General features: G+C 39.3%; 1 protein-coding gene and 1 pseudogene across 4 annotated transcripts; both read right to left on the minus strand.

Annotated features, from left to right (window-relative positions):
* Positions 1-14,170: 14,170 nt before the first annotated feature.
* On the minus strand, positions 14,171-101,874 carry C12H11orf87 (chromosome 12 C11orf87 homolog). Of its 4 annotated transcripts, XM_072729890.1 has the most exons (5): positions 101,740-101,874; positions 91,353-91,498; positions 91,104-91,268; positions 36,639-36,846; positions 14,872-16,615 (listed from the first exon to the last, which is right to left on the minus strand). In XM_072729890.1, the coding sequence occupies exon 5, from the start codon at positions 16,354-16,356 to the stop codon at positions 15,760-15,762; it is 597 nt and encodes a 198-aa protein (XP_072585991.1). In that variant the 5' UTR covers positions 16,357-16,615; positions 36,639-36,846; positions 91,104-91,268; positions 91,353-91,498; positions 101,740-101,874; the 3' UTR covers positions 14,872-15,759. The 4 variants fall into 4 exon arrangements, with proteins under 4 accessions (XP_025862582.1, XP_072585991.1, XP_072585990.1 ...); XM_026006797.2 differs by lacking the exons at positions 36,639-36,846; positions 91,104-91,268; positions 91,353-91,498; positions 101,740-101,874 and adding an exon at positions 17,657-17,983 and having other exon boundaries at positions 14,171-16,615; XM_072729889.1 differs by lacking the exons at positions 36,639-36,846; positions 91,104-91,268; positions 91,353-91,498; positions 101,740-101,874 and adding an exon at positions 17,390-17,510.
* LOC140594850 (52 kDa repressor of the inhibitor of the protein kinase pseudogene) lies at positions 34,524-35,918 on the minus strand (annotated as a pseudogene).
* Positions 101,875-144,179: the final 42,305 nt, after the last annotated feature.

Consider the following 144,179-nt stretch of genomic DNA (forward strand, 5'->3'; position numbering starts at 1 on the left):
CCTTTCTAAACACATGAATTCATCTAATATATTAACTCAGTTCTTCCTACAACCCTCCCATGCTATCATCCTCACATTAGTTTTGCAAATCACAGGAATGAGGAGGAGATAGCTTGATAACCTGGACATCACCTGTACACAGCTAGTAAGTCATGGGGCAGGGCTCAAAACCCAGGCAGTCTGCCTGTACACTCCATGCTGTTTGCCATAGCCGATCACACTTTAAAAATGGGTCATTGGCACCTGTCCAGCTCCTCAGAAAGCAGGGACAGGTACAGTGCATAAGCTGGGAGGGAGTTTAAACCCCTTGCTATGGGCCATTTTCAAAAACAGTGGCAAGAACTTGCTAAATTCACGGAGCAGCCACACACACAAGATGAATCCTCATTTTGGATGAGGCATCGCCTGCTGTTAGCAAAGAACTGGGATGGGGAGGCAGAGACTATGCAGGAATTGGGTGAATCAGCCAGAACCAGAGCTGTGGGGCCAGATGGTCTCCGCGACTCACCATGTAGTCACAGGCAAGCCATTCACCTTTCCCAAGCCCTGCTTTCTCCCCCAGCAGTTTTTGGGTGAGGACAATGCCCACTTCGCAGGGTTTTTTGAAGAATGATTGAGATGACAAAAGTAAAATTCTTAGCATCAGTCAGGCAGCTCGTTATTACTGAATAGATCATAATGAAACATTTCCAAAAAACCCATTTACATTATTTTAAAAAAACAAAAGTAAGCTCAAATCTCTACCAAATACTTGATACCAGTCTCTTCAAACACTGGATAGCTAAGAGCCCCACTGTTTTGGTTTTTTTTTTTAAATTGAAGCATCTTTCCTCAGTCTTCCCTCCACCTAAGCCTAATTTGAAAGTTTCCCTCTCTATCTGGCTTCTAGAAAGATAATGATTTTATTAATATTTCTGATATAGCATATGACCTTCTTCAGTCCTAAAGGAGTAACTGATGATTTCCACCAGTGATGCTAATATACCAACAGCCATATTGGCAGCATTTTATTTTACTGCATTCAGAGCTGCCGTGTACTTCCTCTTGGCCACAGCTCTGTTTTATGCAATTTGGTGGGTGTCTGTGGCTTTTGGGCTTGTTTCAGAGGCAATGACTTTGCCAACTCAATCTGCATAATTCTATTTACTTGTCTTTGTGAAGGAGAGACCTTGCCAGATCTATTGACTCTTAATATCAGGGTCTGAGGGCCATGAGGTTCTTTTGTCTTTTTCATGCCAACAAAAAGGAATCAGGCTCAAAAAGCTGGGTAATTCCATTCAGTTCCAGTGCTGTGTGTTAGTACACAGAGAAATAGCACCTCTGTTCCACCAGTAAAATAAAAAATGAGCATATGATCTCCATAGAAACCTGAAAAATAAGTTGTTTCCCTTTCTGATCTAGATAAAATGTACAGATTTCCCTCAAAGTCCTCATTCTTCTTCATTAGGCACCCCTTTAGGATGGTGATTTTAGTTTGTATTAACCATCACATGAGGACTTTGCTAAACGTGCATTTTCCTAAGAAATATTTCCAGAGATTCAGATTCAGTGAGTATTGGGCCAAGCCCAGATCACCTGTAAATTCAATAGGTTGGTAATCTTCTCCCTCTCCACACACTCCAATTCTGATGTACATGGTTTCTGGTACCACATCTTGAGGAGTGCTCTTGGACATATATTTTTGTTTTGTCATGTCCCTTTATTATTGAGGTGTCACAGAAATAATTTAATTATTTGAAATTGATAAGAAAAGCCACAGGAATGGTATTTTCTTTTAGCAGCATAGAAAAGAAAGATGAGGGGCTTTGGAATTAGGCAAACCTTAATATAAATCCAGACTCGATCACTTACAAGTGGGGTGATCTTGTGGGAATTACTTAATATCTCTAAGCCTCAGTGTTTCATCTATAAAACGGGAGTAAAACCCCCCAAAAAAGTTTATCCTGAAGGTTAACTGAGATATCTTGGTTAAACACAAAACAGGCACGAACAAAACACCCATCCTATATCTCATAGGATAGTTTCTAAGTGATGCTAAAGTGTCCCTTCCTTTAAATGAAGTTGATACATTTTTACAAGGAATGAGAATAAAGGTAAATGATGCTCTGGTAGGTTAAGACAGGGTCTTCCTGGATATTTTGTCCCTGACTTGCTTTCTTCTGCATTCAAGGAAAGGGAACAAAGCCTGGGAAGATTCTACTGTAGGCCCACAGACGGAGTGACCCAAGGGAACCTAAGTCAGTGATGACTGATGGCCCTGGACAAGCTCCTGAAGTAGTTCTGGCATCCACAAAGGTGAAGATCAGAGTTTGCAGGAGTGAGCACACTCTTGCTTCCACCTAGCCAAGGTGACCCTCAAACCTGACAGAGTATAGAAATCAGTGTCAACCAGGCCTGACAAGACCCCATGGCCCCAGTATTCCCTCCCTGCATAGGGGGAACCACACTTATGTGAATCCAAAGATGTCCCTTCCTTGAAGAGCAAGCCCAGAAGCTTTAGATGGTTTGTTGATACATTTTCCACAGATAGCCCCTCAGTCATGATAAAAAATGTAAGCCTTTGGAGAGGTGGCACTAAATTGCCAACTTCCTCCATTAGGTCTGCTTGGTGCTGGCTAGAGTTTCCATCAGGCAGTATGAGCATGAAAAAATAAAAATTAATACCTTAACAAAGTATTATCATTGCCATAAGAAAAAAACCAGAACTTTACTAATGGCTTCCTTATTTATTTTACAGTTTTGCATTATTTTTGCATTAAATTACATGAGGAAGATAGACTGGGAAGCCACTTTTTTTTTTTTTTTTTAAAGGCCAGAGGCTTCTATAGGTCTTAATTTGGGTGTTACCTGCTGAGTGCTGAATTGATTAAGTGGTTACCTCCCTGATCAGATCTCAAGGGTCTTAAGACCAACACTCTGGCACCCAAAGTCCAGCCTTAAAATATGCCCTTCTATCTAAGGCACTGTAGGCTTCTGTGAAAATGACAATATTATTTTAAATTATTCATTGTCATTATTGATACCAAATACACATGCTCAATATAGCAGAGTACAGTTCTGAGAAGGAAGAGTCGGATAATGTTACAAGAGGAACACGCATTCATATTGAATTTTCAGAGAGAGACAATGGTCCTAAACAGATAGTAATACACAATACTAAACAGAAAGTATTATACTTTGAGAAGTACAATATTGTGATTTATAAGAAAAATATATAATTGGTCATTCAGATGACCATATATATATTTCTCATATATATTTGGTCTTAATTATTGGCCTTGGCTCACAACTCTCAAAAACCCTTAACATTTTCAAAGTGTTGAGAGTAATTAAGGTGTCTTTTTTGCTATATTAATGTTCCACCTGGGGTGGAACAAAGCACAGAAGGGTGGGGACTAGTTTTCAGTAGAGCCAACCATGTGGTTTAGAGGATTGGAACTGTCAGTCCAATGTGGGAGGCTAGAGCAGGGGACAGGAAAAAAGGGCTGGAGGTAGAATCAATAATCAGTAGCCAATGATTTAATCAATAAATCATAATAAAGCCTTCATAAAAACCCAAAAGGATAAAGTTCAGAGAACTTGTAGGTTGGTGAACATGTGAAGATTTGGGGAGAGTGGTGCAATCATAGAGCATGGAAATCCACATCCTTTCTCCATACCTTGCCCTGTGCATTTCTTCAATCTTGCTCTTCCTAAGTTACATCCTTTCATAATAAGCTATGACCTCATAAGTAAAATGTCTCTCTGAGGTCTGTGAGCTGCTCTAGCAAATTAATTAAACCTGAGAAGAGGTCTTGCAAGCTGCTGATTTGTAACTGGTTAAGTCAGAAGCACAGGTAACAACCTGGTCTTGCCACTGGCATCTGAAGTGGGGCTAGTGACAGTCTTGTGGGATGGAGCCCTTTACCCATGAGATTTGATGCTATCTCCAGGTAGACCTTGTTAGAATTTAGTTGAATTGTAGGACACCCAGCTGGTGCCAAAGAATTGCTTGTCACTGGTAGGGGAGACATCCCCCTCCATAGGTTGGCATTGGGTCCAGCAACCCAAAAAGAGGAGGATAGATCTTTAAGTGGAAGTAGGGCACAGATCGGGACACTAGGCAGTTCAGGGAGCCTAAAAGCATGTTGGGGCAGGCGAAAGGATTAAAAAGAGGAATGATAAATTGCAGCAAATCTGCCAAAGGCCTGTAGTTTGCATTACCACTGAGGGATAGTGACGCGTTTTCTAGTTCAAAGGAACAGAGCCTAAGCCTCTCTTTGCCTCAACTCCAAATCTTGCTGTCAGATCCAGATTTCTCTGTCTACATGTAAGTGGAATCCTATGGCTCCTGTTTTGAACAAGAGAGTGAAAGAAGATTATATAATAAATGGTCAGCCTGTGTTCATTCAACTTGGCTTATTATTTATATAATTGCAACATGAATTTGGTTTTGCTTGTGTTATTTCATTCTAGAAGTCTTGCCCCCCAAATTGTGTCATTAATCTCTTTGAGAGGATTGGGTCCTACCTTCTTCTTTAGCATCTCCTTCAGTGCAGAAGAACTGATGGACACCGAGAAATCCCAGGCGACTGCTTTCCTGAATCTTTTCCTTCAACAAATGTTCATTTGGCTCCAGTTCCTATGGTTGACTCACTGTTCTTCTACCAGCCATGAGAAGTATTAAGGCTCAGGTCATAAAAACAAGTTTGCTGGGCTAGTCACACAAGCATGAGTAGGGATAGTGTGTGATGGAGAAGCATTATATCTGCCAAACATTTCTTTCAAGATACATATCTTTGAAAATGCCAAAGATCTCAATGATGCCATGTTGATTGCCATCCATGAGTCAGGTGAAATTAGTGACTGTCACAAATATTCTGTTAATTTTTGCTTTTCTGTTGCTGGTATGATTCAGACTAGATTCCTACAGTAGTATCACAGTACTTCACCAGGCATGAATCCATAGAATTTCAATTGATTCATTCGCTTGTTTATTCAACAACATTTATACTGAATAACTACTATATGCCAGGCACTTTGCTAGAGACTAGAATGTCTTGTTAGAGCAGAGAACATGAGTTTGCTAATAATGATCTACCAGAAAACTATGCTCTTCCTTTGCCGCCTAATCTCATAAAAGAAGCAAAAATAGGAACTACCAGGCACTCACTTCCCACTCTTGGTAGACCTTTGCATTTATTTTCTCATTTAACCCACAGAACAAGCCTTCACAAACTAAAGCATGGAAAGGTAAGGCACTTGTCCAAGGTCTCATGACTACCAACTGAGAGAACCATGCCTTTCTCCATAATACTGGTTGTATTGGTATTTCAACAAATTCACCAACACCCTAGGATTCCTTTTCAGCAGCATATAGATTCTTATTACTGCCAATGGTGTCATATCTGATTATTTCTCTCTTCTAAGAGAGCCAAGCAGAGTTTATCATAGATGCTGTATAACTTCACAATTCTCTGCAGGCATGTCTCAGAATTGCAACAAATGCCCTAGAAGCTAATGTCAGAACACAAACACTTCCAGACATACGGAGAGGAGAACTCCTCCAACCTGACAGACGATGAGTAGTCATCCAGGAATTACATGATAATGACAGTGCTATTTCTTGAAGCTCATATGCCAAATTGCAGGCTGCTCCATAGAACTAGGCTTCACCACATTCTGAGCATGGCCCGGGAACAAACCCACCCAGGCTGTGCCAGCAAAGCCCAGCGCTCCATTTGAACCTTCATTACTAATGATTAACTTTGTCCCAACTCATAACACAAGAAGCACACAGGCCCAGGTTGCCCTAATCAACAAAACAGAAAGTATCCATCTATTCCCTCCTTTTTCCTTCTCTCTTTGCTTCATCTCCCTCACATCAAGCATCTATTAATCACCAACTCCATCAATTCCATAACCTGATATATTCCCAAATATACCAGGATTCTTCATCCCCACCCCTATTAATTCAAACCTTCTTTTGTTGCAGGATTTTTGAAGTTACATTCCATCTGGTGTCTCTATATCCCATTCTGTGACCACCATCATATCTGTTTTGTATGTTGATGCTTCCAGGGTAGCATTTTAAAAATCCAGATGTACAACTCTGCTCTAATTTCAAAACTTCCCACTGACTCCTCACTGACAACAGAAGACCATCTTCTCAAAAGCTACTCTTGAAGGGCCCTTAATTATCTGCCTTACTTCTACTTTTTGTACTCTTTTATGCCATTCCCTGTGTGAACAATTATGTCCTCAAAATACACACCACATTATTACTTCTGTGCATTCAGACATGCTTTTCATTCTGCTTAAAATGCTTTTCCTTTTTTTTGATGAACTCCTACTCATCCTTTAAAACTGACCTAAAGTATTACCTCCTCTGGGAAACCTTTCCTAACCCTATCATACAGACCATTGCTACTTACTTTGTGATCCCAAAGTAATTTTTACATGTATTTACTACCACAGTTGAATTGAATTGAAATTTATTGTTTCATCACTATAAACTCCTTGACGTTAGTGTCGGATTTTACCCCTGCCCCCTACTTGAGGAGTGTCAGTTAACATACTGCTCAGTAAGCGTCAGTTTCCTGCTTTCTGTCTACCAAGATCCCTGTTTGCTTACTTACAAAATTAGTGGCTTGGGTGAAATGGGTTTTACAAATCCTTACAGCCAAACAGTCTTTAATCAGTTAACTCATACATTTGCATGGCTTCTTTAAGTCTTTGCTCAAGTAACACTTTTTTAGTGAGGCTTTCTCAGACCACCCTATTTAAAATCCAACACTCTCTCCTGGCACATTCCTTATCCCTCTTTACTGCATTATTACCTCTATAGCTCTCTTCTCCCTATAACATACTCCATAGTTTAATTTACTCATGTGTTTTATTTATTTCTCTCCAAAAAATGAAGTCCCCGTGAGGGCAAGACATTTACCTATATCATGAATTCCTGTATTTTTGGCACCAAAAGTGACACTTGGCATAGAGTTGGCTGTCAATGAATATTTGTTGACTGAACAAGCTCTCAAATATTAGAGGGAAAAGGTTCAAAGAGATCATCTCATTAACCAGATTTAAAAAAAAAAAAAGTCAATGACAGTAGTCCATGGCCAAGCCAGGACTAGTTATAGGCATGTGGTTACATAGTGAGGATTAGGGCTGATAGACAACTGTAAGAAACAGGGCAGTGTAACTGGAGAAAAAAAAAAATGAAGCTACCTGTGTATGAATCTAAGAACAGGACTAACCTGGGTAGAACCCGCAATAAACCTATCACATCACAGCCACATTCTTACATGTTGGGCATGCTCATGATCCTTTGTACATTTCCCCATAGGACACACTGTGGCAGAAGGAAGGGGGTTGTGGCCCACAAGGGCAAAGATAGAGAAGTGTGTCTCCTAGCCTCTCCTTTCTTTGTTCTTCCCTGATAATGCAAGCACCTTTGATGCTTAGGAACCTACCCCTCTTCCTCTCCTTTCTATGTATGGCAGGATCTCTAGAAAGCCCATTGGTTCACATTAAGGCACTGGTGACAGACACCTATTATCTCTCTCACAGAGACTGGACTGGGGTCTACAACATAAACCCCTGGGACCAAACTCTTAATTTAGGGACTTCACACACTGCTAAGTAGAAGGCGGAGATGGTATCTTTCTGACATCACCAATGCTTGCCATTCAACTAATAATTGTCTATGTGTAAACAAGCATAACTAATAAAGTATGTCTTAAGCACCTCTTAATGTAGGTCCATTTATTAGTAGGTCAATCCTTCTTCTATACTCTAACTTCCATTTAAAACTTACCTGTGAGGATTGACTCAGGGCACAGGATATTACAGTAGAAAGCAAAATACCTAAATTTTGTTTGCCTCTACCAGAAGACCATATAAGGGGCCATATAGAAAAAGTCTATCCCTTATAGTTCTGGGTAATTTGAGGGGAAGAAGGGAGTAAAACGTTGATTGAGGAGGGCAGATTCCAAAGCTTTTGGTCCCCAAAGTCCTTGACTGTCCTTCATTCAAGGACAAACAGCTTACCATCCAATGGTAAGTATTCTGATAGGATCAGAGAGTCTGAGGACTTTGAGACCAGGAGGGGCTTTGGAAAATCTCCCTGGCCATACTAGGGGAAACCATTACTAGAGAGAGCTACAGTACTTTCTTCTCCCCTACAGAAAGGCAGTGCCACTGTGACAGTGGTGGTGACCCTAGGCAAGTAGAAGTCTTATTTTCCATGGTCCAAATGGGATGCACTAAAGGACTCAGAGATGCTCATTTGTCTCAGTTGAAGGGGCCCAGAGATGCCTAAACACAGCAAAAATAGCAAAATCTTGCATTTGACATAAAAGAACCACGGTAGACTCAGATTTGAGGAGACTATATAAAAAAGTTCGGAATCTTAGGTTCCAGTGGTGGGTACAACCCAGGAAGCAGACAAGACTGGCCACTCCGCAGCACAGACCAAAAAAGATTTGTTTAAGATTGCATGGGTCTGAGGAAACTTCCCCTTCAGCTACCATCATATAACACAAATCATTCCCAGACATTACCGTGGAAAAGAGCAGAGAAGAGAAAATTTGAGAGTCTGAAAATTTAATTAAAAGGGCTACCCGGCAAGTTGGTCCCTGTGAGAAAGAAGATGAATCATAGGAAGACAGAGTAGTCACGTTTGTGTTGCTTATACCTATATATGAAAGGTGAATATTTTTGACATCTCAGTGCATTTCAGGGTATTTCTCAGGTTGTTTAAGAATCTATATAGAGCAATTTTTTTTTTTTACCGAAGAGTCACTATAAATGTTTAGGCTAAAATTAAAAATCCTAAGTCAGAGCCATGACCTAGGGAGAGAGAAAATTTGTAGATGCAGGTAGAGAATGGCCAGCATAAAGTAGAAAAGAGGGGATAAGAAAACCTATCACTAGAGTCCCTTCTTGGTCTGTAAAGTTTTTTGAGAAGTAGAACCAACTTTTCAGAGAGTAATGCCCAATACTAATAGCATCAATTCAGACTGAGTCATATTTAGAGAGGCAATATTGGAAAGAGAGATTGGACTTCAACAACTAAAAAGAAAGACAATACCCACCTAGTATTTAATTAATGAAGTCAACCCAGAAAGGCCCATGAGTAGGTCCATTGTCAGACCTCCTCTTGTGAGACCTAGCTGAATAAATACCCATCCCCTCTCTTGAACCAAAAAACTGAGGTGGAAAAATATTTACCTCCTGGGACTGAAGTAGACCATAGTTAGAGATTACATTGTGGCACCAATCCATACTTCCTGCCACTTTTTGGTAAAGAAAGCTATTCATCTGTACTCCAGAATTCAACATCCACTAGAAGTTTTTCCTGGCTCAAGGAAAACATTTCTAACATGCAATTTGCAGCTACTAAGGTTGGAGATAGAGTGACATAATGGACCAGTATTGGGAAGAGGCTGTGCCCTCTTGGAGAACGAATGAATAGTGATACAAAGTAAAAGATTCAATCCATATGGAGATTTTTCTAGCCAAACGTGGAGGGATTGGGTAGAAGGTCACAAAGAAATAAGCGTAAGTTAATAATCAAGCTCTCACCTTCTAGGAAAGGGGAGAGTAGGGCCTTAATCATGAGTTAATGTCCTTTCAGGAATACAAAGGTTTACTATGGTAGCATTGTATGTTTCAAATATCTCCCAATTTAGGATCCCTTATGGTAGCATTGTATGTTTCAAATATCTCCCAATTTAGGATCCCTTATCAATAAGCTTCTCTCTGTCTCCTGCACCCTAATTGCCATTAAAGGCTAGTCATTAGGCTGAAGTCAGGAAAGAGACAAAGCCCATTGCAGAAGTGGGTGTCACCTACAGTAGAAGGTGTCTCAGGTAGATAAAAGGGGGTATTAAGAGGAAAATCTGCTTCTTGTAGTCTGGGGTAATTCTGAGAAAAGAATGAGACAGAAGAGTGAGACAGACAGCTGTGAACGCTTTTATGCTTCTCTCTTCCATAGACAAAAAGAGGAGATGGTGCTTCATAAACATGTAAAAATTTTTGGAGAAGCACAAGGATTTGGGCTTAATGGCAACCCCACCCCTCTGGAAAGTACCAGAGTGGAACTGTAAGGCCTAATTCATAATACCATCTGACATGGAGCAGGACCAGCTGAACTGAGTTGGCAGTGGCAGGTGTTGCCATGCTTCTCAGTAGTAGGTTAATGGCATGAAGGATATCCAGAAGTTCCTATATCTGCAGAAAAACAGTGTGAGAGTCCTGCTGAACCTAAGGATGGCAGGATACACATACTCCTGTGGGAGATGATTTGAGACTGGGGGGAAGGGACTGAGGGGGGGGTGGGCATTAAGACTGCAGTGGTGAATGTCAGCACAAAAGCCAGAAACAATAGCATCTCAGACTGGAGAGCACTTCTAATCAACTACTTTGCAGCAGAGTTCAGCAGGACCCAAAGAATTTACATGAATGTGAGGCTTCCCATTTCCCTAACCACTACAAAATCATGTCAATCATATCCTTTCCCCATATACCTGATTATATTAGCGAAGGCAGAAAAAGAGGAAATCTGAATGACTAAGTATATGACCACAGAGCCTGAGCATCTGCCTAAAAATTGGACAGGACTGTTTATTGGGTAATACTAAAATTTATAAACTTCCATTTTTGGATGTAGTTGGTTTTGAAGAAGTTCAGATGAGAAATAATTAAAAATAAAAACTAATTTCTTTGAACCTCTGAGGGCAGTAGTTTTATAATCTTATTATATTATATAAACTAATAAGGAAATAGTGTCCAAAAAGCCAATTAAACAAGAAAACTCTTTTATTGATAGAAAAGCAAAACAAATTTTCCATGAATTCTAATATCTGTTTTATTCTGTCTGTTGGATATATTTGAGTTCAAAAATCAGTTTTTCTGTTGCTTTTGTCATTATTGTTGTTGTTAATCTCCCTATGAAAACAACCCAATGAGATCACAAGTATCCCTGCTTCAAACAGGTAGAACTACCTTGATAAGACATTGTCCTCAATTAAAGTTAATTAAATTCTTATTCTTAGCTAAGCATTCCTACATGGCACCAATTGTATTACTAGGTTGGTGACATTAATAAGTATTGATGTCAAGTCATCAAAGCTGTTTCTCAAATGTTATCAAGTAAATCAGAAACCAAATCAGGATCAGATTGATGTTCAATTCATGATTAAATACCCCTCTATAGATAGGTCAGTTCATTCTAATATGAACTAAAACATCTGTGAGCCACAATCATTAATTCCAAAAGAAGTATGGCCCAGAGGAGTGGTTTTTCAAATTCAGATTTAAAGTCCAGATTCACAGGGGAATGGACCTGAGGAGCCTGACCAGACTAGATTAAAGTTTCTGGTTCTAATTTAACCTTTAACTCCCACAACTGTCACCCACAGAAAAGCATTTAATGGAAAAAAATGGAATTTTAACCATTATCTAATTCAATTGATATAGATAGAAATGGTGGAAAAGTCAGATGCCAAAGTGTTTTTTAAAAAGCTAATTTATCCATATTTTCCAAAAACTACATACCAAACTAAACAGATAATGGTCATATTTTCACTTTACCTTTAGCTATGCAGATATAAATTGTATCTCCACACAACATATAGGCTGAAAATAAAAAAAAAAAAATCAAGCCACAATCCAGGCTTGTGGTCTAGATAGCTCTAAAGCTCCTCTAGATATTTTTGCTTTCCATCTAGATATTTAGACCACATAGGCATGGTCACAAGTTCATTATCATTGCTACATTTGAGTTACTAACTAGGAAAGGAAGCTTATCTAATTACCAACTCCCCGAGCCAAACAAGACTCTCCCCTTTCATTAAATAAAGAGAAAGTCATTCAGATTTAACCCCAGAGAAATACGTACATGCATATACCTGACTTCTCAGTATCCTCTCTGGATAAGAGGATGGAACAACAATTTGGTTTCCATCTCATTCTTGTAACGACAGAAAAGAGAATACAAAAAGTCCATTGTAAATTTGTACAAAATGTATGCATATATAAATACATATCTATGGGTGTATATAAATTCTAAAGAAGGTTATATTCATCTACATCTTTAAGATTCAGAGTCCCATACAGTTGACATAATGGTATTCTTTCTCCAATTTTCTCATTTTTAAAAACAATAAGAATCAAGCATGCCACCTTATTAATACTGAGTAGCAAGTGCAGAAGTTGAGCTGTAGCTATAGGGATTTGAAGCAATTCATTTGACGGGACATCAGTGAATAAAATCCTCAAAATAAATTTAGCTATTTCCAGATTGCCTTTTGTTTCATATAAATGAAATCCAAAATGCCCTGTTGGTAGCATCCCAAACTCCTGAGACTGTCAATTGAGCTCAATAAGATGCAATGCTCTAAACAGGGTCTGTGCAAATTGCTTGGGTATGTGCTTATTGCAATGATTTGGTGTGGGGACTGGTATTACTAGAATTTCATGTAATTCGCTAACTCATAAAAAATCTCAAGTGACACCACCAGAAGCTTAGAATTCTGAGTATATGAAACTCAGCATGAAATTTGACTCACAACCCACATCATCTTTACAAAGAGCACTGTTAAAAATATTAAACCACAGTCAGTTAATGGAGAAAGGCATACATATTTAAAGGTGCACAATAAGAGCATATTATGGATGTGTGCCCATGTTTAGAGGTATCAAGATGTTTTTTAAACAATATACATAATGCTTTCATTTCTCCTGTTTCCTCTATTCCTTTGGGGAAAAATTATATAGGACAATTTCATAATTACCCCCTAGAGTGTACAGGCTGCTCCTTGGAAGGGGATTATTATTGCATGCCTTGAATGCACTGTGATTCATAAGGCAAGAACGTAAGAGTAGCTTCAGCACCAAGGAAATGGAATCATCATCCAGCACTGCTCACAACAGAACATCTTATTGCTTCAATAAAATGGGAAATTATTCACTGTAAGAGGTGCACCAAACAAGAGGGAGAAAGTAATATTCATGCACTTAGTGGAGCTTATTGGAAATGAGGAAGCTCCCTTCTGAGTCCCTGATTCTGTTCAAATTTCAAGTCCAAAAGTCATTCTGTAATAAGGTATTAAAGAGCTACAGCTGGATGAGGGTGAGCCACAAAAATTAATGGACTTTCTTTCTCACAGTGCCTTAGTCATTCTGATGTACAGTGTGGAGCTCTGATGCACTAAAGGATTCCCTAGTGGCCTGAGGGAGTTAATGCACTCTTTTACCTATTACTAGGAAGTGACTAAGGCACTGGAGAGAATCTGGTTCATTGTTTAATATATTGAACCCAAAGATTATACCTGGTCTTCCTAATATTACAACATGGCATGCTTAAATGATGATCCTCTGTGCTTCAGGAAAGGACGTGAGTGAATATCTAATGGACGGTTAAAGTTAAGCTTATTAAATTATTTGTATAAAAGATGCAGGTTGAGCTTGGGCAATTTAACAGATGACCTAAAACCTCAGAGGTAATATTTTCTCTAGATAAGAGCACAGAAGCCTGGAACCAAGACAGAGAACCTAGAATTAATAGTTATTTGGAAGAGGGATGCACATAGGGGCATTGTTGCCTTACACCGTGCAGGTTGATAAGAATTTTTTGATTGATTCATTTTCATTCATATATTATCCAAATATTTAAATAGCTGTCAAAAAATTGGTTCCCAAGAAAGGATGCCACTGCATATATTTAAGATTGCAATATGCTTCTGGCTCCTTCTATCATCAGTCCAAGGGAAACAAAGTGGTAAATAACCATAGGTGGACCCCATTTCAAACATAAATGGCCTTCTCTGGCATCAGGAGAGAGAATAAAAATATTGATCTTTTCTCTCACTTTGTTTTTCTCTCAACCATTTTTTTTTTTTTTGTGTATCCAGTGAAGGTAGGTAAGCCAGACTGAGAAAGAGAAAAGAGCCTTTCCTTCACTGCATCTCAGATGCAGGCACAAATTTTTTACTAACAAGCTTCATATTTTTTTTTTATCCTACATGTAGTTACTGGGTTTAACTCCTCATGAAATTTGTATGTCCTGTCATCCAAATTGCCCAATATCCCCACCAGTCTCACCCCCAAACACATACAGTACAAGCAAGCACACACACCACTGCCTCCAGGTGGTAACTGCATGCAGGGAGGACTACAGGCACTGTTTAAATATTAACCATGTTTTAATAGATGGCATTCCTGCACATCCATTATTTGTTTGTTTTCTGTTGTGGTTGTCTCTGTTACTCGCAAAAGAAAAAAAGAAAACATATGTGTTATCTTTTTATAACAGTCTACTACAGAATAAGGTACAAAAGAACACTTCTGGAAACAGCAGAAGCCAGGCCTGCCCACTGAATTGCTCATTCAGTGGTAACCATTATATCAACAGCTGGAAATTAAGAACAAGACTATACAGTTTGGAGGATGTAGTACAGAACTATAGTTTGTTTCTGTATTTGGTACCAATATAATAAATATATAACAAAGGTGCACTTGCTCTAAAAATTAAACAGAAACATTCTGGTTGGTTAGATACTGCACTTTCAGTACTGCACATCACCTAGTACTTTTTTTTTTTTGTACAAAAAAAGGTTAACTTATGCAATGTTTAATAATAAAACCAATAGTACACGCAAACCCGATCGTAGAAAAAGAAGAAAGAAACCAACAAAAAGCTAAAATTGTCACTTCCCAAAACAGCCCCTCCTCTGCCTACACAACCAAAGTAACCAGTCCTGTGAAGCAATTTCAGCACCACACCTGTCTGGACAGCTTCTGGATCCTTTATGAATCCCGAAAATGCCACAAGTCAAAGGTGAACAGCTGGGGGCGGGGCAGAGAGCTAAAGCAGCAGATGTTGTTTTTCTTTCTTTCTTCTTTCTTTCTTTCTTTCTTTCTTTCTTTCTTTCTTTCTTTCTTTCTTTCTTTTGCTTTCTGTTGCTTTCTTTCTTTTCTTTCAACCCATTTAAAGATTTTCGGCCAGCGAGGGACATTTCTAAAAGTAAATTTTTAAAAGCCTGGTCCTGGAAAAAGGAATGGTTAACTAAGGGGTGAGAAAGAGGGCTGACCAGAGACCAGTACATGTCATACACGTTTGTCTGGGACTGTCTCTGTGGTCTCTTGTAGTTCTGGTGCTTAATGTAGACATTTTCTTTAAAATGTACTATTGCCTGAGCCCGGCGGAAGGTGGGAATGGGGAAGGAGGGAAGCTGAAGGAAAAGTGAAAGCTTGGGTGGGGGTGGGGGGAGATGGAAGGAAGGGAAGGTAACTGAACCTTAACTTGACAGCTATGTACAACACACCGGGCCCCTTCCACTCCCTTTGCTCCAGGAATCAATGCCTCTTTTATATTTGGTAGCTTGTGCGGTTTCTCCTCCTTATTGTGTGTGTGTGTGTGGGGGGGGGGGTGCAGGGTGGAGAGGGAAGACGCATCCTTCATTGACAATGAGAAATTATGTGATTTGTCATGCGCTTGGATTGTGTTATTAGTATTATAATAATTACTATAAATATTAATAATAAAGTATTATCAGCGTTATTTCTTCTTCCGAGACTTTCCTCGCCCAATATTTACAAATACCGCACAGTGCCTCGGCGGAGGAGAAACAGAGTAAGGGGAGGGCAGAGACGGAAAGAAGGAAAAAGAGAGGGAGGCCAGAGAAAAGTGGAAGAGGAAAGATGGAGGGGGAGAAAGCAAGGACGGCAAAGATGCTGGAGATGAGGAAGGGGAGAGAAGAGGGGGCTAAATGATCAGGACAGTACCACCGTTTGCAAAAGGCCCTCGCCAGCTGTGTCCAAACAGGAGGAGGCTGCTTGTGCTCCTTGCGGACTGGGGGCGGGTGGTGGAGCCGGAGGAGCACAGGGACCCTGGCACGGGAGGCCAGGGGACAGAGACGAAGAGGAGGCATCGGAGGGGGTGCAGAAGGCAAAGTCCCGGGGCTGCCTCTCCAGCCGGGTTTCTTTGGCTTGGGCTGGGGCCTGGCCGCCCGCCGGGGGCAGCCCCCTGCCGCCGCGATTGCTGCTGCAATGATCCCGCTCGTACTCCTCCTGAGCCCTCTGCATCTTCCGCTTCTTCATCCTGCGCTTGTGGATGTGGAAGGTGGAGAGGGACAGCACGATGAGGCAGAAGATGAGGGTGACCAGGACGATCAGCACCAGCGTGGAGGAGAAGGACTGGAAGAGCTGCTGTCCCACCTGCGTGATGCAGGTGCCGCCTCCGCTGGCGCCTGTACCCGGGCCTCGGGCACTGGCGTTGCCGCTGCCGCTGGCGTTGGGGGAAGCAAAGGTCCGGTTGAGGAGACACGGCGGCAGCGCCAGCCTCAGCTCCTTGGGCGCCCGGGCACTCATCGGCGCTGGGCTGGGAGGGGCCGGGCCCACCAGACTTCCTCTCTCAGGCACACGGTTCCCACCAGCCAAGAAGAGGACGGAGCCCACGCCACCCAGAACTACTCCCTGGTGCGGGAGGGGATGCGCGCGCGGGCGAAGGGCCGAGGGAGCAACCGCGGGCAAGCAAGCCGGCGGGGAAGCGAGCGGCGCCCGGGAGATCCTCGCCGACCCCGCCTGGAACGCGTGTCCGCGCGCCCTCTTCCTTTCCCAAGGCACCAGGCTGCAGAGAGAACAGGCTTAGTTAGGATCCCGGCCGCTGCCCTGGGGGGCGCGGAGGGCCGAAGGCGCGGCCCCCGCCGCAAAGCGGCCCCCCGGGCACCCCGCGTCCGCCGGGCGCTGCCCGCCTGCTCCGCAGCCGCCGACCCCCGCCCGCCCCCGGCCGCGCGCCCTCGCCCCTCGCCGGCAAGGGGTCTGCGCCCGCCCCGCCGACAGCCAGATTACTCAGCAGATGAGGCAGCCTCCCGGCGCCCCCACAACTTTCTAATTGCAACAGACACACCGCCGCCCGGGAACGCGGCCCCTGCCGCCGAGCCCCGCTCTCCTGCTCCCTTCGCCCTCCCGTGGATGTCTCGTCCTGGAGCCTACCTCCCCAGCACCCACCCCGACCGCCGGGCGAGCGGGCTCCGGGTACGCAGCCCTGCCCGCTCCTCCCTCCCCCTCCAGACTCTTCTTCCCTGGCCGGCTTCAGAGCCCTTAAGTCCCATTCCCAGGGGGGCACCACAGCAACCACATCCTACTCCGCCTCTGCCGCGCTGGATCGCGCTCCATCCTTTCTTCTGCCTCCTTCCCTGGTACCTCCCCCCACACACACCAGGAAGGAAAAAAAAAAAAAAAAAGCAGCTGAAACACCTTTTTTTCAGCTAAAGCACGTCCCCGCAAACGCCCCCTTCTCTCCGTCTCCCTGTGCCCCGCACTCGGCAGTATCCTGCTTCTTTCCAGGGGGACGGGAAACGGAAGGGCGAGGGTTCTCGTTCGCAAAGTTTGGGGAACGGACCTTCCCTCCAGCCTTCCCAGCCCCAGCCCGAGGCTCTTTCCGGGGGCCCGAGCCGGGTAGACCCGCAGCGCGCAGCACAGCCCCTCGCCCGCCCTTCTCGAGAGGCAGCTGCAAACTGTTGCACTGCGGAGCGGAGGGGAGGCGCGCAAGCCGGGGCCGGGCCGGGCCGGGTGGGGGCCGAGGCTGCCGCGGGGGTGCCTGCGCAGCCGCCCCACTCGCGCCCCGCCACCCGGCAGCTGGGACCTTTAGCGGCACCGCGTCCCTTACCTGGGGCCACTAGCTGGCTGCAGGGAGGGAGCCCCCGCCGCGCGGCTGCAGTGGCGGCTGCAGAAGGCGCGGAGTGAAGGGGCCAGCGACCGAGCCCGGCTGCCGCTGCCGCCGCCGCTTCGGGGAGCTCAGCTCGCAGCCTATTGCCAGAGAGGCCGGTGACGTCAGGCAGCCACCGCTAGGGCTCCAAGCCACCCCTCGGGCCCCCACCCCACCCTCATACCCCAACATCTCGTCCTGGCAGAGTGAGCCTCTGCCACACGCATTCCTGGTTCCCTGTCCTTCCCCTGCCAGGGGCTACATGCGAGGAGCAACCCCCACCGTGGCACCGGGAGCAGCCCACCTCTGCACTCCTATGCCTCGGAAAGGAGGAAGCCCTGCCCTCAACCCTTTTCCACATGGTCCCAGGAACACGTTTTTACACCCCAGAGCCATCCCCCCCCCCCTCAGGGTACACATTTGATTCCTCTCTCTCTCTCTCTCTCTCTCTCTCTCTCTCTCTCTCTTTCTCCCTCGGCTGATGAGGATTGTTCTCCTCTGCAAGCCTGTCTATGCTGGCCTGGTTCTGTACGGAAACTGCGTGAATATGAGAAATGAGAAGGGCATTTCTGAACGCGTGTGGCAGAGCATAAAATACAAACCTGAACACGTATTTAGTCACGAACAATGCAAATTAACTGTTTTCCTCTCCACCAGAATCTTCAACTTACCTCTCACTCCACCTGACTCATGTTTCTCCTCTACTCACTCACACGCTCATCTTCAGGCCCAAGACCCACTCCATATATTCAACATTCATTCTCTTTTAAGGTGTGCTGTGTGTGCTCTCGTGAGCACACAAAGCACACACAAGGCTTATGAGACAGGAAGGCAAAAATAACTCAGAGGAGTACAGAAATAAACTGTCCTATGAAAATTTTGAGTGTACCCCTTACTTTGCGGTAGTGTTAACAATAGCCTTTCAGCATAACAGATAGAACTTCCTGCAAGATTCTCATCAGCCTGCCTAAATCTAGGCAGAGATTAATCAACTCTTGCTTTAGGGCCTTTGGAAATACATGAACAGTACATCAGGTTACAGTAGGCAACTTTAAAATGAAGTATTCTCATTTTTATATTGGAGGAACCAGCTTGGAATAGCCCGTAAAGACACTGTATGATCTTAGGAAACATTCACTTGTCTTATGAAATGTGCACTTCCTTCTCCTCTCACTGTCTCATTTTCTTCCCATCTTTGAGTCTAACATATTTACTTGCAAAATTGAGTGGTGCAGTAAATATTGCTTTTTGGTGCTCTGCATCCAAACTGGGAGACAGCAGGGATGACCAACACCTCCCTATCTGCCTGCAAGTAGATGGTTTTATAAAAAAGAGGATTTGACACAGGGAGCAAAAGTTTGTTTGTCTGTAATCTGGGGGTCCCTTTTGACTCTGTGTTCCTATCTGGTCCTACTCCAATCTCTCCTTTTCCTCTCCTTGCTCATGACTTACATATGAAGGAAGAAATGCATCATCTCTCCTCAAAATTTTGTTTTCATTCATTTGAATAAAAGCCATCAGATTTTTCTTCATAATTGTCCCAATAAAAAAGTTATCCCTATTTAAGCTAATATCAGTACATGCTGAATAATGCAAGAACGTCTCAGAGCACAGATTAATGCCCTTGGCTGCCAGATTCACATTGTTAATGATGGCCAGTGACCCCAGCGCTGGCTTAGCTTTCCTGCCTAGAATGAGGGCACCCAATGCCCTGTAAAAGCCACCTGCCATATTTGGACATTCTGACTTTGATGGGCTCAGCGGATGGAATGGTGAGCCTTGTGATCACTAAGTGAGACTTCACCATTAACGCTTGACATGCAATGCCCCATTTTTGTGCACTCTCTTTGCTCCTGAAAAGTTGAGTTTAATCAACATTTTGTAAGGCAAATCCAATTTTGAATACTCCAAAAAAGAGATGTGGCTATTTAAAGAGACTCTTTAGAAAAACTGTCTTGTAAAGCAAAGAATCTTTACATAATTAGAATTAACTCTCACTGGTCTGTTTTCTAGACTTGGGAGAATGAGTTATCTGGTTTTCCCAGTGAGAAACATGCATAGCTTTACAATATATTGTAATGTATATAAATAATATAAGTATTATATATATATGTGTGTGTATATATATATATATATATATATATATATATATTCCTTTGCCCACCAAGCTTCTAGGACATGTGAGTAGGCTGCCATTGTTCTTATTCTTTTGTTATAAATGATAACCATCTGTTATGACATGAGTGCTAAAAGTGTCTGTACCATTTTACACAACCTATGAAAAGACAAGGTCTTGCTTTGTAGAACTTATAATCTACAGCAGATGAATGTGATCCACAAGACAATAGTATTTAACTGGAAATGATTTAGGTAAAGACATCAATTTTCAGGTCAAAAGCTCAGCACACTCCCCCCCCCTTTCTCTTACAAGAAGAATAGGCTATAGTTTAATAATTTGTTCATACCCAGAGAATGAATGTGCACATAGACTTGGATGTCATTGGGTAGTAGAATCCAAGCCCCGGGAACACTAGTAACAGTAAATATGCACACCTCTTGGTCCAGAGGAAGTGAGCCCACTGAATTGCTGTATGATTTTGGAACATCTGGCACAATGGCAAGACTTCTTCTAGACAACACGCTGCCACTGTTCTCAGCACCAAAGTTCTCAAACCACACTTTCAAGATCAGAGGGCCGAAAAGCTTCTGAGATTCCCAGCATCTTCCCTCTGTAATAGGAAAGGCCCTCTTGACTTAGGCACATTCCAAATATTCAGAGCATATAATACTTGCTCTCAACTTCAATGAGAGATCTCCATCTAGCATAGAGAGACATGCCACATGGGTTCTTGGTACTGAATCAATAATGACAACTAGTGCTGCTATTATTATCTCAAAATACCTACTATGTGCCAGGCTGTAGTAGCATTGATCCTTAATCTAACCTTGCAAAGTTATTTTTGATAAAACAAAAATTATATTCATTCATTCATTCATTCATTCATTCACTTATTTGCTCAACAAAAACCTTTGACTACCTGCTGTAAGTCAGCTGAGGAAGCTAAAGCTCATGGAAGCTAAAGACCATGCCGAGGTCACTTAATCACTTAATTAGTAAGTATATTATAGATATCAAACCTAAGCAAACTGATGCCAAGATTAGTATTCTTTTTCATATTCTCTCTCTCTCTCTCTCTCTCTCACACACACACACACACACACACACACACACACATGCACACACTCTAATTCTATCCGTATTTCAATTTTATCTATCTACAAGTATAAACAAGGAAAGTCAGAGAAAAGCACAGCTGTTTGATTGAAGCAGAGGAGGGGAGATACAAAGCCCCATTTGGGAGGTCTCCCCCACTCCCTCAGCAGCAGTCCACCAGACACTCCACACATTCCCTTGGACTGAGCAGAGTCCAGTTGGAAAGCCCTGCATGCACCAGGTTACCTAGGCAGATCATTTGAGACCATGGCAGCATGATCCACGTGAGGCCCCTTGCAGATTTACAGGGGCTTTGCAGAGGATATTTGGGTCCTGACATTCTACATAATCATCCACCTGGACTTTCCTGCACTCCTACAGAGTGTACTCCATAGGCTGTCATGCTGCTGTTAAATCAACTGCTGTCCCATCCTAGCCAGCAATTAATTAATAAACAAAGTAATGACTGAAGCTCTAGACCTTGTTCAAAGCTAACTAGTTTTCCTCTGATTCAGTTTTCTCATCTGTAAAATGAGAATAGTATCTTCTCTGCAGTGTTATTTTATGTACTAAGCATATACTAAGCATTCAGTAAATGGGAGTATTTTACACTATATAGAAAACTACTAGGATTAATATTTTATCCCTAAGAGTGGGAGCATTATATTGATTTGGACATCAAAATTCAGGAGAATTTTGATCAGTTTGAGCATCCTTTATGGGAGGATAACTGTAAGTAAAGGCATCAAAAACAGTAACAGATAATGAGCAGTTCAAGGAACTAAAAATACTAATCTTAGAGATAGAAAGACATCAGAGATGCAGCAGAGGATCTTCAAACGTTTGGAGCATCATCAATAGAAGATGAATTTATCCTACTCTATGTACTTACAAGAGAACTTAAATATAGTAGAACAGATAAAGGGTACAAAGTATTTTTTCAATTCATGATTTTGGTATTGGAAAATCCTTTCTAATCATGCAGAAGACTGTTATCAAGACCACCAGTCTTCAAAATGGGAGACTCAGATCCCTGAGAGTACATTAAGATATTTCTAGGGGTACATGGGTATGTATCATTTTCAAGGAATCATTTCCCAAATCCTCAAGCTCTATGTGTCCTTTTCTCTAAATGTATCTAAGGTTAGCATTTATTCTTTGTCACCACTCCTTGCATTTTTCCTACTTTATAAAAGAAGACCCTACATTTGCCAATCCTCACCCAACATGCATTCCCCGGGGTATGAGAACAAAGGAATACCATGAGGTTGTATAATTCTTGAGACGGTGACAGCAAAGCATAAAGATCATCTGTAAGAAATAGTGATAGGACAGTGCCTTATTTCATCCAGATGACAGACTCATTTTAAGGCTCTATGTCTACCCATATTTTGATTTATCTTAGGATTTAGAAGTGAGAAGTTGTCACAGGGATACAAGTATTCTAGTTTATTTAAATTGAAAAAGGAGTCCAGACTTTTCACCTAAAAAGTAAACCTCATTTGTCTATTTTGATTAACAATTTGAACTGCATTTACCTGATAGTATGGAAGATATATTATACAAATTGAATGAACTAAATCTATCAATCTGATGTTCTGACAAGTATATTTAAAGTACACACATGATATGGAATATGCTAGACATTAATTCTTTACAAACATTATGATTAAAAAGTTTGGGCAGCTCCGGGTGGCTCAGCGGTTTAGCTTTGCCTTCAGCCCAGAGTGTGATCCTGGAGACCCAGGATTGAGTCCCACGTCGGGCTCCCTGTATGGAGCCTGCTTCTCCCTCTGCTGTGTCTCTGCCTCTCTCTCTCTCTCTCTCTTTCTCTCTCTCTCTCTTTCTCTCATGAATAAATAAATAAAATCTTTAAAGAAATTTAGATGTCAAATTCAAACGTCCAAAGGAATCCGTGATTTTCCAAAATTCTTTTAGGGAATATTCAAGAGAAAAAACTTTGAAGATTTCTATTCCAAAGTGTCCAATTCCTGTGACACTATCTGGAAAGTTTCAAATGCAAACTAAACTGACCCATCAGGAGGGTTTATAAAGATTTCATACTAGGGTAAGAGTTTAAACCAGGTGGCCGCTCTAAGTTTAGGAAAGACTGAGACCCTACACATCTTTATATACCCATCAAGGTACTTCTAATCCCTGGTTGCCTAAATTTGTCCCTTTATGTCTCATAATAAAGCACTGTCTAAAAGCCTAAGACACACTGAAATTTGGATATTTGTACCAAAAGTCAAGATTTGTCATGCTACATTATCCTTGACTACAAAAGTCATTCATTAAACAAATAGTGTGTCCCTATTATGTGCCACAAATTACACTAGGTGCTCAGGGTATCACTGACCAAGGGAAAGCCTCTGTAATCTGGCTTACAGACATGATTATATTCTGATTATCTGGCCAATGGCAAAAAAAGAAAAAATGCTAACATTCTTCTTTTTTTCTAATATTTTTAAATAAAATATCACTTGCATCAAAGAACGGAAGAATGTAAACTATGTAGACTGATGGATATGAAGCCAGACAGGTCGATGGGTAAAGATAGATGGACCAGCAGATGTCAAATAATTCATAAGATCTTCATGACTAACAACTCCTAGAAAATGAGAGTTTTGGGTCATTATCAGAAAGTCAGTTGCACATACTTCTTTCAAGTGCTACACAGTCCGTGAATTTGCCTTTCATGAGAAAGGTAAGCTGGAAATATTTCTACCATGCACAACAAGGTATACTTTAGACCAAGGTTTCTCAATCTCAGCAGTACTGGCATTTTGGGTCAGATAATCCTTTGTTGTCAAGAGACTGTCTTGTGCATTATAGACTCCTGTGGTAAGCAGAATTCTCAAGATGGTCCCCCCTCTTCCAGTTATTCTATCAAAAGCTAATGAGGACTGCTGTGATGTAATTAAAGTTCCAAATAGATGACTTTCCGTTATTATTCAGATAGCCCTGATCCAATCAGGTGAGCGCTTTAAAAGAAGAGTTTTCTCTGGCTGCTGGGCAGAAGAGAAGTCAGAGATTCAAAGCACAGGGTTGGGGCCGGGATGGGGGTGTGTTGGGGGCAGTTCAGCATGCTGCTGTTGACTTAGAATATGGAGGGGGAGTTTGAGCAATTTCAGATGGGCGCCCTTTAGGAGCTAAGAATGTCTGACAATCAGCAAGGAAATGGGGACTTAGTCTTAAAACCACAAGGAACTGGGATGCCTGGGTGGCTCAGCGGTTGAACGTCTGTCTTTGGCTCAGGGTGTGATCCTGGAGACCCAGGATCAAGTCCCACATTTTGCTCCCTGCATGGAGCCTGCTTCTCCTTCTGCCTGTGTCTCTGCCTCTCTCTCTCTGTGTCTCTCATGAATAAATAAATAAAATCTTTAAAAAAAAACCCACAAGGGACTGAATTCTGCCAACAACATCAATGACATTAAAAGAGAATTCTCCCCCAGAGTTTCCATATAAGAGCTCAAATTAACCAACACCTTGATTTCAGCCCTGTGATACTCGAAGTAGATACCTGGTCAAGCACCCTTCCTAATCTCCCCAGACTTCTGACCCACAAGATAGTGGGTTAATAAAGCAGTGTTGTTGTAAGTTGCTATGTTACATAGCGAAAAGAAACTAATGCATTTGTTTGGTGGCATCCCCAGGCTCTACCCACTAGATGCCAGTAGTACCCCTCCCCAGGGTACCATCAAAAATAGCTCTAGACAAATGTCATAGAAATGGTGGTACCAAATCACCCCTGGTTGAAAACCACAGTCCTAGACATACTACTTGTCTCTGTACAGTTAGGAAACACTGGTCCTAACCAGTGTATAGACGGGCACCTTGAGCCTTACCCATATTTTATGACCATTTCAGTTACTGTTTTCTCTGAGTTGTTGAATTTGATCAAGATGAAACGAGACCATCAGGAATTCTCTAATAAGTCAATCTATAACAAATTTTAAAAACATCAGTTCCCAGAGGTCAAAGAGAAGAAAAGCATTTGGAGGAGGAGAATAAATGATTTCAACAAAAATTGTTGCCTTCCATGTTAAACGAAGATTCACACAAAGAAAGAGGAAGTGATCTCACTAGATTTGATTATGGATTTGGATTTTGTTTTCTACCACACAAAAATACACAGCAAGAGAGAAACACTTGGTTTAGGTCACAGATGTGTTGCTGAGCCCACTCAGGGCTCTTGAAGATTCTGATGGAACACAGTGATGGTAAGTGACTTATTGCACATGGTAGGTGGCCATCTCCATTCCTCCTGTTTCTCTCTTCCTTATTAAGCAAGCGTTACTGTATTTATTTTGAGAATAAAGAAAGAAAGCCTCATGCATTTCAACCTTTTGTCTCTTGCAATCTTTTCTTCTCCTCCATTGTCTATATATCATTTTATGCTTGCAAAAGAAAACAAATGAAACAATGTTACAATATGGCTTTAAAATAGCCTGGGAGTTATCAACCACCAAATAAGGTGGGTTAGAAAATACACACATGAGACAACAAAGATTTCTTCCTGCACTCTATGCTACCTTTTCTCTAGGTCAGTTGTTATCCATTATGCTTTTCATTTTTATAACAGAACATATAGAGAGAAAACCTAGAGTGTTTCTGAGGAAGACAAAGGCAACAATGTATTAGAAGGGTCATGCTGAACAGACACATCTGATGCAATCAAATGAAACTTTGTTTTTTGGTTTGTTTCACTGTACCTTTAGAGACTGCCCAGAAATAGTTCCTCTGCCATTAAATAGAAATTTAATAGGTACATAATTTTTTGGATCACTTTTAGTTAAAAGACATTCTTATATCCTTTTAAATCAGAATACAAGGTCAATTCAATAAGTAGAACATCTTCACACAGACACTTAATAAAAATTCAAAACCCAATTAATCACATATTTTCTCTTTCCTCACAAATTTAGCTTATTTTAGACTGAAAGCCTAGAGGCATGATAAAGGAATAACATTTGGCTTCTTCTGTATTTCTCTGACTTGTATGTCTCTTCCATTTTCTTCACCAACCATTCCTAGATTGCTAGTTTCTTATCTCTCCAGTGTCAAAGCAGAGGGAAAAAATGGTAAAGGGATAGGAAATTTTTACTTGGTCTTCTGTCCCAAGATGACGCTACACTCCTGGAGCTAATAGATGTTCAGGTTGACTCAGGATGGAGAATTTCCTCCTTGACCTGTTTTACATTCATCCCTTCACTTAGCTGTCACTGGTGACTACTTCCTCATCCCTAGAATCTGATATTTCTTTCAGTTTCTAGCTGTTTAATCTTAAGGGAAAATTGGGAAAGAGTGTTCAACACCCACCTAAGAAAATCCCCATATGAGGAGCAAGAGAGCTGGGTATTTTTACACTAATGGTAGATCATTCGTTGCAAGCTATTATTTCTCAAACTTGGAGGAACTATCCCAGCAGTATAGTAGAGTCCATGAGAGGAGTCCTGCCCAAGACCTTAAAGCTGCTGTCATGGGAGAATGTTCCAATTTAAAAAATTCTGTTTATCCAGCCTTATACCCCTCACTGTTGGGGCAGCACCCTCAAAGCCCACTTTCAGGTATAATGTTCCTGATTCTATAAGGACATATTAGGCAAGTCTTGAAGCTCTTCTGTTAATGACCCCTTTTTTTCCTGGGGCAGCGAAAATATTTTCTCAGGAGCTCAACCTGAGCTTTGATCGTAGTAGTTGTTCTAGAACCTATGAAGCAAGTAAAGGTAAACCTTAAGGAAGGTAAGTATCATCTTATGATGTGTCTGCCTCTTCATGATTTCTAGGCAATGAGAATCTGCAATCCTGTAACAAGGGGAAGGAAACTTATTTTCATAGACCCAGGAATTCAGGAGAATCTGTTAATTCAATGCTCTCAAGTACATCAGGCCCCAGTATACTCATCTCAGGCCTCAAGGCCACAATCCTCCCACACCGAGGCCCTTGATTTTAGCATAGGAGACTTGCTAGGGCTAAGAATCAAGTCTCTGCAATTCTATTTTTTTCATACTCAGGTGGGTCTGCCTTTTGACTACAGGAAATATGGTCCTTTAAATGCTGAATTAGAGGTCTTCTGGGCTTCACATGGAGACCAATTTGTTGATTAGCTGAAATGAGGTGGTCATTTTCCTTCAGTGCCACTGTGACCATTAATATCAATTCCATAGTCATCATTACCACTGCCACCGTATCTAAAACATGCTTTATATTATGTAAGCCTGTTTCCCATTCCAATACACCACAGATGAAAATATTCATAATTGTGATGCTCAGCATGCCAGGGCTTACCATCACCTCTCTTATCATCAATTATAGAGCCCTTTTTGTGATCTGGTTGGCAAGTTCCAGAATCCTATAATAAGAGTATTCTTTCTTGGACCTCTTCTATTGCCAAGTGTCTTAGTCTGAGTTCCTCCAGAAGTAGTAGACATCAAGGGGGGATGTGAATGCAAGTAATTTATTTGGGAGTTGCTGAGAATACCAGTAGGGAAATGAGGGAAGAAGAGACAGCAGTAAAGGGGTACAACACAAAGCCCATTACCACCAGAGTTTTATCCCATCAGGAAATTTGGGAAACAGCATCAGATGCATGCCTCAGAATCTTCCCTGCCTAGAAACAAGGGAATTGTGGTATTTGTAAGTATACAAATACATTTCAATTTCAAGTCAATCTTAAGACTGCTCCAGAGGAATTAATTCTCTGACACATCTAGCCTACTTCACCCTCAGGCAGAGTGGCATGTTCTAGAAAAATCCTTAGGAACAGAGTCATTAGTAATTAGAAGTCAGCAGGAGCATACTGAAAATGAAGGGTCTAAGGAATATGTGTGAAGTGCTGAGGACATCTGGTATTAGTTCCCTCATCTGGAGCACATTTACTCAGCGGGAGACACTCAGGTACCTTTGCCCAGAATGAGATCAAGGAATGCAGATTAATGCAACTTGAGCAAGCCTCCCCTGGTTCTGCTACCAAAGCATCTGTCAGACTTTTGTCCTTTACCTTTCTTTTTTCATTAAAAGATTTTATTTATTCATGAGAGACAGAGAGAGAGAGGAAGAGACACAGGCAGAGGGAGAAGCAGGCTCAATGCAGGGAGCCCGATGCGGGACTCAATCCTGGGACTCCAGGATCACGCCCTGGGCCAAAGGCAGGTGCCAAACCACTGAGCCACCCAGGGATCCCCTCCTTTAGCTTTCTTGCCTAAGGTAAGAAAGGTACACACAGTTCCCCTGCCCACCAACAACTGCAGCAACACATACATCTAACTCTCCACAGAGCTTCTACATATGAAGTTAATCCTCATTTGGCCAAGGCAGAGGAAGGAAGGGGTAGACTTTCAGAAGAGTAGCACCCAACTGCCAGGAAATATCTTCCCACCTCTCCCTCATTATGACTCTTTTTTATATCTTTGATATGGTTAAGAGACCAAGGATCATGAAGAGGGTTATTACATATTTCTGTTATAAATTATCACACGAGGGATCCCTGGGTGGTGCAGCGGTTTAGCGCCTGCCTTTGGCCCAGGGCGCGATCCTGGAGACCCGGGATCAAATCCCACATCGGGCTCCTGGTGCATGGAGCCTGCTTCTCCCTCTGCCTGTGTCTCTGCCTCTCTCTCTCTCTCTCTCTCTCTCTCTGTGACTATCATACAGAAATAAATAAAAATTTAAAAAAAAATAAATTATCACACATGAAAATGAAGACTCGTCTCACACTGTAGGGATTCTACACCTCAGTAGAAATGGAGGCCGGAAGAATGGTGGTCTGATACCCTCTTATAATAAGTAGCAATTGGGACCAGCCTCAAACAAACATCCCTATACATAGTCTTTGAAGGGAACAGAGCATGTAGAAATTTTTCAAAGTGACTTTACCATGGACAGTGATGAGGGTGGGAGGGGATTGTAGAGGGCATGAATATTTACCAAATTCCAAGCATTTTGCATTGGCTTCCTTTTAATTTCTACAACAGCCATTTGACCCAGGTTTGGCTATTACCGTTCCTATGGAGGAACTGGGTTTTATCTTGTCCAGAGCACACACTCGGTTATAACTAGATAGATCTGAACTGAAATGCTTAACTACCTGGCTCCAGAGCCCACAATCATCCATTACGCCAGGGACAGAAGTCACCACCTCTAAATGCTACCAGGGACCACGAAGAGAAAATACATGTATGATATATAAGAGAACGAAAATGGCTGACCAAGCAAAACAAAATCTCATGATCTTGAACTGGGTTTGGGCCATGAGCCCCTGGTTTGCTGATTTAGACCAATGTCAGTGCAGCAGATTTGAAGGCCAACAACCAGGTACAGATCTAGTTCAGCCACCTCTAATTCTGAAAATTGTGATGAATCATTTAATTTCTGTGTGTCTCAGTTTCTACTTCTATAACATGGGGATAACAAACTTCTATTTTATGATTTCAAAACATATATAGAAATTTCCTGGCACAGAGAAGTCATTAGCCCATGTACATATTCTCCCATGTACAGTGGGCTTTTAGTCTTGTCCCTTTTCTGTTTTTTAAAACTCCCTCTCTATTCCTAATGATTTTATAGCATAGAAAGTAGAAGAATATGATGGGAAGATCCAGAGTACATAGGGTTCTACATAGATCTGGCAGGTTATTTGAAATTATGGAGGTATGGAGGGTGGGTGACATAAAGCAATCTTTGCCTGACTCCAATAAGGAATGAAGAGAAATACCATGTGGAAAAGGAGATATGGCCTCTGCACACTCAGGTCTGATGGGCTAGTGAGAAAGGTTAGCATAGATCATTCTTTGTCTCTAATGCTATTTTATTATTGGAAATACAGGTATATTTTCTTTCAAGTAAGTTTATGATCATTAATAACATCAAGAAACTACTAATCAAAAAGGACAGATAGTTCAACAGACAGTCTTCTATTATTTTTGTATCACCGAACACATTTTTGCATGATTGTGTTGATTTACAAAAATCTTCCAAGTGTTTCTTAAATCCCACATAGGAATGATATCATATGGTATTTGTCTTTATCTGACTTATTTCACTTCATAACACTCTCTAGCTCCACCCATGTCATAGTAAATGGGAAGATTTCTTTCTTTTTTTTTTAGTGGGAAGATTTCATTCTTTTTATGGCTGAGTAATATTCCATTGTGTGTATGTGTATACATAAATATATATCATTTTAAAAGTTTTTATTTTACTTATAGTTAGTTGACATGCATTAATAGTAGTTTCAGGTGTACAGATAGTGATTCAATACTTCCATACAATACCCAGTATTCATCACAAGTGCCCTCTTTCATCCTCATCACCTATTTCACCCATCCCCCCCCTTCCCCCCTCCTCTCTGGTCACCACCAGTTTGTTCCCTATAGTTAAGAGTCTGTTTCTTAGTTGTCTCTCTTTTTCCCTCCCTTTGCTAAATTTGTTTTGTTTCTTAAATTCCACATATGAGTGAAATCATATGGTATTTGTCTTTCTTAGACTGACTTATTTCATTTAGCATAATACTCTCTAGCTCCATCCACATCACTGCAAATGGCAAGACTTCAATCTTTGTTATGATATATTGGATTGTGTTAAATAATATTCCATTGTGTATATATGCATATACCATACCTTCTTTATCCTTCCATCAGTCAATGGGCACTTGGACTGTTTCCACAATTTGGCTATTGCAGATAATGCTGCTATAAACACCAGGGTGCATGTATCTCTTTGATTTAGTATTTTTGTATTCTTTGGGTAAATACCCAGTGGTATAATTACTGGATCATAGGATAATTCTGTTTTTCCACAGTGGCTGCACCAATAGTCCATGAGGGTTCCTTTTTCCCCATGTCCTCACCAACACTTGTGTCTTGGGTTTTTTTTTTTTTTTTTATTTTAGCCATTCTGACAAATGTAAGGTGATATCTCATTGTAGTTTTTATTTGCATTTCCCTGATGATGAGAGATGTTAAGCATCTTTTCATGTATTGTTGGCCATCTGGATGACTTCTTTAGAAAAATGTCTATTCATATCTTCTGTCCACTTTTAAGTGGATTATTGGGGTTTGGGTGTTGAGTTTTAGAGGTTCTTTATATATTTTGGATACTAACCCTTTATTGGATATGTCATTGCTAATATTTTCTCCCATTCCATAAGCTGCCTTTTAGCTTTGTTGACTGTTTTCTTCACTGTGTAGAAGAAGCCTTTTATTTTGGTGAAGTCTCAATAGTTTATTTCTACTTTTGTTTCCCTTGCCTCAGGAGACATATCTAGAAAGAAGTTGCTATGGCTAATGTCAACATTATTGCCTGTTTTCTCTAAGAAATTTATGGCTTCAGGTTTCACATTTAGGTCTTTAATCCACTAGGTCTTTAATCCATTTTTGTGTATGGTGTCAAGAAAGTAGTCCCATTTCATTCTTCTGCATATTGCTGTCCAGTTTTCTCAACATCATTTGTTGAAAAGGTTGTCTTTTTCTCATTGGATATTCTTTTCTGCTTTGTCAAAGATTAATTGGCCATATATCTGTGGTTCATTTCTGGGTTTTCTCTTCTGTTCCATTGATCTATGTGTCCATTTTTGTGCCAGTACCATACTGTTTCGATTACTATAGCTTTGTAATATAACAAAGTCTGGAATTGTGATACCTCTGGCTTTGTTTTTCTTTTCCAAAATTGCTTTGGCTATTTGGGGTATTGTGTGATTCCATACAAATTTCAGGATTGTTTGTCTAGCTCTGTACCTATCAAAATACCAACAGCATTTTGATAGGAATTGCATTATGTATAGATTGGGGTGGTATAGACACTTAAACAGTATTTGTTCTTTCAATCCATGAGCATGGGATATCTTTCCATTTCTTTGTGTCATCTTAAATTTGTTTCATCTGTGTTTTATAGTTTTCAGAGTACAGGGCTCACCTTTTTGGTTGGATTTATTTCTAGGTATCTTGTTGTTTTTTGGTGAAATTGTAAATGGGATTGATTCTTTAATTTCTCTTTATGCTTATTCATTATTGGTGTATAGAAATGCAACAGATTTCTGTACACTGCTTTTATATCCTGCAACTTTCCTGGATTTATTTAACAAAAAAATGAGCAAAGTAAAAAGAGAGGGAGAGAGAGAGAGAGAGAGAAGACAAACAAGAAATAGACTCTTAAGTATAGAGAACAAACTGATGGTTCCTAGAGGGGATGTAGGCAGGGAGATGGGTGAAATAGGTGATGGGGATAAAGGAGGGCACTTGTGATGAGCACCAGGTATTGTATGGAAGTGTTGAATCACTGTACTATATATCTGAAATTAATATAGCACCATATGTTAAATAATTCAAATTTAAGTAAAAACTTAAAAACTTTTCAAGTGTAATACTTTTAAAAAACAAAACTCACAGTTTACTTAGGTTAAAAATACTATACAAAATTTATTGTCTTCACCAAAAATAATAGCACTATTTTCTGTATCATTCCTAGACAAAGCACAAAACACTTCTTTTTGCAGGCTTTTCGGGTTTTACTTATAAACCAAGATGAGGCAGTAGATACAGACACGGAAAAAGACAGAAGAAAACAGGCAAATAAGTTGTCAGTATCTATGGCCTCTGATCTGGTCTTAATCATGAAACAGAAGTGTTCAATACCTGCCAAAAAGCATATGAAGATATAACCTCAACAAAAGAATGTAAACAGCAGCAACTAGATACAGAACAACAGCAAAAGCAGGCTGTTCCATTCAAACTTTAACTGTAACTTGTTTAAGTTCACTTGATAAAAACAAAAACCTACTCTGAAATTCTTGTTTGACAAGCTCATGTGTTTCTCTCACTGTCTGGTTAGTTCCCTTAAACTGTCCATTACAGACTTTTAACAACATAGTTAAAACTCCTACTATTCGGTAGTCAGTAGTGAACCTTGTTATAATATTTTATAAAAAGTATTCCTTCCCCCATGCCTCCTCAAAATTCATTTTTTCAAAGAACTAATAACCCAACATCCAGCAACTGGGTCTACAATGATAATTAATATTGTGTCTAAAATGACAAGAGAGGTGCCTGGGTGGCTCAGTGGGTTAAGCATCTGCCTTTGGCTCAGGTCACGATCTCGGGGTCCTGAGATAAAGCCCCAGTCAGGCTCCCTGCTCAGTGGGAAGTCTGCTTCTCCCTCTCCCTGTGTTCCTCCCCACTATATTCATGCTCTGTCTCTGGCTTTCTCTCTCTCAAATAAATAAATAAAATCTTTAAAACAATTTAAAAAAATAAAAAATAAAATGACAAACTAAAACAATCCCAAAGTGCCATTAGCAGAGATCTCACAGAAGTGTAATGTGGCACCGTTAATGCTATCTTCTGGAAAAACAGTTAGGTTTTCAAAGTCGGAGAGTTTAAACAAGGGCCATTAAAGGGAGATTATCAATAGCCAATGTCCCCAGTGAGAGGCCTAAGGTCAAGAAATTCAGTTATTAAAGGGCCTTCATATACTTACAGCTTTTCTGGAAGCTGTTTTGAAATTTCTTTCATATTTTTTCAAGTATCAGATATAAGAGAAAGCCTATGTTTAAAGTCTCTTACGTAGTTTCAATGGCTCCTGAGTTATAGAAGCTCTGACTTAGTTGTACTGAGTTTGATATATGTGCCCACCATTATTAAATTCAGATCATGTTTTACATTAAAACTATGTTAAGCAAAGCCAAGTTACCTCACCTTTGTCCTGTCAAATTGTTCTTCAGGAAAGCTTTGAGACACTTCACCTTATTTTTTAACGCTCGTCATAGAAATACATACGACCACTTCACCTTATTTTTTAACGCTCGTCATAGAAATACATACGACCTTACACAATGCCCAGATGTTGGGAAAAAGAGTTGATGTCTGGCAGATGGAGAACTTCATAAATGGTGGATAGAGGCTCTGTATCTTCCCCTCCATGTCCCTACTTGATTTTTCAACAATGCAGCTGAGCTAAGAGAGCATGCCAGGATTGGGTAAGGCACTTCTGTATGCATCAGCATTTTGCTCCTCCTTTGTATTAAATATGATCTGTCCCATGACTGAGAGTGCCTGGGATAAGGATTTAAAAGCTCTCAGGTGCTGTTCTGAGACTATATCTCTCAGTTCCTAAATAGTTTGTTCCACTGTTGGAACTCTTAAGAGCTTCCTTAGGAACTCTCAGACATTAGCTGAGATTCCAGGTTGCTTTGCTGGCCTCTACGGACATTCTCACTGAATACCAAGGTTGAGTGCCAAATTTGTGGCTTCTGCAAACTGAAATTTATGGTAAACTTCAATATGTTTCATCAATTCATTTAGTGAACAAAGCACTGCAGTCAAAGGACTGGCTGTGAAGAAGACATCAGAGGTCTGCCCTTGGAGATTTTTCCCAAAGGCTCTTGTAAAAGGTAGAACATGTTCAAGAACAACAATGGTAACAATGAAATCAAAATCTGATACTTCACTACACAGAGCACAAATGCCTGGACAGCTATAGTTATTCTATCTAATATTTGTGTCACTATGCTATCTAAACATAAAACAAGTGCTTGTAGGAGGTCTGCTAAAATTTCAAAAGCATCATTCCTGCTGTCCACTGAGGAGGACCAATTTCCTTTTGTTCTTTACCCCTTTCTTCACAGTTCTGAAAGAGGACAGAAATTACAGTGCCATGCTCTAAAAGTGGTGACTGATGGGTGAAAAAAATGAACTTTGTCAATTGTTCCTAATGCAATGCAACAGATATTCCCATAACAGATGCTGCTTTTGCCAAACAAGTATTTAAGGCACAGGGAAAACAGAGTATGTAAAGCTTGGGAGTATTTCTCTAGAAGTCTATAGGCCATAACTTCAATTTTGGAAGAAAATCCACTGGACACCGTGTAAGCCTGGTAATGACAATACTTCATGTTTAATCCCCACTTCTCAGTTATCACAGCGTGAAATGGCAAAGCTGAAATTTCTGCATCAGCATCATAAGGTAGGAAGCCCACAGATTCAGGTTATGGATTTGTCCACAAACCTCACCAACACAGGCTCTTCCTCTGCTGTGTGTCTACTATGTGGTCAGTGATAATGGAAATAAATGGAGGGTCTCTCATTTCCCTGAGGGTTTCTTCCTGAATGCAGCTCTCACAGGTGTCTGGCACCTGTGTCTGCTCTTTACTGCCATGGTCTCAAAGAGCTGCTTTAGCACCTCTTCACCTGAATCCATCCAGCACTCCAGCAGTGCTTGAAAGTTATCAGGAGTAGACAACTTCTGGGATTTCTTCAGCCTCATGTCCATCCAGAGGTAGGTAAGCTTTGGTTTCCCATAAGAAGCAATATTTCAAATAAAGATTTTGAGTATTCTTTGTTTTTCTTCTCTTCAAGCATTAAAGGTAATGTCTTCATCCTGTACTTGGCCCCTTTCTTCTGCACTAGGGTTTTGAGCATTGCTGTTCTTTCTTTGTTTTTGTTCCTATTTAGTTTCACCATTTTTTTTTTTTCTGTTTCAGTATCCTGATTTCATCTTCACCCAATTCTTTTGTTTTCTGTGTTTACTCTGTGGATTGTTCAGATGTCTGTCTGGTAAGATCCAATACCTCTGGTATTGCATTATCTTAAAGAACCATCCTATGGGATGCCTGGGTGGCTCAGTCAGTTAAATGACCTGACTCTTGACCTGACTCACGATCTCAGGGTCGTGACACTGAGCCCAAAGTCTGGCTTTCCCCTCAGTGGGGAGTCTTCTTGAGATTCTCTCTCTCTCCCTCTTCCTTTCCCCCTCCCCAAAACTAATAAATAAAGCTTGAAGAACTGTCCTGTAAGGACTAGATTTACAGATAATAGAGGTCTCAAAGTATTTGGCGTATCATCTATAATGTTTATTTACTTGATCAGTCATTTTACCTTCTAAGTTTGCTCTCATTACAATCATCCACCCACTTCTGACATCTGGCAGGGTTCTGCGGGAACGTGAGGAAGGGCAGGTCTAACTGCCACCCCCAAGTGTGTGTGGAAGACCTGAGCCAGCCCTCTCTTCCCCACATCCTCTGAGCAGCCCACCTGCCTGTCTTCAGCTCAGCAGGTGCCTTGAGTATAATGTTTTTATTCTTAGGAATTTGATTACTAATCCAAAGAAATCCAAAGAAACTGACTTTTCTCCTTCTTTAATGAGAGGAAAAAAGTGAACTCTTGGGATTATGACAGTATCAGATCTCATAAGAACACCTCTTGCTCTTAGATTGAACTTTCTAGCAAGGACATCGAAAAATAATACACTGTAATCCATTATTTAAATCAAGTATTATGTCAACAGGAGCTCATTTGTTTCTCAGAACATTAACACAATTCAAAATTATCTCCACATCTGTCATTCTTTGCTAACAATAGCAAGTTGCCTATTAGTTCTCCAACACCATCTAGGAATTAATTCACTAGAAGCAGAACCCAAGGAGAATTTAAGAAGGCTAATGTCCTTCCCAGACCCATAGTAAGTTGCAACTTCAATAGTGACAGGCTAAGAACCCTCTTTAGCTGCACTGTACATATGAGAGAGAGACAGGGACAGAAGCAGTGTGTGAAGCCTACTGACCTAATGACCTGGGCATACCTCCATTATAACTTTTATCACAGTCTTCAACTTATTTTCCTATGAGTACAACTTTGTCATTGGATGGCAAGGCCCTGGAAGGCAGGCATCATGTTCAAATTCTCTCTCTACTGTCTAGAACAGATGCATCATAATTAAAAGCCTCATACATACTCACTTCCATTAATAGCTTTTAGCCTCCTTCCAAAAGTTGTGCACACAGAGAACTGCGAAGATGGATTTGAGTTTTGCTTTTTCCATGTCCTCTGGTTCATCTTTCTGTGGAGGTGATGATGAGGATCAAAAGCAGTAGCAGTAATCAGAGGCAGAGCTCCCAAAGGTAAGGTGTGTGTACTTTCTCACACATCCCTACTCCAAAGTGCAGACTAGGGAGAGAGGGAGAGACAAGAAAGATATCAATAGAAAGGAGATAGAGGACAAATACTCAGGGGACAACTACTATAAAATGCAGCATTTGCAAACATGATCCTACTTAATCCTTGGCACATCACTACGGGATAGAGAATTAGCTCCATTTTATAGAGGAAGAAAATGAAAGGTTAAATAATTTGTCCAAGGCCATGTAACTACTAAGTGATGAAGCCAGAACCCAAGTCTGCCTGTCTGAAAAGCCTGCTCCTTCCATTAATCCAACGTGTCTCTTTGGAAGATACTACATACAAAGCCACCACTCTTGTGGGTATATCCCTCCATTGGCTACGCCTCTTGGCCTCAGCAGTGACTACACAGGTCTGGGTCCCCTGAGCCCTAAAGCCAGAAGGTTCAGGTTTTAGAAAGGGCAGAGCTGCTATGGCTTAGGCATTCCTGAGGACCCACAGAGTTAACTTGCTCTTTGCTGAGATTATGACTGCTTTGTTTTCAATGAGCAGTGGGTGGGTGAGCTATAGTGAGCTTTATATGATGCACCAAGTTCCTATTGTTTGTTTCTATACCAATAAAATGTGTTACAAGCTCTACCAAGCCTTTTGTAATTAACATGTGTTTATTTGCAAGCCAATTGTCAAAAACTCACAAAGAATTTACTTCCACCTCTTTCTTCCAGCCAGGGCTTTGGCTCTATTTGGGATGTCAAGTGGGACCATACTAGAGCCTGAGATTTTCTTCTGACATAGCCCATCCTCTCTAAAGAGTTGGCAACAGAAGCTGTCCTCAGAAGATTTACAGCCTAGAACTGGAGGCCTGCCTACTCCTGGCTTGTTTCATGTGAAGAAAACCCCAAACACCACCTAACAGAGGGAATGGGATCCCTAAGAATTCAGAGGTAACTCCTGGAAGTGGTCTCCCTAGAGCTTACTTTCCTAATACACCTCCTCTTACAAGAAGCCTCAATAATCTCATTAAGGTAATCAGTTCTCTTAACCATTTTTTAACATTGCTGTTCTATGGGCTGCACAGTAATCACAGAGAGTAGAATTGGCACCGGTGAGCAGAATAATTCTGCTATAAGAATAATTCTGGGGATCCCTGGGTGGCGCAGCGGTTTGGCGCCTGCCTTTGGCCCAGGGCGCGATCCTGGAGACCCGGGATCGAATCCCACGTCGGGCTCCCGGTGCATGGAGCCTGCTTCTCCCTCTGCCTGTGTCTCTGGCTCTGTCTCTCCTTCTATCTCTCAAGAATAAATAAATAAAATCTTTTAAAAAAAAAAAAAAAGAATAATTCTGATTGAACGTAAGACCAAACTTTCAAATAACTATTGATGAATGGGGAAGTAGCAAACTGGACGAGATCTGAGATTAAACTCCAATAACTTCTAAAGTCAAAGTTACAATTCCATGATTTCAGATTTTCAAATGTAATCAGTTAGCTTGCAGCACCTATGGAGAGGCGATATGGGAGAGCTAAGTTTTATTGAAATCTTCCAGGCTGGAGGACTGTGACCTAGTGGCTCCCTTGGTACAGAATCCTGTTAAGTCCAGCATGGTCCTGAGTGCCTGAAAAAAGGTCTGCAGGATGTCAGAATCCAAATAGGCTTCAAGAGGGAACAGCTTTTGAGAGAAGGAGGTCAGTGAGAATCGGTTACCTTGAGCTCAGTCCTGATTCTCTAAATCAGAAAGACAAGCCCATCCCACCACCACTCCCCACAAATAACAAATCTTTAATGGTAGAATCACCATTTATAAGCCCTTAAAGCCAGAGCTGAAGCTGACTTAAAATCAGAAGCTTGTAGAACAAAGACGAAGGTTGGGGGGAAGTTAGGAATGAGCAGACTGTGCGGTGAAGGTATGGAGACGCCAGCTCTCGCTGAATCTCCTGGGCGCTGGATTCCCACTGCAGGCCTACATGCTGTGCCCACTCAATGGCGGAGATAATGACCACCTCCACCTTGACTCTGCTGGGCGTCAGTCCTACTGAATGTCTGTCTGCAGAGGTGCTAATACCTGATCATACTCTCTTCTTCTCTTCCTCCCCAGCTCCCCAGCTCCCAAGCTCCACTGATCTCAGTGTGGGAAAGTATGGATACTTCATAGAAGACTTTCAATGTCTAAATGCCAAGTCTACTTTCCCTGTCACTTGATTTCTCAGCCTCCTTTTTGATTTACCATGACACTGTGGCATTCGTTCTGTCTGACCTGCAGAAACAACAGGATGCTTTATAAAAGGCACTGGCAAATCTGGGTCTGAACTTTGTCCCTGCCACTTAACCAACTATTCAGTCATGGATTTATTCTTTAAGCTCTCTGAAACTCAACCTCAATTTGTTCATCTGTGAAATGGGAATCATAATAGTTCCCTGAAAGGACTCAGAATCAGGATCACTGAGGATTTCAGGGTGAGAGTTATATGATACCCAGACATGCTCAACAAATGTTTCTCTCTGCCTCCTTCTTCCTTCTGCGCCCCCTTAGACTACACCGTGTCCTTTAAGAAGCCAGATTCGCTCTCTGACAGTATGTGACACTTTAAAAATAGAATACATTTTCAATGATGGTTATGTGATCTATATAGAATAAAGCACCTCCTGCCAACTAAATAAATAGAGGAGAGCATGTACTCATTCCTGTTCTAATTTAATCTGTCTGAGTGCCTGGAGATCTTTGTGAGGTAAATATTGTTTTCACTCTGACCTTGGTGCAGCGTTCCCATTGAATTTGTCTCAGTTTGTCCTTTTGATGTCAGGCTGATGCCTTTCTAATAGATTGAAAGCACTTTGTTGAGAACAGAGATTACTGAGATCTAATAATCAGTAAATACCTGTCCACCCTGGATGATCAAAAAGTGGGATGTTCTGGGGAACTTGCTGTTCTGCCTAATAAAGAGATAGCACGTGTGCCTGAATTACCAATTTTCAAAGAAGAGAACCCATCGAGACACAAGACCAGCATGGAACACGAGATTTTTCGTGATTTGGGAGCCCCCTTGGAGGCTGGAAGGGACATGGAGCACACGGAGAGGAGGTTACAACTCAGGCCAGCAAAAGAGAGTGAGCAGAGCTATGCTCTCATGTGCTCTGGATATTTTCTAGAGCATCTTTGATTCTAATGTATTTACCTGTTTCTTCTATATGAAGATTTAGAGTAAACATTTGTTCTAGGCTTTCCTCCATGAAATAGAAAAACAAGTATTTACAATTAATGCTTAATTGAACAATTCAGTGAAAAACAACTACTCATATCCAGTGGGTCACTGATTAATGGGTCAGTACAGGTCAGACCTTCCCACTCTCTGGCTCCATATGGATACATCTAGATATTCAGGAACTAATGTGCTGCCTTGATTTCCAGATAACTTATTTTCCTTATAAGTCATTTTTTTCTTTTTCATTTCAAAGCAAATGTGTATTCATTGTAAAACATTAAAAAAATACAGCCAAGAAAAACAAGAAAAAGAACAGTATCTGTCGTTTACCATTTGGAGATGACTATTAATACGTTGAGAGGTTTTTTTTCTAGGCATAAATAAAGATATATGTTTAAAAAATAGGTTCATGAAATATAAACTGCAATGGTGTCTACTTTTTTGCCTCTCAAAAAATAAATATGTCACAATCATCTTTCTATGTTAATATTCTTCTTCAGCATACATTTTTTTAATTTTTAAAAATATTTTATTTATTCCTTTGAGAGAGAGAGCATGAGCGGAGGGAGAAGGAGAAGCAGACTCCTTGCTGAGCAGAAAGTCAGACAAGGGGCTGTATCCCAGGACCCTGACATCATGACCTGAGCGGAAGGCAGATGGTTCACTGACTGAGTCACCCAAGCGCCCCCTCAGTATACATTTTAATGAATGCAAACAATTCCATGTATCATAAACCATAGTTTATTCTGAAATCTAGCCTCATAAGCAAGGCCATTACTTAAAATGAGGGGAAATCACTCTATAAATCTTTGCTTACATCCAACTTTATTCCCACTGCATCATTTCTTTGGAGTGGAATTGAAGGACCAAGGTCATTTTTAAAAAACTTATATTGTCAAACTATTTTTCAAAGATTTAAACCAAAGGATACACTCCACTGCTGTTTATATGTCTATTCCCAATAACTCATGACATTCTTGATGTCAGGGATTGTGTCATTCATTTTTGTATCCAACATCTTTATGTTTTTGGACATTAAGTCACTGAAGTATTTGTTGAATGAATGATTCGATGACTCATCGTTTAAACAAATGTATAGCACAGGTTTGCATAACATCTCTGGAGTTCAGCTGTCTCTTTTGCACAATGAGAATTTTAGGTTATATGCTAACATTCTGTGATTTCATATCTCTTGTATGAAAAGCAATGACCTAGATACCTTAGGAGAGATTAGCCATATACACAATCCATAACCATATTTATGGAACCTGTATATACATATATGTGTGTGTGTGTGTGTGTGTGTATAATATGTAAGCCAATTATAATTGTATAGAAACATACACAGATGTGCTAAATATTCAGAGAGAATAAGGCTAGATGACATGACAGGATATTCCAGGAAGATAATGCTCAGGTAAGCACAGACCACCAGCTTTCTATCTGAAGAAAAAAAGGTTTCCTACTCTGGATTTTGTGTCTTATTGATATCTAAAAAACAAGAGGTAGAACTATCTTGAGATTCAGTTTCCTTAGGCAATTTCACCTAGGACAAGCAAGCTTATCCTACTAGATTTTAGGAACATTTCAATCACTTTTAAATTACCCAAGGTAAGATTATATCTGTTGACTTTCACACTCCTAGACATCCTGGTTCATTGGCAGTAAATGTCTATAGACCTCTAAACCATCCGTGTAGCAATCATGCCTATCTTCTATAACATGTTCTTCTCCAGGTCTCCCTGCTTCACAGAAATATTTGGCTCCCACTATCATCCAATTTATTACTTATTTAATTTGTGGTTATTTATTGAAAATCTATAATGTGCCTTTTAATGTACTAGGGGGAAATGAGGCAATGTGGTATATACTACAATGACAAGCATAAGCATGATCTGCCAGTCACAAGGAGGAAGTTAGCACTTTCTTCTGGAGCCAGAGAAAGTCTCACAGAAGAGGATTCTTGAAGATGATACTCAAGATGATTCTGGAAGAATGAGCTCAAGCTTGCCAGATAGATGGAACTGTGTGGGTGACAGTAGAGAACAAGATTCAAGCAGAGATAAAGCACAAATGTCACAGAAAAGTGACAGAGAATGGCTGCCTTTCAATCTTCCCCCAATTTATGGCTCTTTCCACACCACTCCCACAGTTCACCTCATGCAGGATCATCTGGGGGCCATCTGGTCATCCTTATTCAGCCACCTCACCACCTGCTTCATCCTAAACGCCTCCAGTCTCCTTCTCTGGGTGGAGCCTACAAGATCCAGCCTCTACAATACTCACTGGGTCTCAAAGTTGAAGCCACCTTACTCTTTGGGTTTAAGAACTTCTCTCTTCCTGGAAGAGAGCCACTGCTACAGCAGTGTGAATCACCATTATCCTCAGAGAATTCTTTCTAGGCTCTGAAGCCACGTTTCCAAATGAGTGTCTTTGCCTGGGTTTGGTAATGAGGACAATGCTGGCTTCACAAATTAAGTTTGGAAGTGTTTGCTCTTCTATAACTTTTTGGAAAAGTTTGAGAAGGACTGGAATTAATTATTTTTTTAAATGTTTGGTAGAATTCATCAGTGAAGCCGTCTGGTCCTGGACTTTCCTTTGTTGTGTGGTTTTTGATTATTGATTCAATCCCCTTACTTATTATGATCTGCTTAAGTTTTCTTTTTTCTTTTTTTCATTTCTCTTTGTAAGTTGCATGTTTCTATGAAGGCATTCATTTCTTTGAGACTATTCAATGTGTTGGTACATAATTGTTCATTAAGTAGTCTCCTCATTTTTATTTCTGTGGCATCAGTTTTAATGTCACTTCTTTCATTCCTGAATTTATTTGCATCTTGTTTTTTCCTTGTTATTCTAGACATTTGTTGATTTTGTTCATCTTTTCAAAAACCAACTCTTACTTTTGTTGATTTTTCCACCGTTTTTTTTTTTACAATTCTCTGTTTCATTTATTTCTGCTCTAATCTTTAATTTTCCTTTCTTCTGCCAAACTTAGGGTTAGTTTGTTCTTTATTTCTTTGCTCTGTAAAGTTGGTTGCATACTTGAGATCTTTCTTCCTTCTTTAATATTCATATTTGTCACTCTAAATGTTCCACTTAATTCTGCCTTAGCTCCCTCCTATAAATTTCAGTATGTTATGTTTCCATTTTCATTGTCTCAAGATAGTTTCTGTTTTCCTTTTTGATTTCTTCTTTGACCTAATGATTGTTTAAGAATGTGTTGCTTAATTTCCACCTATTTGTGGATTTTCTCATTTTTCTTCCGTTACTGATACTTAGTGTCATTCTACTTTGCTCAGAAGCGATACCTGGTATGATTTCAACCTTCCTAAATGTGTTAAGATCTTTTTGCAGCCAGCATGACCTATACTAGAGACCATCACATGTGTACCTTTCCTGCTGCTCTTAGGTGGAATGTTCTGTGTGTGCCTACTAGGCCCATTTGATCTACTATTTCCTTATTGGTAGTCTATCTGATATTCTAGCCATTGTTGAAAGTGGGATATGGAATTCTACTATTATTATACTGACGTCTATTTCTGTCTTCAGTTCTGTCAGTGTTTGCTCTGTATATCTAAATGCTCTGGTGTTGGGTATACATCACCCTCATCTGTGCTGCTGCTCCATGCTAAGGCCCCAAAGAATGAGTAATCTTGTACTTTTCTTTCTGTGGTTTGAATAAAATATGTTTAAATGTACTACTGTCCTTTACTTATCAGCAAGTTGGAGCAAATGAGCATAGAATAAAGTCTGGGGTAAGGGAGGAAGTTGAAAGGAAGAACAAAGGAATTATCTACACCAAGAAAACTTGTACAGAAAGCTGAGAAGTGCACTTATGCCCTTGGGTATGTAAAGAGGTTGGGGGAAGGGATCTAAGTGGCAGCCAGCCTTGCTAAACCTTGCCAGAGTTTGGAAGTGACAGAAAGACATAAAACTCTAAACCTCCGCATTTAAAGGAATCTTAATTGTCACAAAATACAACATTCCTCATTGCAAGAGAAACACTATCTGGCCATTTGTATAAGTGTTCCCTGACGAGAATCTCTCCCAGAACACTAGGAGAAAAAAAAGAGTGAAACCAATCTGAAGAAGTTTTGTTCTTCCTCGAAGATGTATTGAAAGGCTCCTACCTGAGAGGGAAGATGAGAAGAGGAGGAACGAAAGATAAAAATGGATGCTCCAAAGCAGTGACATTTAGCAAAGTGATTAGGCAGTGACATTAAACAAGCTCCCAGGCCATTTCCAAATGATTTCTATGAGCACCTGTGCTGCTCGGGAAAGCCAGGTTTGAGGTGGGGGAAAAAACAGAGAGTCTTAATTAAAACCTGAGGGTACTTGCAATAGAAAGTTCAGGAGAGAATTGCTTGTTTTTTTCATCAGTATGGCTTTTTCTTCTTTAAGAAGGATGCCTTTTTACCCTAAGGAGCACAATGAAGAAAAAATATTCGGCCAGAATAAGTAGAAGGTATGGATAGGAGAAGGACGTTAATGGTGTTTCCTATAGGAAATCATCTTCCTTTGACTCTTGCCTCTTTCCCTCCCCACCAGGCAGACCCATCAGAGTGAGGACTGTTTTTTTTTTATCACAGTGACATAATTAGTCTCACTGAATTTATCAAATCCCTCTTTGTCCAAAATCAGTGTTCAGAAAACGAATGGTTTCTGCAAGATCTAGCCAGAGTGAAAGCTCCCTAGCAAATAATATGTGGTTAGCAAAAATCCCATATACCCTTTCTTTTATCATCACCACTGTCTTCTTGCATCTGCTTCTTGCTGCTGGTTGCTTTCTGATTTCTCTGGTACCCAGTCGGCTCTATCCAGGATTCTGGATGTGTTCCTGCTTCTCATCCCCTGGCTATTATATTACTTTGGGAGGAAGTCTCTGCCATCTTCAACATATGGCTTTCAAGATAGCTCTAAACATCCAAATCCAGTTGGCAAATATGTGGTAAGTTTTCATGGGTCTAGTACAAAGTGACGAACATCATTTACTACTGTGTTCCAATGGCCAGTTACATGGCCAAAGTTTACTACTGCAAGGGAGGTGAGAAAAGTCTAGCTGTAAGCCAAGGAGAAAAAGGAAATGGATTTGGTGAACAGCTATCCAGACTCTACCACATTATTTTTTCCAATTTTCAGCATAGCTCTCCCCTTGATTTTTACTTTCTGATCCCTTTATGGGATAATTTGGCCAAGTTCTGTTATTTGAAACAACTTCTGATAGACTAAGCCTGATCTGGATGATAAGCTCCAATTCCTGGACTCATCTTTGTCAAGTGCCACATGCAACATAAGAGGTAGGATCTCCTAGAATCTACAGAACAAGTGGTAAGGGAAAGGAGGAATCAGAGTGAGTGGTGGGTAGAGTAGGCCTGGGATCCTCACAGGACAATCTGCGCAAGAGAGTACTCCAACCCTTCAGAGTTCCAGAGGAATGGATGGGTCATTCTCTGAGCATCCAAGCATCAAACATAAGGAAAGCTTTAGTAAGTAGAGGCAAGACAGCTCAGGGCCTGTGTTTTGGTTGAAAACTCATGTTTGGTTGCAACCCACGTGTACTTTCTAATCCCAGGTTCTAGAGCAGTTGAAAAAAAGACTGTCGTCAGTAATTTCTGCTAAGAATTTTGAGTCATTTACCTTAATCTGTCAGCAAGGAGATGAGAAAAACTTTGCTCCTTACATTTATTTAATCAACCAAAACCACATGTATTTTTTATAGAGATAGTTTTAATGCGAATTACCCAAATTGTTCAGCACCATTAGACCTCTCCTGGCCCAAGTCCATATTCAGCATGATTCTTAAAGTAAGAGTGGAATTTTGCAAAGTGTTCTCTTCACTTTGAGCATTCTCTTCTCTCCAACTGGACTGTGGGATTTTTTTTTAGTGCTAGAACCACTGACATTCTGGGCCAGATAATGTCTTACTGTGGGGAGGGAGATGTCTTGTGTGGTGTGGGATTTGCATCCTAAACCTCTACCTGTTAGACGCCAGTAGTAATCTCTCCCTCTCCAAGTTATGGCAATAAAAAATATCTGCAGACATTCTTGAGTGTCTGCTGGGGGAAGAGGGAAAATTTCAAAAACATGTATTTTCCTGGCCTAATACAAAAGTAAGTACTTATTTACAGGCCCCAGTATAGTATGCACTCATTAACATATTTATTTATGATTTGTTAATTGGTTGATTAATCATTTGTTTAAAGTTCAATAAAATTAAGGAATATAAATGTATGGATGAACTGGTCATGAGAGGAATGGCAGCACAGTGTAAAAAACAGAAGATCCTAAGAATTCAAGAATCAGAGAACTGATGTACAACATAAACACCCATGTTTGCCGAGCATGATGTTTATGCTAAACCTAAAAATATGCATTGTTTCACTTATTTCTTGTAGCTACCCTTCCAAGTACATTATAAGTAATTAATCAATATCATCAATTACAGTAATATCATTTATGGAAGATAATATCCCAACTTTCAAATAAGGGAGTTTAAGCTCATAATGGGTATATAACTTGGGTTTGCAGAGGCAGAAGATAGCAGAGCAGTGATTCAAACTCAGGTCAGCCTTACCTGCAAATCCAGTCTTTCTACAATATATCTCACTCATGAAGCCCCGTGTAGTCTCTCTATGTTCTCAGTGGGAACAATAGTCATCTGGGGAAAGATTTTACATGTGGATCAGCAAGGCAGCTACCAAAGTGCTGAGTGTGGTAGGGCCCAGCAGAGACACTGCAAATCAAGAATTGTCTCAAGGAGACACTTGGAGTCTATACCATACAGGCAACAGAAAGAAAGGAAAAGAAGGAGAGAGCTACTATTGCCAAGAGTAAATGAAGGCTTTGACCAAATATGTTGCTATTATTTCTACAAAGATGGAAATAAAGAACCAATGTCTTACCCTTGAATAGATGTAAATGACTCTCAGGGAAAGTTTTGATCAGGGTCCAGTCTTTCAGTACTTCTGCTTTCCAAGCAAACCCAGTACATATACCACCCAGATAAAGATACCAGCACCTGCCCATCTCAATTAATCACAGTGTAACCACTCGGTTCTGACTTAAAATGCCTAAGAATTTGGAAATACTCATTGACTGCCTACTCCAACTGACAGCACCCCTTGGAACTACTCTCACAGTTCTCAGACTTATTTCTGGACTATATCTTGGTATGCGGTAAAGGTGCATATATGCAGTGGGTGACAAGCCTATCAATACTCTACATCATATGTCATCAGGGAAATGCAAATTAAAATAACAATCAGATGCCACTCTACACTTATTAGGATGACCAAAATCCAGAACATTGACGACACTAAAGGTTGGTAAGGATGTGGAGCAATAGGAACTCTCATCCATTACTAGTGGGAATGCAAAATGGTACAGCCACACCACAAGACAGATTGGCAGCTTCTTACAAAATTCTTACAATATGATCCAATAATTGCACTCACTGGTATTTACCCAAAGGAGCTGAAAACTTATGTCCACACAAAAACCAGCAAATGGGTGTTTTTAGCAGCTTTATTCATAATTGCCAAAATTCAAAACAGCCGAGATGTGCTTTAGTAGGTGTTTGAATAAATTGTGGTACATCCAGACAATGGAACAGTATTCAGTACTTTTTTTTTTTTTTTTTTAGTATTCAGTACTTTTTTTAAAAAAAGAAGAGCTACCAAGCCATGGAGGAAATTTAAATGCATACTACTAAGTAGAGGAAACCAAGCTAAAATGACTGCATAGTGTATGATTCCCAACTATATGATATTCTGGAAAAGACAAAACTATGGAGAGAGGAAGATGAGAGGGAGGGATGAATAAGCAGAGCACAGATTTTTAGTGCAGTGAAAACTGAAATTGCAGACCCTTGGGCATAACAGTAAATGCTTTCTGTTTTAAGCTGCTAGTTTATGCAGTGGTTTCTCACACAGCAATTACACAGATAGAAGCACCAAATAAGTAGCGCACGCACACACACACACACACACACACACACTTATATCATAAAAATTGGCCTTAAAAGGAGATTTAAAAAATTGAAGTGGAAAAACAAAAATTGAAGTGGAGAGAAAAATTTTTAATAGCACAGAGGTAGACAGAGGCCATTGCAGGTAAAAGGGACAGCATGAGCAAACATGTAGCCAGAAATGGTGAGGTGCTCTGGGAGTCCAGTAAGGAACCATTCTGGCTCAAGCAAAAGATTTTTGCTGTCTTCTTGTTTTGGTATAAACTGCAAAGGGAGGTGGGGATGAGTGTGTGAAAGACTCTGAATGTCAACCTGAGGAAATCTAAACTGTATCCTAGGAGGAATAGTTAAGAAAGACTGAACTGCTTTTGTGACATGGGACTGAAGAGGCAACTTCAAGCAAAAGTCTTAGGAGTTGGAGGCAATTCCTGGGGAGAGTGATTTCAAAAAGGAGAGGAAACATATTATTTTACATATACTGAGATGGCTTTAATGAGCCTACCAGCTCTGCTGGGTCACATGTTTATGTGAAGGAAGGCGCTGGTGTAGTGCTAATGAAGACATCTTCAAGGTGCCGAAGATGGACATCTGAGTTAAGACATAGATCAATATAGGAGGCTGAATTAAACGTCCATCTGTAAATTGCCAAAACATGGAAAGTTCTGAATCACCTCCTCATTACTGATGAAAAGAAGAGCAAGGAGCAAGAGAAAAAGATACCCTTCAAGCTAGATTTTTATTTGAGGTGTTTAGAGCCACAGGAGCTGCTATGTACAAAATGATGTGCTCCCTGAGAGAAACCATCTAGAACAGGTCCTGAAGCTAAAATCTTAATCCCTTTTGGCAATAAACTCCCTAATCCTATAGCTAAGAAAACCAGTAAAGTTCAAAGGAGGACTGGGCCAGTCTGAGGCAGGATTTCATTAGAGACACAAAGGACTGAAGTTCGAAATTACAAATCACAATCTCAATCTGTCAGTCAGAGGCAGATAAGAAGGGGCATTTTATGTAGAGTCCTTTCTTGGGGAAAACTGCTATAAAAAAGAAAGAAAGAAAAAAAAAAAAAAAAAAGAACATGCCCAGATGGCCAGTGCCTAAGGGAATATGAGATGGGCCTACAGGAAGTCAGGCAAAAGGAGATAAAATAAATTTCACATGCACTGTTTCTTATTGCCATTTCTTCCTTGTATAGTTGCTATGGGAACTGTGTTTTGGAAGCTCTCTAAGGCTACGTCTCTCCAATGCAAAACGATCAAGCATTTGGGCCAAAATGACCAGTCAATTTAATCCGACTTGTTTAATTGATTTATTTCCAATGCATACTCTCCCTCACCTGTGCCCAAATTGAGTAGTTGCTTAACTGAATTTGGTGGCATCCTGCAGAAATAAACCTGGTTCACTTGTATGTATCTGTGTTCCATTCTAGTGATAAGACTCACCATCGGAATATGCCTTCTCCTGCTGGGGCCTTGTGGATTTGAGGATTGCAAGCAGCTCGAGGAGGGTATGAAGGGTGACTATAAAGGCAGGAAAGGACTAGTGGAATAATTCATGCACTAGTGTGAAGGATCTAGGCACTCTCACGAATGGAGGAGAGGAGAAACGCAGGGCTTGGAGAGGCCAGGTAACCAAGCAGAAAAGACCCAGGACAAAACAGCTGCCCAAGGCAAGGCAGAGCTGGGAGAGAGGCAGAGGAGACCTGGTCACTGAGGCCATATTATCCAAGTTACTGTCCAGACTATTACCAAACTGCAGACCTGTGCTACCATCCTCTGCTGCTACCTTCTTTCTGGGATCCAGTCAATCTATCTGAGTCTAGCAGCACATCACTCACCTGCATCCTTCATGATAGGACATCAGGTTATGCTTCTGAACAGGTGATGCAAGTTGTGCTGATTGCCATCAGATTCCCAACTCATGCTCTGGGCACCTTTGCTGACTCAGCATCAAAGAATTAACCCTCTTGGGTCCCATCATCAACGTGAAGTTCCTCACTCTTAGCCCATGCCTGCTCTCTGCCTAGGACTTCAGCCTGCCTCCTCAATGATCAGAAGCCCAAATTCACAGGAATCAATACACTGTCTCTGGGCTGGTCAGTGTTGCTGTTCTTTCTCTCTCTCTCTCTCTCTCTCTCTCTCTCTCTCTGTCGTCAAAGAAAACAGCAAAATGGAATAATCCACATAAGGCACTAGAGAAAGCCAGATTTATAAAACTCATATTCATGTAGGGTTTTCTTTGTGGGAAACACTGAAGACATGTAAGTATACATCTTTCATAAGCAGAACTGGCCTGTGACATCAGGAGGCCAGCTTCGAGCACTTTCCTGCTTATATATCATTGGGCATCTTAGTTGCCAGGGCCATCTCCCTCTCCCTGACTCTGCCATTCTTGAAACCCCCAACTACATGCCCTGTGACCCAGGTGGCTTCATGCTGCTATGGCCTCATTTTTCTTAACAGACCACTCCTGTGCCTCATCCCCTGAGAGACAGGGCCCTTCTTCAGTGAAATATGTGATGAATTAGAAAATTCTTAAAACACTCTGCCCCAGACAAATCGTTCCAGGAGACTCCCTTATATTTCAATTGTGATAAACAGCTCAGGAAAGGAAATCAGGGGTTGTATGTTGAAAGATAGATTAGGAAATTACCCCATCTTTCAAAAAACTGTGCTTGCTATTTTCTAGAGACCAAAACTCAGTACCCTGCTCAAGAAAAAATAATCTAATTGTAAGTACTGAAAAATGTAATGATGATGATGATGATAAGTGATAACTGATATGGCACTGGAGTTTATAAAACGCCTTCACGCACATCTTCTTGGTTTCCATCTTCACCTAGAAGGCATATTTGATTTTACAGCTGAGCCTCAAAAACAGTAAATTGCTAATCTCGCCTTTCTGATTCCAAACTTCATCTTCTCCTGCAACACTTTCATGGACTTTCTGATTTCCTAAGTCCGTGTTTTCCTGCCGTTCCACTTGGTGGTTTTGCAGCCAACATTTTTCTTTTTTCATTTTGCACATAACTTCCTGATACACTCTGAACTCGGAGTTGGCTTCTGCCTCTAAATAATAAATTTACTATATTATTCATATATTAATAAATTTATGATTTAAAACCTTTCTTAGAGAGAGATGAATACTGTACGATCTCACTCACATGGGGAATCTTAAAAAAAAAAAAAAAGAACTCATGAGTTGTTAGGGATGGGGGCAGGCAGGGAAGGAAGGTGGCCAAAGGGTGCAAACTTTTTAAGATGAATAAGTTCTGGGGATGTAATGTACAGGACAGTGGCTGCAGTTAGCAATACCACATCCTATCTGTGAAAACTGCTAAGAGGAGATCTTAAATATTCTCATCAAATGCACACAAAAAATTGTTACTATGTGAGGCGATGGATGTGTTCACCAACCTTATGGTGGTGATTATTTCACAAAATATTCACAAACCAAATCATTATGTTTACACCTTAAACCTACGCAATGTTCTATCAATTATATCATAGTAAATCTGGAAAAAATAAAGTTTTCAGAGGTTGTACCCATGCAAATTTGCTTAAATTTTATATTAAACAGGGGTACCCGGGTGGCTCAGTGGGTTATGCTTCTGTCCCTTAATTTTAGCCCAAGTCATGATCTCATGATCTTGAGATCAAGCCCTATGTTTGGCTCCACACTGGGCCTAGGGCTTGCTTAAGATTCTCCCTCTCCCTCTGCCCCTCCCCCTCCCTGTGCTCACTTGCGCACACTTGATGTCTTTCATACGTACACAAATTATATTAAACAGGTTAATTTTTCTGAGCAATAAATTCCACTTATATCTACTGAAGTTTCTTTTGTTGTTGATGAAATACTACCCCTACCCACCTTGCCTTAAATTACTTTATAATTCTGTATATATCCCCAAGAACAAGACCAGATCTTGGATTTGGGATAAGACTTCCAGAGCGATATGTACCAGTTGGAATCACTGATCACTAATGACGAAGCTTGCAAGTCATTATTCCAAATATGACTAGATTTATGGATTTAGGGCTTTAATCATTTTGATCTATTGCTAGATTGTTGTTAGGGGGTGTGCTTGTGTATGTGAGTGTGTGCATGCATGAACATTCATTAGAGGGATGGTAAGGAGGTGGGCGGCTTGGGATATGAGGCATTTGGGAAAACATCAGCCCGTCTCTCTACTTGTTAGATATGTAAGAATATTCTAATGTTTCCTGAGTTTCACATTTGCATAACCCAGTAATGATGGTGATTTTAAGAATTTAATTTGGCAGATGACTGATTTATAATTTGATCCAATCACTTATGGTATTTTCATACAAAAATAATTAATAACAGAGGGAGATGTTCTAATTTAAAAACTAATGTCTGCCCAAGAAAAATGAAATTTCTCCCTGGATTTTCATAATGATTTTATTACAACCAGAGTAAGATACATCCTAAACACCTAACTGAATGATAGATCATATCTGTGCCAGTTGGGCTGAATGTGTTATGTAAATGGCATACTCTTCCACAGGACAGGGGAATATATGCTTTATTAAAATGGGCAAAACATTGTCTCCAATGGCTACTTCAGGGCTGAAGGCCAAAAGCAGGTCTTCAAGTATTAGAGAGGGGGGAGCATTAGAATCCCACTTAGGATAGATTCCATGAGACTCAAGAGCTAGGATTCTAGGTCGAATTGTTTCACCACTAATAGGAAATACCTATAATTTTCTCCTAGAAAAAAAAAATCTCTCCATGAACAGTAATACATATCCTATACTGAAGCAGTTTTAATCTTGGGGAATTTTAATACGCTCAACTGACGGTACTGGGTGGTCTAACAAACTTTCAGATTAAAATGACAAGCTGTTTGACTGATACAGTCTATTGACCCAGGTTCTTGTCAATGGGGACAAGAATGCAGCCTCTCTCTAAGGCAATCTTTGAAAATTGATTAGTAATTCTGCTTTTAAATATTTGCAAATGATATAACCAATAAAGGGTAAGTATCCAAAATATATAAGGGGGGATCCCTTGGTGGCTCAGCAGTTTGGCGCCTCCTTCAGCCCAGGGCCTGATCCTGGAGTCCCGGGATCGAGTCCCATGTCGGGCTCTCTGCATGGAGCCTGCTTGTCCCTCTGCCTGTTTCTCTGCCTCTCTCTCTCTCTCTCTCTGTGTCTCTCATGAATAAATAAATAAAATCTTTTTAGAATTAAAAAAGAAAAACAAAATATATAAAGAACCTAAAAAACTCAGCACCCAAAAACCAAATAATCAAAAAAAAATTGGGCAGAAGAAATGAACAGACCTTTCCCCAAAGTGGCCAACATACACATGAAAAGATGTTCATCGTCACTTACCATTAGGGAAATGCAAATCAAAAGTACAATGAGATATCATCTCACACCTGTCAGAATGGCTAAAATCAAAAACACAAGAAACAAATGTTGGTGAGGATGTGAAAATAAAGGAACCCTCATGTATTGGTGGGAATGCAAACTGGTGCAGCCACTGTAGAAAACAGTGTGGAGGTTCCTCAAAACATTAAAAAATAGAATTACCCTATGATACAATAATTATACTACTGGGTATTTACACAAAGAACACAAAAATACCAAATCATATGCACCCATATGTTTATAGCAATAATGAAATTATGGAAGAGTCCAAGGGTCCATTGATCAACAAAGACATAAAGAAGATGTGAAATATATATACAATGGAATATTACTCAGCCAAAAAAAGAACGAAACCTTTGTTATATGGATGAAGCTTGGGAGTATTATGCTAAACAAAATAAGTCAATCAGAGAAACACAAATACCATATGATTTCACTCATATATGAAATTTAAGAAACAAACAAAAATGAGCAAAGTGGAGGGGAGGAGAGTGAAAGAGACACAAACCAAGAAACAGACTCTTAACTATAGAGAACAAACTGGTGGTTACCAGAGGGTAGGTGGGTAGATGATGGGTGAAATAAGTCAAGGGGATTAAGAGTATACTTTTCATAATGAGCACTAAGTAATGTATAGAACTATTGAATTACTATATTGTGCACCTATAACTAATATAACACTGTATGTTAATTATACTGGAATTTAAAACAAAATACTATTTAAAAACATTAAAAAATAATTCTGCTTTTCCTCTCAGGCAGGAAAAAGAGGGAGAAGCTTTTATACCCCTTTTTTTTCCCCAGTAGAGGCCTGCAGCCCTGCACATGGCCCCTTACATAAATTTACAGGCTGTCTTGATTCCAAGAGACACAAAGAAATAAGGAACAGGACCATCTGTCCTCTGGATTCTGTGCAGAGGGGAACAGGCCTAGATCACTGGGGGAAAGAAATAAAAGATCAACACAAGACAGTCCTCTTTTCCTAGGACATTTCCTCCTATCATCAGCTTTAGCAGCCCTGTTAGTCAGCCTCCACTTGGGACTCTGATGAAATAAGGAACAACCACACACCACCTTCAGGCCAGGATTCCCATATCCCAGATGACCCTGATATCTAAATAGGAACCAAAGTCAAACCAAAGTCCACTGTGCCATGGTCTATAGAGCATACTACAAATGCTCCACTATCTTATGTCCAGCTCGATAGATGACCCACCTAGGACCCACCTCTTGACAGCTCCTAGCAAGTACTTGATACCCTGAGAGGAACACCAATGTTGTCTGTCACACAGGGATCAGACCCCAGAATCAATGCTCTCCCAAAGTATTTCACTACAACTCAACCAGCTCCTACCAGGGGCTAGGTGTATGTGAGACACAGTCAGTAAGAACTATCCTGCCTTTCCAGGCACCCATGGTCTACTAAGGGAATGATATAGGATTCAGCCACACTGAATCAATAAAGAAGTTAGGTGTAATAAGACAGGAAGCCACAAAATACATGTGGTAAAGTGGAAGGGGTGCATATCAAGGGGAGAGAGTGCATCAGGGATTCTCATTGTTACTCTTTGGGCTCAGACAGCATTTCTCAAGCTTGGCACTACTGACATTTTGGCTGAATGGTTCTTTGTTATGAGTGCTATTTGGTGTATTGTAGGACACATAGCAGCATCCTTGACCTCTACCCACTAGATACCAGTAGCACCACCCTCCTCTGTCATGATAATCAAAAATGTCTCCAGACATGTCAAATGTCCTTTAGTGGGCTGAATTGCTGCCAACTAAGAACTGCTTAACTATCACTTTGGAAGAATATAACTGATTCTATGTATTCAGAGATGGTTCTTCTAATCCAGGCAGTGGCATTCTGTAAGTCCTCCTTAACCCACCCCATTCTGCCAATGATAAGTGTGGAGGGATGTTACAGGGTACTATGGAGATGGGGTCCAGAGAAGAGTGTTTTTTTTTTCTTATTTTTTAAGAAACCAGTTCAACATCTGGTCAGAAAATATGTGTTAACACTGACTGTACACCTGGTATTGTGTTAGGTGCTAAAGATGCCAGATTTTACAGATTTATTTCCCAGCTGCTGGGAGCTTTCCTGAAAAACAGCTTGAAGCTGTTGTCCCTCTTTGGTGGCTGCCTTGGTGGGGGAAACCTGCTTTACCCCAGGTCCCACCTCTTTACAGGGTCAGCCTGAATCCATTCATTGTGGGGACATAAAGGCCCATCATTTCCTCCTACTCATGTCAACTGAATGTCCACACCAGCCCCAGAGTTCCCCGTGGGCACATTCAATATCTCCCTCTGTCAGGTCCTGTTCCCTTCCCTTCCCTACCTTTTCTTCCTTCCCCTTCCTTTCCATATTCTGGATGTCAGGATCTCAAAAGCACTACCTAAGAAACACCCTCCATGCTGATATCCATCTCATAGTCTTCTTTCCAGGGGACCCAACCTACAACGTGGAAGGCACAGCTCCTGTTCCCATGTGCTCATACTCACAGGCACAGTGGTATTTGTATTCCCAGGGGCTGTACTTCTGGAGCTTTGCTTCCATTCTCAGGCCCATCCTTCATCAATACCTTCAACCTGATGTTTCAAAATGTTGGCTCAGCAGATCAGTCTCTAAACAAAGTAGTCAGCATACAATGATCCCTCCACCAAGCAAAAGATTAAATCCTAGCGAATTTCCCAATGGAAAAACAATTATATTTCAATTCTGTGGACCTGCCCCTACACATGATTTGGCTTGGCCAAGAGCACAAGGCTTTATCCTGAGATGGAAACAATCTTACACACTATAGCATCCACTCCTGGTTCCTGGTCGTCACTGGGAGAAACTCAATGTCCTCCTTTTTGCTGAAAAGGGATGAGAGGGGTGGCACTCCACAAGAGGCAAAGCTGGAACTTTGAAGTTTACCCTTTGGTCTAATTTCCTACAGCTTGACTTTTAACTGCTCCTTCTTTCTGTCCAATTTTAACCACAATGTTTCATATGTTCTCTCTCTGACTACCCAAAATAACTGGCCCTTCTTTGCTCTTTTGTCCTCCTTATTCTCACCTCTTAGCCCAAATAGAAGAGGCCTTCAGGATAATGTTAGGAAAGGAGGTCAGTGCAGTGGATGTGGAGTTTCCATTTCTGGCAGCAGCAGCTCTGGCCCTATGCAGAATTATAAAATCACTTGACTTAATCCCTGGCCCCTAGCTCCCTTTTAGCCCCAGTCCCAAGGCTATAATTCTCACAATATTAGCACCTTATTCAAGTAGCCTTGTGCCCTCTGTATTTTCCTGCCTCCCTTTTGCCCATTAAAATCATTTTCTTATTTTTTAAAGTCATAATAATAATAAAAATATAAAATAAAATCTTTCTCTTTTTGTCCCATTTATGGGGACTCTGGTAGTTTCCCAGATGGCCAGTTATACATGAATTTGAGCTGTGGTGTGACTACTTCGTAGTGATATTATGTATTATCCCACCCACAGGGCATTTATACTTTGTATTTGTATATCAATCCTCAGAGCCCAAGAACTAGGGACAAAACTATTAGGGTTTCATGAAACACAGAGGGGCCATTTGTGGGTAAGGTAAGCTTTCTCCACTCTTCAATTACACAGATAAGACCATTCCCATCACTCATAACTGAACAGAAACTCTAGCCACCTTGAACAATGAGCCACGTCCTCCTCTCTTCCTATTACTCCTTGGCAGTGCAAGCAGGCCAACTGGCTCTTCCATTCTCATGTGTATGACATTTACTAGACCAATCAACTGAGCCAAGCAAACAAACTGATACATTTATTCCATGGAAATAAAATTGGATTGATTCAACTAAGCTGACCAGTTTGTTGTGGTGCTATTAGGAAAGAAACTACCAGGCCATTTTTATTTCCCTTTTTGTTTTCCACATGAACTTCTGTAAAGCCTATTCAGCACTCACTATGTGGCTTAATTAAAATAAGCTTATAACAAATCAGCAGCAGATAATACAACAGTACTAAGTTTCCTCAGAGGAATAGAGGGACGGGGTTTTCAAGCAACCCTGCCATCACCACCCTCAAATCTTTATAAAGCTGTGCTCAGTAAAGACTCTGAGATTCAGGGGATCCAAGGGGACAATTGAGGAGATACAGGGCTGAGAAGGAAAGAAAAAAAATATTTATCAGCCTCACAAATAATTGTACTCAGTCAACCAAAGCTTACCTGACAATGAACAAAGGAAGGAGAGTCTAGGGGCACCTGAGTGTCTGCCTTCAGCTCAAGTTGTGATCTCAGGGTCCTAGGAGCCAGTCCCACGTTGGGCTCCCTGCTCAGTGGGGAGTCTGCTTCTCCCTCTCCCTCTACCCCTGCCCCCCACCCCTGCTTTCTCTCTCTCTCTCTCTCAAATAAATAAAATCTAAAAAAAAAAAAAAAAAGGAAGGATAGTCTGCTGGGTTGGGAAGAACCAACATTTGGGTCCCGAGCAATCCCCATGAAGCCAGGCTTTGGGGCAGATCTTGCTGGGACTGCAGGTGACATGCCAGCTCCCATCCAGGTTGACACATCTCTGAAAGGGCAAATACAAGTTACCACAAATCTAATTAAGGCAATGAATCCATTTTGCCTGCAAAACACACACGGATTCCTAGAATATTATTCTGTGAGACATACTTGTGATCACCTTGTTTCAAACTGTTCAAGTTTGTTTTCCATGTTAAAACTCTTTTTTTCTCCCAGAACAGTAATTGTAACACACATGTGTTTGTAACGATGATGAAGTAATCAAAAATTTATTAAGTATCCCTCACCTTCTCATTCCAAAATAGTGTTCTTTTTCCCTTTTCACCCCCAATTCTAATGTATTCAGTGCTTGCCATCAGTCTTTTTAAAAATTTCCAGTCATCTCGTTTCTCTTCTTTTAGAAGGTTCCTTAAGAAGGACTCATGAAACAATTCTCTCCTGAGTTCTTCCAAGATGATTTACCTGGAGTCTCTACCATCTGAAGCTCTAGTGTCCTCTGTGATACTTCTTCCCATTGGCTCCTTACCTGTCCCTGTGCAGGTGACTACAGCCTGACCCTAGTTCTTTTTGAGCATGGTGCTCATAGCAGCATCAGTTGGTTCAGCTCTTGTACCTGCTGCCACATGGGACTCTGAGCCTGGACACTTCTAATTCCACTCCCCACCCCACCCCCAAAACCGTTTTTATACAGCTCTGCCTCACACACACTTCTGGCTGCCATTGCACAAACGGTATCTCCTGGTTTCACTAAAAATGAAGTTTGTGTCCATATTATTTAATGCCTTTTGTTCTATTTTAATCCCTAGAGAAGAAAGGAGTTGATTCTGAGCTAATTGACCACATCTGTGACACAAATTCTGCCAACAGCTCTTGTGGAGTTCCAGTTCTAGACCTTTGCCCACCAGAGCCCCCTATATTATATAACATCCACCCAAGTCAGTTGACTCCTTTCTTGATAAGTATGAGTGTGAGTTATACATAGAGAGTCAGTCATTCAGTGGAACAGTAAGTTGAAGCAGGCAAAGAGAGACTGGGAGGGAGGGGGTGCTAAGTCAAGAGATCATGTGCTGCTAGAGGCACACTCTATCTTAGAAAACCATTCTTATCCTTCTGAATGTTCTTCCTCTTACCTGCTGAGATGAGTTCTTCATCTTTCTCTCTCATTTCCAAATTCTTTTATAAAAACATACCATCTAAAAGGAACCCTCATGCACTGTTGGTAGGAATACAAACTGGTATAGCCACTATGGAAAACAGTATGGAGTTTCCTCAAAAAATTAAAAACAGAACTATCCTATGATCCAGTAACATTACTACTGGTGTTTAACTCAAAGAATACAGAAACACTAATTGGAAGGAATACATGTATGCTGTGTTTATTGCAGCATTATTTACAATAGCTAAAATATGGAAGCAGCTTACGTGTCCATCAATTGATGAAGGAGATAAAGAAGAACTGGTATATATATTTATAATGGAATATTACTCAGCCATAAAAATAATGAAATCTTGTTATTTGCTACAACATGGATGGATCTAGAGACTATGATGTTAAGTGAAATAAGTCAGAGAAAGATAAGTACCATAAGATTTCACTCATATGTGGAATTTAAGAAACAAAACAAATGAACAAAGAAGAAAAAGAAGCAAACCGAAAAACAGACTCTTACCTATAGAGAACAGATGGCTGCCAAAGGGGACACAGGTGGGGTGATGGGTGAAATAAGTGAAGGGGATTAAAACTTAATCTTGATGAGCACTGAGTAATATATAGAATTGTTGAATCACTATATTGTACACCTGAAACTAATACAACACTATATGTTAACTACACTGGATTTAAAATAAAATTTAAATACTAAATAAAATGTTTAAAATAATTAATAATAAGACCACATCATCCATTGCAGCTGCTATTTTTCAGGGTTTATCAAGCTCAGCATCCATGGCAATGCAATAGCCTGGTTATCGTCCAACACCTCTGGCTAGTTCACTCTTGTTTCCTCGGCTTTCTTTCCCATGTCCTCTTACAGAAGTCAGTGAATATTCTATCCTCAGCCTCGAGGCAGCCTTTTCCATGTGCATGCATTTATCCCACAGAAATCACTCAATACCTTACTCTAGTTCCTACTTCTCTTCTATGTGCATTCCCCACTGTCCCCTGGGTCTCTCCAATAAGGACCTCACCAGCACCCTGGACTGTTCCCAAAGTTAAACCCATTAGAACTTCCATCTCCTTACTCATTATCTCAGTCTACCATCAGTGTCTTTTATAATCATTCTATTCCTCTTGTCTCTCAATCCGCACCATGGCCACGTTATTAATGATAACCAAATAAAGAGGCTGCTAATGCTTACCAATATCTGTGTTTCCCTCTACCTCCTGGGCTTGTTCCTTATTTCATTTTCCAGCCTCCCTTGCAGCTGGGTGTGACCAAAGCAATGTAAGTGACAGTAAAGTGCACCACTGACCACTGCCAGACCTGACTCTCTGCCTGCCAGCTGAAAGGAGAGGAACTACTGACCCACAATGGGCTAGTCCATGACAAGATCAAAAAATAAACTTTTATTACATTAAGCCACTATTATTTTGGAGTTGTTTGTTAAAGCAATAGAGTCTATCATGATGGATACTATGTTTTTACACTCTCATATTTGGGTTTTTTTTACACCAAAATTTGATCACATTCTCTACACTTGCTTGTCACTGAACATGATATAAATTCTTCTAAGTCTATTAGCATAGAGGTTACTCATTCTTGTTAATAGGGGAATAATAATCCTATGTGTGTGTGTGTGTGTGTGTGTATCAACATATTCAATGTATTATATGCTATTATATTTATTCAATATACATTAATAATTACGATAGACGAGTATTTCTTTGTTTTCAGATTATTCTACCATAAATGATGCTTCAGAAACATCTTTTACATCCCCATGTGTACTGCTGACACAACTATTCTTTTGATCATTAAAAACATTGGCTTCTCTTGACTTCTCTTTTCAACTTAACACCACTCTAGTCCAATGTGAAGGCAATCCCCTTCAATTCAATGTCACTTCCATCTCTTATACTATGCCTATGATCACAGCCCTCATTCACACATCTACCTCCCACTTGGATGATGGTAGGAGCCTGACTCTTTTTTTAAAATACGTTTTGGAATGCTGTATTAAACAAATATTTTTGTCACTAACCCCTTATTAGATTGTGACATTTCTTGAAGGGAGTGCATTATGAGCTTTTCTCAAAGTTGCTTTACTACAGTTTGCTTTTTTTTACCACCAAGCATCTTGCATGATTTGTATATGAAGCAGTATGGCAAGTGTTTCTGTCTATGATTCACCATAACTAGTTTCATAGATTTTGTTCTCCCTTTAACAAGGTAATTTTATGTCACATAGACATAGTCATAGATCTCCATATTTCCCTTAAAAATCATAATCCCACACATCAGTTGACAGCTCTTATTCCTGGGCCTTCACTAGAGAATGCAGAGAGAAATCCTGAGATAAAATGTTGCTATATCAGGCAACTAGAATGGGAACATATCATTATATACAACTGACTATAAATAATTAGCTTTTTCTGCTATGTCATAGGAATTACAAACCCTAAATAATTAGCAAAACTTATTATTGAGTATGACTATATACATATGATATGAAGTCTTTTTTATTTTTTTTAATATATATGTATGTTTTATTGGCATTCAATTTGCCAACATATAACACCTAGTGCTCATCCCATCAAGTGCCCCCCTCAGTGCCCATCACCCAGTCACCCCATCTCCCCACCTACCTCGCCTTCCACTACCTCTTGTTAATTTTCCAGAGTTAGTTGTCTCTCATGTTTTGTCACCCTCTCTAATTTTTCCCACCATTTTCTCTCCTTTCCCCTATAATCCCTTTCACCATTTTTTATATTCTCCATATGAGTGAAACCATATAATGATTGTCCTTCTCCGACTGACTCACTTCACTCAGCATAATACCTCCAGTTCCATCCATGTCGAAGCAAATGTTGTCATTTCTAATGACTGAGTAATATTCCATTGTATATATAGACCACATCTTCTTTATCCATTCATCTTTTGATGGACACTGAGGCTCCTTCCACAGTTTGGCTATATATGGAGTCATTAATTTTAAAAGTGAAAAATTCATTCAAGCCAATGATATCAAATGACATAAATTTAAGAAAGAAGTGAATTTTTAACGGTGCTAATTGAGCTATATGATATGTGTCCCTTTCTTTCAGAGAGAATTACTAAGATGGTCAGTCTGCCAGTCATTTGCTTATCTGTTCTTAAATCCATTATCTGCCCTTTCCCTGGCTTCCTCTGGATCTTAAGGAAATATATATGTCTTAGGTGTCCACTGGCATGGAAATTTTTGGCCATGGAGAAACTGGTAGAACAGTGAGGAGGGGAGATGGAGAAAAGCCATGATTTTTGTTTTCCTCTCTTGTCTATCTTGGGTAGCATCTTTAGAAGAAAGCTATTTTCCTTCATAGATAGCCCCTCCTGTGTTCCAAGGATGTAATGAGCAGCCCCTCATTATGTTCAAACTCTTACAAATTGTCCTGCCTCCTGGATGCTGAAAACAAACTTCCTTCCACTATCTTTCCAGCTCCAGGGGCAATAGTGGATTTCTGCTCTGATTACCTCACCTTTTCCTACACAGGAAAAGGTGATTCTTCTTCTCTCCCACACAGTCAAACATTTCCTCTCCCAAAATTCTCTGTATGAAATGCTTAAAGGGGTCCTTTTTTCTGACTAGACCTTGACTGAGATAATGTAACCCATGATATATTTGTGGATATTAGTGGAGAGTCAATGTCATGGCCCTTGACATTTTATCAGCGCCTTTATCAATGTAGCCAGGACTATCAAACAGCTCAAAAACACATGAGAATAGACTAAAAGACAATGCATTTGAAAGCAAAGAGGGGAAAAAACAGTAAAGCTTGCCACTGACTCGGGATAGCCATTGTTTGTATTCTGGTATATACCACAAGTGCTAGTCTAGAAAAAGGAAGTTGTCACAATATCAAAATAATATAAAATAAAGTAATAGAGTATATCAAATAGCATGGTTAAGAAACTAGAGGATAGAAAGCTAGAGTATCTTGGCAGTTGAGTCAGGTTGTGCAAAATAGAACCCCTGCCTACTGGCTATGGCATATTGGGCAAGGTTCTTAACTCTCTGGTGCTTTATTTTGCTCATTTGTAAAATGGGGTTATTACCCCATATAATTTACTTTAGCGGGTTGCTATGAGAATTATGTGAACATAGACTTCTTAGAAAATATTTGGAGTATAGTAACCACCAAATTATTGTCAGCTTTCATCATTGTTATTACTACTTTTTATCATCATCAATTCTGGGTTACAGAGCTAATTATAGTTAAGATTAGATTTCAAGGGGCACCTGGGTGGCTCAGCGGTTGAGTGTCTCCGCCTTTGGCTCAGGTTGTGATGCCAGGGTCCTGGAATCAAGTCCTGTATCAGGTTCCCCACAGGGAGTCTGCTTCTCCCTCTGCCTGTGTCTCTGCCTTTCTCTGTGTCTCTTATGAATAAATAAATAAAATATTTTTAAAAATTAGATTTCAAATGCATAAAGGGAATGATTTCTGTGTCAGTCAGAGACCCTGAAATAAGTATCTCTTGCTCTAATATTCTTAGAGGTGAAAAATGTCTTTATAAAACATGAATACATGCATAGTTTTACAAATATTTTCAGCAAGCTAGTTTCATATTGTGAAAAGAAGGAGAAGGTTGGTATGTTTTGCCCCTGACACTAGAGCAGGGTTGGTGCAGTTAAGGATATGTGCCTCTTCCTAAGAAATATAAAGATTTTGTTCCCTGTGGTTATTATTAAAACTATTCCCCCAAATACTTCCTGATTCTTTATTATTGGATAAAGCCATGTGACTAGGTTTAGCAAAGGAGTTTTAAGGAATATATGTATCACTTAAGACCCCATCTCCACTCTGCACTATAGCTAGCAATGTTAAAAATGGTTGCTGCTCATTAGCCTGAGTCCCTGAGTGACCATGATAGAAATATAACGTGAGGGATCCCTGGGTGGCGCAGCGGTTTAGCGCCTGCCTTTGGCCCAGGGCACAATCCTGGAGACCCGGGATCAAATCCCACGTCGGGCTCCTGGTGCATGGAGCCTGCTTCTCCCTCTGCCTGTGTCTCTGCCTCTCTCTCTCTCTCTCTCTCTCTCTGTGACTATCATAAATAAATACAAATTTTTTAAAAAAAGAAATATAATGTGAGGAGAATATATAAACTTTGTTGTGATATGCCACTGATATTTGGGGGTTACTTATTACCATACCATACCATAACCTGGTCTATTTTGCTTTGTAAACTTAAGAACTCAAAAGCAAGACACACAGTTCAGAGATTATTAATCTAAAAACTATAAAAGAGTCATTTCATACTTAATTTTTGTCACCTGATTTTTTCTCCACAGTGATAAGCAACAAAGCCTCTTACACAAAAAGGACCAGTGTACATGTCTTCAAAGGTAAAGGAATGGAAGGAGTTGGAGACTCTAGCTCATATAGTGGGCAAGCTTATAAAATGAAAGACATTAGGAGGCAAAGCAAAAAGTGGTAGAAATGCTTGAAATTTTTTCGGGGTAGAAACACCCCAAAACTTTGGAGAAACAGAAATACAGTAAACTTTCCTAAGAGAAAAAGGTTTTAAAGGGTAAGTCATAATTTTCTAGATATAATAAATGATAGAGTGCATTGCAGACACAGAAAATAAATTTTAAAAAAGATTTATTCATTTATTTTAGAGGAAGAGTAATATACAGGGGGGATGGGCGGGGGGGGGTGGAGAGAATATTAAGTAGACTCCATGCTCCATGCTGAGCCTGATGTGGAGCTCGATCTCAGGACCCTGAGATCACAGCCTGAGCAGAAACCAAAGGCTGGACACCTAACTGACTGAGCCATCCAGGCACCCCCAGAAAACGGATTTTTAAAAGGCAAAGGAGGGAGGGGACTGATAAGTTCACTTTGAATTCTACCAAACATTTGAGGAAGATATTATACTGATTCTCTACAATCTCTTCCAGAAGCCAGAAGCAGGAAGAATCTTCCTAATTCTGGATCCCTGGATGGCTCAATGGTTTGGCACCTGCCTTTGGCCCAGGGCACAATCCTGGAGTCCCGGGATCGAGTCCCACATCGGGCTCCCGGCATAGAGCCTGCTTTCCCTCTGCCTGTGTCTCTGCCCCCCTCCCTCTCTGTACGTCTATCATGAATAAATAAATACAATCTTTAAAAAAAAGAATCTTCCTAATTCATTCTATGAATCCAACATTACCTTAATACCCTAGTCACAGACATGTCTCTTGAACACAGATGTAAAAATCCTCCACAATATAACAGCAAATCAACTCCAATCATGTATAAAAAGAAGTACATACCACAATCAAGTGGGATTTATCCTAGATACGCAAGCCTGGTTCAATGTTCAAAAATCAGTTAATGTAATCTGTCACTTAAACAGGATAAAGAAGAAATATTATCATACCAATAGATACAGAAAAGGCATTTAACAAAATCCAATGCTCATTCATGATATAATTCTAAGAAAACTAGGAACAGAAGGAACTTCAACTTAATAAAGGACCTCTACAAAAAAACCTACAGTTAACATCACACTTAATGATGAGAAACTAGAAGCTTTCCCACTGAGATCAGGAAAAAACAAGGATGTCTGCTCTCATAACTCCTTTTCAATATTGTACTAGAAGTCCTAGCTAATGCAATAAGACAAAAAAGGAAATAAAAGATATATAGATTGGGAAGGAAAAAACTGTCTTAGGTCTCAGGTGACATGATTGCCCATACTGAAAATCTAAAAGAACTGACAAAAATGAAATGAAACAAAGCAAAATAAAACAACAACAGAAATCTGGGCTACAAGTAATTATAGCAAAGTTGCAGGACACGAGGTTAACACTGAAAAGTTAACTGCTTTGTTATATCAGCAATAAGCAATGGAATTTGAGATTAAAATTACAATTACCACTTACATTAATATCCCCCAAAATGAAATATTTAGGTATAAATCTAACAAAAATGTACAAGAATTATATAAAAATAATTACAAAACTCTGATGAGAGAAATCAAAAAAGAATTAAATAAACAGAGAGATATATCATGTTCATGGACAGAAATACTCAATATTGTCAAGATGACAGCTCTTCTCAACTTGATGTATAGATCTGAAACAATTCCAAACAAAATCCCTGAAAATTATTTTATAGATATTGACAAATAGATCTAAAGTTTAAATAGAAAGGTAAAAGACCCAGAGTAGCCAACTCAACACTGAGATTAAACAACAAAGTCAGAAAATTGACACGGCATGACTTCAAGTTTTACTATAAAGCTACAGTGATCAAGACAGTACGATACTGGTTAAAAAAAAAAAGACAAGTAAATAGAACAGAATACAGAATTTCTGAATAACAGATTAAGAAAAAAACATCAATAGCATTTCTTTAAACTATTAACTATTACTGTTTATTTTCATTTACAATAGAAACAAAAGCAATGTATTATAACAAAAACTAATACTTTTATAGACTAAGTTAAAAAACATTAAGGCAACATAAATAAATGGAAAGGACTGAGAAGATGGCATTGTGAAGAAGGTAATTCTCCTTCAAATTTTCTCATTTCCAAGAAAAGCCTTTACAGGTTGGTCCTAAATTTATTTTCAGAAGTATAGGGTCCAAGATAAATTTGAAAAGGCAGAGAAACAGGACTTTCTATGCTTGCTATAGATTACTATAATGATTTTTATAATTAATTTTGTGGGTTTTTTTCATGTAAAGATAACTAGATCAATGGAACCAACAAAAAGACAGACATGTGTATGTGGAAATGGGGTATATCTTAGAGCTAACATTACAAAACACCAAGGAAGTGATGGACTATTTATATAGTGACTGGACAGCAGTTTATCAATAGAGGGAAAAAAACCCACATTCTTTCATTATATTAGATATAAAAACAAATCCTAAAAAGATTTAAAAACTATATATGGAGGCACTTGGATGACTCAGTAGGTTAAGTGTCAGACTTGATTTCAGCTAAGGTCTTGATTTCAGGGTGGTGAGATGGAGTCCACCTGCACTGAGAGTGGACTATTTAAGATTCTCTCTCTGCCTATGTCTCTCTCCAACAATACCCCCTCTCACTTACATGCATGCACACATGCAGACTCTCTCTCTCTCTTAAAAAAAAAAAAGCTACATGTGAAAAATAAAACTTGAAAAATCTTAGAAGAAAACACATAAAATCTGTTCATATACGTTCATGACAGGCAGGCATGAAAGGATTTATTAAGTAAAATATTAAAAAGACAAAATATAAAAAAAGACAAAATATAAAATTATAAATCTGCATATGAGTTAAAAGTTTTCAATAACAAAAGACATCATAGACAAAGTATAAAGATAAGACAGCCTAGAAGAATACATTTATATACATAAAACCTACAGGGGATTAGCATACAGATTATACAATATATGTATGTATTTACACCACCACTACAAATTAAAAATAAAGCAAAAAACACTCAGAAATAAGGCAGAAAATATAGACATGTAATTGCAGAAAAAAATTAAACATTTGAAAAGATGTTTATCTGGATTTCAGTAAAATGTAAATTTTTTAAAATGAGCATCAAGTGTTGACAAGGATGTAAGATATGTTACTAATTATGCATTGCTGGTAGCCACATAACTCATTAAAATCATTTTGAAGAGCAATCTTACAAAATCTAGTAAAATTCTGCTACTAGGTGCATCCCCCAGAGATGTACATATATACCTAAAGAGACATATAAAGTATTTACTACGCATAATAATAAAAAAGTTGAGGAATGGCTAAACAGATTTTTAAAAATATAATGAATTACTATGCAGCAGTGAAATATATTCTCTTCAATAAGTTTTAAAATACACTGGTTTTAAAAAAATCTAAGCACGCAAAAAAAAAAAGAAGCTATAAGTTATTGATATAGGTAAATGTACTGGAAGCATGCAAACCTGTGTGAGAATGAGACACCATTTTTGGGTAGTTGTTCTGCCTAGTGAGTATGGAGAAGAAAAAAGTATGTTAAAATAGTCTTTAGTAGTATCTGTAACATTATTTCTTTAAAAGGCATAGAGAGGGATCCCTGGGTGGCACAGCGGTTTAGCACCTGCCTTTGGCCCAGGACGTGATCCTGGAGACCTGGGATTGAATCCCACGTCGGGCTCCCGGTGCATGGAGTCTGCTTCTCCCTCTGCCTATGTCTCTGCCTCTCTCTCTCTCTCTCTCTGTGACTATCATAAATAAATAAAAATTTAAAAAAAATTTTAAAAAAAGGCATAGAGAGAAAAATCTGATCTGAACAAACAAAGCAAAATAGTTAACATAATTTAATCCTGTGTAGTAGAGATTTAATCCTTGTATGTTTGAAATAACTCTTAGAAATAAAAACAGTTTTGATAAACATAATGATTGGTTATATTAAACATGAAAAACACCAGGAATCCACAATTAAAAATGAAAGCTAGGGATATTACAATAATCTGCTTCTAACTATGTGTTAGAATGTAGCCACAACTGTATGGTCCACTCCTTATACACATCTTTCTCTCATCTTAGAAGGTAACCGTCATCATCCTGAAACCCATGTATATAATTTTTTCTATCTCTTATTATATAGCTTTATTTCATATCCATGCATTCATAAAACATATTTTAAAAATTCTAGCCATTTAACCATATGCAAAAAGTATTATTTTGCCATTAAGAAAGCTTCAACACATTTCAGACGACTGACATCATTCAGAATGCATTTTCTGGCCATATCGAATTAAACTAGCTTCAGTAATGAAGATACCCAGAAAAAAATCCAATTGCATGGAAACTAAACAATATACTTAGAAATAAAGTATGATTTAAGGGAAAAAGAAAATAGAAAACATTTTGAACTCAATGATGATGAAGATACATCATGTAAAATATCAATACTCATGGAACATAATTAAAGCAGTGCTTTCAGGGAAATTATTAGCTTTAGACATCTATATTACAAAAGAAAGACAGAAAATCATTTAAGCTTCATCACACTAATCTTTTTAAAATAAGACTTATTAATTTATTTGAGAGAGAGAGAGCACGAGCTTCTTGGGGAAGAGGCATAGGTAGAGAATATACAAGAATACTCCCTGCTGAGTACAGAGCCAGACATATGGCTCCATCCTACAACCCTGAGATCATGAGCTGAGCTGAAATCAAGAGTCAGACACTTAACTGACTGAGCCACCCAGGCGCCCCTGCTATTCATTTTAATATTAATGTGATAAAAGGGGGCCTGGGTGGCTCAGTCAGTAAAGCATCTGACTCCTGATTGCAGCTCAGCTCATGATCTCAGTCAGGGTTGAGGGATCAGCCCTGCCTTGGGCTCAGCACTGGGCATGGAGCCCACTTAAGATTCTTCTCACTTCCTCTCTCTCTGCCACTTCCTCCTCTTCTGCCATGCCCCCTTCCCTCCTATTCCATGTGAGTGTGCTCTCTCCTTCTCTAAAAAAAAAAAAAAAAAAAAAAAAAAAAAAAAAAAAAAAAAAAAGCAAATCAAATCCATGCAAAGCAGAAGAAAGCAAAAAAGATAAATTAGTGAATTAGAAAACAAGAGACAGAAATGTTTTCTTACAGATAAAATTGATAAACTATCAATTTGATCAAGAAAAAGAGAGGGAAAACACAAATTAGTTAACAGATGTGAAAGATGAATACCACTTCAGACTTTTCAGACATAAAAAAAATCAGAATATTATGAACAACTTTACACCAAAAACTAGGCTACATTTAAGTAAAAGAAAATTTACTGAAAATAAAGAAGTTACCAAGCCAAGAAAAAAATAAATAGAAAACTTTAATAGTTTTACATTTTATTTAAGAAATTTGACCTTTTATTTAAAACCTATCCACAGGGGATCCCTGGGTGGCGCAGCGGTTTGGCGCCTGCCTTTGGCCCAGGGCGCGATCCTGGAGACCCGGGATCGAGTCCCACGTCGGGCTCCCGGTGCATGGAGCCTGCTTCTCCCTCTGCCTGTGTCTCTGCCTCTCTCTCTGTCTCTCTGTGACTATCATAAATAAATAAAACAAAATTAAAAAAAAAATAAAACCTATCCACAAAGAAAACCTCAGGTTCAGAGGGTTTCTCTGGTGAACTCTTTCAACTATTTCAGAAAGCAATAGCACCAATCATAGGCACAATCTTCAAGAGAATAGAAAAGCAACAATAAAAAATTGAGAAAAAAATATAGGAAAACGTTTTCACGATCTTGAGGTAGTCAGAGATTTCTTAAACAGGCACTCAAAAAAGTGCTAATTATAAAAGAAAGTTTTGATAAATCATACTTCACTAAAATTAAGATTTTCCATTCATCATAAGACACCATTAAGAGAGTGAAAAGGTAATTCACAGATGGGAGAAGATATCTGTAATTCATGTATCCAAAAAAAGGGGGCTTAAATTTAGAATATATTAAAAAAAACTCTTATAAGCCAGAAAGACAAAAATACTGAAAACTCAATAGAAAAAATAGGCAAAAAGTTGAACAGATATTTTACAAAAAGAGAGAGAGAGAGAGAGATTTGAAAGATCAATTAACAAAAGAAATAGATGGACATTTAACCAAAGAAGAAACATGGATGACAAAGAAGTGTATGCAAAGGTGTTAAGTATCATTAGCTATTAGGGATGTGCAAATTAAAACTACAATGTGATATCATTATGCACCTACAAAATGGCAAAAGTTAAAAAATAGTAACACCACCAAATGCTGGCAAGGACATGGAGAAATCCATACACTGCTGGTGGGAATATAAAATAGTACAGCCACTTTGGAGAACAGTTTGGCAGACTTTTATAACACTAAATTTGCGACTGCCATACATCCCAGAAATTACACTCTGAGACATTTATCCAAGAGAAATGGAAACTTATATTTACCCATACCTGTCCACAAATGTTCACAGTGGCCTTATTTATAAGCACCTCAAATAGAAAACAACACAGATGTTCTTCACTGGGTTAATGGTTAAAAAACAAAACAAACAAACAAAAAAACCCACCCTGTAATACCTACCTACCACTGAACCATACAAAAGAATGAACTCAGAGCAAGAAAAAGATTAAGTTTCCCCTCAAAGGCCCTCAGTTTCCACAAATGTTAATACAGAAGATCATCAGATTACCCCTTTATCAGATGGACCAAGAGAGCTATGGAGACATACTAGAAACAACAGATACAAAAGAACTAATATGTTGGCAAAAAGGCAAACACTATAAACATGAAGTGTGAAGAATCAATACGTCCCCTTTAATCCACTTTTAGCAGCAAGAGGGACTTTGTGAAGCCAGGACAAGAGCATCCGACTCTAGCACTTGACATCCACACAATATAAATATATTAATCTTGTCACTCTTGTCATTTATGAGCTCTGCCCTCCCTCAGCTCTGCCTTCAGTGAGCAAACCCCTTCCTTAATAGAATAGTGGGGAGATATTCTTTGCTCATGAAGAAAGTGACTGTAGATAATGATCTTCTCTGGAAAATATTAAAATAACAGGGCTTTTCATATTTGTATGTTGACAAGTAGGCATGTTTTATTCATTACCTAAAGTTTCAGAATTGGGCTTTTTGTATTAAAGAAAAATTCATGAAGAAAAATAAATCAGGGGCACCTGGGTGGCTCAGTAGTTGAGCGTCTGCCTTTGGCTCAAGTCGTGATCCCGGGGTCCTGGGATCGAGTCCCACATCGGGCTCCCTGCATGGAGACTGCTTCTCCCTCTGCCTGTGTCTCTGCCTCTCTGTGTCTCTCATGAATAGATAAATAGAATCTTTAAAAAAATCAATCAGTTATACCACATGATCCTCAAAATACTACCCCAAACTGAACTGAGACTTGTTAGCCACCAAATCAACATAAAATTTGAAAATGAGATATAGGTTGGAGTCCTTTAAGATAGTAAAACAGGAGAAGTCAGTTTCTCATCATTCATCCCTAACAGTAATAACTAATGGAAAAGAGTCAACTACATTCATAGCTGCCAGGTCAGAACACATTTCCCAGCTTTCTGTATCCTACCCCAACACCAGGGACCCCCTAAAAGTCTGGATAGAAGCAATTATAAATCTCAGGATGCTGACACTGGAAGAGAGACTGTACATCATTAGTTCCACAATGACTATAAAAGGCATTTAAGGTACAGTACTGGTCATTTGGGAATTTACAAAATTAAGGACACAAGACACCCTCATGTAAAAAGGCTTCTATTATCTTAATGCACACTAATTCAGAATCCATTTGAAATATAGACAGAAGTCATCAGCTGCAGGCTTCACATTATAGACACAGAAAAGCCATTAGCAAGGCCACTGCTGAGATAAACCTAGGCAGAGCCATGCCCCAACCACCTAAAAGAAGTGACACAAAAGTAGGATGTACACCAAGCCATTTCATCTTCTTCCTTCGCTTTGTGCCCTTCCAGACACTTTCCTCTTTACTCAAAGGACCCCTAGAAATCATGTGTTCAGACCCTTCCTTGTTAAGTTGTCCCAAAGGATGCTGACTTTTCACCAGAAAAACTCCACAGTGCCTTTCCAAAAACAGACCTCCCATCCAATGGGGGTGAGACATGTGGTAGCAAGATGTCACTCGCTCTCTGTGACATTAGTGGCTAGCTCCTTCTGAGCTGCTGACAACTCATGGATTTGTCAATCTCCCCTCTAATCCACACAGTTTCCACCGATTTTATCTCACATTTAGGCATGTGCAAACCACACGCCACTTTAGCCATTCGACTTGAGCCTTGGGGGTTTCCATCATTCTGGTCTGCATACTAGGACCCCATTTGGTTTGTGATTTTCACTTCCCTTGTATTTCCAGAGACAGAATACACCCACAAGGACCCTGAGATCAGAGGGGCTTCGCCTGTCTATAGGGAAAGGACTTACTGCATCTTCCAATGCAGGGCATCCTGAAACCCATGCTGATGTCTCGTCTCTTTTTCCATGAACTCATTTCGTGAGGAAGATTCTTGGGTTTAACTGTTGGTCCCCCCCACTTACTAAATGCATTCCTTTGAGCATGTTGTTAACCAGTCTGCGCCTCAGTTTCCCATCTACAAAATGAAAGCAACAACAACGAGCTCTACCTCCTTGGGGTGTATGGACCGTTAGTTACACACTATACAATGCAGGTAAAAGCTGGTGCTCAATGCTCAGGAAGTAGTAAGTCAATGCTCTTTTTTACTGACAGCAGCAGGAACTCGTGTGCAATCCTCTACTGTTGGAAAGAAGGAGGAAAGGGACTGTCAAGGACCGGCCTTCCTCCTTTCCTTTACTAACTCAAACCCTTCCTCTCTGCTCTTTCCCTCCTGTTACTTCTCCTCCACCAGGCCTCCCCCTGCCAGGACCCCCACAGTGCTGGCTTCCTAAGCTGGCCCCCCTAGAGTATTCCCACATAGCATTCTCATATGCTTGCTCTCCACACCAGCCCCAAGACTCCCAGCTGGCAGAGGCTGGTGATACTTCTGACCCAACAACGATTAGCATCAGCTGGGCAGAGAGAAGGTGCTTTTGAAGTTCTCGTGATCGACTGTGCCACTGCTTCTTAAATTGTACACAGAGACTTTAATACACGACGTCAGTGGCTGTGTCTGGGACAGAAACTGTCTCAGATCAATTAGTGCTGTTTCCAAAGGCAGAATTGAGAGAAACTAAACAAACAAATGGTCAGCTGCCCGGGGCAAGTCCCTCAAAGAACAGGAGAAGGGGCACAAAAGGCTCACCTGACTTTGCTGCTATTGGATCTTAGGACTGAGGAGTGAAAGAAAGAGATTTACTACAGGTCATCTTCACTTAATGAATATTTCCTGGGCATCTAGCCTACGTCAGACCCTGTGCTTGGTGCTGGAAATACAGCAATCCCAACAAAGCCGCTCTCCTGGTGGCAAGTTACAATCCAGAGGAGAGACGAATATTAAACCAGAAATCATACACGAATTCATCAACAGAGAGGACAAGTCTAGCTGGATCCCGTGAAAGTGGAATAAGAACAATAAGGCTGAACAACAAAGTGACTTCCCCAAGTTAGGCGCAGGTGGATGAATTAGGACAGCCCACAGTTAGAAGCATAGTCTCAGGAGAAGAACATGACCCAGCTTCAGGTGTTGGCTCTGCTCCTTAAGAGATGCTCATTTCAGGGGTTCAGAACATGCCTCCCCATAACATGCCACTATCTACTAAATAATTCATCTTCTGTTAGTTTCCCCCATATATTTTCCAGCTACTGGCCCCTCTGTTTTGTCACATCCCCACAATTTATTGTCCTCTGTGTAAAAAGATTATAAACTGTTGAGGCTAACTGCTTCTTCGGGCCTTTATCTTCCTTTTGAAGAATCCCGTATATGTGTGGAAATATTACATAAATTTGCATGTTTTCTCCTGTTATTTTGTCTTCTATCAGTTTAATTCTCAAGCCAGCAGAGAACCTAAGAGGGTACAAGGGGGTTTTCCTCCCTTATGCCTCTTCTGGCGCACCTGTGTGGGTAGGATGGGAACAGTAGCCCCCTCCATCTGGATTTAGTAAGCATTTGATGAGGTAATGTATGTAGCGCACTTAACACTCAATAAATGTTAGTGGTTGTCTTCTTATTTTATTTTTATTGACATATCAGGACTTTTGTCCAGATTTCTTGCCAGCAAATCCTGTCCTTTTATCTCTATACCTTACTGCCTCGATATCATTTCATCTTTCTTTTCTGACCAAAAAAAGTTTCCTGGAAAGTAGGTCAGATCTGTGCCCTTGCTAGTGTAGCTTGTAAATGGAGAAGGGGGCATGGAAAGCTTTCTAGCACTCCAAGTGCCTGCAGAGGCTTCCAAACAAAATGACAAAATATTTCCCTGAGGGTTTATTTAATTTTGTCCCCAGGCTTGTTCACAATTCTGACCATCTGGTCCTGGAGGCTTCTCTATTTTTAATATTTCTACTTTGAGCGTTTCACTTTTTTAACCTATTCTAGGATTAGTCGCCCCCTTTCAACCACCCCCACTCTCCTCACCAACCCCTGATTTATTTTCCTTGAGCAGATTCCTCAGAGCAAATTTACTGTAGCCTCTAAGTCTGATAAACTCAGACCTGAAAGATAGAAACATCTCAAGCCACTCACAGAGATCATAATACAACTGATTTTGCACTTGATACTGGCATGTATTGTTCAGCAAGACAATTTCAAGGGTCCATGTGACAAATACAAATAGCATTTCAGGGAAGAAAGTTTTCCCTACCTATACAGGAAGCCATCCTCCAAAACAAAACAAAACAAAACAAAACCTTGTCAGTGCTGGTCAGATAGTTCTAGAGAGAACCTCATTGTGAGCTGTCCACTCAGGATCCCTCTGGATCGTCTGTTGACTTAGCTAACAGATACCATATGATCCGAGGATGCATCAGAAGACTGCCATCTCCCAAACAGTCCCTCTGCCAGCTAGGGCTGTCAGAATTGTCCCCACCCCCACCAGTATCATTTTTGCAGTCTGGAGCATTATCTCTAGAAAGTCTATGTCCTAAAGAAAGAATAACAAGTCAACAGCCTCTATCAAACCAGGTCAGCTTTTTCTGGCTCATCCACTCACCTATTTAGAAGTAGGGCTCCAAACAACTAGTACACAGGACCAAAATGATTTAATGAGGGAGAGATGGAAAGAAAGGAGAGCCTTCTCCTGGGACATTCCAGCCTCCTGTGCTCACCTCCACTAATTCATCTCATTGCACTAACAGTGTGTCTACTCAGGTGGCCCAGTGCTCCATGAAGTCTCTGTACCCACAGATGGGGTTTTAACAAACATTCAAATAACTGATAGAAGGAAAACAGGTTTTCAGATATCAGAGGATGCTGTGAAACAAGGCAAGGAAGGAACCACATGGAGACTGGAAATCTTGAGGATGAAGGATAAAATGGAATACAAAAGGTCACCTATAAACAAAATATTAAAGGATCAATGTATGTGTGACATCACCTCTGTCTTCACAAGACATCCTTTTATAAAACAGTTTCTTTTTTCTTTCTTTCATTCTGAATATTTTAAAAGAACTTTAGGTCTTTTTTAAATGGATATCCTAATGGTGAGATTGGCAATAAGCAGAACAGATCTACTATTCCCATTTTGCCAATAGTGAAACTAAGGATCTGAGCAGTAATGAAACTTGCTCAAGGTGGTAAATGTATTGAAAAGAATCTAGGTCTTCTGCCCTCTCAGATGGTGCTCATTGCCTTACTGTGTTCTTTTTTAAGGCGGCGGGGGGGGGAGAGGGGGGCACCAGACAGTGGAAAGTGCATAGAATTTAGAGCCAGAGACCTACACTCAAGTGTTGCCTCTACCAATTTATGATATTGGACAAACCATTTAATTTTCCAAAATGAAACAGCTTATTGTTTTTCTCCCTATTTATATAAGATTTACATTTCTAGGACATAATTTTAAAGCTCGCATTGCAAAACACATAGTAAAGCTTAATAAAATAGGATTTTAAAAAAAATACAAAGATGAGCCTTTAGAAAAGTAAGAGAAATCTGCAGGAGCCAAAAACAAAAACAAAAACAAAAGCAAAACACACACACACACACACACACACACACACACACACACACACAAAACAAAGATGAAACTAAAACCCAAAGAAACCAGTTTGTGAGCTCATGTGACCACAGTCACTTATGTCAGCGATGATGGGCCATGGGGCAGCATGCCATGCTCAGGAACCAAGAATCTTGACATTGAATGTTCAAATGAATATGGTGGATTCGTGGATGCATCCCTGGGCTCCAGGAAGGTGGAGAGTTAGGTCCTGGAGTGAACAGAGAAGAGGTCAAGGTGAAGAAGGTTACCACAAGAGGAAAATGGGCAGAGAGGAAGATGACGAGGTTTGGGTGAAGATAAAAAAGATAGAAAGCAAAATGCAGGCTGAGAGGGGCAGGAATGATGATGGAAGTTGAGCTAGAAAATAGGAAAGAAAGGAAGCACCAGACCAGGAAGACCACATGAAGTTTGTGTGTTACTATGTGTGCTCTAAATAGGAAATTTAAAATTCCCTGCCCACATACTGCATTGATGATTGGATGCAAAGCACCTTCATGGTCAGAAATGCTTCAAACTGAAAAAAAAAAAAAACAGCTAGTAATATTCTTGGTTGGATTAGAATGGAAAACTCCTTTGGGGAAGCAATCCTAGGAAGCTACATAAGATCCCCTCAGATAAGGCCCAGGTAAGATGAGCCCACAGAGCTAGCAACCAGACAAGAAAACAATCTAGCATGAGTGAGCCAGCAAGCTCAGAAGCAACAGGAATAAGATTTCCCAAAACACCAGATGCTCTCAGATAATCCTTAAAAGAAGAATATTTAAAATAAAGAAGAGATCAAAACCATAACGGGGGGGTGGGGGGAGAGGATGCTTTATTTTTAAATGCCCACACACATAAAATATAGAAAAAAATAAAGAAGAAAGTAAAATTAACCTGAATTCTTACCACCCAGACATCTCATTTGTACCCACAGGATTTTAATTTATAGAGATGACTAGTGATGACATAGAGAGGTCACTATTGAAAGAAGAGCTCATTACTCACATTTCCCGGGGTAGGGATGCCAAGCCAAGCGGGGCCCCAAGGAAACATCAGATTTGGTCAGGAGCTAGAAGTAGGAGTGAGGGGAAAGCCTGCTGAGCTAATATTAGGATGTCTGTGGGAAAGGCAAGGCAGGGCAGAGCAAACATTTTAGGATTGACCAGTTTGAATAATGTCCTTGGCTCTAGGCTTTCGGGGCTATCTCTAGCTGTTGGTACCTGGCTCTGGGTTGATCTGGGACAGGGGAAATACTGATTTGGCATGCGTCAGTTTTGTAAGTGTGTGTGGGAAGGTAGTTTGCGTCCAAATGAGACATGTGCTTCTAGCTTGTTTATTATCTTTAGGAATTAGCTAGCCCTCCTAGGAAAGACAGTCTCTCCCTAGGGATGTAAGGCCCCTCAAGACATCAAAACATCTTAAGATGTAGAACATGAAAAAAAATGATTAACATACCAAAGGATTTTTTTAACATATAATTTGATATATCCTTCCAGATACATGAAAGCATATACATAAGCATGTGAGAACCTATACATACTCCACAAGCACACAGACATAATGGTTTTTTAACCAAAAAAAAAAAAAAAAAAATCACATTATACAATCTATTTTGTAAATTGCCTCCTTGACTTAATATGTCATGAAAGTTTTTCCATACCAGTATTATCAAACTAGTCAAATTAATTTTTAAAAAGATTTATTTATTTTAGAGAGGGAATGCATGTGTGCACGAGAGTGTGTGCGCATGCCTGCGTGGAGTGGGGGAGGGGCAGGGGTCGAGAATCTCAAGCAGACTCCTCACTGAGGGCAGAGCTCAATTCAGGGTTCGATCTCAGAACCCTGAGATTATGACCTGAACCAAAATCAAGTCAGACACCTAGCCACCCAGGCACCCCTCAAATTTAATTTCTGAATGATATTCTAATATATAGATATTTACACATTAACCACTACATACATCAATTAACTAATCTTTTATTGGTGGATATCTAACTTACTCCTATTTTCTTTAACATTAATAATGTTTTAATCACCCTACAAATACTTTGTGCATTTATTTTCTTAAAATAAATGTCTATGTAGAATAGCTAGATCAAAAGATTTATAAATTCTCAAAGATTTCTATATATTGACAAATGGCCCTTCAAAAAGTTGTATTAATTTCTGCTTATACTAAAAGCATACAAGCAGTTCCCATTTTCCTACATCTTTGTCAACAGCTAATGTTCTTTTTTCTAATTTTTGCTAATATATATATTGAAAATGGTATGTTCAATTTGGTGCATTTTTATTACTAATAAAACTGAAAGCATTTAGATATGTTTAGTAATTATTTTAATGCTTCTTTTGTGAATCTCTTTTTCATATCAACTTCGGCAAGGAATTTAATCTCTCTGAGGTTCAATTTTCACAGCTGTAAAATATCATTAATAGATCCCACATCTTAAGCCTGAAGTACAAATCAAGTAGACTAATGTCAAGGAAAACACTTTAAAGCCAAAATAACAGAGAGGATTCACGTATTCATTGAACAAATATTTAATGATCACCTATTAAGTACTAAACTGTGGACTACATTAGAAGGATACAAAATATAGTCATGAACCCCTCTTCCAGATATATTGGTGATTCTGATATGATTTTGGCATCTACAGTGTGTATGTAGAAATTTTCGAATGATGAAGGGATACCTAAAAAAGGAGAAAGCTATCTTGTCAACTTCTCTGCAATGTTCCTGGGGTTATACCTTGTCAAGAACCTATTGCCACAGTGCCCAGTAGCTCTAGATCCTGAATTTGTGAGAAATGAAATCTTCAATGAAATGCCTTTGCTAAGTGCCATCAGCAAAAATGCTGTGTGTCTTTCCTTCCCCTTGTTTTAATTATAGAAGGCTGTTAAAAACAATGATATATTTCAGAAACACTTCTTGTTACTGGTCAGGCAGTAGATATATCAGAGAGAGCCCCTATCTCCTGGGAAATTATTATGCTAAAACAACAAAACAACAGCAATAACCCAGTAGCCTGAAGGCACTGTACTCAGAAAAGTCAAAAGAGCTCAGTGGAGGCTCAGTTCAATAAAGGAGATTCCAAACACAGCAGTCAGAATGGGGCCAGGCCTCAGGGGCTAGGTCATGGTCCTCTCGTTGTTTTCTGGTTCTTGGTTTATCTTTGTTACACAGTTGTGAGTGCCTAGGCCTCTCTCCTGTGTGGCTGTGTATTATTCCATCATAGGTTTTAAAAGACTATTTGGAAGAAATGCAAATAGCCATTACTTTAATCTCCTAGTAAATGGATATGTTCTCTTGCAATAGGAACAAGGCTGGCATTTTCACAGCTTCAGATTGGATTAAATTTTCTAAATAATAACTCCTCCTTACTCCTTTCTCTTTTGTGCTTTCGAGGATAAACTCAGAAGTTGAAGTAATAGATCCGAAGCAGCAGTGACTAGCGTAAATTAGTCTCCATTTTGTGATATATTCTTTCTCCTGCGGGAATGAAAACACCTTTGCAACCTCCGAGTAGCAATTCACGACCATTCCTCTGTCAAATGGACCTTTAAAAAAGTGTGCTTGCTCCCCAAGGGGACCTGCTCCGTTTTTATTTATCACTGTAGTCTGCCTGGGACCATCCAGCAGAATGTGCACACCAGCAGAAGGGCACCCCTGGTGTTACAGAAAGCGTTTATTGGGGGGCCAGGAGACTGAGTTCAAGTCTTGGCTCTGCCACATACTAGCTGTGTGACCTCAGGAAACTCACTTTGAATTTCAGTTTTAAGATCCGTTCTGTGAGCCTTCGGGTATTTCATCTGTGAAAGAGAATTTGGGAACTTAAAAGATTTCTAAAGCCCCCTCGGTATCTAAGAACTCTCTATCCTCTGCTCTGAAGGCATTTGGAGGCTCTATAAGGCTTAGCTTTTTCTATCATGGACAAAACATACAGACATTCAGTACCTGTTTCTGGAGCTCCTCCTGTGTGCCAGATACCATGCTCTATGCTGGAAAAGCCAGGAGGAAGGAAACAAAGCCCCGTCTCTGAAACAAGTCACAACTTAGATCAAGAGATAGGTCCAGAAGAAATTTCAACTCCAAGACCTGACAGCTGTGGAGAGACCCATTTCATTTAACAGAGAATCAGAGTGTTGCAGAACGTCCAACTCACACACCCAGAAAAGATGGTGGAATCCAATTCTTGAAGGTTCAGAGAAGATGGTGTTGAAACTGAACTAGTCTTTATGTACAGAAGGTACTGCATTTGAGATGACAAATAAAGGATAAAATTTAACCACCACTTACCATCCTCCCTGTCACATCTGTGAAGTAACAATACACATGGAGTTAGGTTGAAATTTTAAAAATAAAAAGAAGGAAGGAGGGCTGAAAACCCATCACATAAGTGGGTAAGGATAGGAAAGCTAGTCTGTGCATCTTTTAAAATAGATCAGACTGACTTCATATATGAAAGGGATCTGATATGATTTGTCAATATGATTCTTGTAAGAAATATTTTGTGAACATGGGCCAGGTTCTGTGAGGAAAACAGAGCTGAGCCTGACAAGAGGCAGAGGACTGCACCAGGTAACAGCTTCTCGTCTGCCCCCCCAAGCACTATGATACTTTCTAGAAAGGGCTGAATTAATACAAGACTGATGGATCCTCTCCTCAAACTCAATAAGTATGATCCCAAGCTGATCCCAACACAAGTGCAAACATGGATAATAATTACTAGAAGATGAAAATGAGTCCACTCAGCTTGCCATAGGGGTACCACCAATGAAGCTCAACTCAGATCAGTTATGGGGCTTCACTCTTAATTGTACTGCTTACCTCATCTTGCTCAGCGAACTACCAGCTCGTTTTTTGTTTTTTGTTTTTTGTTTTTAAAGTCTCCTTTATCTCCCTCCGTTCCCACCTGGCAATACAGGAAGGACACAAATCTGGATCATTAGGGTGCTCCAACCTCTGTCTCTGCTCCTGGTTCCTAATCAGCTCAAATAGGAAGGCCCTCTTACCACTGGTAAGGCTTCAATCCTGTGTTACTCAGGGGCACATGCTGCTTTGCTTCACTTTCTCTATGCTTCCCCAATATATCTTCTCCCAACACTTTGATCCAGTTTCTCAAAATATAGTCATTGACCACTTAGTATATGTGGGGCTTTTACTTCACAGATCTTTCCCCATAGAGCGAGGTAAAAAATACAAGCAGAAGCAGGAGTGTACAACTTAAAAAAAAAAAAAAGTTGATGTTGTTTGCCTATTTCTATGGTATAAACACTCACATCACACAATGGCCTGGTTCAGTCAATCAATGTGAGGTCACCGAAAGTAGACTCAGAAAGAGATCAATGCAATGAGCCCTTACTGACCACCATCAGCATGCTCCAAAACACTACTGACCAAATAAATATGTGCTTTACAAACTCTTATGCACCAAGGTAGACAAGCAAGAAAATTGTAAGTAGTAATATTTACCAAACACTTACTATATACATGAGCAAGGTGCTAATTATGCTATATACATCATCTCATTTAATTTTTAGCACTTTGCAGTAAGTTCCACCAAAAAAGCAATTGGGCCCAAAACATAATTAGGTAACTTGCTCAAATCCAATAGCTACTAAATAGTGAGGCTGAAATGCACTCATGTGAGTCTGTTGCTCACTTCTACACTCTATTTTTAGCTTCCACCTTCTAGTGCCTCTCTTAGAAAACATGCTAGTTTGAGAGCATCAAAAGGGGTACCAAAGAGACTTTGGATCAGAGAATCAAAGAAATTCTTTAAAAGGCAGTCATAGCTGAAACCTTGAAAATTAATGAGTTCTGTGGCAGAGACTCCCATGTCTGTTTCCTATAGGGTACATGAATAGACTGAACTTCCCATTTCCCTTGTGATTAGGACTAGTCTCATAAATCCTTTAGGCCTGGTTCAGAGATTCTTCATTCTCTACCTTTCCTTTGCACCACCAAATGGGGGCATCTCCAAGGACCTAGAGGGCAGAGAAGCCATGGAGACAGAAGGAGCATAGGTTCCCAGAAGGCCATGAAGAAGGCTTACCAACGAGGAATGCCATCACTGGGCTGTGAAGCAAATGAGGAATATACTTTCACTGTGTCCAATCTCTTGAGGATTTTGAATTTATATTCTTAGAGCAGCTGTCAATACCTTGCCTACTGCAAGGAGTAGACCAGACAAGAAAGGCAGAGTAGGAACGGAACAGGGTTCTAAGCAGAAGAAACAGAGTGACCCAGAGGTTAGAACCATGTTCAAGGAACTGATACAGAGTCCATTGTAAGATGGACAAAGAAGTGAGATATAAGGTTTGAAAGGTAAACAGAACTGTAACATTCAAGTCTTGAAATCATTTTAGAGACTTCAATTTTATTTGAAGAGTATGAGAGAGCCATCAAAGGGGTTCACAAAGTGGAATACCAGGATCAAACACGTGCATTAGGAAGCTCCCTCTGGCTGCAGTAGGAGGGTGAATTACAAAGGGCCAAGGCAGCACCCAGGGAAGCAGGTGAACAGACTGGTGCAGTAGCCCAGGGAGAGCATGATGGTAGCCTGGGCTCAGACTATGGCAGTGGAGTTGGAGAAAAGTCAGTAGATGGAAGAGTTACTTAAGCCTTCAGGACCTAACACCACAGACCCCAGTTTCACTACAGGGATATAAGCCACAGCAGGATCACCCTTATGTCTCGCCATCACTTCTGCCATGACAGACTATTTCCAGAGATAGAAGCAACAGCATGAACTAGCACCAGACATAATGCAGATTCTATACCCCTCAGGATTTTCTTAGTTGTGAATAATAAAAACTAAAAACTATCTAGCTAATTTATTTTTCTTTTTTAAGATTTTATTAATTGATGAGAGACACAGAGGCAGAGACATAGGCAGAAGGAGAAGCAGACTCTCCACAAGGAGCCCAACATTGGACTCAATCCCAGGACCCTGGGATCATGACCTGTGCCAAAGGCAGATGCTCAACCACTGAGCCACCCAGGCACCCCAACTCTAGTTTGTTAAAGGACACTGGGTCCTTCACAGAACATCCTAGAGGGCCAGAGAAGCAGAAGCAGAATAAAAGGCTCTGTAGCCAGGAATAACAGCAAGATAACTCCACAAGTCAGTGTCATTGGAAACCTCACTGCCTCCACTGCTGGCCTGAGGCCCCATGGCTGCACTTCCACCAAGGCAAGGCTGGGGACAGACTCTGCTGCCTTGGGAAAGTCAGTGTAACTGTTGTCCTAGCCACAGTCATTATCCCTCAGGTGCCTTTTTCTTTGTAGCACTAGCTTCCAGCTCCAAGTTTGAGAAGGATACCCTGCTTGCAAATACCAATGCCACACACCAAAACCCTGGCTACAACAGAAAGTAGGAATTTTTTTTTTTTTTTTTTTTTTTTTTTTTTGGTCTATCCTGACAGGCAATGGCCTATATAAGGCAGTAAATTCCTCAAATGTAGAAGAGTGTTGGAAGATGCCAGATGGTCAAAAGGAATGAGAAAAGTTCACCTGGTGAATTGATTGTCCAGGAACAATTACATCTGAAGTCTTAATTGGTCTACATAAAAGCAAAGAATTAATGTGGTCAGAAACCCAGAATGGCCAAACATGAACTGAATTTACCTCAAAACAATCAGGAAACTAAGAAGGGATAACCAACATGAAGACACAAATCCACTCACAGTCTTCAAAATACAGGCTCTGCCTTTCAATGCATCCTTCAAACTATTTTTAAAGTAAATCAGTAGGGAATCTAACAGGATTAACTACCAAAAGCCATTCTACGGAGACTCTTTACACAAAGCAAACAAGTACCCCTTAAGCCCTTATTGATTATATTGGTTTACTCCAAGTAGGATCCAAGCATTCAATAAACAAAGCAGATAGAAAGTGATAGTGGTTATTAATGATGCAAGGAATATCTGGTGAAGGATAATGTGTCTGTGGTTGAAACCTATGACCTGGTTCTATAAGAAGTCATATGAGGCCCCTCTCTGGCAAAGTACAAAGGGTCACACAGAGAACAATCCTATTGTAACTGTGTAGCCATGAATTGACTCCCAATTTACTGAACTGTTCAACATCTAAGTCATGTAACACTTTACAGCCCTTTTCATATACCAGTTCCTGGGCCAGTAAAACACTAATGGGAAGAGAGGCAATTAACATAGTCCCTGCCCTTAAGGAACCCCACCCCCTCTACTGGGCAAGTCTTTATATATAGACAATTATAGTACATGGACCAAGGACCCTATAGAGATCAAAAAAGTATTCTGGATCCCGAAGGAGAAAGTATGAACTCTGGAGTGAACAGAGTTGGCTAGAGGGAGATGGTGGCATCTGAGCAGGGTTGGGAAAATGAGACTGTGTAGAATAGACAAAAAAGCCACTCTAGTGCAAAAGTGCAAAGCTGCAGAAATACAGGTCATGGCTGGGAATGACTAAGAGGGCTGTATCTATAGCACTGGGTACTTGGCAGAGAGGGGTGGGTAGACTCTGCATCTGGAAGGGTAGGCAGGGACCAGATGGTTGAGGACCAACTGTAGGGTGACATTCAAACCGGGGCACATTTGAGGGGAGTGCTTGATGCTGGGAACACAGGTATAAAATGTCCCAGCCTCTGGGCAAACTGAGATGCATGGCCTTTGGTACCACTCCATGGATATTTTTCTCTTAACCAGGGGAAACATCTGATACTTTTGAACGTAGCAGCGCTGTGGGTCATGGCTGTAAGTGAGATTGGCCACTGAGCAGCAGTGTAGCACACAGCCTGGAGGGAAGCTGTGGGAGGTCACTGTGATGATTTAGTTGAAAAATGAGACCCTGCTGGGCAGCAGCAATGGGGACAGGATTAGAGAAGGAGACCCAGAGGAGGTGCTGCACAGGGATGCATTTGTAACCAGTTGGCTGAGTATGCTCACATATATAGTCAAGGACAGGCTAGGACACACACATTTTCAGAGTAGGGTCTAAGAAAGAGACGACTTCCGCAGTCTGAACCCTCTAATGATGGGCTTTTAATCTACTCACGGGGGAGTCTATTATTAGCCACTTGCCTCTAAAACATAAGCCAAAGTGTCAGATCTAACAGTACAAAGCTCTCCATATTGTACAAATCAGGAGCCAGCCAGCAAGATTTCCTGCCCAAAAAGTATCTTCCTCACCTGCCAGTGATCAATACCTGAAATGCCTCACTTATGATTAATTCTTTTGGATCTTGGAGATTGCTTTTGGCTTCAGCTGTTCTCAACTATAATTCAAGTCCCTTGGAAGGGAAGATTCCTTAAGTTCTTATTAGCCCTATTCAACTTATACCTCTCCCCCCAGGACCTCTCTTACCATCCTTAGTTTCTTGCTTGGTATCCATACAGATGACCTTATTCTTCTGTGTTCTCCCTTCCTGGTTTCTAATCTTCCTGAGGGCAGAGACCATGTCTTACTCATCTTCTGGGTCTCAGCAACTAACACTGTGCCTTGCATGATGCACAGTAAATGTTAAATGCCAGTTTTACCACTTGAGATCTATAAAATCTTAGACAAGCTCACTTAGTGAGTTCCCCTATCTCTAACCATCTATGGAATAAAAGCATTATAATCTAACTCCCAAGCTGTTGAGAGACCTGCATTGGAACATACTGGAACATAATCTATAAATCTTGTGCAAATATGAGTCAGTATTCACTTGCAACTAGCATCATTCCTGGCAACTAAGTGTGTGTTGATGTAAGAACAAGTGCACAGCTCTTTCATGAACCAGCTGTGGGAGCAGGGCCTGAAGTTTGGTAGGGGGCCACCAAGGGGTGGGAGCCAGGATGAAGAAACATGCTGGAATCACAGGGTGGGCTATTTATCTTCCTTTGATGCTGAGGCAAAGAGGAAATGTCACACTGCCCTGCCTTCAGAGCTATCCTCAAAGAGGGGACACTGAGACTTTGGAGCTATTAGACCCCAGCTTCCCAGATCATCTCTGCCTTCCTGGACTGCCTTGTCTGCAACTTTTCCTTGTCGGGGTTTACTATTCATGTGTCAGCTGCATGGCCCAATTGCGATGTTATTTTCATTTGCTGGGTTTTAGTTGTTTATCCAGGTTTCTTCATCTGCCTCTCTTTGAATTTGTTATCTAAATATATATCTGCTGAGCTTGAATTATTTTTACTTCTTTTCCTTCTAGCTCCCTGGCCAATTTTGAAAGCTGCCTCTCTAAACAGTCAATTTACAAGTGGGTGATTTAGAACATCTTTAAGCAAAGCTCAGTCTCATTATTTTTATAAACCCCCTCCTTCCTTTCCGCTCTCCTCCTCAAGAAACACCAACTCTATAAAAACCATGCACAGTGTAAGGGGCCCTGAGACATAATGAAGCAAACCATGGAAAATGTGGTTGATAGAACTATTCACAGGAGCAGATGGTAGGTCGGAAGAAAAGAATGCTGGCACCAGGGATGTCTCTTGAGACAGGCAGTGCCCACCTCTGAAAAAAAAGAAAATGGAATAGAACAGTGACTTAAAAGCAGTGGCCTTTGGAAGAACATTAGAAATTTAGGGACAGTGAAGCCCTGGGAGACAAAATGTCAATAGAGCGAAGATGCTTCAGTCATCACACTGTCTACACTGCATGACCCCTGAGAGGAGAGACAGTGCTGTTCCTCGGTGTCAGCACCCTTCTTTGAGACTATCTATAAGATGCAAGGATGGCCACAGTGAAGCTTAAGTTAGTACTCAGGCCATCTGTTAGCATTTATCTGGGTCAGGGATACTTAAGAATTTAACAAGTTAGAAGGATAATTGTCTAGCTTAATTTGGGATGTTTCCCACTTTTTCCTGTTAGAGAATCATCTGTAACCCACTTTTACTATGTGTGCCCAAATCCTGGATGAAGGGTCTCTGGCAATCTATTTGAGTTTAAGAACTAGCTTCTTTAGGGACACAAAAATAGTTTTTTTGTTTTGTTTTGTTTTAAATCTGATTGTCCAGAAATCCACAAAAATTCCATTTGCTATTGCACTGGGGAAACTAGACTACAGTGAAATATAATATTTCCAGAAGAAAACATTTGAATCTAAAATAAGGAATCAGGAAGAATGAAACAGCGAAGTGAGGAGAAAAATCTATCTCTGAAAGAGCCACCCACTCAGTGAGCACTGAATAGGCCCCGGATGTGGATCTAGGGCTGATAACTTGCAAGCTATGCAGATCTGCATGATAGCACAAGCCTGTCTCCAAAGCAGTGAGGTTCACCCAGCTTTTCAACTTGAGTTTGACCTGGAAGGGGGTTTGTCTAAGCGGGTGAAAAACTGCCCGAAACATGCACAGATATTAACCAATCAAAGAAATTCACTTCCAGAAGTCAAAGAGCAAAATTTAAAATCCTAGCTTAGTTCTTTTATAATAATGAGGTTGGGAAGAGGAAGAGGAGGGGAAGGGGGAGTCCTTGCATTAAATCCCAGCTCTGTGACACTCTGCAGGTTCCTAAACCTCCCTGAACCCCAGTTTATCTTTAACACAAAGGAAAGTGAGACCCTTGCTGCAGAACACCGGCAGGATGGAGTGTGAGGTGGTATTTGTAAAGCACCTAGCACACAGAATAAGGGCAATGGGGGATGATGATGGTAATGGGGGATGATGATTGGTGACAGCAACAACACGGATGGAGGGGAACAGGGAAGGAGAAGGTGGAGGAGGAAGGGGAAAGAAAATAGATCTAACTCTTCAGAAAGAGGGGGAGTAGCAATCTCTATAAAAGTAAGTCAAAGTTATCTAAAGAAAAAAGTCAAGGTAGAAAGACAGAATTCAGTGTAAACAGAGGCTTCTTTTTAATTCAATTTTCTTCTAGCTAACCAAAAAAAGATTTTTAAATGCCCAAGTTAGATGAATATGCTACACGTTGAAAGATATGCTCCTCACTCCTGAGAATGCTCCAAAACATAGAATTCTTTATTTTTTTTCTAATTGCAAGTTGCTCTATTTTATGAATACATAAATGCCTTGGTTCAATTCAGTTCCAAAGCAGGTAAAAAAAAGTCACACTATGTGTCAGGCATTGTACTAAGCTTTAGACCTCCAAAAGTCTAAAGAAAAAACAGGAGTCTATAATTTGGATGGGGAAAAATCAGACTGCCAGACCACTGAAAAGGATGCCATGTGGTGATGCCACAAAATTACTACCAGAAAAATGCAAATGGAGCACAGATAAGGTAGTATTTAACTGTCTGGTGGATATGGGACTCTTCTCTAGGAAAGTAACATTTGCATGGGTCTGGAATATGTACTGATGGGAGTGGGCAAAGTAGGGAGGGGCAAACACACCAGGAGGAGGGAACAGAAAGATCAAGATTGAAAAGTGGATGCTGATCAGGTCTGTATTTTAGAATGATAACCCTGGAGGTAGTGTAGAGTGGAACCGCTGGGGGTTCCAGAAGGCAGCAAACCAACAAATAGCACTTGCAATCTTTCCAGTGAGAGACAAATGAGCCAAACTGTCAGTGGTAGAAGATTCTGTATAAATCCAAACAAAAATGGTAAAAAGTATATCACCCAAAGAATGGCAGGACTCCCCAAATTACTGGCCATTTGATCATCAAATCTATGAGCTAAATTTGAGACCAAGCTTTACCTGCCCGCCCCCCAAGATAGAGAGATAGATAGATAGATGATAGATGATTGATAGATGATAGATAGATAGAGAGAGAGATAGATTTGAGAAATAGAGACAGAGAAAGAGACAGAGCACAAGTAGGAGAGGCAGAGGGAGAGAGAGAATCTCAAGCTGACTCCACAGTGAGCCTGACGCAGGAGTGGATCTCACAACCCTGAAATCACAACCTGATCCAAAACCAAGAGTCAGATACTTAACAGACTGTGCCATCCAGACACCCTGAGACCAAGCTTTTTTTTAAAATACTTTTCTCCATCTCTGCATCTGTGTTGGGGGTGCCCCATTCAACACCCTATTATTATAGGTACCCAGTGCCCATGTGCAGTTTTATGAGTGTTTTGAAAATCTATACACAGGATACACACATGCTTTAGACTTTCCTACTCTTAAATTCTTGAACAAGTCTTGAAAAACTTGAACAACTTCTCTACCTAGGGACCCATACTCTTAGCCTTCTAAGGAAAATTGGCTGGTTCAAGTATTTCCATACTGAAATGTTCATGGGCATTTGTGGTATTTTAGTAGTTGCCTTCTGGAAACATGCATTGACCTGAAAAATGACTCCAGGGTTGGAATTTTCTGCGCGTTGATATGTCACAGTCAGGGCAAGAGAAGGGAAAATGAATAATTTGAAGCAGAGAGCCACATTAGCACCCCTCAGATAATCACACTTCCCAGCGCTTTCCTGATTCACAGCTATGTGTAAGCAGCTGCTGTAGGAAAAAGAAAATCTATCATTGATTCTAAACACACACAAAAAAAGGGATATAAAGGGTAAAGATTATTTTTTTGTCTATTTAAATGTATGTTCACAAGTCCCATATGGGGAAGGGAAGACTGAGTGTGCTTGATGTGTTGCATGATTTACAAATGTGTTTTATTTTTTTCCCTGCTGTGACGACTAAGGTGTTACTATAGCCTCCTGAGTTTGGGGTGGGGGTACTGGGTGAAACCATGATTGTAAATGTACTGTTCACAAAAAGTCTGGCAATTTCATAAGTGCAGAGTCATTGTGATGCCAAAGCCAATGTTGCAAAGTGGAGTGGCAGATCCAAGAAGCATAGTAAAGGCTCATCTCTTCACTCAGAACTCCTGCAAATATACACTGAGCTCCCACAATGTCCAAGACAACAAGAGGAACCAAAATGCAAAATTTTCAGATCCCTCCCTCAATTTCAAATCTATTAAAGAGCCCAGGAAATACAGGGATAAAATAAAAATTCACAAAGTGGTCATCTCAATATAGTGGGAAGAATGCTAGGGCAGTAATAAAGAAAACTGAATTCAAGTTTGATATTTATTTGCTGTGTGACCTCTTGGACAACTCATTAAGTCTCTTTTCTCATCTATAAGACAGTTCAAATATGTCAAGGATGGAAAATAGATTTCAAGTGAAGTGCTGACTCTAACCAATCAATAGTGACTTCCTAGAGCACTGTGATGATATGGCTTCTAAAATACACCTGGGTTCAGTGGGAAAAGTGCCATTTTTGATTAGCAATGACTACCATGAGTTTGAAAAGGGAGACTGTCAGAGAGGCAGAGCCATATATATGCCAACCCCTTGACTAGATCATCATAAGTTCGAAGGGGCTGGTTCACTTTCAATCTGCTCACACAAACTTACTGAATACTTTCAATATGGTTGATGCTATGCTATGGACTGAGATGCCATTAAACCTATGACACAGACTTTGCAATCAATGAGCTCATAATATATTATAAATGCAGACCCATGTCCATCTATAATGTGGTGTGATTAGTGCAATATTATATGGGTAAATACAAAGGATTATATGAACATGAAATAGGGAGCATGCTGTTCAGGGGAATAATATTGACCGACCAAGAAGACTGACCTTGAAGGATGATAAGGAGATTCTAAGTGGAGAGTCTCATGTTTGAATGCTTATCATATTCAGAAAACAACACAGAGTCCAGGATAGGTAGACTATCAGGTGTTTGGTCAAGAGTAGTAAGAAATAAAGCAGGTAAGTTCAATTGGGGCCGGTTTGGTGTGTGCTCTGTAGAACAGAATAACAAGTTTGAATTTTTCTTGCAGGCAATAAGAATTTATCAAAGATTGTTAAAGTCAGAGAGTTACATACCTGAGTTTGTGTTTTAGAATAATCCCTCCAGTGCCAGAGAGAAGGTGGGGTCAAAGTTCTACAACAGAAGCAAGGGTCCACTCAGAATTCTGCAAAAACCTCCATGAGAGAGGGGCCAGATTAAAGCCAGGGGATGCAACAGGTCTCTGTGGGAAAGACAAAGGCAAGATTAGTAGCACAGTGAATGCATGAGAACTTCAGAAATATGAGAGGCCACAGAAGCCAAGAGTGATCAGGGAACCCTCTCCTGGGTGGCTCAGCAGTTGAGCATTTGCCTTTGGCTCAGGGCATGATCCTGGTCCAGGGATTGAGTCCCTCACTGGGCTCCTTGCAAGAAGCCGGCTTTCTCCCTCTGTCTGTGTCTCTGCCTCTCTCTCTCTCTCTCTCTCTCTGTGCCTCTCATGAATAAATAAATAAAATCTTTTAAAAAAGAAAAAAGAAAAACTTCCTTTAAAAAAAAAGAAGAAGGTAAAGCTGAAGTTAGGAGGGGCTGATTGATTGGTGCCCCCTAAGTCACAAAGATGGCTAGCAGTGAGCTGTGGTCAGAATTCAAGCCACATGGTCCTTAACTTTACCTAATTTCTGTTAACTTCATGTTAGTGTGCAAGGTTGAGCAACATTTCCCAGTGTACACGACAGAATACCAGATCTACCAGATGCTAGTTTAAGAGAATAAAGGTCTTCATAAGCAAAGACATTTGGAGACATTCTTTAAAAATGTTAAATGAATTTGTTTCTAGAGGACCTTCCTCTAACATGCCAATGTACTTATGACCCCTAAGAGAGGAATACAAAACTGGAATGTCTCCCAAACTCAATTAACTACATGATACAGTTGTCAGGGGCTGCCTCATGGGGTGAATGTCACATAGAACAGATTCCGGTAGCACAGCACCAATTGCCTGCAAACACTTATGGATGTTTTTTCTTTTAAAGAAGTTCTTCCAATTTGAGAGGACATCACTCACTTTATTCTTACCATCAATCTCCTGCAAAGAAATCATTTTTCTTCGGAGTCTTACAAGTAAAGAGATCAGATTTCATAGGGTAAGAAACCACGTGCAGAGAGGAAATTCAAGTACAACAGCCCACAGAAATCAGTGAACAGAAGGAACAAGTTGCTAGGGAGGTGACTGAGACAAAGCACACAACCAATGTGGTCGACAACACCTACAGAATTGCTATTTCTAGAGAGGTTTGAGGCTGGAGGAAAGTGCTAAAAGGAACAGGAAGCCAAGTGTAGGATGAACCAAAAACACTAAGTAGGACCTTTCCTGTTCCTGAAATTCCTTTATAGGCTTTCAAAATTGGATTTGCCTATTATCATCAGTTACTTCCAAATGTTAACATCTCTGGTCTGTCCATTCAAATGGTCTATTTGGGAGAAGACCGCCAGACAGTTACATATCCAGCTTCTCAGTGATACTGAGCTCAGTATGTCCAAAGCCAAAGTCAGCACACAGGGAACTTTGAGAGGTTTAGAAATAGGCATTCCCTCAGGCTCCCTGAGTAACAGTGTCTTTGGAGAAACTGGAAATCCTTTCTTCAAGCAAAAAAATCCCTGTGCAAAAGCATGTGGCTTTGGGGCAGAGCACCAACTGAGTGATAGCTCCCACTCCCCTTCACAGCCAGTCACCCCTGTGCAGGTACCACCTGAATAATCATGCTCTGTCTGTCTCCCTCTTCCCATGTGCTGTCCATGGTAAATCCTTTGAAAAAAGATGCTCTTCCTCTTTCTTCTAGTTCAAGAGGCCCTAATCAGAATAGTGTCATCTGGAAACCGCAAATCTGAGACTTGCAAAAGGTACTGAACTAAGACACATACCATTTCTTTCAGCGCCATCTTGGCCATTGGCTAGGTAAACTCAATTTGGGCAAACTGTTTCACCTCGTGGGATTTTATAGATTGTGAAAATGGCCATAATTCCTGTGTGCCTCCCATCAAGTCATGAAATGTTTCTCCACCTCCTGCACATGGGCCAGCCTTGTGACTTGTCTTGATCGATAGAATGCTTTGGAAACAATGTCAAGCCAGTTCAGAATCTAAGGCTCAAGAGGCCTTGCACACTTTTCAAATACTTCTACTCAGTCTCTTAGAACCCTGCCCAGCCCCCCTGTGAACAAGTCCAGGCTAGCCTGCCAGGCAAGGAAACACGATGGAGAATAGAGCTGAGTGGTCTCAGCTAAGGCTCTCCAAAGCCAACCAGGCCCCAGCTGTCATGGTGGCTGACCACAGACCCACAAATAAACCCAGCCCAGAAAAGTTGGATCCAGCCTAGATAACCAACCAGCAGATCCTTAGCTAAATAAATGGTTATTATTATTATGTTACGCTACTAAGTTTTGAGTGGCTTGTTACATGACTATAGAAAATTAATACATGGGGATATGCCTTCTTTATTTGCAAATTGAGGCTAATCCCTAAGATTCGTTCTAGTTGGAAGATTCTATGAAAACAATAGGTTGTTCAATCCAGTGATCACTGTGCTATCTCTTCTTTTTGTTAGAATTTCCAAGAAGGGTGGGGGAACAAGATTATCAGCAGAAGCCTCTTACAAGGCTCCTCTCAAGAGTTTCTTTCTCCATATTCCACTTTTCAAATGAAAAAAAAAAAAAAAGCTGGATTCAGCTAAAGAGAGGCTTTATTTGAAAGGATGATTGCAAGAGGGAAGGAAGGCATTCTTAAAACAGAGAGACTATAGTAACAGAAGGTTCTGACCATGAGATTCTGCAAGGATCTCAAAAGCCAAGCAGAAAAAAAGGCTATTGTTTTATAAAGAGGAGTGTACAAGGCTAGAGAGAATTGGATGTGGGTAACTGGGATGAAGGGCTTGATCGCTAATCAGGGAGTATTTTCCCTGCAGTCAATGCTCAGGGCTATAAGGAGGAGCCTCTAAGCTGGCTCAGGCTGACAGTGGATAAGAGTTCAAGGGCCTGGGGAAGGAGAAAAGCTTAACTAAGTTCAGTCAAATCGAGGTAGCTAGTTTTCTTTTCTTTTTTGAAGTAAATTCTGGCAAGATGGAGATTTCCTTTATGTACCTATCAGGATGTATTAATACTGATGCCTCAGTATTAGTAATAGCTACTACTATTTACTGAGCACCTACTATGTTGCAGGCACTGTGATGCATACATTTTGTTTTCTCTCATCTTCACAAAAGCACAGGAAGGTAGTTACTATTATGCCCATTTTATAGCTGAGTCAGCTTGATGACTATGGGGTTAAATTATTTGGCCAGCATCAGTAATTATTAACACTTGAATCCAGATGTATTTAGGCTAAAAGATGCTCTTCCCACTACATAGTCCGGCAGTAGGTACAAACTACTCCACTAATCATTTATTACCAAAGAATGGTAATTTGGAGGATCTGTGTCTGACCTTGTCATAGGTAATCAAGAGGAGCATATGTGAGTCTTATCTAAGTCCTATAAGGAAGAGAAGCTCTCTGCAAAAACTCTTTCCCTAGTCACAAGCAAATGGGGAGAATCTCTTACCCAACACTACTTTCTAAGAGCATGAAGCTCAGTTAAAATCAACATTTTTAAAAAAGATTTCATTTATTTATTCATGAATGACACAAACAGAAAGGCAGAGACATAGGCAGAGGGAGAAGCAGGCTCCATGCAGGGAGCCCGATGTGGGACTTGATCCCAGGACTCTGGGATCATGACCTGAGCCAAAGGCAGATGCTCAACCTCTTAGCCATCCAGGCATTCCAAAAGTCAACATTTACATGTTCAACTCACCCTGGTCTATTTATTCAGGCCATTCCTGCATTTGTAGATAATCTCACAAACTTGGGAAAATAAGACCTCTCCCCTTTCTTCACTTGTTCATGTATCATTAAATGCCCATTCTTTGGTGTATCCTCCCTTTTGAAGTCTCCCATCTGTGAATCTTTGGTTATGTGAAGCCCTAGTTATTAAATGTATATATAAGACCTCTGGAGGTGTAGGTAGAGACAGAAATAGGCATGCAGGATGTATAGCACAGAAGCCTAATCACTGCTCAGTAGAATTCCCAGTCATGTTCTCTGGTTCACCCAGCAGCTTATTCTCAATTCATCACCTTTAGCTCTCTGATTTTCCATAGGTAAATGGAAACCCAACAGTTTTAGGTTTCAGTTTGTAGGCAATTAGATAATTATTTCTCAGTCCTGGCATAATAACAAGAATCCTTAAGAGGAAAGGTCTGCAACAATATAACTGCTGGTCATGTTTGCTCAGCTCTGCAATTCAGAGAAGTGTCTAGGGCAGTAAGACATCATTGCCTTGTACCTGCACACTTAGCCTTCTCCATTCCAGTCCACACTTGGATACATGATTGATGTATTCAAAGATAATCACTCCAGTTATGTCACGTTCTTCAAAGACCTGGAACATGTTCCCTATGCCATGATGTCTAAAGTCACACACATAGGGATCAAGACCTCTCACTAAGTGCCAATCCAATATTTCAACCTTATCTCTCATTAACCTCTTATACCTATACCTCAGATTCCCAAATCATCCTTTATAACTGTCATCCATTTTTATACAGTCTTGAGAAAATGAAATATATATATATATATATATATATATATATATATATAGTGCTGTCTTTTTAAAAATTGATTACAAAAAAAATGAATTACCTTCTTAGTGGACCAATGTCAAGAGTGTATCTGGAAGAGGTAGATCACCCTCAATTAAAATTGTCCAGGGGAGAGACATAGTTCAAGCCAGATAAAACAAATGCCATGTCTATCCTCAAAGATCCTTTAGTCTACAACATAAAATACTAACCAAATGAACACATCACAAATACTGTGCTAGATCAACACTTGAATAAACAAATGATGATTTTTTAGTATTGCATGGTGTACAAGTACAATTTAAGGGTATTTTTAGGGAGATAAGGAGGGAAAATGACAGAGTTTCATAGCCACTGGTCAACAAATGCACTAGGGAGTCATTGACTGTAAGTAGAGCCAGCAGCCTTCCAAAGGAGATAAACACAATTCTTTGTAATGGCTGGTCTTTGTTCAGATTGATGTATAAAAGAGTCTCTGGATACTTAGACTTCAGCCTGGACACAAGTAAAAGCTCTGAAATAACTGCTAAATAGAAATCCATAGATTGGTATGTCTGGAACAGATAGGAAAATCTTCAATCTGAATACATGACTTGTATTAATTCCATGGTTTAAAAAGTCTGATGGAAGTAGAGAATGTGAGTGTGGAAAAGAATATGTGTTCATGTGATTACTTTTTTTAAGACTTCCTCCAAGCTTCTAATAAGACCATTCTCAAGAATGAATGCTTATAATGGTGGAAGGAATATTGTAAGATGGCATTATGGAACCTCAAATATGTATGCAAGACAGTAGTTGAATGGGCATGTCTGGAACTTGGCCCCACCTTCTAGGGCACATGACAAAAATTTGTATTGTGGCATTTTTTACCAAGAGTGAAACTTGGTACACTGACACCAGCAACTTTAGAATATTTGTCCTTGGCCCAAAACTTCCCTGGGAAAAAGTAAGAGTCAAAGAAAATCAGTCACCAAAGTATTAAATGCTGGCTTTGTGCTCATCTCAATGCTCAAGCTTCTGAAAGAGGAAAAAAGGAGAAAGAAAATGAGAAAACAATATTTCCCATCCTCAGTGCACATACATTGTCTTCAGAAGGACAAAAGTAACACAGAGGGAATAAGTCAAACTGAAATAAATACTTAATGGGACAACATTTGTCAAGAGAACACATGCAATGAGGACATCACTGAATGATGGGAAGGATAAAATACATTTTTTCTTCCTCTTGAAGGTCATACTTTAGGTTGGGGATGCAAGATATGGAAATGGTTGTTGTTGATTAAATAGATGGCATCAAAAAACAGGTTTCCAGACTGTGACCTACTGGCAGGCAAAGGACACATCCCATGACAAACAAGAAAAAATGATTACAATCATAATCCTGAAGATTTAAAACAAATGGCCAAGAGAAGTGAAGATAAATGCTTAGGTGATACCATAGAGAGGGATACCGTGGAGAAGAGACCTCCTCCCGTAAAAACAAGAAGAAAAATTGGAGGGGGGGGGAAGCTTAGGAAGGATTCTATATTTAATTAGTTTCCTAGGGACTGCTGTAACAAATAACCACAAACTGGATAGATTAATAATAATAGGAATATAGAGTTTTGGAGACTAGAAGTCTGAAATCAAGATGTCATTGTGGTTGGTTTCTACAGGAGGACTTAAAGGAGGATCTGTTCCCTGTTGCCCTCCTAGCTTCTGGTGGCTGCTGACAATCTTTGGCATCCCTTGACTTGTGGAGGGGTAACTGATTTCTGCCTTTCTGCCTCAGATTTCATATGGCCATCTTCCCTGGCTTGGCTTTCCCCTTTGTGTGTTTATGTGAGTCTAAATTTCCCTCTTCTCATCAGGACACCTATAATACTGGTTTTAGAACCTACCCCAATCTAGTGTGACCTCATCTTAACTCAATTACATCTGCAATGACCGTATTTCAAAATAAGGCCACACTTACAGATTCCAGATTCCAGATTTTGAGGAGGTGGAGGGACACTATTCAACCCAGTATACAGGAGGTGACATAAGGATGAAAGACTAGGTTTCTGTTTTCACAGTTGTGGCCCAGGACCTAGCACTAGCACATGGTAGGAGATATACATAATTATATGTATATAAATGTATATATGTATACATATTTATATAAATATAATTAGACACATACAGACATATTAATTGAATTGTCCTATTTACCACTGCAAAGACTAAGAGATTACATCTATCAAATATATTTGATACTTCATGTAAGACTAAAAATATTTTAAGTATTCCCAAGATTTGACTGGATGGAAATCATGACTAGTTAGCATTCAAATTCTGACTAGAATTCATAAGTAGAGGATATACTGTTTCTAAAAGAAACAGATTGCAAAGATGGGTTAAAAAAGATTTCTAAGTCAAGAAGACAAATTCTTTTAGTAAAATCCAGGGCCTAGGTATTAAAGCCCATGGTGGAGAGAGACTTTGAGGGCAAGATAAATAGCAGGAAAACTGAAGATTTTTGTGGCAATACTCCACAAACGACTCCAAGGCAACCTATGAGTATTTTGCTCCCAAGACTACATTCCATCTATTCCACTGTTCTCCTGTAAACTCCACAAGAAAAAATAAATATATGTTCATTAGTGGAAAAGAGACACACCTTTAAAGAGGGGCAACCAAGGCCTCTGAAGAGTTCACGACAGCCAAGACATGAAATACCAGATATACTCAGTCACAGATCCTCCACACTTTAGAATGACAAGTTATTCAAAGTGTAGAGACAACATGGCACATTCTTTTTGGCTATCCAGAAGAGAATTCAAGAGAAAAGAGTAACTCCTTTAATTTAGTGCCTGCCACGTTCCTGGCACTTTGTATATTATTTCACATAATTGCTACTACAACCCTTTAGGTTAGAAAAGAGAATAGTCAGAAAGACACATCAGTCACTTACTATTCCAGCAATTATTAATCCTTCTGGGCAAGAAAAGCAGTTTCCCTGAGCTGGCAACAAGGCAAAAAGAGACCAGGAAAGACAACAGACAGAGTTGCAAAAACAGAGGGAGACACATAATGAGACAAGAGACAAAGGAGTGATAGAGATAAAGAGACACTGAATGAGAAGTTACTACCAACGAAGAAGGGAGCCAGATCTTACTTATTTCATGTTGGTATGGCCAAAGCCACAACCAGGGATTTTTTTTTTTAATCAAACTTGGGATTTTGTGAAGAGATATTGTTAATATAAGTGCTAGAAAAGAGACTTCAAACAAATCAGAACAGGGGCACCTGGGTGGCTCAGTGGTTAAACGTCTGCCTTTAGCTCAGGTCATGTTCCTGGGGTCCTGGGATTGAGTACCATATGGGGCTCCCCATAGAGAGCCTGCTTCTCCCTCTGCCTATGTCTCTGCCTCCCTCTCTGTGTCTCTCATTAATAAATAAATAAATCTTAAAAAAAAAAAAAAAACAGATCAGAATAGCCTGACTTCAATTAAGTGGTATTTAGGCATATAACTCCCAAGATAATTATACTGTATTCTATTTAAATTCCCAAATCAACTATAAAGATACAGGACACAAAAAAAAACATTTCATATAGAGAAGATCTTACAATTTTGACCATAATTAGTATGATCTTAAAGCCTATATGATCAACTCATCAACTCATATAGGCTTTAAGAAATATAAAATTGTATTTGTTAATATAACTAGAAGTTGAGTAGTAGAGGGGACTACTGCAGGTGTGTTATGAATAGGACTTAACCTTTAGGGGCACTTGGGTGGCTCAGTCAGTTAGGTGTCTGCCTTCAGCTCAGGTCATGATCTCAGGGTCCTGGGATAGGGCCTTGCATTGGGCTCCCTGCTCAGTGGGGGTCTGCTTCTCTCTCTGCCCCTCCCTCTGCTCCTGTGCTCTTTCTCTGTCCCTCAAATAAATAAAAATCTTTTTTTTTAAATTACCTTTGTTTCCCTACAATTTTCTCAAGAATGCTATCTGTGGTGGATCATCTTCATTCTCATACTGTATTTCTCACAGTCCTAAGAAAAGAGTTCTCCAGGAAAGTTTAGCCTTAGTTCTTGAACCAATCACTAGCAAGGAATCTGAGACTGCCATGAATCTCAGACTAATCAGAATTCAACCCCAGAACCAGAATGTATTTCTAAAGCTACATCATTGCTACATGGAAGGAAGAAAGCAGACGGAAGGGAACGTTGGACTGTCAATCTCAATGCCCAACACAGTAGACCAATAATGCAACTTTGAAAGAAGTGTTGTGACAAAGTAACTATTATTGTTGAGTATCTATGATGTACAGACACTTACTATACCTTATTTTCTTAATTCTTTACAATAACACCATGAGATTGGTCTTATTAACTTTTTTTTTAAGATTTTATTTATTATTCATGAGAGACACAGAGAGAATGAGGCAGAGAGAGAAGCAGCTCCACACAGGGAGCCCAATGTGGGACTCGATTCTAGAACTCCAAGATCATGCCCTGAGCCAAGGGTAGACACTCAACCACTGAGCCACCCAGGCATCCCAGTCTTATTAACATTTTAACAAGAAGAATACAAAGATTCAGAGGTTAAATAACCTATCCATGGAAACAGTGACAGAAACAGGTCTCTTTCCACTACCATATCATTCGAAATGCTGAAACCTGTTGTAATTTAATGCTGTGGTATGAAGTTGATGTAACTCTAGAAAATAAAGATCTTTTCTTGATATCATCACATGTTTTTAGCTGTACTTCTTCTCCAATACTGACAACATTCTGGACATTCTGCTTGAGCCCCCAATAGTGCTCATTACTTCTTTGATTCACTCTTGCTATAGTAGGGAAGGAAATTTTCCTACAACTCCAATTTTAAGTCTTATTAGAGTTCATTTTTTGGTTTCAGAGCAAATTATATTTTCCTTTTTTAATTGTGAAATTTAACACATATACAGCAAAGTACAGAAAACATAAATGTACACCTCAATGAATTACCACATAAATATTATTAGCATCTCAATTGTCACTTATGACTCTTTCCTATTACTATACTCCAAAGATAACCATTATCTTGACTTCTAAACAAATGAACATATTTCTCCTGGGCATATATCTAGGAGTAGAATTGCTGATCATTGTGTATACATATAAACTTTAGTAGATAATCCCAATCTGTTGTGTCAATTTCCAAAGTGATTATGATAACTTTAGCAACAGTAGAGTATGAGAGTTCTTATTGCTCCTTACAAATACTTCCTATTGACAGTCTTTTCAAATGTTATGCATTCTGGTGAGTATGAGTAGTAGTATCTCACTGTGTTTTTTTTAATTTGTATTTCTCTCATTGCTAATAATGTTGAATGCCTTTTCTCAGATTTATTGGTCATTTTGGATATCCTGTTTTGTGAACAAACTGTTCAAATCTATTGCCCATTTTTGTATTGGATTCTTTATCTTTCTTAATGACTTTTAGAATTTCTTTATAAATTTTGCTTATGATCTCTTTTAAGTTACATAAATTGTAAGTATTCTCTCCGACCCTGTGCTTTTTCTTTCTATTCTCTGCAACAGGTTGGGTTACCCAGGCAGACTCAAACAAAGTTTAGCCTGAAAGAATATTCATTAAGAAGTTCCCCCATTGAATGGCTCAATAACAACAGAAGGGAAAAGCCAGAATCAGGGTTGGGCAGAGAAGTCAATCTGTGATAAAGGACCAATGAGAGTTTCAGTTGAATTTACAGAAAGTTTTAGAATGAGAATGACCTTTTAGAGTTGTCACAACTTTTGTGAAAACAGCCAGACCTTCATACTCATACATCCATCATTCACTATGTACCATCTCAGAAAGAGGTGTGGTCTTGGGCAAGGAAGATCTCCATGGCTGAGACAATTCCTGAACAAGCTGTAAGCAGTTGTCTGGCTCCCAACACTCCCAGCAGGTGAGGCAATAAGTTCTTCATTCAAGAGGAATCTAAATGACAGATTAGAATGTCCATCATATTCTCTTAATGGTGTTTTTGAGAAATATGTTCTTAATATTTGTATAGTCCAATTTAATAATCATTTCCTTTATATTTCCTGCGTTTCATTTCCTCTTCAAAAATCTTTCCAAACCAAATCCATGAAGATATTCTCCCATATATTTCTTTTTCATATTGAGGCATATAATCTGCTTGGAAATTGGCTTTTTGTGTATAATATGAATCAGGTTTCATTTCTCCACATTGATTTCTAACTCTTTTCAGAATCAATATATCAGATGAATAGAATTGAATTGGTCACATAGTCAACCAGGAGAAATCCTGGGGACTTATGAATACCTAAGGAAGTACAGGAGAGAATGATAGGGAAGAAATATTAAGTAAAACAGATTCTACTTGAGGCCTCTTCTCATGTTTAAGTGGGAAGCACCAATACTCTTCCTACAAACCAAATGGAGACTTTAAACTATAAGGACTAAATTGAAAGAGATAAATGTAAAATAATAGGAATTCTATAACTGAAATAGTAACTATTATTATTCTAGAGCTAGAGTCAGCCCCAACACATGGCTGTTCAGAATGCTATAGGTTATCATATTCTCATTTTAGTAGAACATTTTCCACTCTTTCATTTTTCTACAGAGAAAAAGGCCATCATTTTTCTATCTTAACTTTTCTCATATCGTATAGAATCAGATTAGGCTTGACCAGTAGCCAGAGCAACATTCCTAACAGGATGTTATAACACCTGTTCAAAAGCAGATGAACTATGTGCTACCATTTCCAGGAGCAGACAAATGGCAATTCACCGAATCCAGAATGGAATGTGGCCAGCCTAATTTCTACCATCACATTTGCCAACCTTCAAACACTTTGCAAAATATATTCTAAGCAGGCCAGTAATGCAAATAATTTATGAAGAATCTGTGTTCCAAAAACACATAGGTACATGAGGAAAGAGCAGTCTCAGCTCCACTGTGTTTTGCTTCACTAGAATAACAATCAAGAGGTAATGTCTAAAGCATCGATTAGAACACCTCCTTGATCCAGAAGATCCTAGCTGCTCCCCTACTTCCAATAGCAAGTCTTTCCTTCAGTCTCACAGCTGATACTTTATTCAGAATGGTTTTTCAAAAGAACTATGATCAGAGAGTATGTATTCAACAGCAAGCCCCAACAACAAAAAGTAACACTGGTTTGCACCATTTTGACATTCATTGTTTATTCACAAGATGCTGGGTTGGTTAGCCAGCTCCACAGCAGCAGCATCAAAGAACTGGCTCCTTTCAACCCTGCACTCCATCATTCTCAGGATATTGACTTGCTTCCCAAGGCATGTAGCTTTATGGACACAAGTGGCTGTTAATCCTCCAGACAGAATGTCTTTAAAAGTCAACATTTAAACTCACTTTGCTTGATTCTATTTTTTTAAGATTTTATTTATTTATTTGATGGAGAGAGAGAGAGAGAGAGAGAGAGAGAACAAGCACAAGCAGGGGGAGCAGCAGAGGGAGAGAGAGAAGCAGGCTCTCCACCAGGCAGGGAGCTTGACTTGTGGCTCAATCCCAGGACCTTGGGATCATGACCTGAGCCAAAGGCAAATGCTTAACTGACTGAGCCACCCAGGCACCCCCTGTTTGATTCTATTTTTAATGAGAGATTAACATCTTTCCCTAACCCTGCATCCAGGAAACATCCTCATGTATTTCCAGGTCCCAAGACACAGGCTTGCCCTTCAATCGTTCGCAAAGTGGAAAAGAATTGTCAGAAGTGGCATAAATCTAACACAATTATGATTCACCACTTAAGACCAAGCATAGTGTCCCTCAAATAATTTTTGGGTTCTAATAGCAAAAATGGAAGGCTAATAGCTATTGAGTGGGCAACAAAATGCATCTGCCACAAACATCTGGTTACAGGAAAAAAAACAAAACAAAACATAAAAGCCTAGAAGGAAAAAAAATCCAAAGTCAAAGTGTGATTGTCCTGACAGGATTGTGTGTGTGCATGTATGTGTGTGTAGGGAGAGGTGAGGGAGATTTATCTTTTTCTTTCAAGTGCTGTATTTATAAATTTTTTACAACAATCATGTGCTATTTTTATAATTAAAGAAAACATTTCCTTGGGATGGGAAAATCACCTGTAATTTCTACAACCTACAACAGAAGCTGAAGGGCAAACATCTTAATCACCAACCAACTCAGAATTACCCTGAACCCCCCCTCTCAGAGGGGCATAGGCATTAATCCAAATGAGAGATAACTGTCTGTTCTCTGCAAAGCTCATCACCGTCATCAACACATACTTGGAGATAGAGTCAGGCTGCTTCTAGGAACTCTTCACCAATATCCTTGGAGCCTGTGGACAGCCTCTAATCTTAACTGTTTAGGCTGCGGCCATATGCTCAGCAGCAGTATCTTTAGAGAACAATTCTGACTGTAATTTTTAGTAAAAACAATCAATTGCCATCTGCCTGCACAGCAGAGATGCAGATTGGGTTTATTACTGGAATGGCATCCTATGTGGATGGACAGTGACAAACTAGTCAGAACTCTTTTCTGGCAGTTCCACCCCTGAAATCCTAAACTTAGTCTTAGGATGAGCTTGTGTTGTGTCAGCATACCTGTCACAAGGGGGAAAATGGTAGAGAAGAGAAGAGAGCAATTGGCAACAGGGCTGTAGTCTGGCTCTAACTTCAGAGACTCTTGCTGTGGGGTCTTTTCAGTGCCAAATGCCATGGGGTCCTCTGAACATAGAATACCTGGATATCTGTTGCCTTGAAAAAGTGACTCTAAAACTAAAACTATCTTTATAGACTGTAATGTGAAGGACAGAACCAAAACAAAGCATCAATTACAACTAAAATATTTGTTGTACTATTATTTGGAAATTAGCAATACATCTTCAATGCCACTAATAATAATAATTTGAACTTATTTCATTTGTAATAACACCCCAAACTTTGTGCTAAGAGCTTTACATAAATTATTCCATTTAATCCTCATAGCAGCTCTATACAGAAGGAATTATTACCCTCATTTTGTCAATGAAGAAACAGTCCCAGAAAGAATTTTCCTAAGGCTACAGAATTAAAATATGATTAAGTTAACTTTTGAAATCTTCCCCAACTTCAAATTCCAGGCAATAATTCCAATTACTTCCTGTACCCACCATCTCCAAAAGGTAAACAATCAATCAAAGAGACAGAATAATCTTTAGGTGCTGAGGTCAGAGCTAATATTAGAAATGTGATAAGATCTTTCTAGGTACATTAGTGGCAGAAAGGGAAGACCTATGGGAATCCAATGCCAGGACTACTCTATATAAATATCCTTTAAATGACTTAAAAATACAACAACTATATTTCTCACAAGACTAATTCCTGCATCCTCTCAGGCCTTTGCGACGTCCCCAGTAGTGATGAAAATGATTTTCTCTCTCTCTCTCTCTCTCTCTCTCTCTCTGTCACACAAACACACACACACACACACACACACACACACACACCTTGGAAATTTAATAAACATTATGTTACCCAAAGATAATAGTGATGGCAAACCCCAGATCCACTCCAGCCTTTCTTATATTTTATACTTACAGTCCAGTTTCTACAGGAAATAATCATGTCTCCTTCTCTGACATATTAGCTAGAGCAGTGAAGCTGTAATTTTTCTAGAGTGCCCCAAGGCAATTCAAGAGTAAAGGCCTTAAAGGATGAATAAGCAGAGAACAAATCACAATCCAGGGGCTCCTGCAACAGAGTTAGAAATAGAAGCAAACTGACTACAGAGCTGAGGGGGTTCAACATATCTGGGCTTAAAATCTACTTCTCTTGCAATTGGGTTCTGCACAGACATGTATGTCCCTTGACTCCTGAGAGGATTTTTTTGACAAGCACACATTGACTGCTAACTATATGCCAGTCTCTGTTCTGGGCACTATGGACAGGGAAAATTGTCAAATTGTGTTCCATCATTACCCAGACATAAGGTCCCAATTTCAGAATTGTAAATGTAATTTAACATATTTTTTTAATTACGAAGAAGTTGAATATATGCTCAAAACAGTAAAAGCCATTTGCAGATCTCTTCCCCCTCCAACATGACCAAGTAAGTGGTGCTTAATTTGCTTCCTATTGTATATAACTAGAAAATAGGAAAATACATTTTAAGTAGCTGTTTTCTGAGAGTGGACAACAAGCAATCAGTTAATGAATGAAAACAATGAAAGAAAAAAGAAAGAAAGGTGAGCCCTGCATTTCTACTTGGAGCCATTCCCTAAACAATCATTCAGACATAGGGAGTTCATGGTGATCTCAGTAAGTTGAGGAGACAAAGATTAGAGTCTGGGGAGGCTGAGATGGCTGAAATTTGAAAGATATATTATTGGAAAAGATCAATTTATGTAAAGGAATATCTCTCGAAATCTGCATAGGATTTCTCTTGACTCTATTGCTGAATATTAAGGTGAAATGTGTATAGAACTCAAAATATTGGGCAAAGATCCACCAGAAATCCTAAACTGAACAATTTCCATAAATCACAGAGATTGTAGACATTCTAGTTTCATCCAGTTAGAGGGAGAGACCTTTTTTTAACACATAGGGACATAATAAATACCCCCAAAATGATAACACATTGGAACTAACATCAAACAACTTGCCAAAACAAAACTTTAAAACAGTCCTCAGAAAAAAAATGGTACAAATAAAACAGTGGATTAGGAAACCTCAAACAAATTGTCAAATTGTGTCATTTTCCCACAGAAACATTTAAAAACAACTAAAGGGTAGTGCCTGGGTGGTTCCGTTGGTTAAGCGTTTGCCTTTGCATGATCCCAGGGTCCTGAGATAGAGTCCTGCATCAGGCCCCCTGCTTAGCAGGGAGTCTGCTTCTCTCTCTACCTCCACTCCTCCCCTCTGCTCATGCTCTCTCTTTCACTCTCTTTCACTCTCTTTCAAATAAATAAATAAAACCTTAAAAAAAAAAAAACTAGAGGGGAGTGTGGGTGGATCAGTTGGTTAAGAATCTGTCATGACCTTGAGGTCATAAGAATAAGGCTTGCATCAGGCTCCATGGAGCCTGCTTAAGATTCTCTCTCCCTTTCGCTCCATCCCTCCTCCCTCCATTCATGCTCTTGCTCTCTCTCTCTCTAAAACTGAACAAACAACAGCAACAACAAAAACAACTAGAAACCAGCTAAATTAACCTTATGTGGAGCTCCAGGAAAGAGTCAAAGTTTTGCAGGAACTACCAAACACACAATCCAAAAAAATGCTACTTTTGAACCAGGAGGAAGTTTTCTGGCATTTTTACTCATCCTTGTCCCACCTACACTCTGGCACAGTGTGGTCTTGGTCTGGAGGAGGTGGCATCCTAGTTCCTAACTCTCTCTCTTAAACCAGAGGGAGGGCAGTAGACTTTATCTGCAGAGCCCAGTACAGAGCCAGTCTGCAAAGACAGAGAGAGGAGGCTGTACTTTGCATATTAAAAAAAAAAAATCACAAGATGTACAAAAAAAAAAAAAAAAAAACAGAAAATCAAGGCTTACTCAAATGAAGAAAATAAATTGGCAGAAACTGTCACTACAGAAGAACAAGCATAGGACTCACAAGAAAGAACTTCAAAAAATATTTTCACTATGTTTACAAAGCTAAAGTGAAAAAATGGATGAAAAACTAAACAAAATCAGTAAAATTACATGAATAAACTGAGAATATCAACAAAGAGAAAGTATAAAAAGGAACCAATAGAAATCCTGGAGCTGAAAAATACAAAAACTGAAGTGAAAATTTACTACAGGGGTTTATCAGCAGATTTGAGTAGACAAAGGGGAAAAAATTAGCAAGCTTGAAGATAGAACATTTGAAATGACTGAGTCTAAGGAATAGAAAAAAAAAAGAACGAATAAAAGTAAACAGAACCTAAGGATACCATCAAATAGGCCAATGTACACATTATGGGAGCCCCAGAAGGAGAAGAGAAAGGGGTAGAGAGACTATTTAAGAAAGACTGGCCAAAATTTTTTTTAACCTATTCTTCCAATCTCTGTCTTTTGATTATGGAGTTTAATCTATTTACATTTAGAGTAATTACTGAGAAGGAAGGACTTTCATTTGCCATTTCATTATTTGTTTTCCACATGTCTAATTGCCTTCTTTTCCTTTCATTTGCACCATTACTGCCTTTCTTTATATTAATTAACGAAATAATTTAGTGACATGTTTTGATTCTCATATCATTTCCTTTGATGTATATTCTATTAATATTTTCTTAATGGTTACCATGGGGACTACATATAATGTCCAAAAGTTATAATAACCTGTTTTAAATTGAAATCAACTGAACGTCCATCATACATAAAATCTACTATGTAGCTCCCATCTCCTTTTGTTATTAACTCCACAAACTACATCCTTATACACTACACACTTAGTACTGTAGATTTTTACTCACCCTTTACAGATTTGTCTTTGAAATCCCATAGAAAATAAAACCTGGAATTACAAACCAGGATTACAATATTGGTTTTTATATTTGCCTCTGTTTTTCCCTTACCAGATATTTTTATATCTTCATATGGCTTCAATTTAACATCTAGTGTCCTTTAATTTCAACCTGAAAGACTTCCTTTAGTATTTCCTTTATGACAAGTCTAGTAGTAATGCATTCCTTTATATGCCATCTACAAAAAAAAAAAACTCACTTTAGATCTAAGGACAGCAGTAGATTAAATGAAAGGACTCATACAAATAGTGACCAAAAGAAATCTGGCCCAGCTATAACAAAACAGACTTTAATTCAAAACCTGTCACAAGGTATAAAGAAGGACATTATTATAATGATAAAAGGATCAATTCATCAATAAGATAAAACAACTATAAGCATATAAAACCAAACATTAAAACTCCCAAATATGTGAGGCAAATTGAATGGAGAAATTGATAGCTTGACAAGAATAGTTTGAGACTTTAATACTCTATCTTCAATAATGGATATAACAACCAGAAAGAAAATATCTAAGGAAAGAGAGGACTTGAACCTTTTAAACCAATTGGACATAGAGACATATACAGAACACTATACAACAAGGGCAGAAAATAAGTCTTTCTCAAGTGCAAATGGAACATTCTTCAGGATAGAAAACATGTTTGGTCACAAAACAAGACTTAAAAAACCTAAAGAAATTGAAATTATACAAAATATCTTTTCCAATTAAAATAGAATGGAACCAGAAATAAACAGAAGGAAAAAGAGAAAAAATCCAAAAACATATGCGGAAATTAAACAACACACATGTAACTTCTAATGAGCCAAAGAGGAAATCACAAGGAAAATTAGAGAATATCTTCACACAAATAAAAATGAAAATATATCATACAAATACTTATGGGTTGTAGCAAAAGTAGTATTAACAGGGAAATTTATACACCTGAAAATAATAAGACTGTGTGTTAACTACAATGGAATTAAAATAAACTAAATAAAAAGTAAATTTTAACAGAGTGCATATTACTTCAACCATCAGTATAGTTCAACATGGATAGAGACATTTAAGACAACAGACATTTTTAATGGGGTGCCTGGATGGTTCAGTTGGCTAAGAGTCTGCCTTCAGCTCAGGTCATGACCTTAGGTTCCTGGGATTGAGCCCCATATCTGGCTCCCTGCTCAGTGGGTAGTGGTAGTCTGCTTTTCCCTCCCTCTGTGCCTCCCACCACTCCTGCTCTTTCTCTCTCTCTCTCTCCCAAATAAATAAATATCTTTAAAAAAAAACAATAGACTTTTTTTAGTATGATAAAAAATACACATACAAATAAATAAAGGGAAATCAATGCTTCTATTTAAAAAAAGAGAGATCTCAAATCAAATCAATAATCTAAATTTACACCTTAAGGAAAAAGAATAGAAATAGAAATAAAAAATAGAAATGGGGGTGGGGCAAGACGGCGGAGCAGTAGGGTCCCCAAGTCACCTGGCCCCACCAACTTACCTAGATAACTTTCAAATCATCCTGAAAACCTACGAATTTGACCTGAGCTTTAAAGAGAGAACAGCTGGAACGTTCAGAGAGAAGGGTTTGAACTTCTAACAAGGTAGGAAGGCGGGGGGGGGGGGGGGGGGGGGGGATCAAGTGGGGGAGAGGCCCGCCAAGAGCCAGGCTAAGGCCAGGCAGTGAAAGCCTCCAGGACAGGAAAGCCCAGCCCCAGAGAAGCAGGAACTTTAAAAATTCCCACCGGATTCTTCCTGGATGGAAAGGTGCTTAGCAGGGAACTCGGGTAGAACCGCAGGAGGGGCAATGGAGCCTCCAGTCTCCCGGAGTCACTCATAGAGGAGGTGTGCCCGGGGGAGAGCGGCCACACACTGTGTGGGCCGAGCTCGGGAAAGGGCTGGAGCGGGCCCGGGGGGTCTCGGGGAGAAGCCGATGGGTCAGGTGGGGGCTCCAGGGAAGGGGTCTGTGCCCTGCTGCCTTCAGGAGTCGCACCGGGAGTGTGATTCCAGCAGAACAGGCCCTGGATCCCAGGGCCCGGGGGACACAGCCCAGGATCCTGCGCTCCCCCTGGGACAGGCGGAAGCTGGGAGGGCCTAGGATAGTGAGGATGCTGCTGCCGCCAGGCGCCCCCAAGCTGTGCAGGTCAGTGCCCCCCGCCCCCGGGAGCATCCAGACCAGTGCAGACTGAGAGACTGCAGTGGTTACTGCGGGGAGCTGACTCCAGGGCTGGAGACCTGGCTACCATCAGTGATGTTGTTCCTCCTGGTGTCACCCTGTGCCTGAGACAGAGTGGGGCCACCAGGGAACAGGGGCCTCACAGGATAAACAGCTCCCACTGAGCCTGGCACCCGGGGGAGGAAGGGCAGCTCTCCCAGGTGCACACCCGTGAGAGTCGGCACAGCAGGCCCCTCCCCCTGAAGACCAGCTGGAAGGACAGGGCAAGAGCAAGTTCTTGACCAAGCGGCGCTGGAAAGCTCCAGGGGAAGTCGAGGGATTTATGGTATATAGAACCAGAGGGTACCCCTCCTTGTTTTTTATTTTGATTTTTTTCTTCCTTTTTCCAGTACAACTCCTCTTTAGCCACTCTGCACTGAGCAAAATGACTAAAAAGAAGAACTCACCACAAAAGAAAGAATTATAAACAGTACTCTCTGCCACAGAGTTACAGAATTTGGATTACAATTCAATGTCAGAAAGGCAATTCAGAAGCACAATTATAAAGCTACTGGTGGCTCTGGAAAAAAGCATAAGGGATTCAAGAGACTTTGACTGCAGAATTTAGATCTAATCAGGCCGAAATTAAAAATCATTTAAATGAGATGCAATCCAAATGGGAGGTCCTAACTTCGAGGGTTAATGAAGTAGAAGAAAGAGTGAGTGACATAGAAGACAATTTGATGGAAGGAAGCTGAGGAAAAAAGAGAAAAACAATTAAAAGACCATGAGGAAAGGTTAAGGGAAATAAATGACAGCCTCAGAAGGAAAAATCTATGTTTAATTGGCGTCCCAGAGGGCGCAGAAATGGACAGAAGACTAGAAAGCATATTTGAATAAATCGTAGCTGAGAACTTCCCTAATTTGGGGAGGGAAACAGGTATCCAGATCCAGGAGATAGAGAGATCCCCCCTAAAATCAATAAAAACTGTTCAACATCTCAAAATTTAATAATGAAACTTGAAAATTCCAAAGATAAAGAGAAAATCCTTAAAGCAGCAAGAGACAAGAGATCCCTAACTTATATGGGGAGAACTATTAGATTAACAGCAGACCTCTCCACAGAGACCTGGCAGGCCAGAAAGTCCAAAATATCCCTGGCAGGATATATTCAGGGTCCTAAATGAGAAGAACATGCAGCCAAGAATACCCTATCCAGCAAGGCTCTCATTCAGAATAGAAGGAGAGATAAAAAGCTTCCAGGATAGGCAGAAACTGAAAGAATATGTGACCACCAAACCAGCTCTGCAAGAAATATTAAGGGGGACCCTGTAAAAGAAAGAGGAAGCCCAAAGAAATAATCCATAAAAACAGGGACTGAATAGGTATTACGATGACACTAAATTCATATCTTTCAATAGTAACTCTAAACGTGAATGGGCTTAATAATCCCATCAAAAGACACAGGGTTTCAGATTGGATAAAAAAGCAAGACCCATCTATTTTCTGTCTACAAGAGACTCATTTGAGACCTAAGGACACCACCAGCCTGAAAATGAAAGGGTGGAGAACCATTTACCATTCAAATAGTCCTCAAAAGAAAGCATGGGTAGCATTCCTCATATCACATAAATTAAACTTTATACTAAAGACTGTAGTAAGAGATGAAGAGGGACACTATATCATACTTAAAGGGTCTATCCAACAAGAGGACTAACAATCATGAATATATATGCCCCTAATGTGGGAGCTGCCAAGTATATGAATCAATTAATAACCAAAGTAAAGACATACTCAGATAATACACTAATATTGGGAGACTTCAATACGGCACTTTCTGCAAATGACAGATATTCTAAGCACACCATCTCCAAAGAAACAAGAGCTTTAAATGATACACTGGACCAGATGGATTTCACAGATATTTAGAGAACTTTACATCCAAACTCAACTGAATACACGTTCTTCTCAAGTGTACATGGAACATTCTCCAGAATAGACCACAAACTGGGTCACAAATCAGGTCTCAACCAATACCAAGAGATTGGGATTGTCCCTGCATATTTTCAGATCATAATGCTTTGAAACTTGAACTCAATCACAAGAAGACATTTGGAAGAATTTCAAATACGTGGAGGTTAAAGAGGATCCTGTTAAAAGATGAAAGGGTCAACCAGGAAATTAGAGAAGAATTAAAAAGATTCATAGAAACTAACGAGAATGAAGAAAACCATTCAAAATCTTTGAGATACAGCAAAAGCAGTCCTGAGAGGGAAATAAACAGCAATACAAGCATCCCTCAAAAAATTGGAAAAAAATCAAATACACAAGCTAACCTCGCACCTAAAAGAACTAGAGATAGAACAGCAAATAAAACCTACACCAAGCAGAAGAGAGTTAATAAAGATTCGAGCAGAACTCAATGAAATAGAGACCAGAGGAACTGTAGAACAGATCAACAAAACCAGGAGTTGGTTGTTTGAAAGAATTAATAAGATAGATAAACCATTAGTCAGCCTTATTAAAAACAAAAAAGACTCTAATAAAATCATGAATGAAAAAGGAGAGATAACCACCAATACCAAGGAAATACAAACGATTTAAAAACATATTATAAGCAGGTATATGTCAATAAATTAGGCAATCTAGAAGAAATGGATGCATTTCTGGAAAACCACAAACTACCAAAACTGGAACAGGAAGAAATATAAAACCTGAACAGGGAGGAAATTGAAGCAGTCTTCAGAAACCTCCCAAGACACAAAAGTCCAGGGCCAGATGGCTTCCCAGGTGAATGCTATCAAATGTTTAAAGAAGAAACAATACCTATTCTACTAAGCTGTTCCAAAAGATAGAAAGGGATGGAATACTTCCAAACTCGTTCTATGAGGCCAGCATCACCTTAATTCCAAAACCAAAGACCCCACCAAAAAGGAGAATTATAGACCAATATCTCTGATGAACACAGATGCAAAAATTCTCAAGAAGATACTAGCCAATAGGATCCAACAGTACATTAAGAATATTATTCATAATGACCAAGGGGGATTTATCCCTGGGATGCAAGGCTAATTCAAACCCTCATAAAGCAATCGACGTGATAGATCATATCAACAACAGTAAAAACAAGAATCATATGATCCTCTCAATAGATGCAGAGAAAGCATTTGACAAAATACAGCATCCATTCCTGATCAAAACTCTTGAGAGTATAGGGATAGAGTTACAGCATCTTAAAAGCCATCTACAAAAAGACCACAGCAAATATCATTCTCAATGAGGAAACACTGAGAGCCTTTCTCCTAAGATCAGGAACATGACAGGGATGAACACAACAGGAATGTCCACTCTTGCCACTGCTATTCAATATAGTACTAGAAGTCCTAGCCTCAGCATCAGGCAACAAAAAGAAATAAAAGGCATTCAAATTGGCAAAGAAGAAGTCAAACTCTCCCTTTTCGCAGATGACATGATACTGTACATAGGAAACCCAAAAGACTCCACCCCAAGATTGCTAGAACTCATACAGCAATTCGGCAGTGTGGCAGGATACAAAATCAATGCCCAGAAATCAGTGGCACTTCTATACACTAACAATGAGACTGAAGAAAGAGAAATTAAGGAGTCAATCCCATTTACAATTGCACCCAAAAGTATAAGGTAACTAGGAATAAACCTAACCAAAGACGTCAAGGATCTATACCCTAAAAACCACAGAACACTTCTGAAAGAAATTGAGGAAGACACAATGCTCATGGATTGGAAGAATTAATATTGTGAAAATGTCAGTACTACCCAGGGCAATTTACACATTTAATGCGATCCCTATCAAAATACCATGGACTTTCTTCAGAGAGTTAGAACAAATAATCTTAAGATTTGTGTGGAATCAGACAAGCCCCCGAATATACAGGGGAATATTGAAAAAGAAAACCAGAGCTGGGGGCATCACAATGCCAGATTTCAGGTTGTGCTACAAAGCTTTGATCATCAAGACTGTGTGGTACTGGCACAAAAACAGACATATAGATCAATGGAACAGAATAGAGAACCCAGAAGTGGACCCTGAACTTTATGGTCAACTAATATTCAACAAAGCAGGAAAGACTATCCACTGGAAAAAAAGACAGTCTCTTCAATAAATGGTGCTGGGAAAATTGGACATCCACATGCAGAAGAATGAAACTAGACCATTCTCTTACACCATACACAAAGATAAACTCAAAATGGATGAAAGATCTAAATGTGAGACAAGAATCCATCAAATTCCTAGAGGAGAACACAGGCAACACCCTTTGTGAACTTGTCCACATAACTTCTTGCAAGATACATATATGAATGCAAGAGAAACAAAAGCAAAAATGAATTATTGGGACTTCATCAAGATAAAACGCTTCTGCACAGCAAAAGAAACAGTCAACAAAACTAAAAGGCAACCTTCTCCCCAGAATGGGTGAAGATATTTGCAAATGGCATATCAGATAAAGGGCTAGTATCCAAGATCTATAAAGAACTTATTAAACTCAACAGCAAAGAAATAAACAATCCAATCATGAAATGGGCAAAAGACATGAACAGAAATTTCACAGAAGAAGACATAGACATGGCCAACAAGCACATGAGAAAATGCTGCACATCACTTGCCATCAGGGAAATACAAATCAAAACCACAATGAGATACCACCTCACACCAGTGAGAATGGGGAAAATTAACAAGACAGGAAACAACAAATGTTGGAGAGGATGTGGAGAAAGGGGAACCTTCTTACACTGTTGGTGGTAATGTGAACTGGTACAGCCACTCTGGAAAACTGTGTGGAGATTCCTCAAAGAGTTAAAAAAACAGAACTGTCAAAAAACAAAAAAAAAAAACAAAAACAAAAAAAAAAACAAAAACAGAACTGCCCTATGACCCAGTGTTGCACTGCTGGGGATTTACCTCAAAGATACAGATGCAGTGAAATGGCAGGACACCTGCACCTCAATGTTTATTGCAACAATGTCCACAATAGCCAAACTGTGGAAAGAGCCTCAGTGTCTGTCAACAGATGAATGGATAAAGAAGATGTGGTCTATGTATACAATGGAATATTACTCAGCCATTAGAAAAGACAAATACCCACCATTTGCTTCAACATGGATGGAACTGGAGGGTATTATGCTGAGTGCAGTAAGTCAGTCAGAGAAGGACAATCATTATATGGTCTCATTCATTTGGGGAATATAAAAATATTGAAAGGAACTAAAGGGCAAAGGAGAGAAAATGAGTGGGAAATATCAATGAGGGTGACAGAACATGAGAGACACATAACTCTGGGAAACGAACAAGGGGTGGTGGAAAGGGAGATGGGTGGGGGGTTGGGGTGACTGGGTGATGGGCACTGAGGGGGCACTTGATGGAATCAGCACTGGGTGTTATGCTATATGTTGGCATATCGAACTCCAATAAAAATATATACATAAATACATACATACATAAGTAAATAAATAGTAGAAATTTTTAAAAAAGAAAATATAAATAGAAAAAGAATAAGAAAGTAAACCCAAAACTAACAGAAGAAAAGAAAGAAGAAATATTAGAATAGAGATAAAATGGAGAATAGGAAAACAATAGAAGAAAATCAGTAAAACTAAAAGTTGTTCTTTGAAAAGATAATAAAATTGGCAAGACTTTAGCTAGATTGACTAGGAAAAAAGAAAGAAAATTCAAGTTCCTAAAATCAGAAATGAAAGTTGGGATATTACTACTGATCTTACAGAAATAACAAGGATTATAAAAGATTACTATGAATACATGTACACTAACAAATTGTATAACTTAAATGAAATGGACAAATTCCTTGAAACACAAACCATCAAGACTGAATCATGAGAAATGAAACATTTGTGAAGAAATATATTTAGTAAGGAGATTGAATCAGTCATCAAATATTTCCCAACACCAAAAAAGGTCAGGACCAAGTGGCTTCGCTGGTGAATTCTACAACACATTTGTAGAGTAACACTGGTATTTCTCTAACTCTTCCCAAAGATTTAAAAAGAAAGGAACACTTCCTACCTCATTCTATTTGGTTAGCATTCCCCTGGTACCAAAACCAGATATGGACATTACAGGAAAAGAAAACTAGAGACCAACAGCCCTTAGGAATATTGACCAAAAAAAATCCTTGGCAAAATACTAAGAAACTAGAATCACCAGTATACTTTTTAAAATATTTTTTTATTTATTCATGAGAGAGACAGAGAAAGAGGCAAACACACAAGCAGAGGAAGAAACAGGCTCCCTTAAGGAGCCTGATGTGGGACTCAATCCCAGGACCTCAGGATCAAGACCTGAGGCATAGGCAGATGCTCAAACCCTGAACCACCCAGGTGCCCCCGGAATCACCAGTATATTAAAAGGATGATACAAATTTGGATTTTATTTCTTATTTGCAAGGATGGTTCAATATCAAAAATTAATTAATGTATGCCACATTAACAGAATGAAGAAAAGAAAGTACATGACCATCTCAATTGATATATAAACACATATAAAAAAAATCCAACACCTTGGGGCACCTGGGTGGGTGGCTGAGTCAGGTAAGTGTCTAAATCTCGATTTCAGCTCAGGTCATAGGTCATGTTCTCAGGGCTGTGAGATCATGCTCCATGTTGGAGCCTGCTTGGGATTCTTTCTCTCTTTCTCCCCCTTCCCCTCCTCTCCCAAATTGCATGTGCTTGTTCATTCATTCGTTCTCTCTCTCTCTCTCTCAAAAAAAAAAATTTTAATACCTTTTAAAAAAAGAAAAACCACACAACAAACTAGGAATAGAGGAAATTACCTCAACATAATGAAAGCCATATATGAAAAACTCACAGCAGAGAAAAATAAATGAACAGCATCCAAATTGGAAAGGAAGAAGTAAAACTATCTCTGTCCACAGATGACATGATCTTATATAGAGAAAAGCCTAAAGATTCCACAAAACAACTATTGGAATAAAGATTCAGCATAGTTGCAGGATGTGCAAATATTAGTTACATTGCTGTACACTAACCAATGTGCAAAAATTCATTACATTTCTATACACTAATAGTGTACAATTTGAAAAGGAAATTAAGAATATGATACCATTTACAAATATCAAAAAATATGAATAAATTTGACCAAGGAGGTGAAAGACTTACACACTGAAAACTATGAAACACTGATGAAAGAAATTAAAGAAGACATAAATGAAAGAAAAGATATCCTGTATTCATGGGTAAGAAGATGTAATTACACTAAAATGTCAATACTGACCAAAGTGATCTGCTGATTCAATGTGATCTCCATCAAAATCCCAGTGATGTTATTAAAGAATAGGAAAAACCCATTTTAAAACTTATGTGGAATCCCAAGGGACTGTGAATAGCCAAAATAATCTTGGAAATGAAAAACAAAGTTGAAAGTTTCACACTTCCTAGTTTTAAGACTTAACTACAAAACTACAATAATCATAACAGTGTGGCACTGCCATAAAGACAGACAGATAGACCAAGGAGACAAAATACAGAGCCCAGAAATAAATTCTCATATATATATCAAATTGCTTTTTGACAAAGTTGCCGAGATCGTCAATGTGGATGAAAAGTGGTCTTTTTTAACAATGGAAAAACCAGATATCCATATATAAAAGAAGGAAGTTAGATCGTTATATCATACCATATACAAACTGTTCAAAAACCTAAATATAAGAGCTAAAACTACAAAACTTTTGGAAGAAAACAGAAAAAAAGCTTCAATGATGTTGATTTGAGAATTATTTCTTGGATATGACATTAAAAGTATAGGCAACAAAAGGAAAAATAAATTTCATGTCATCAAAATTAAAACTTTTGTACATCAAAAGATATTGAAAAGAAAAATAAAAATGAACCCCACAAAATGGGGTAAATATTTGCAAATGATATAGATGACAACACGTTAACATCCAGAATATATAAAGAACAATTCAAAACATGGCAAAATAAACAATCCAGTTTAATAATGGGCAAAAAGCTTGAATAGACATTTTCCCAAAGAATATATACAAATAGCCAATAAGCATATACAAATATGCTTAATATCAGTAATCATTAGGGAAATGCAAATCAAAACCACAATAAGATACTATTTCACACACATCAATATAGCTATTTTTTAAAAAACAAGAAAATAAGTATTGGCAGGTTGTGGAAAAATTGAAACACTTATGCACTGCTAGTACAGATGTAAAATGGTGTGGCCACTGTGGAAAACAGTTGGGTGGTTCCTCAAAAAGTTAAATCCAGCAATTACTCTTCTAGCTATATACCCAAAATACTTAAGACTAGGGACTTGAACAGAGATTTGTACACCTATGTTCAGAGCACCATTATTCTCAATAGCCCAAAAGGTGGAAACATCCCAAATGTCCATCAACAGATGAATGACAAAACATGGGTGTATATAGACAATGGAATATTATTAAGCCTTGAAAAGAAGTGAAATTCTGATACATGTCACAATATGAGTCAATCTCAAAGACATTATGCTAGCAAAATAAGCCAGGCAGAAGAACAAATATAGGATGGTTGCACTTATATGATATGCCTTGCATATTCAAATTCAGAGACATAGACAGTGGAATAGTGGTTACCAGGAGGAGGGGATAATGGGAGGCTTGTTGTTCAATAGCACAGGGCCAGTATGGAATGGTAAACAAGTTCCATAAACAGATAGTTGTGATGGTGGTACCATGTAAATATACTTAATGTTACTGGCTGGTTCATTTAAAAACAGATTAAAATTATAAATTTTATTTCTGCAATAAAAATTAAAATGATGTTTTTAAGTCCTAAAATGGACTGACATAACTTAAAAGAAAGATGACTTACCTACCAAATCATGCCTTGAAACTCTTTAAAGGAAGACAACAAAATAGAGACACTCAGTAATATAATATTGACAACCCTGAGCACCCAAACACAACTTACCAAACATGCAATCAAAGCAGAGAAGTATAACCCATAATCAGAAGATACCAAGAAACATACCAAGATTATGTGAATTAGCCAACTAGGGCTCTGAAAGTACTATTTTAATTCTGCTCAAGGATTTAGAAGAAAAAGCATATAAAAGAATATGTATATATTTAAAGAAAATATATTCATACACATACAATGAGGAAAGAAATTTTAAAAGTTTTTTAAAAAAACAAATGGAGCATTTAGAGATAAAAGACATAAAATATCTGAGATGGAAAAAAAATTCACTGGATTCCACAGTGGTTTAAATATGCAGAATAAAAGATTCATAAACTCAAAGACATCAGAATAGAAACTACTCAAGCTGAAGCACACGGAGAAATCAGCTAGGAAAAAAAAGAAAAGAAAAGAAATAGCCTCAGTGGCCTATGGGACAATATCAACTGGTCTAACACACATTTACTGGCGTACCAGAAAACAAAGTACAAAAAAAAAAAAAAAAACTGACAAAAGAATGGCCACTTTTTTTCTAAAACTGATGAATATGATAAAACCACAATTCTAAAAATCTAACAAAGCACTGGTAAGATACATATAAAAACCCATATCAGAACAGATAACCAATTTGTTGAAAATCAAAGATAAGTAGACAATCTTAAAAGCAATCAAAGAAGGGGTGCCTGGGTGGCTCAGTTGGTTAAGCAACTGACTTTGGCTCAGGTCATAATCCTGGGGCCCTGGGATCAAGCCCCAAGTCGGGCTCCTTGCTGCTCAGTGGGGAGCCTGCTTCTCACTATGCCTCTGCTGCTCCCCCTACTTGTGCTCTCTGTCTGTCTCCCTCAAATAAATAAATAAAATCTTAAAAAAAAAAATCAGAGAAACAAACTGAAACATTCACTCAATATCGGAGAAAAGTGATAAAAGAAAACCAACACTATTCTCTCATCAAAAACAATATAAACCAGAATAGTGCCACAATATGTATAACATTCTGTAAGGAAAGAAAATTAGCCTAGAATACTATATCCAGTGAAAAATAAACTTAAAAAATGAAGAGAAGGACCTCAAGTTGTTGGTTTCTAAATACTTTTGTCCAATAAAAATAGCCAGAACTGTTTTGAGAAGTGATTGATTCTCCTTATGAAACAGGGAAAACACCTGATTATCCCCCAAGCATCTTGTAGTGTCAGCCCTTTGAAAGGACAGGAGGAAGTGAGGAAATGAAGGAAGGATGGAGAGAGGGAATGAGGGGAGGAGGGAGAAAGGGAAAAGGATCAGGTTATTTTATTTTATTTTATTTTATTTTATTTTATTTTATTTTATTTTATTTTGAGAGAGAAAGTGAGTGGGTTGGGGAATGCAGCTGGGGAGGGGCAGAGAGAGAATCCTCAAGCAGACTCCCCACTGAGCCAAGAGGTGGGGGGTGGTGCCTGAAGAAAGCAAGGGTTGGAGGTTCACAGACTAAGCCCCTAGGTGCCCTGAGAATCAGCATTTTAAAAGGGCATATAAGGGATGTCTGGGAGGCTCAGCCAGTTAAGCATCTGCCTTCAGCTCAGGTCATGATCTTGGGGTCCTGAGATTGAGCCCAGCACTGGGCTCCTTGCTCAGCAGGGAGTCTGCTTCTCCCTCTCCCTCTACCCCTTCTCCTGCGTATGCACATGTGTGCTCTCTGTCAAATAAATAAATAAAACTTTAAAAATAAATAAATAAAAAGGCATATAAGTTGGGGCACCTGGGTGGCTCAGTAAGTTGAGTGTCCAACTCTTAGATTTCCACTCAGGTCATGATCTCAGCATTCTGGCATCCAGCCCCCATCAGGCTCCCTGTTGGGTGCAGAGTCTGTCCCTCTCCCTCTGCTCCTATACCTACTCGCACAGGCGCTTGCACTCTCTCTCTCTCCCTCTCTTAAATAGATAAATAAATCTTTCAAGGAGCATATAAGCCAATCTAAAAGAGCTCTCAATGGTCAAAGAGAGAGCAAAATAGCTACAGTATTAGATTATAACTCCAAAATAAAATAGCCATGAGTTCATATTAATATAAATATATTATCATATATAAATGATACCATAATCATAATCATAAATAAATGATTAAAAAAATAAGAAAGAGAAAGGGAAATTCTTCCTTACAAAAGAATTTGAATTAATAAATTCAGGAAGAATAGAAATGTCACCATTGAGAAACCACAGTGTAAATGCTGCAGGAAAGACCCACAAAGAAATGCTAAGTTAGCAGGTGAACATTTAAAAAGAAACTAGATATTTGCACAGAGTCCAGGGTCTCCTCCAAAATACTAATTAAAAAGGGGGAAATGTTAATATTACACTGGCAAAACCTGGCAGACACCACCTTGGCCAAATGATAAAGGTTAACCTTTAAGACTACTGACACCACACACTCCATGATATTATGCATGCTTAAGACCGTATCACTTCTGTGATACTGTTGCCAAAAACGTACAGCCACAATCTAATCTAATCATCAGAAAATATCAGATAAACCCAAACTGTGCAATATTTTTTTAAATGTCTAATCAGTAATAGTCAAAAGTGCCAGGGTCATGAAAGATAAGGAAAGACTGAAGAAAAGTTACAGGTTTAAGTCTAAGAAGATACCATAGCTCAAGGCAATGTCAGATGTCAGATTGGATCTTGAAGCAGAGAAAGGATATTGCTGAAAATAAGTGAGGAAAATCTACTAAAGCCTGTAGTTAATAGTATTATACCAACATTAATTTCTCAGTTTCGAGAATTTTACTGTATGTAAGATGTCAACCTTAGAGGGAGTGGGGAAAGGATAAATAAAACAATGTACATTTTCTGCAACTTTCTGTAAATCTAAAACTATTTCAAAATAGAAATTTAAAAACAAAATATTGGCCCTGAAAGCATACCACTTGGGTTGAATTCTAACTCTGTTCCCTATTGTTTTGTAATGTTAAATATTTGCCTGAGCTTTCTGGGCCTCTATTGCCTTAACTAGAATGTGGATAACAATAGTATTGACCTTGGATATTTATTTACAAGAATAAATGAGACAGTACTTAGTAAAACACACATACACTATTCAAATCTTAGCTATTATTAAATACTATTATTTTTGTCCTGCAGAAATTTTAATGTACTGTTTTCATCTATGGTTTCTGAGTTGTGTTTTGCATAGACACTCCCCACGCCAATACTATAAAAAGTTTGGCTATTTTTTTACCCTGAGACTTTTATAGTTCATTTTTTATGCTTAAATCTCTGGTCCATGTGGAGTTTATTTATATATAAGAAGTTAATTTAAAGCTCACTTTTTTCTTCTTTTTACAGATGGCCAGCCATTTGTTACAACATCACTTATGAAATAATCCATTGTTTTCTCATGGACCAATCTTCATGCTCAGTAGCACACTAGGAAACAGAAATCTTTCAGCTACTTCTGCTTGGCCCCTACTCCTACAACATGAGTTTAGCAAAAATGGCATATGTTGAACAGTGCTGTAAAGCATGCATGAGTAGAGCAGAGAATCCCATAAGTGGTGTCATAAATATCAACTGATCCATAAATACAGCGTTTCTATAGTAAATATGAAACTCTTCCTTCTCAGGATACCAGTGAATTTCCAATCACCAGATCTGACAGCTTCTTTTCATCCCTCACCATGACAACTGCCAATCTTTTGACTTCTACACCAGACAGAAATTACTGGCACTCATTATAATCCAGAGAAGTTGAGGAGACCTGAAATATGCTTCTCACCCTTTTATACTTTCTCATTTCTCTCCTCCTTTTTTACTATCTTCTGCTCTAAATTATTTTTCTGGACTTCCATCCAAACCCAGTGCTCTATAAAGTGTGTCTTCATACCTCTTCTCATTTATGTACTCACCCTGGGCATTCTCATCCATTCACATCATCCAGCTATTACTTATGGGCCTCTCCTTCCATATTGTCTCTCTCCAAGCCAGGTCCCAAAGGGCAGTGCCTGAGACTAGGACTCTTATTCAAGTGACTAGTAGCCTGCTCTCATGAGAAAAGAAATAAGGAAAACAAGACAGGAAAAATTGCCAAAAAAAGGATATGTATTTTGCAGCAAACTGGTGGTAGTACCTTGACTCCAGGAGATCAGCCTCTTGTACCCCCACATGAGTCAATTATGGCTGCTAGCTCCTCCTAGAGAGGGGCTAGAGATACATCTCCTGGGGGAAAAAATGGCTTCTGCTCAGCAAAGGATAATTCTATGGAGAAGGGGCAGTCATGAGTCTTTAGCAGCCAGAACTTATAGCAACTATGAGACTAGTGCACTGGTAAAGAGGATCTGTGCTGAACAAGATAACTCATCAAACACTTGTACTGCTTAGATCCACTTACTTCTCATATATTTGTTCACACTAACTATGTACAGTTTCTCTGGGCCTCAGGTTGGTCACAATTTCTAGAAAACTTCTAAGAGCAAAGTTAATGGCAGGTATCACTATCCCCATTACTACAGTTGGTCCTGAGACTATAAATTATACTCATTATCTCCCTTTTCATTCACCACGCATATTACATTCCCCTCATCTTGGCTAATTCTTCTGTTGTTCCCAGTGGTTTGCCTGGTTGTTTTGTTTTGTTTTATTTTGTTTTGTTTTGTTTTCTGCCTGGTTGAATGACTAGGAGTTCCTTGTCTTAGCATTCTGAGCCACGGAAACCTAATCCTTATCAGACCAAAGTTTTTGTACTTTGCCATTAACAGTAATAGATACTGTAGTAGAACACTGAAGTCCTAAGTATATTCCTCTAGGCTACACTGTGTAGCAGCAGCGTCAATGCTGAATGATAATCAGATTCAATTACTTCCATTTAGTGGTCTTCTCAGACAAGGATCAACAAGTGCCCAGGTGGTAGCTATGGCTTTAAGTTTTGCTGGACTCACACTGTGTCCCTTGAGGACTATATGCCCCTCTGGAACCCCGGACCTCTAAGCACACAAACTTAAAGTCAATGAGATAAGAAACACAATATTTCTCAAATGAGTCACTGGGAATGATGGCAAACGTTACCACTCCTATTTTCATTCCTTGATATTGGATCCATGAATTGGAGGCATATCACCATACAACAGTCTAAGATATAAGTTGCCACATCCTGAAGGACAACAATCCAACCTCATAGGGTGTCACCCTAAGGCATGTTTCAGCTGTCCCTTAAAAAGCTCTTCTAAATAGTGTGCTAAGTGGAAGGACCAGCATTTTCCTTGGTCACACACCTACAGCCATAACTCCTTTGCTGTAAAACTATTCCTTGATTATAGGCAGTGTAATGTGACAGCCTATCCTCATGTTGTAGGAGTAGGGGCCAAGCAGAAGTAGCTGAAAGATTTCTGTGTCCTAGTGTGTTACTAAATCAGTTATTTGTGAAGCCTCAAATAGTGATGTGGGGTGAGGCTGAGGAGGCAGGAAGGCAAACACATACCCAGAATGTGTTTCAGTCCAAATCAGGATGAAATGTCTTCTTTTCTAAGAAAATGGATTAGATTCATCCTCTAAGTACCTACATGGTCTTCTCAAGATATGATATTGTATCAAGGCATTCAGCATTGGTCTCTGTTACTGGAAGGTTAGATATTTAACAGTAGAAGTTTGATCAACTTTAGTGAGAACAGGTCCATGCAGAACTTCTTTTTTCTACCATCCTATCTACTTCATTCATGAGCCTAATATACAAACACAGGGAAAGCCAAGGAGAGGCTGGCTGATAAGCTACTAACTATATCATCCTGTTCATTTGGCTTTTTGGTGGTCTTCTGCATGAGATACTTTCCAGTGAACATTAACAGACAATATTAAAGATCCTCATAATTTGTGTCCACTCCTGTAGGTCACTCCACAGTTTCTTCTTCAGACCTTCTTGCCTTTCAATATCCCTATCTTGCTCCTTCCAGGACCTTGATCAACAACCAAACCACTCACCACAGTCAATGAGGTTATGTATCTTTATCCTGGACCACTTCTCTCTTCTCTCAGTACAAAGTGACTGATCAAGGATAGTTCCAATAGTTTCACCCCCTGGGAGGATGTTTCCCTAACCACTGCCTCTGTGGTTACCTGTGAGCAAGACCACAATGCAGCAGCAGCCAATTTTCAGCTGAGATTGCTATACCAGATTGCCTGCTCCTCTATCCTTTCCCAATCTGGTCCCTTCTGTCTCTTAATAATCCCTTGAAACTATGTTTCTTCTTATCTACTGCTATTTCTTTAGGTCAAGCCCTCATATTTCTCATCTAGGCTACTGAATAAACTCCTAGCATAATCTCCATCTTGACTGTCTTTCCTTTTTAATTTTAACTCCAAAGAGCTTCTTCCAAAAACAGAAATCTGATCATGTTACTCCATCAATTAAAATCTTTTAACAATTTCCCATGACCTATAGAATAAAATCTAAACTCATTAGTATAAAATACAACATCCTTCATGTTCTATAGAAATTCCCCATTCTTATTTCAACTTTTACCATCAAGCCTATGCACATGATGTCACAGTCATAACCAGACAGCTCACTCTTATCCCTTCAGGTCATGTATTTAAAACACTTCAGAAATAAAATAAAATAAAAAAATAAAATAAACACTTCTGCTTTCTCGTGTGTCAAAAATGGACTTTCTTGCCTGATTTCTTGGCAAACTTCTGTAATTCTGAGACATAATTCAGAAGTTACATGCTCTGTGGAAGTCTTCATTCTTTATCTGTACATGTCTTTGGTGCAGAGTCTCTCTTTACCTGAGTATACCTATTATATATTATATATATTTTATATATTTATTCCCTCACTAGTCTGAGTTCCTGGAGGCTAAGAACTATGTCTTAAGTATAACTCTATCCTCTATACCTCACAGAGTCTAGTCTATAGTGAAAATAATCAGTTGTATGATTATACTGTCCTCTGTTGTAGTGAAGCTCAGAAACCTCAGGCAATAGAACTACTAAATCCCAAAGTAAAGTTATAATGGATTCTGAAACCTTTCATCAAGAATTTAAACTCAGTGCTTTTAAAGGTCAGATATGTCACAAATGGTATGAATTGTCTATAGGTAATGATCAGGGAGTGATGAGGCAAGGGATAAATTTATGGGAATATCTGCCTTGCCTAATAGTAATCTCAAAACTACTTAAACAGAAGAATTCCACACTATTCAATGAAGTCACACTACAATCATTTGTGTCTTGAGGTCCTCAAATGTAAGAGCCCTGGCCTACCTGTGAGGACTATCTCGTTATATGCAATTATATGCAAATATGTGAGCTCATGTACTCTGAGGATTTCTACTGAATCCCAGCCAGTTTGCATGACCTGAAATCAGATGGCTCACATCCCATTTAATTCATGTATGAAAAAAAGAGAGCCGTAGAATAACATTCCCACTTTATCTCAAGTGGTAATTAGTTTTAAGCTGGAAGGAAACTTGAGTTTCATGGCACACTTACAAGACTTTCTCCAGAGCAGCATAAAATGAATATGACCCTTGAAGTCAAATTACATACATTTTCTTCCAGAAACTGATTTTACAAAGATGTCTCTCTCAAATCACATAAATTTTCTGAGCCTCAATTCTCTTACCTGTGAGATGGGAATATCTATTTCAGGATGTTGAGAAAATATATGAAAGCTACAACTGCATAAACACACAGTGTCTGCCAGATTAATTTTATTTAAGTCTGGGACTCCTGGGTGGCTCAGCAGTTGAGCGTCTGTCTTTGGCTCAGGGCATGATCCCTGGGTTCCGGGATTGAGTTCTGCATTGGGCTCCCTGTGAGTAGTCTGTTTCACCCTCTGCCTATGTCTCTGCCTTCTCTCTGTGTCTCTCATGAATAAATAAGTGAAATCTTGAAAAAAAAGTTTTATTTAAGTCTGCATATCAACCTTATTTACTTACATCCGAAATCTGGAGAAAAGTCCACAATGTGTGTTTTACCTGCCAAAGAGGCACAGTAAATGGGATGGCATTTACAAAATTCTTTGACATCCTTAGAGAATGTTTGAGAGTGAATAAGCATGATCCTAGAGAAAGTATTACAGAACTCATCTCTAGGGAAGAGTGTTGAAATCCAAAGCCTTTTCTGTGTCTGGACATTCTCCAGGATATCTTTGTTTTCCTGGCCATTATCAAAGGAATTGGGACATTCAATCTCATTTCTGACATTCACCATTGATTGATGGGCTTGGGTGGATAACTGAAATCTCATTGGCAGAAACTACAGTTCCCCTCCCAGCCTTCTCCTCTGAAAGCCAGCACAACCCTTTCTGAATCCAGCACTGAATCACTTCCAAAGTAATTTGCTTAGCAAAAGTAGTCTGTTTTCATACACTGTGCTCAGCTTAAGTTCACCTTTCTAACCTTCAAATATTAAAACTCATCCTCACAATAAATGATTCTGGGAGCCTAATCACAATGCCAGTTCTGAGATAGATAGGCTCATTCTCCTGATCATGTGGGCTTTTTTTTCTAAGCAGATATTGATCCCCCAAATAATTGGCTTCCAATTATACTTCCATTTCTTATTTCTCTTTTAAAAAAGAAAACTGGGATGCCTGGGTGGCTCAGTGGTTGAGCCTCTGCCTTTAGTTCAGGTCCTGGGATCAAGTCCTGAGTCAGGATCCCTGGGGGGCCAGCTTTTCCTGCTGCCTATGTCTCTGCCTATGTCTCTCATGAATAAATAAATCTTGAAAAAATAAATCTTGAAAAAAAAGGAAAACAAAGAAAACAAAGAGTATTTCAAAAGTGATTTCAAGAGAACAGTCCTAACATTTACAAGTAGGGAGTAAATTCTTTTAATAAAGACATTTAAATATTTACTTCCATAGAATAATTTTAAAACATAGCTTCAACAAAGTGAAAGGAGGACATAGATTTTTATGTTTATTAAAAAGTTAGTTTTTATCTTTATTTCTATGAGTTTAAAACAAAACTATGAGATTTAAGCTGCAAGACAAGAGAGTCTGTAAAGGTATGAGGAAAAATTTACTGGGGGAGAAAAAAACAATTGAAAAAGTCCTTCTGCCTTCTCTAGAAGATTGTCAAGACCTAGCAACTTTCATTCAAATGTTTATTAAACATGTACTATTTGCTAGTCACTCTGACTAGTGAAACGGTGAATGCAGATGACACAGAAGATGAAGACCTTGCTTTCAATAAATTTGCATAAAGTTGGAAGCAGAAAACCTAGAGTGCATGAAATTTTCAAAAGTAAGCAATTAAGGACAAATTTGGTATTGACTGAAAGTCTTAATGGGAGATTAGTGAGGAGAGAGCACTCAGTGGAGTGGGTTAGCTAAGGAAAGATTTATTGAGCTGGCACTTATAGGTAGAAGAAAAGAGTTGGAACTGCAGACAGAAAGAACATATGTAAAAGTCCAGACAAGATATGGATGAGATCAGTATGTCAGCTGCAGAGGGCATATTTGGGTGGGAGCCAGTCACAGGTCCAAATAGAGAAGTTTCAGGTTAGGAAGAGCTATAAAACTGGACTGAAGAATCTAAACAAAGAAAAATGCAGGGCCCATTTTTGGTTATTGAGCAGAGAAATTAATAATGAAAAGTTGCTTTAAAATCATTGGCAGAATCTCAAGAAAAGATTTCTGGGTTTATGTATATCAGAAAGGAAGAGAGAGAGACTAAAGCCAGAGAAGAGTAGCAAGAAGGTTGCTGGTACATTCAAGTGTGAAGTGGGAGGCTCTGCACCAAAGAGAAGAAAGGGAAAATTTGCAGGATTTTTTGAGAAAAATAATAAGTCTTGAACAGAGCATTTAGAAGAAAGAATAGAAAGTAAAAACCCAAGGGTTTTTGAATTTTCAATGATTTCCATGAACTTGGGAAGAGAAGAATGGTGATGAAAGGAGAAGATGTCAAGCATGACTTTTAGCTTTCTGGTTTGAGGCACTAGATGAATTTATTATTACAAGAGGACCAGGATTAAATTCCATTTTGATGTGGTGAATTTAAGATGTATTTGAAACATCCAAATAGAAATGTTGATTAGTTGTTTGGAAATGTAGCTTAGTGTAGAGATAAGAAGTTAGGACAAAACAGTGATTCTCAAACAGGGGATGACCTTGCCCCCTGGAGACAACTGACAATGTGTGAAGAAAGTATGGTTGTCATAACTAGAAGTGAAAGCGTTGTTACATGTATCTAGTAAAGGCCAGGGATGCATAGGACATAACAAGGAATGACCCAGCCTCAAATGTCAATAATCAGTTTGGGAGACATCAGCATGTTCATAGAAATTAAAGTTGTGAGTATCATGAGACCACAGGGTGAGAAAAAACTTAGGTTGAAGTCTTGAGAAGTTCTGAATGGCCAGATGGAAGAAGATGAGCCTGAAAAGAAGACCTAAAATAAGGGTAGACCAGAGAAATAAAAGGAAAACCAGTAGGTGGAGGTCACAGGAACCATGTTAAAAAGTGTTGCTGAAGGAGGGAGATATTCAGTAGGAAAAATACTAAAATATATCCATTGGATTTAGAAATAATGGAGGTAGTTAGTGACCTTAGAAAAAGCAGTTTATCTGGAGTACAAGTGATGAAGGCTAAAGGTAAATGAATGGAGAAGAAATAAAGAAATGAGGAGCCGAGGGAAAGTAGTTTAAGGAACATTTTACTTGTTGATACTGATGCTTGGGATGGCCACACTTAAATAAAAATAAAATATCTAGCTGGAAGTAAAGTCTGAATATATGGAAGAAATTAGACTTTTCAAAAAATAGGTAACAAATCATAAGTGAGTTCTACTGGACATTTACCCAAAGAAAATGAAAGCCCTAATTCAAAAAGACACATGCACCCCTGTGTTTGTTGCAGCATTATTTACAAGAGCCAAATTATGGAAGTAACCCAAGTGTCTATCAATAGATGAATGAATAAAGAAGATTTGGGGGATATATATAATTACATGTCTATGTAATATATATATATAGTACTATTACTCATATATAATGTTATATTGCTCATCCATAAAAAAGAACGAAATCTTGCCATTTGCAACATGGATGAATCTAGGGAGTATAATGCTAAACAAAATAAGCCAGAGCAAGGCAAATACCATGATTTCATTCATGTGTGGAATTTAAGAAACAAAACAAATGAACAAAGAAAACAAGAGACAAAGTAAAAAACAGACTCTTAACCATAGAGAACACACTGATGGTTACCAGAGGAGTGGTAAGTGTAGTGGGAGGATAGGTGAAATAGGAGCACACTGAGCACTGAGTAATGTATGGAGTTGTAGAAACACTATATTGTACATCTGAAATGAATATAACATCGTATGTTAATTATACTGGACTTAAAAATAATTATTTTTAAAAAATGAATACATTTTAAAAAGCAGAAACAGGGCCACACATACAGAAACCAAAATGATGGTTGCCAAAGAAAAGGAGAGTTGGGGGGATAGGCAAAATGGGTGAAGATGACTGTGAGGTATAGAATGAAAAAGTCACAAAGATAAAAAAGTACAGCAAAGGGAATATAGTCAATGGTGTTTTAACAGTGTTGTATGGTGACAGACGGTATCTATACTTGTGGTGAGCACAGCATAGTCTAGAGTTGTTGAATCACTATGTTGTGTACCTGAAAAACTAATGTAGCATTGTGTGTCAACTATACTTCAATAAAACAAATAAATATGAGTCATGAGATCAATGTAATATGTTGTAAGTAGCATTTTTTAAAACATGAAATATGTTTCATGTTTATGTTGAAGTAGCATTTTTTAAAACATGAAATAAAATAGAATACGGTAGAAAATAATGGAGACCATTGCATAAAGTATTATTTCATGAAACTATTGTTTCAGGCATGGTTTGCAACTATGTGTCTTTAGTTTGCAATTTGGGTAACTAAGCGAACATACAGATAAAAAATTTAAAAATTATCCTCCAACTATAGATCTAGGTGATGTGGAGAATAAGGGTTCCATAATGGAAATATAATAATGAAGAAATTAAGTAATAAGGCAGAAGGTATAAAATGAATATGAGTTTCAGACAAAGCAGACTAATCAGTAAGGATATACTATACACAGTTACTCAGTCCCCTATAAGACTAGGTTAGATAATCCTCCTATATGCTCCTGTTCCTCCACAGTAACCGTATTTGCAATAGCCCAATTTTATGTTCATCTCCCTTCTCAGACAGCACTGTGAGGCAAGAGGCTACTGGTCAACCTCATTTCTAGAATAATATCTGGCACATAGTAGGTGTTCATTAAATACTGATGTGATGTATGTTAACCATATTGGAATTCAAATAAAAATTTATACTGATCTTGTGAATAGTTTAAAGATGTAACATGGAAAAAATTTTAAAAAATAAAGATGTAATATGGAAAGCACAGTTTAGAAGATTATGATCATAGGCTATTTACAAAGTAGTCTTAGAGCCTTTCAGAGACAAACCATATGTGAATAAGCCACAGGCCACAGGCCACAAACTTGATTCCAGAAAGCAATTACCAGCAGAAACGTGGGTATGCATCCTGTATCAGTCAGCTTTATTTGTTACAACAGAAACCAATTCTGGCAGACATTTGCAGAAAACAAATTTGCTGAAAGCCGACTGGGTAGTTCATAGTTTCTAGGAAGGTCAGGCTTGGAAAACAGTCAAGAAAAAGGGAACCTAATGCATTCACCTGGACCACAACCAAAATTCCTATACCACAAAACCAAAACACTGAGAACATGATCACCTCTAAACCCCAGACACCCCACTACAACCACCACCACCCTGGGAACTAGTTAGTGGACATTCTGCTATTAATGTTGCCCTGAAAATTCATGTTTCTTTTCCTCATATTAATCCATCCCAGGTGATTAGCACTTCTAGTTCATGACTCAAGATTAAAGGCAGATGCAGCTGCTAAGATATGTGCTTGTGCCCAAACTTCAATAGAGGCTGAATATCTTGCATTTTAAGTTTTCATGGAGGGAGACAGGCTCATAAGACATTTCCAAATAGAATATGTTGAACTGCCAAAATAAGTGGCAAATATACATTATATAATGAATGACACATAATCCAATAGATTGCATAGTTGTTGCCAGTCACCAGCGCCAATGTCACCTGAGCTGAGTGCAAGGGAGTCTTTAGCTGCAAACATGGAAGGCACTCTACACTGCACAGTTGGGGTGCTATATCTGATTAGATTTACTCTTGAGTGATGTACAGATGCTAGATCACCCTGAAATGGTAGGCAGATGTCATCCTTTAATAGAAATCACCAACTCTGAGATTTATGTCTTCTTGCCTCACAAATGGAGCAGCCACCATTTCAGGTTCTTGATAGATGATTCTGGCTACACAATTTAAACAGTCACTTCAGTAATTGCCTTGGAATCAGTGTTATGCATTTCCAGCCATATGTACCTCCCTTGTAGTGACCCTCATGAAGATGGTCTACCTCCCTCTGGCATCCATTTAAGATGTTCCTGCCCATGTGAGCCCCACCTTTATCTCTGCCAGTTTTCTGGCAACTCATCTGTAATAGCCAGGCTATGTCCTGCACACTCTACTGGGCATGCCTATTTATTTTGTTGAGAATAAGGGTGAATTTCTATCACACAGACCTACATCCATTCACTTTTCTTAATCCATCCTCAGAAAATCTACATGAATGGGAAAATACTTTGCAATCTCAGCACCCATGCAGAATGAGCCAATTATAGCTCACTCTTATTTTGTTCCTTGTAACTACCATTCCTCAGTAATCGTCCCTGAAAAATAAGGCATAAGATAAAATTTTTGAGACAACATGAAGGGTTTTATCGAACAAATAGTCATTACCAGTATTATTCAGAAAAAAAAAAACTCGTGTTTTGCATTAATAAATCCCAGGTACAAAAAGATAAAAAAAACAAATAAATATAGTAATAATTGTTCTGTTTATAACATAATTTTTGCTCATACCAAAATTATAGACTTCTTCCATATATTCAACTTAAGCTTCAACAGATTTAGAAAATTTTTAGATACGTAAAAGCTTTTTATCCATTAGAAACACATCTGATAAAGTGACCAATGCATCTATTAAGGAAGGCTAATGTGATATTTCCATATGCATTTTTAGGAACTTAAACTTCAAAAACTGGATGTGCTGGAAGCTGAAAACCACATCTATTTGCTTTCTTTAAAAAGTTTTTCAGGAGAGGGACAACCAAGATAGTGACACAGGCTCCTGAACTCCCCTCTTTCCATAGACACGTTAAATATATAGCTATATACAAAGTACTTACCTCTGAAAGAAATCCAGAAATTAGCTGAACAATTCCTAAAAATCATGTAAATGAGAAAACGCCCACATTTAAACAGGTAGGAAAATCCAAAACATATCATATACCCCACCCTGGAAAAGCATCACTCAAGTGGGAAGTCCAAACTCCCAGCTTCTCCCTGGGGAGTAAAGGGTTTGAATCCCACATTTAGCACTCTGACTTTTAAGACTCCCACTAAAGGGATGGCCCCCAAAACACCTAACTCTGAAAGTCAGTGAGATTTGCATCCATGAGACCAGCAAACTATAGAAAAAAAAAAAAAAAACCTGTTAATGGGTGTGTCAGGACTTGCCACAGCTGTTCTGATACCCAGTGCAAGAAAATAGGAAAAAAAGAATTCCTATCTCCCAGTATTTCTCTGAAAGAGGTTTATCTCCATACTTTGAAAGTTGCTACCTGAGGATCAGGCTTCTAATTTATTAGCACCCATGTAGGGACAGGCTGTGATTCTCTCCAGAGCCCAGGGAAACCAGCATATCTGCTACCTCTACTCTAAATCAACAGTATCTCCCTAGAAGGAGCTTATACACATGTCTACATCCCAGCCTTTGCACTACTGTCCAAGAAATGGATCCCTAGGTCCTGGTACACCCTCAACTACTAGGAGCCACAGAGGAAAAAGTAGCCTGCTGGGATAATCACAAAAGTTTGAGTGATAACAGGGCGCTCAAGCCAGACTGACTGATGGGGTTCATCTCCTACAAGAGGCCACTCTGTCAAGACTAGGAAAGGTGGCTATTTTGGCTATTGCACAGAAACCAACACAGAGTCATGGAAAATGAAGAAACAGGAAAAATAATCCAAGTGAAAGAATAAGATAAAACTCCAGAAATAGATCTCAATGGAATAGAGATCAGTGATTTACCTGATAGAGAGTTCAAAGTAATGGTCAAAAAGATGTTCATTGAGCTCAGGAGAACAATGTATGAACAAAGTAAGAATTTCATTTTTTTTTTAATTTTTATTTATGATAGTCACACAGAGAGAGAGAGAGAGAGAGAGAGAGGCAGAGACATAGGCAGAGGGAGAAGCAGGCTCCATGCACCGGGAGCCTGATGTGGGATTCAATCCCGGGTCTCCAAAGTAAGAATTTCAATAAAGAGATAGAAAATATTTAAAAGTACCATGTGGAAATCACAAAACTAAAGAATATAATAAATGGGTGGTCAGTTAAGTGTCTGACTCTTAGTTTCGGCTCAGGTCATGATCTTGTGGTTGTGGGACTGAGCTCCACATATTGGGCTCTGCACTCACTGCAGAGTCTGCTTCACCTTTTTTTCTCTCTCTCTGTCCCTCCCCACTTGTTCTCTTTCTCAAATAAATAAATAAAATCCATTTTTTAAAAAAAGAATACAAACAATGAATTTAAATTCAATATAGGGGCTAATGCAGACTAGATCATTTGGAAGAAAAGATCAATAACTACAGACAAGGCAGTGGAATTCATCCAAGAGAAACATAAAGGAAAGATAGTGAAAAAGAGTGAAGATAGCTTAATAGACTTATGGAACACCACAAAAATGATCAATATAGGCCCCAGAAGGAGAAAGGAGGAAGAGACAGCTTATTCAAAGAAATAATAGTAGAAAACTTGCCTAACCTGGAGAAAAGAAACAGACATGCAGATCAGGAAGCCCAGAGAGATCCAAATAAGATGACTCTAAAGAGACACACAACAAGATAGATTATAAATAAATTATCAAAAGTTAAAGACAAAGAGAGTATATACGATAACATCAAAAAAGATAAAAACTAGTTAGGAATAAATTTACCAACAAGGAGATGAAATATCTGTACTCTGAAAACTAGAAGATATATTTTTTAAAGATTCTATTTATTTATTCATGAGAGACAGAGAGAGAGAGAGAGGCAGAAACACAGGCAGAGGGAGAAGCAGACTGCCTGTGGGAAGCCCAATGCAGGACTTGATCCCAGGCCCCAGGATCATCACCTGAGCCAAAAGCAGACATTCAACCACTGAGCCACCCAGGCTCTCCCTGAAAATTAGAAGATATTAATGAAAAGAACTGAAGAACAAATAAATGGAAATGTATTCTGTACTCATTAACTGGAAAAATTAAAATTGTTAAAAATGTTCATACTACCCAAAGCAATCTAAAGATGCAGTGCAATTCCTATTAAAAGTTCAATGGGGTATTCAGATCCAGGAAATAGAGAGAACCCCGCCTAAAATCAACAAAAACCGTTCAACACCTCGACATTTAATAGTGAAGCTTGCAAATTCCAAAGATAAGGAGAAGATCCTTAAAGCAGCAAGAGAAAAAAAGTCCCTGACTTTTATGGGGAGGAATATTAGGGTAACAGCAGACCTCTCCACAGAGACCTGGCAGGCCAGAAAGGGCTGGCAGGATATATTCAGGGTCCTAAATGAAAAGAACATGCAACCAAGAATACTTTATCCAGCAAGGCTCTCATTCAAAATGGAAGGAGAGATAAAGAGCTTCCAAGACAGGCAGGAACTGAAAGAATATGTAACCTCCAAACCAGCTCTGCAAGAAATTTTAAGGGGGACTCTTAAAATTCCCCTTTAAGAAGAAGTTCAGTGGAACAATCCACAAAAACAAGGACTGAATAGATATGATGACACTAAACTCATATCTATCAATAGTAACTCTGAACGTGAACGGGCTTAATGACCCCATCAAAAGGCGCAGGGTTTCAGACTGGATAAAAAAGCAGGACCCATCTATTTGCTGTCTACAAGAGACTCATTTTAGACAGAAGGACACCTACAACCTGAAAATAAAAGGTTGGAGAACCATTTACCATTCAAATGGTCCTCAAAAGAAAGCAGGGGTTGCCATCCTTATATCAGATAAATTAAAATTTACCCCGAAGACTATAGTGAGAGATGAAGAGGGACACTATCTCATACTCAAAGGATCTATCCAACAAGAGGACTTAACAATCCTCAATATATATGCCCCGAATGTGGGAGCTGCCAAATATTTAAACCAATTAATAACCAAACTCAAGAAATACTTTGATAATAATACACTTATACTTGGTGACTTCAATCTAGCTCTCTCTATACTAGATAGGTCTTCTAAGCACAACATATCCAAAGAAACGAGAGCTTTAAAAGATACACTGGACCAGATGGATTTCACAGATATCTACAGAACTTTACATCCAAACTCAACTGAATACACATTCTTCTCAAGTGCACATGGAACTTTCTCCAGAATAGACCACATACTGGGTCACAAATCGGGTCTGAACCGATACCAAAAGATCGGGATAGTCCCCTGTATATTCTCAGACCATAATGCCTTGAAATTAGAACTCAATCACAACAAGAAGTTTGGAAGGACCACAAACACGTGGAGGTTAAGGACCATCCTGCTAAAAGATGAAAAGGTCAACCAGGAAATTAAGGAAGAATTAAAAAGATTCATGGAAACTAATGAGAATGAAGATACAACCGTTCAAAATCTTTGGGATGCAGCAAAAGCAGTCCTGAGGGGGAAATACATCGCAACACAAGCATCCATTCAAAAACTGGAAAGAACTCAAATTCAAAAGCTCACCTTACACATAAAGGAACTAGAGAAAAAGCAACAAATAGACCCCACCCCCAGCAGAAGAAGACAGTTAATTAAAATTCGAGCAGAACTAAATGATATCGAGACCAAAAGAACTGTGGAACAGATCAACAGAACCAGGAGTTGGTTCTTTGAAAGAATTAATAAGATAGATAAACCATTAGCCAACCTTATTAAAAAGAAGAGAGAGAAGACTCAAATTAATAAAATCATGAATGAGAAAGGAGAGATCACTACCAACACCAAGGAAATACAAACAATTTTAAAAACATATTATGAACAGCTGTACGCCAATAAATCAGGAAATCTAGAAGAAATGGACGCATTCCTGGAAAGCCACAAACTACCAAAACTGGAGCAGGAAGAAATAGATAACCTGAACAGGCCAATAACCAGGGAGGAAATTGAAGCAGTCATCAAAAACCTCCCAAGACACAAGAGTCCAGGGCCAGATGGCTTCCCAGGGGAATTCTATCAAACGTTTAAAGAAGAAATCATACCTATTCTACTAAAGCTGTTTGGAAAGATAGAAAGAGATGGAGTACTTCCAAATTTGTTCTATGAGGCCAGCATCACCCTAATTCCGAAACCAGACAAAGACCCCACCGAAAAGGAGAATTACAGACCAATGTCCCTGATGAACATGGATGCAAAAATTCTCAACAAGATACTAGCCAATAGGATCCAACAACACATTAAGAAAATTATTCACCATGACCAAGTAGGATTTATCCCCGGGACACAAGGCTGGTTCAACACTCGTAAAACCATCAATGTGATTCATCATATCAGCAAGAGAAAAACCAAGAACCATATGATACTCTCATTAGATGCAGAGAAAGCATTTGACAAAATACAGCATCCATTCCTGATCAAAACCCTTCAGAGTGTTGGGATAGAGGGAACTTTCCTCAATATCTTAAAAGCCATTTACGAAAAGCCCACAGCAAATATCATTCTCAATGGGGAAGCACTGGGAGCCTTTCCCCTAAGATCAGGAACAAGACAGGGATGTCCACTCTCACCACTGCTGTTCAACATCGTTCTGGAAGTCCTCACCTCAGCAATCAGACAACAAAAAGACATTAAAGGCATTCAAATTGGCAAAGAAGAAGTCAAACTCTCCCTCTTCGCCGATGACATGATACTCTACATAGAAAACCCAAAAGCCTCCACCCCAAGATTGCTAGAACTCATACAGCAATTTGGTAGCGTGGCAGGATACAAAATCAATGCCCAGAAATCAATGGCATTTCTATACACTAACAATGAGACTGAAGAAAGAGAAATTAAGGAGTCAATCCCATTTACAATTGCACCCAAAAGCATAAGATACCTAGGAATAAACCTAACCAAAGAGGTAAAAGATCTATACCCTAAAAACTATAGAACACTTCTGAAAGAAATTGAGGAAGACACAAAGAGATGGAAAAATATTCCATGCTCATGGATTGGCAGAATTAATATTGTAAAAATGTCAATGTTACCCAGGGCAATTTACATGTTTAATGCAATCCCTATCAAAATACCATGGACTTTCTTCAGAGAGTTAGAACAAATTATTTTAAGATTTGTGTGGAATCAGAAAAGACCCCAAATAGCCAGGGGAATTTTAAAAAAGAAAACCATATCTGGGGGCATCACAATGCCAGATTTCAGGCTGTACTACAAAGCTGTGGTCATCAATACAGTGTGGTACTGGCACAAAAACAGACACATAGATCAATGGAACAGAATAGAGAACCCAGAAGTGGATCCTGAAATGTATGGTCATCTAATATTCGATAAAAGAGGAAAGACTCTCCATTGGAAGAAAGACAGTCTCTTCAATAAATGGTGCTGGGAAAATTGGACATCCACATTCAGAAGAATGAAACTGGACCACTCTCTTTCACCATACACAAAGATAAACTCAAAATGGATGAGAGATCTAAATGTGAGACAAGAGTCCATCAAAATCATAGAAGAGAACACAGGCAACACCCTTTTTGAACTCGGCCACAGTAACTTCTTGCAAGATACGTCCACAAAGGCAAAAGAAACAAAAGCAAAAATGAACTATTGGGACTTCATCAAGATAAGAAGCTTTTGCACAGCAAAGGATACAGTCAACAAAACTAAAAGGCAACCTACAGAATGGGAGAAGATATTTGCAAATGACATATCAGATAAAGGGCTAGTTTCCAAAATCTATAAAGAACTTATTAAACTCAACACCAAAGAAACAAACAATCCAATCATGAAATGGCAAAAGACATGAAGAGAAATCTCACAGAGGAAGACATGGCCATGGCCAACATGCACATGAGAAAATGCTCGGCATCACTTGCCATCAGGGAAATACAAATCAAAACCACAATGAGATACCACCTCACACCAGTGAGAATGGGGAAAATTAACAAGGCAGGAAACAACAAATGTTGGAGAGGATGCGGAGAAAAGGGAACCCTCTTACACTGTTGGTGGGAATGTGAACTGGTGCAGCCACTCTGGAAAACTGTGTGGAGGTTCCTCAAAGAGTTAAAAATAGACCTGCCCTATGACCCAGCAATTGCACTGTTGGGGATTTACCCCAAAGATTCAGATGCAATGAAACGTCGGGACACCTGCACCCCGATGTTTCTAGCAGCAATGGCCACAATAGCCAAACTGTGGAAGGAGCCTCGGTGTCCATCGAAAGATGAATGGATAAAGAAGATGTGGTTTATGTATACAATGGAATATTACTCAGCAGTTAGAAACGACAAATACCCACCATTTGCTTCAACGTGGATGGAACTGGAGGGTATTATGCTGAGTGAAATAAGTCAATCGGAGAAGGACAAACAGTGTATGTTCTCATTCATTTGGGGAATATAAATAATAGTGAAAGGGAATATAAAGGAAGGGAAAAGAAATGTTGGGAAATATCAGGAAGGGAGACAGAACATAAAGACTCCTAACTCGGGGAAACGAACTAGGGGTGGTGGAAGGGGAGGAGGGCGGGTGTTGGAGGGGAATGGGTGATGGGCACTGAGGTGGACACTTGACGGGATGAGCACTGGGTGTTTTTCTGTATGTTGGTAAATTGAACACCAATAAAAATTAATTTAAAAAAATAAAAAAAAATAAAAGTTCAATGGCATTTTTCACATAAATAGAACACAATCCAAAATTTCTACAGAATCTCAAAGACTCCCAAATAACCAAAGCAGTCCTGTGAAAGAAGAATGAAGCTGGAAGCATCACACTTCCTGATTTCAGACTACATTACAAAGCTATAGTAATCAAAATACTATTTAAAAAAAACAGACACGATGAATCAACTGAACAGAATAAAGAGCATAGATATAAACCCATTCATAATGGTAAATTAATTTTCTACTAAGGAGCCGAGAACACACCACGGGGAAAGGATGGTTTCTTCTATAAACACTGTTGGGAAACTGGACAGCCACATGCAAAAGAATGAAAATGGACTCTACCTTACATCATATACAAAAATCATCTCAAAATGGATTAAAGACTTTAATGTTGGAATTATAAAACTCCTAGAAGAAAATACAGTGGGTAAGCTTCTGACATTGGTCTTGACAATGATTTTTCTAGATTTGATACCAAAAGAAAATGCAAGAAAGGCAAAAACAAATGAGTGGGACAATATCAAACTAAAAAGCTTCTGCTCTGCAAAGGAAACCAACAACAAGATTAAGAGGCAATTCATTGAATGGGAATAAATATTTACAACTATCCATAAGGGATTAATATCCAAAATATACAAGAAACGTAATACAAATCAATAGCAATAAAATAAGTTAACATAATTTTAAAATGGGCAAGTATCCAAAGAGATACTTTTCAAAAGAAAAATAAAAACGAGACACACAAATGGCCAACAGTTATATGAAATGGTGCTTTACATCACCAACCATGAGGGAAATGCATATCAAAATCACAATGAGATATCACCTCATCCCTGTTAGGATGGCTAGTATCAAAAATATAAGAGAACACAAGGCACCTTGGTGGCTCAGTCAGTTGGACATCTGTCTTCAGCTCAGATCATGATCCCTGAGTCCTGGGATCAAGCCTCATGCTAGGGTTTCTGCTCAACAGGGAGTCTGCTTCTTCCTCTTCCTCTAGTGCTCTCTCTCTTAAATAAATAAATAAATAAATAAATAAATAAATAAATAAATAAATCTTTTTTAAAAAATACAAGAGAACAAATTCTGACAAGAATGTGGAGAAAAAGGAACCCTTTGTCCACTATTTGTTGGAATAAAAACTGGTATTGCCACTATGGGAAATAGTAGGGACGTTCCTCAAAAATTAAAAACAAAATATCATATAATCCAGACATCCCACTCTGGGATAACCAGAGGAAATGAAACTATTATCTGAAAAAAATTAGTACTCCCATGTTGCAACATTATCCACCTTAGTCAAGATATGGAAACATTCTACATGTTCATCAATGGATAAATAGATCAAGAAAATATCACACAATATAATATTATTTGGCCTTTAAAAAGAATTCCTGCCATTTGCAACAATATGGATGAATCTGAAGGGCATTGCTAAGTGAAATAAGTCAGACAGAGAAAGACAAATATTGTATAGTATCACTTCTACTTGGAATCATAAAAATAAAAAGGTCAAACGCATAGATACAAAAAGTAGAAATTTGTTTCCAGTTGAATTTATAGGAACAGGGAGTAGAAAACAGAGCATAAAGAAATAGACTGGTAAGAAAATTGGAACTGTCAGCTAGAAGATAAACAAGGTTTGAGGATCTGATGTACATGATGACTATTGTTGATAGCACTGTATTATCTAATTAAAATTTGCTAAGATTGAATTTAAATGATCTCACGAAAAATATAAATATGTGAGATGATGGACGTGTTAATTAACTAGATGGAGAGAAATCTTTCCCAATATATACATACATCAAGTCATCACATTATACACTGTGGATATTTTACAGCTTTGTCAATTATACTCCAATAAAGCCCAAAAAAACCCATTTTCTTATAAAAATTATGACTTTTTTATTATTTATTATATAATTATTATAAAAATACCTGAATAATATATCTTTAATTTACCTGCATAGTATTATATGAGATCTCATTCTCTTTACCTTTTTCACTTTACATCTCATTTCTAAGGTTTATCCATCTCGTCGTGTGTGCTTCTTGCTCCTACCTGCTACAGTATAGTTCATAGACACCATCTACCACAGAGCGGTTCCAATACCTCACTACCACAAGTCAGCCATGTCCTCATGTGGACCTACATGAGGATATTTCTGGGATATATCCCCAGGAATGGGATTGCTGGGTCATGGGGCAGAGGCATATGTGACTTCACGAGGACTACCAGATGGCTTCACACAGTGCTTGTATCAGTTCACACACCTGCTAGTTGAATAAGGGTCCTGCTTCCCTACATCTTTGCTAACACTCATGGTATTCAATTTACACCTTGAGTTAGTAAAAATGAAAAAAGTGATTGTTAATTTACACATTTTTGATGATTAGTGAGGTGGAACCATATCACCTATTTTAAAAAATTCAGGGTGGTTTTTTGTTGTTGTTGTTGGTTGGTTAGTTGGTTTGGTTTGGTTTTGCCCATTCACTACTATGGGTCCTGTCTTTTCCTATTGAAAGGAAAAGCTCCTTATATATTTTAGATACAAATTGCTTTTTGATTCTAGACATCACAAACATTTCTTCCCAGTCTATCATGTCAACTAACTCTGTCTAAACCTTCCTTAAATAGAAATCCTTAGTATTGATGCAATCAAATATATCAATTGTCTAACAGTGCATATTATTTCACTAGCCTAATTTCAAGTTAGAGGCAGGTAATTCTTTTATTACATTGGGGCAACCCAGGCTAATTGTATCCTCCACAAATAAAGGGGTTCTAATGTCACATCCTCTCATTCCTTAGAATTAAGCAGGTAGGTTGAGAGAAGCAAGTTAAATCTAGCTTCAAATTCTAGATGTCCTATTTATTACTTGCGTGAATTGGGGCAAATCATTTATTCTCTCTGTGCTTTGGTTTTCACATCTGGAAAATACACAGAAAAAAAATACGTGTGGATACCTGGCATCCTGCCAGACCGTAGTCCTTGCTCCATAACCATTCTTTCCTTCCTTTCCTATTACCTAATCACCTGTAAATGTCACTTGGGACAATAATTTCTGGAGCAATCAGAACTCAATAACCTTTTTTATTCACTTGCTTATTACTTTGTTTTGTTTAATCTAGTGTAAACCGAAATCTTTCTCAACAGTTTCCTTCAATTTTCCTTAAACAAGTCTTCCTGTGCTTAATCTCACCGGAATTACACTGAAGAAACATTATCTTCCCTGGTCATTGTTTAAACATTGAAGAAACATTTGCTTCATGCCTGCTGTGTGCCTATGTCTGAGCCATAAAGAAAAATGAGACAAGAGGAAGAAATAAAGAGGCAAAGGCAACACATTAGATTTCTGTAGAAGCTATACTCAACTCAGCTTAGAGAAGGTGTATCATTCACGGTGGCCAATCAATTTCGCTTTGTTTCAACATAAGCTCAGAGTACTTGATTTGAATGAATCTTGGGGAAAAATGGGTTGTTACTTGTTTGATGAGACAAATCCTACTTATTTCACTTTTAAGATTTTATTTATTTATTCATAAGAGACACAGACAGAGAGAAAGGTAGAGACATAGGCAGAGGGAAAGCAGACTCCCTGCAGTGAGTCCAACACAGGATTTGATCCCAGGACCCTGGGATCACATCCTGAGCCAAAGGCAGACGTTCAACCACTGAGCCACCCAGGT

Source organism: Vulpes vulpes, chromosome 12 (genome assembly GCF_048418805.1).
Source record: "Vulpes vulpes isolate BD-2025 chromosome 12, VulVul3, whole genome shotgun sequence".
Classification (NCBI taxonomy): Eukaryota; Metazoa; Chordata; class Mammalia; order Carnivora; family Canidae; genus Vulpes; species Vulpes vulpes.

Coding starts and splice junctions, on each gene's coding strand:
- C12H11orf87 (XM_026006797.2), bottom strand. CDS start 16,356: ATGAGTGCCCGGGCGCCCAAGGAGCTGAGGCTGGCGCTGCCGCCGTGT.